The sequence below is a fragment of the Balaenoptera musculus genome, chromosome 10 (genome assembly GCF_009873245.2).
Source record: "Balaenoptera musculus isolate JJ_BM4_2016_0621 chromosome 10, mBalMus1.pri.v3, whole genome shotgun sequence".
In the NCBI taxonomy this organism is placed as follows: domain Eukaryota; kingdom Metazoa; phylum Chordata; class Mammalia; order Artiodactyla; family Balaenopteridae; genus Balaenoptera; species Balaenoptera musculus.
The window spans coordinates 12325592-12469770 of NC_045794.1; the positions used below are offsets into that span (position 1 = coordinate 12325592).

General features: G+C 38.0%; 1 protein-coding gene across 1 annotated transcript; it reads right to left on the reverse strand.

Moving 5' to 3' along the window:
• Positions 1-512: 512 nt before the first annotated feature.
• Positions 513-108001, reverse strand: RERG (RAS like estrogen regulated growth inhibitor). Its single transcript, XM_036867479.1, has 5 exons — positions 107774-108001; positions 103912-104075; positions 11498-11554; positions 2724-2797; positions 513-1175 (listed from the first exon to the last, which is right to left on the reverse strand). The coding sequence occupies exons 2-5, from the start codon at positions 103970-103972 to the stop codon at positions 768-770; spliced, it is 600 nt and encodes a 199-aa protein (XP_036723374.1). The 5' UTR covers positions 103973-104075; positions 107774-108001; the 3' UTR covers positions 513-767.
• Between the last annotated feature and the right edge of the window lie 36178 nt (positions 108002-144179).

The window sequence follows — 144179 nt, forward strand, 5'->3', positions numbered from 1 at the left end:
GAAAAGATTCCTTTCGTCTTTACGTTGCCCTGGGCTTGGTGAAAAATGGTCCAGGAGGACTTGAATTGAGGGGTCCTGCTGCCTTTGTTATAATTAAATCTTGTTGGAGCCACAGAAGAATTAGGGTGCAATGATCAATAGATCAAGGAGAGAACCAACTCAAATTGAAATGAAACTCTCTATGACAATGGAAAACTTTGTGAGAGCATGTTTGAATTTAAGAACAAAACAAGGGTTAAAGAAAAACTAGATGATTTAAGATAATTCAGAAAAATCCTCACTTCAAATAGAAACTAAGGCTCTATTCCCTGGTCCAACATCTTAGGTACTCTTCCTGTGTTCTCACTGTATTTTCTATTATCTTAGACTTTTAGGGTGATCATTTGTAGACTTTGACAAGGAATGGAATTTAAAAATGCCTTTGAAAAGACTTCCACCTATCGAAGCAAGGTGAAGATGCCTAAAAATAGCTTAATATGAACACAGCCTTTGCAGAATCTGGTGATTACATGTTCAAACTGCAATAGAGCATATTTTATTCAAGCAGGCAAAAGATAGATTGTCAGCACTGAAATTGCATTAAAACACTCTGTAACTTCCCAACATATGGGAGGCTGGGACCAGTGGGAAGCCCAGATGTTTCCCAGAGTCAGAACAAGGAATGGAGTATTTTCTTTTATTTGGGGGGAGAAAAAGGGAAAAAGGGCAAGAAAGTGTTTCCAATTACCCAACCCACCTGAGCAGGGCCTTCACAAGAACAGAGCTGCCTAACTGCTGATTTTGGTGAGCATCTTGTTAATGGCTTGCTTGACGTGCGTGGTGGAGCTGCGTCGCCTCGTCTTGCCCTGGACCATCCTCCGGCGACGTACCTCTCTACACAGCTCGTAGAATATCTCAGTGATGTTCCCTTCCCCGGTACAGGCAGAACACTCATAAAAAGCACATGCCAATTCTGTGGCCAGCTTCTCCCCTTCTTCTGTACTAACCTGTCTGGAGTGGTCTAAGTCAGCTTTGTTTCCAACCAAGATGAGAGTCACATTCTTGGGCTTTTTGATCTCATCCAGGATGTTCTTAAGTGGCAGCACTTCCTCAAAACTTCCTCGGTCAGTAACGTCATAGACCAGCACAAAGCCTTCCCCCCATCGCATGTGTCCTTCCCTCTGAATGGTGTCTTCCTGTTGGCAAGGAAAATACGGCAGTCGGGAGACCTGGAAGTAATTGCCATGTATAGATGCTGCAAATGCTAACGGTGATCCCTTAATGACTATTCCTTATATTCAGTGTCATTAAAATTTCTTGGTAGTCTGCCTGAACAAGCTGACCTTCCCAATCAGTTTGGAGTAGAAGCATTACTTAGGGAACTAAACATTTTCTAACTGCATAGAACCTAACTTTTGGCTTCTAATTTTTTCTTGTCACATCATTAAGTGTGTAATCCCAAGAACTATAAAGACATTATACTCTTAGTTGAGCATATTGCCTCTGAGACTTTTCATCACAAATAAAGAATTGACCAATAGGTAACAGACAAGTAGACCTTATCCCATCCTTTGAGATCAGAATTAGAGGCACGGCATAGTGGTTTTTGATTTTTTTTTTTTTTTTAAATTTTTCCTCTCTTCAGATTAGAGACAATTAGCCACCAGGACAGAAAAACAGTGAAAAATTGTATAGAGAGTCAAACTCAAAGCCAGGGGATTTTGGCTTCTTTTTCTATCTCAACACCCTCCAAATATTATGCAGTCCCAATAATGACAGAACATCATTAGCAGTGATTCTCAAAGTGGGTGATCCCTCCTTCCTAAGAAGGTAGCATGTGTGATTTGAAAATGCATTGCCTTTATAGGCTCAAATGACTTCTGCAGGCAAGTATTTCCCTGCTGCCTCTCTTTAGAATCAGTGCTGGAAGGTGAGAGCATATATAGGGAGCAGGTAGTGATGAGAAGGAAAACTGTATAATTAGCTGCAAGTATATTTCTTGGATTAAATACTTTAATTCAAGTCTTCTTGGGATCCCAAGTAACTGAAAAGCACCATGAAATCCTTCAGCTACCTAACTCTCATTCTTAGTGGTCATGCCTAATCTTGGGAACCAAACCTACCTATGAACTTGTTTATAATTTCAGAACGACTGGCTACAAAAAAAATTTATATTAGTTTCATTTTAAAATAAGTTACTATTGTTCAATGATGTGGCTCAAATTTTCAATCGGATGTGGTGAGGTCTGAAAAGAATATTACAGAAGCGATTCTTAAAATAAAGTATTCCAAAAAAAGATTCTAAGGTCATATAAGTTTAGAATATAATATATAGTAAATTTCTTAAAGATTCACCTTATACATAAGCATATTAAGGCTCTGAGAACTTCTCCAGTAATGATATCTGTTTAACTTTATCACAGCATTCCAATGGGAGTTTTGGGAGATCTCCCCAACTCCCCAAAATATAGGTGCGCAATTCTATTCCAGATGACATTATGTGAACGCTATGATATTTTCAAAACCCCTTTGGAGTACTGGGTAATTTACATAAGGATGCATATGCAAATAAGTTAATACTGTTGCAAATAAGTTAATATTGTATATAAAATTACTAGATAATTAAATTAAAAAGTCTTTAGGCATCATTAGTTAATTATAGGAAAGTATCTTAATTTTGTTCATATTATGCACATCTCATTTTTATTTGATCCAGAAAAGATTTTAGCTTATTCCTCATTCACCTGGCCAGCAGTATCTAGTATCTCCATGGTGACAACTTCATCATCAATGGTTGCTTGGTGTCGGTAGGTTGATTCTGAGGGAAGGAGCAAAAAAGAAGGTGAAAAGGTAAATAAGTGCATGATTTAATTTGATGCTTAGGATTACAAATTAGTCACAGGAGTATGTCTGTTTTTATAGCGTAAGGGAATGTGCATCCTAGGAAGTCTTTGCCTCTTATTTTATTCTCCTATGAGGCCAGCTTCCTGATGCTCTCTTCCTTCTAGAATGAGGCCTCTACATCCTAAAATGAGAAAGTGATTCCTACAAGTGCATTCTACCTTGATACTCCTAAAAATCCAGTTTCTGGAATCATGTTAATTCCTGTTCCTGACAAGATGGCATATAGACAGAAGCTGTTCGTTTCTATCTAGACCTCAACCCTAGGAAGGTAATAAACATCAGAGGGAAGTGGGTGGCTAACTGTGTAAAAAATGACTGTGTAAAGCTATGAGGGACCCTTGGGGCAGCAGAAGGTGGTTGGACCTCAGTGACTGGGGGTTGGTGAGGAACAGTTACCCAACATAGAGGAGGGCTGGGCAGCATGGAGGGGAGAGGGAACAAAGCAGAGTTCATGTTGCCTCTTCAAGGTAGAAAAATGGCAGCAGTTCAATACCAGCCGGAGGCTGGTAGGATAATATCAGCGTAGTCCCCAAGCTCTGCTGGAGTCAGGAGAAGTTAGCAGGGGCAAGAGCACTAGGTGACTGAGTGTGCCCCTGAACATGAAATGGAAACCAGAAGTTAAAATGGTGCTGCTCTGTATGAAAACTAGAACAACTGTCATAAAGCACTCAATAAATGATTAAGTTGATGAAATTCAGGTTGAAGAACTCTCCCAGAAAGCACTAGTAAATGATAAGAAGGAAAATTTGAAAGTAAAATATAAGAGATATGGATAATAGAAATAGACATGTTATTTTCTACTATAAAATGAGCCTCAAAGAGAGAATAAAATACATAGAAGGATGGAAAATATTTGAGGTTGTAGTGACTGAGAATTTCCCAGGATGAGAGGCATTGAACAACTTCATATCAAAAGGACTGACAGTATAGAATGGATAAACAACAAGGTCCTACTGTATAGCACAGGGAACTATATTCAATATCCTGTGATAAACCATAATGGAAAAGAATATGAAAAAGCATGTATATATGTATAACTGAATCACTTCACTGGACAGCAGAAATTAACACAATATTGTAAACCAACTATACTTCAATAAAATAAATTTTAAAAAAGAACTAACGGGACACACAAGGAAAAAAGTCCCATGTCTCAACCTGTTACAACAAAATGTAAGGATATCAGTGACAAAGAGGAAAAGTTTAAAGGATCTAGAGGAAAAAATCACATCACCTACAAAAGCATGTGATTCAGATTGAGCCTGGGCTTCTCATCAGCAAAACTGAATTCAAGATCCTAATGGAGTCAACCAAAGCAATGAAACTGCACCAAAAGCAATCCAGAATTACAGTTCTAGATAACAACAATATATCAGTTTGGAGGTGGGGGAAGAGACCAGAGGCAGGTTTGAGTGAGCTAATGTACTTGTCTTACTCCAAATGATGACATGATAAAAAGGAAGAACTGAAAAAAGTGAGCAAATTATTCAACTCAACTGTTAGAAGAGGAAAACAGACTAAATCCAAGAAGATATGAGGAAAGAAGTAAAAGAGAAAACAGTAGAAAAAATTAGATAAGGTTAACAAAACCAAAGCATGGTGCTTGAAAAATTAAAAAAAAAAAAAGGTGGGTGGAGGAAAGGTAAAAATCTGGCAATACTGACTAATAAGAGAGAAGGTGCGATCAAACAAAATTTAGCATAAAAAGGGGAAATGATTACACATTCTGGTGAAATAGTAATAAAAATAAAATAATATTATGAACTGTATACCAAACAAATTTCAAACACTTGATAAATTCTGTGAGAGAAAAAAATACACAGATTGGTGCAATGAGAAATAGAACACAAGTAGATCAATAGTGGGTAAATAAATTTAAATGCTGATTGTAGATTTCTCTTTATCATAATGAAATAACTACACTCAATTGGCTTTATAGGAGATTGCTATTAAACATTAAACAAGCTGTTCTAGGAAAAAAAAAAAAAGAATAGCTACCCATTACACGAACTCCAACAATAAGTATTGCAAAAGTAATATGAAGAGAAAAGAGAAAAAAATTGTAGGCTAATTTTATTCTTAAACATAGATTCAAAAATTCTAAATAAAATATTACCCAGTTGAATCCAACAGTGTAATAAGAAAAGTACATCATTAACTAGTAGAGTTTATTTCAGTAATGCAAAGTGTTTATAACTATTAGTGCAATTAACACGTTAAAGGACTAAAGAAAAAAAAACCACATGATTACCTCTATAGGTAGATCTACAGCATGATAAAATGTATACAAACTTAAAGTATATGCATATATAGAAAAATACTTTTTTCAAAAAACATGTAATAGCTAGCACATACTGCTTATCATTTGAACACGAATGGTTCTAAATGCTTTACTTATGTTAACTCATTTATTCCGTACAAATATTTCATGCAGTATGTATTACTATCAGATCCATTTTATGTGAAGAAACTGAGGCACAACAACATTTAATAAGTTGCTGAAGGTCACACAGGTGTTAAGTGGTAAATGGTACAGTTGAGACTGGAACCCAGAAGACTGGCTTTAGGAATTTAGGCTTTGAACCACTGTGCTAAGTAGCAACCATATTAGATTATGTACCTATGGGAAAGAGGAGGGCAATGATATCAGAAGAGGGGATGCAGGAAAAATAAAGTGAAATAATATAAAGGCTTCACATACACATGACATGGTGCCAGGAAAACAGCAGCATGATTAACTTAAGTATTAACTCAATGAACTCAATTATTTGCACTTCAAGTACCCAAATCACTAACCAAGCAACTAACTAAAACCTAGAAGTTTCTTTCTCATCAGGGTAGCCAGTAAACCAGTGTTTTTATTTCATTTCCTCTCTATCTGTCTCATGTTTCTGACTTTCATTTTTTCAGCTCATCAACTATTTTACAGTTCTTTTCTGACCACAGTTTTAAGTAACTTTGTTGTAAATCAAATCTCCTACTCAAAATAGAAACCACAGAAAGGGAACTTAACTAAGCAGCATAAGCTAGCCAAGCTAGCCTTCGACCTGCCATCAGTCGTGTGTAATGATCATTGCCATAGGCACGGCCCATTGCGAATGTATTTTCCGAAAAATAAAATTTTAAAATGAAGTTTTGTTTGTTTTGTTTTTTTTAAACTCCACATATAAATGATAATCTGGCAATGGACATTTAGGGTGCTTCTATATTTTGGCTATTGTAAATAAATGTACAGTACAGGGAATATAGCCAATAGCTTATAATAACTTTATATAGTGTGTAATCTATAAAAAATTGAATCACGACGTTGTACACCTGAAACTAATATACTATTGTAAATCACTAGTCCTCCATCTTAAAAAATGAAAATGGGATTATGTTCAATAGATTTTAACAAGTGTATTTTACGTTACAGTCCTTTTCCTATAATACGTAATCCTTATGTGTTATGTACAATGATTCTCAATTCTAGATCATTCCATCCCCCTACTCTTCTATGTTAAATGGGAGATTATTGTTTTGTCTAATTGAATGCTCTAAAATACCATTTACAGTGACTACTCATCTAGAAGTTTTCTCTCAGTTATTTCCTTTTCATCTTCAGTGCTCCAGCCTGAAGAGGAGAGGCCAGAGGGCAGCACACAGCTAGGATATATGCGCTTTTTGTTTCTCTCTCCACTGTTCTGCAGTGACCTTTGCGCTGCCTTCCCTTTGAAAGGTCTGGCATCAGCCCTGGAGCCTGGAAAACAGAGTTCTGGGCTCTAGCCCATCTCTTTGCACCAAAAGTTGTCTGACAGACAGGGACATTTTTCTCAGTTGCCCCCATGATAAATAGGATATGTATTTCAACCACAGAAGGTCACAGTAGGGGGGGAATAAAATATAGTGAAAATGGTATGAAGTTGTGTGATCTTTGGCTGTTTGTTAACCGAAACGGAAATGTTGAAAGGCAGGAAATGAGGGAATGCTAGCCACAGACAGAGCAGCGGGTGACAGCAGTGATTTCATTTAAGCTGAACACTGGTTTCATGCCATTTGAAGCATTTTTTTCTTTAAGCCCCTTCTCTCTCTCATTAGGAACCCATGTCTACATGTAAAACAGTGGGAACATTGCTTACAGAGGCAAAACGTTGTACATCCATGTGCTAGAATTATCCGAAGATAATTCTAAAAAATGTACTAAGTATTTTGGAGTGAAACTCTACTATTCATTCTAAAACATAAGAATAAATGTGTATGTGTTTGGAGGGTGGAAACACTTTTCTTTTTTTCATACTAACAGAGAATGATAATTTTTAGTCTTTTTTCTTGAATGGTAGGGAGAATGAATGTTTAAGAGATACTTTGAAATGAACCAAATATTGTATACTGTAAGGTCAATATTAGTTTCAAGATGGAATTAGGCATATTAAATATATATATATTAAACATATATCTGAAGTTCACTGTATATGAGACATACATGATTTATAACCTATATTCATTACCATTTTGTAAACAGAAGTATATTTTGTATACTAAAAGAAACTGATGCTCAAAGGGATGTTTTGTCTGATTAATCCTTTCACTAATTTAGCTCTTCTGCAAATTACAACATATTAATATGGACATTTGGCTAGTACAGTAACAATGACAGTTAGTTACGTTGATTTATGCTATAGTGGGAATTGTACTAACTGGAGCTCTACTGCTGGTCTTACCACAAACTAGCCATGTAATCTTGGATAAATTTACTTCTTTGGACTTGTTTCCTTATTTGCCAAATGACGATCTCAAAGTTCCTTGCTGTGCCAATATTAAATAGTTCTGTGAGTTGTCTGAGCACCTCTGCTTTAGTATCCAGTGGAGAGCATTTGTTCTGGGTGTGTCTCTCTCCTAGAATGAGCCTTTCCAAGCAGAGGGAATTGTAATGCAGGCAGGAAGAACCAATCTCGAAATCAAGTGTCAGTGTGTCCAATATGTCTCCCACTTCCTACCTCACTCTTGTCTGAGCCTTTACTAACCAAGTAGAGACACCATAATCCATTCAAACACAGAGTAGGGTGCCTCCTAGGTAGTAGCAGTCTCTCTCTCTCTCTCTCTCCAACTGCCCCCAACAAGCAGAAGTACACGTACACACACAACTGTACACGATCTAAGCCTTTGTCTGTGTTCTCTACCATGATCAGCATTTTCTGAAGGTAATATGACTCTCAGAGGTAGAGATTCAGTTCTTTTTTTGGAATCTAACCAGAACACAGAAGCTGTCCTGCACCCAGAACACTGCTGACACCTCCGTCAATCAGGGGTTTTTCCTGGTTAGGTGGTCCAAGTCCCAAATCCTATAGCCTTCAGTGGTGGTTTTTGAATGCAATTCACAGACCAGCTCTGGCCTCTGACAAAGATCTCACTGGTCCATGGCGAAATGAGAAAAATTTAAGGAAAACTAAAATTGTCCAATGTAAGGGATTGAACTTTTTTCTTAGATTATATCCTTCAAAACACTTGGAGGCTAATAATATTTCCTTCTTTTATAAGTGCCACCAGAATGTGAGTTTAATTCTCCCTCACGCTCTGAGCCTCCATCCCTAATTGGAATTCCTGTGATAGTTCTTCTCCTTAAAGAAAAAAGTCTAAATTTTGGGAATCACTTGCTATTATAGTAGCAAGCATTTTCTTTATAGAATTATCTCAGAGCAATAGATATTCCCGTGTTGTTAACATGTTGAATGGTGTTCATAGTCTTCAGCTTCTCATGGAGCAATAATTCTGTTACAGGTTGAAAAACGGCCCCATGTTTTTGAGGAAGGCTGTGCATTCAGAATTCAAAACTGTTTTTTGCAAATATGCCATCTTACTTTCTAAGGTAGCTTTCCCTTTGGGTGGTGGTTTTGAAACTCTATAATAAGAGTATGAAGTTACATACAGGAAATGCTTGGTTCATCTTGAATCAGATGGATTGGAAACTCCTGTAGGCTAGAACATTAGTGACTTCTAGTACATGAATGTACACCCCCCCACACACACACACATACAGTTTCCACGGTGACTGAATGAAAGCCTTACCTGGGAGTGAGTCATCTATCTGATACTCCTGAAATCACTCTTGTTGCCTAGCAGCTGCAATCCTTTTGCAGCAGCACGGTACAAGGTCACTCAATAAAATTTCATTATTCTTAGCGAAGGAAGCCTGAGTTACAGATAACTGATGCAGGAGATTTCTATTAATAGCTGTCGTTTTTCAGAAGGAATAAAACCAGAGGGAAAATGGTTCACCCAAGACTAATTAAAAAGTAACATTAGTTACTAGAACATATTCAGAGAGAGCTCAAAATTTTATGAGATCATTTTTTAGAAGCTTCATCTTTCATTGAGACGTACTGGTACAGCTAAGTAAAATTAGTATTTTTCTATTTAACTCCCATAAATTATTAAGATTCTCAGGGACTATAATCTTTATAAAACTTAGATAAGTAATAAAAATATAAGAGGAGAGTAAGCATTTACTTAGGTGGGGCAAACAATAGATAATGAATGATTTTTTCAAACCAAGTGCATTTTTAGATCCACATATATCATCTTAAGATTAGATTGTGGCTATATTAAAACATGTCAAAAGTTACTGATGTTGAAAAACTTTTTATTTAAAAGCAAAAACAGAGATGATTAATGAATGTAGAGACATGCTGTTCTCTTAGATTAAAAGATTAAATATCTCAAAGCTGTGAATCTTCTCAAAGTAATTTATAGTTTTAATGCAATTCCAATAAAAATTATGTCATATTATGATAGAGTTTTAAAAATTGACCTGGAAGAATAAACTAGAGATAATAGCCAAGATAATTCTGTAAAAAAGTAAAGAAGGAAGGCTTTCTCTACTGGGTTTCAACATGTTCTCAGGAACATACAATTATCAAAAGAGTGTGGTACTGGCATTGGATGTGAAAAGCAAATCTAGAACTGCATCCTCACGTACATGATCCCATGTATGAAAAAAAGGCAGCATTGGAAGCAGTGGGGAAAGGTGGGGATTGTTTAATAAATAATAGGAAGACAGTTGGTCAACTATTTGGAAAAGATGTTGGGTCTTCACCTTTTACTTCTCACTAAAATAAATTCTATAGATTAAAAAGTTAAAGATTAGGGGCTTCCCTGGTGGTGCAGTGGTTGAGAATCTGCCTGCCAATACAGGGGACACGGGTTCGAGCCCTGGTCTGGGAAGATCCCACATGCCGTGGAGCGACTAGGCCCGTGAGCCACAATTGCTGAGCCTGCACGTCTGGAGCCTGTGCTCCACAACAAGAGAGGCCGTGATAGTGAGAGGCCCGCGCACCGCGATAAAGAGTGGCCCCCACTTGCCACAACTAGAGAAAGCCCTCGCACAGAAACGAAGACCCAACCAAGCCATAAATAAATAAATAAGTAAAATTTAAAGAAAAATAGTAGAAAAAATGTTAAAAAAAGAAAAGTTAAAGATTAGATAAAATATAAGATCACTCTCTATCCCCTTCCCTGTTCAGTTTCCCTTTGTAATGCTTATTACTATTTGACATGTATATATTTGTTTATTGATTCTTCTCTCTTCATTAGACTGTATGTTCAACCACAGCCCATGTTTTCTCCCTCTGCCTATTGATTTATCCTCAGCACCTAGAATCATCTGACACATGGGAGGCATTTAATACATACTTGTCAGATGAATGAGTGAAAGCAATGAAAGGAGGCACAAGGGGAAAGAAAGCCCCCTTCTAAACTGAATGTGTGTAACCTTGTAGTGATAAACATAAAAACAAAAACCAAACCAGGAATCACCTTGCCCCACTTCATCATTCTGAGTAAGGCCAGCTTGGTCTGGGACACTGTGGCTGGTAATGAAATGATGTTTGCCTCTCCCTCTTCATATGGATTTCAAAGACGTTGACCTTTACAAAACCAACTGAGGTCCCGAAGCATAACAAACAAAAACTCAAAGGCTTAATTCAGAGTCAAATCTTAGCTTAATTTGGAACCCATGGATTTTCAGTGTTATTTTGAAGATGAGAACTAAATAGATTATGTACGAATAAGTACTCTGCTTTGGACTATGAAAAATACATGTGACGAATACCTCATCCGTTAACACTACTGCTACTTTCAAGATCCACAGATATCAATTTTTGCTGCTTCTTTTTTATTTTTTAAATAGGCCTAAATCAGATTCATTGGAGAGAAGAGGGGGAGAAACATAGTTTATTTATACATTTTCCCAAAATGAGAATTCACAAGTTTAATATTACTGTTATCCTCTCCTCCCCATGCCATTCTCTCCCACACCCAATTAGCCACGACCGCTGCATCCTCTTTCTCCCACTAGAATGATGCTACGTTTACTGATGGAAGAGCATCAAGTTGTACCCATTTCCTTCTTGTCTCTGGTCTGACCTGATTTCATTCTACGCATTAAAATTCCACAGGGTTCTAAGCACAGATGGCATGCAACACACATCCGTCTTCTTACAGGGCTTCTTCGCATGATTTGATAAAGCACTTCCCAAATAGCTGCAAGATGCTTAAAATTGTTGCAACAGAAAATGTCATTCTCTCTTTTGGGTCAAAACTTTGATCGGAGAGAAGGATGAAACAAAATTTGACCTACCGAGGGTGGGATCATATTCCCAGATGAACCGTTTGGTCAGAAATCTCACTACAAGAGCTGTGGAAAAAAAGAACAACATTTCAATCAAATTTGTTAATTTCCTTATAGTTCTTACCCTCATCAGGAAAGAGAAATAGCCCATACAACTATATGTGTTTTATGTTTCCTGGGCATATAAACCCAATATAAACCCGATATATCGATTTATGTTTATTCAGATATTTTTAAAATTTCATATTGTGGCCTAAAAATTGGTGTGATGTTTTAATGGTTTGTTGTGCATTAATGAACATCTTAGATTTGTTCCTTTAGTCACAGAGTTAAAAACATCACAATGTGAAAATGCGCACATACACGGTTTTTAGCAAAACAATGAATTTAGCCATAAAGCATTACAATATGGGTGTCTAAAGTTTGAATACTGATAATGATTGATAAAGACCAGTTAAAATGTGATGATTTTTACTGTAATGAAAAGATATTTGTATTATCAAAAATATTCAAAATTACAGATTTTATTAGTGAATCATTAAAGCTTCTCAAAAGTAAGGTCAATGAAGTACTTACAGTCAGGATGAGGATCTGGAACTATGCTATTCACTTTACTTGCATGATCTCCTCGACCAGCACTTCACCCCTGAGAGGCAGGTACTAGGATTGACCCCATTTTTCAGATAAGGAAACTGAGGCTCTGAGAGGTTAACTCATTTAACTAAGCTCACCTAGCTAGTTAGTGGCTGAGTCAGGATGTGAATTCAAGAGGCTGTTTCCGAAGCCTGTAATTTCTCCATTGTCTAAAGTGAATTTAAGGCCAAGGCCATCTGGCTAATATTTAACTAGAAGGTGAGTCAGAAAAAGCGATGCTTGAGAGAGGTGGATTCTATTGTCCTTAAAAAACCGATGGGACACATGCTGAACATTTTCTTATTCTTGTATTATAGTTGAAAACAATGGTTTTTAATCTTTAAAAAAACTTTTTTTGGAGGAGAGTATCACAGACAGTTTAAAAATAGAATGTAAGCTTTGGACCCTTTCCCTGGAAAAATGTATATACACACAGTCTAGTATATAATTTCAGCAGGCTCACCAGCCCTTTGAATACCCTTGATGGTCTTCCTGGGATCCCACTGACCCTAACTAAAGAATCAATGTCTACTGTATTTTATCATTTAAAAATGTCTATTATGGTAGTTTTACTGAAATGCCCTGTATGTAGTAGTCTATAAAGATAATCCTTGGAGAAACAAGACTATTTAGTTGAAAGTCACTGTCAGTCTCTCCTTTGTCTGTTGCCTCTGTTAAGATCAACAGGGTATATACCCCCCCTACTGCAGTGGTTTATATGAGAGATCCCAGTGCAAATTGCAATGAAAACCTCATAAAACAGACTACAAGTAAACGTGGCTTGGCTGGAGACTGAAAGCAGCAATGTTCTTTCTAATTACAGAGTGTGAGGCTGGATTTGAGCCAAAATATTTGCAGTGCCTAAAGTAGCAAGGCCATTGACCCTATAATACTTCCCACAGTGAGTGTACTTGTGGTTTGATCTTCAACTTGCAGAGTCTGTCACTGTCCACTCTCTTGAGACTGTCTTTTTTTTTTTTCATGTAAGAAACTGTAAGCCCTAGACGGAGATATTCTTCTGTTTTTCAATTGTCAGTGTTAGTAAACATAACTGCTTGCAGTATTCAAAGAGTTTCACATTTTGTCAGAACATGGAGTTTTAACTCAAAATGTTGTGACCTAGAAAAATTCATTTATCTGACATCTTCAGGCCATGAGCTATTAAAATTAACAAAATTTTTTACATAACTGAAGTTTGAAGTACCCCAGTTCCCAGACCATTTAAATTTAATCATTTCTCAAAGAAATCTTTATAAAATGTTTTAGACAGGCCATTGCCTTTCAAAACCAAGCATACCGAGTAGAGCTAAATCACTCTTAAAACGTCTGGATCTTAGTTAAGAATCTTGATTAGTGCCCTGTGTAGTTATGTGGTGATACTTTTAGAAGCTGTAGAGTCGTTGAGGCAAAACAATTCTAAAGTGCTAGGGCTTTTGCATATTTTTAATTTTTGGTTATATAAATATATTTTTTCATATACACGCATATATAATTTTTTCCTCCCTGAAATACCATGGCTTTCTCTTTTTGCCACGGTTTCCGAGACTACCTCTAGTAACTTATCTATAAATGTACTTTGTTACTTTTATTATTCCAAAGATGGATAAGCCATATTAACAAGCTTGTTAGAATCAGATCAGATCATTGTCTAATATTGGAGTAAATTAATCCTGGGGTTTGGTTTTAAACAATTTGTTCCAAGAATATAAAAATGATTCTGGTGCACCTCTGAGTTATCATTTTGTTGTTGATAACGTCATTCCTGCTGACTCCTGGGTTTTGGGCTTAGTTTCAGATTGCCACCTTGCAATGGGCAGTGCTGCTCGGCTTAATCAATGAAATCAATCTACACATTTTTATATTCTTTTTAAAGGGATCTACATCTTTATGTCATGGTTATTTTAACAAAAGAATCACACATTAAAAAAAAAGTCAATCTACTTCAAATGCAGTAAAAATCATCAAAAGCCATTTTGAAAAATGGACATGTCATATATTCATTTTTTGAAAACATGTTTTCATCTCTCACAGATTATTCATGGAAAAGACAAATGCATTTTATATATTATTAAGTTTTCAATAATATAATGTAAAATTATTAGTCGAAAGAATGAAAATAATTTTACATCTTTGGAAATGATATCTGCTAAAGGCTCTATTGTTATTTAAATTGTCTGAGGCGTGTAAGTGACATTCACCATTTATTGATGTAATTACAAAACTTCACCAGTATTATTTCGTCCCTAGTTTTATTATAATTTTATTATGAAATATAATTTTCATATGGGATATATCTTACCAAGTCTCACCTCCTCCACCACGACTACTCTCATCACATGGTTTTACCTCTTAACGATAATACAATTGCTTTCTCAGTGGTGTCCCTATTTTAACTGCACCCCCCCAGTACTCCCTTAAACTACTCTCCACACAGCAGCTAATGATTCTGTTAAAACTTGAACCATCTCTCACATCTTTTCCCCAAACGCTCGCTGACCTCATCTCATTGAATAAGTATTTTTCGAGTAACTTCTCTGTGCCAGGTTCTGTTTTAGGTGTTTGTAATAATCCAGTAAACAATTGAGACAAAGATCTCTGAACTTACCAAGCTTATATTCTTCTAGGAGGAGACAGATAAAAAATACATAACCATAAAATAATTAATTAATTATTTAAATAATTTAATTAATTAAAAATAATTATTAATTAATTAATAATTAAAAAATAAACTACAATAATCTGTTAGAGGTGTTAAGTTCTATCAGATAAAATAGGAAGAGCAAGGTAAGGGGGATTCAGCATTGGGAAATGAGGGTGTGAGAGTTGTTATTTAAGATTGGGTGACCAGGGTAATTCTTGATGAGAAGGTGATAGAAGAAAGAGATGAGGGAAGATATGTGGGGGGAACAGTGCTTCAGGAAGAGGAAACAGCCAGTGCAAAGGCCCTACAGCAGGAATGTGTGCTTGATACGCTCAAGGAATATTAAGCAAGCCAGTATGGCTAAAGCAGAATGAGCAATAATAAGTATAGTAGTTGATTAGATTATTTCCTGTCTGTCATGATTATCAATGTAAGCTAGTTTCCAACAAAACAGAAAATTCACTAAGTAGAACTTAATTGAAAGAAATATTATTAAAAGTGACATCAAGATAATAAATAAATAGGATAAAATTCTGTTTATAATCAAGAGTTAGAAGGGAAAATTTCTATATTAAAATAGCCATACTATTTCTAAAGGTTAACAAGACTGGGCTAGTTTTTCAAAATAATTGCTGATGTCATTATCACGATGAGACAGACATCTGAAGTACCAGCTTTAATGCTTAGAATGATATTTTTAAATGAAAATTGATTGGATGTAATCTGTGCAATAAACCAACTTTTAGAAAGAAATGAACTTTTCAAGGTAAATGAAAGCTAACACACATGATATTCTTATACTTTAAAAAAATTTAAGAGATATACTCAAGAGAGATTCAGACAGAACTTTCCAAGGTTACTTTTTAGACTCATATTCTTAAAAAAAATCCTGTTACGTATGTCATTATTTTTCACTTATACAATCATGAAAAAGCTTGATTAACAATCTGTATAATACAACTGTGTTGTAAGATACTTAAGCATATGAGATCCCCTAAATATTTGTGATCATTGTCTTTTCTATAGGTCTCTTAAAGATGTATCCTTATTATTAAAAATCTAGTCTTTTTGTCTGAAAGGAACTTTTATCTCTTTACTGATGCATATTGAATGTGTTCTCAGTTAAAGCAGTTTCCAATTACCTGTCCTCTCCAAACTCTGGCTTTCTCATCTATAATATATGGATAGCAATATCACCTTGCGGCTCATAGTTGATTCTTTTGCTTCTTCTGGATCCTCATATACCTCTGCAACATGAATTTCAATCATTTCCCATAGCACCCCACCAGACTGATTGTACTCCTTACTAACATCACGCATATTCATCTCTTAATGCCTCTAATCACATTGTTACTGCTGCCTTGAAAGTCCTTATCTAACTAATAAAATCCTAATCATCCTTCAAAATCTAGTTCAAATATAACCTCCTTTATGAAACCTTTCCTTTCTTTCTGTATCGGTTAGCAATTGCCATGTAACAAATACAACCCAAAGCTCAGTAGCATACAACAATAAGCATTTATTATGGGAAAATTATCATGTGCTTATAGAGTCGTGGTCAATTGATTATCTTGGGAAAAAATCCAGCTGAAAGTGTTTAAAATAGTTAGGTCAGAATTTTTAGGATAGGAAAAGAATTTCTGCTTCAATTGAGAGTACTTCAAGGAACACTAATTTTACCTGCCCATTTTGACTAACTTTTGAACTTGCCTTTGATCTTGGTAACACACCCAGTGAAAACCCTTAATTTCATATTGTGCTAAGATGGTGCTCATTATCTCCTACATTCATATCATAATGAAAAGTTATTATGAATATGTATTAAGTGATGTATATGGTTTTTATTCTGTAACCTGCAGTACTTTCATACAAAATATATTTATTTTTAAATTGTAAGACCAGGTAACTTTTAAATACTTTTAAATGACCTTCCACAAGAGTCTATTAAATTTAGAGCAATTATTTCACGAAGAGTTTTAATTATTCTGTGAAAAACAAACAAAAACTTTTGTTATAGGAAAAGAAAGCAGATATGGATAATACTAGCATAATCAGAGTCCATTCTGGGTTGTAAGTATATTTACTGCCCGTTATCTGAATTATTTTTCCTATATTTTTACAACCAAACTTCTCAATGTTTAATACAAGTGTTAAAGCTTAAAAACCATGAAACAATATTATAATAAACTTACACGGTGTCCCAAATGTGAAACTTCTCAAAATTATGATGCATAGAAGATAGAATGTCTCTCTTTTCCTCTTCTTCCCGTTTCTACTTCATTACACTACTCACAGTGTAACTACTTGGCCAGCAAAAAATGTGAAACAATGGTATACATTACCAAGCTTAAATGGGTGGCCAAAGTCAACACTAAATTGCTTTCAGTTTGAATTTTATGAGTGATAGGGAAAATGTCACAATAAGTAAAATATTTGAAAAATAATGAAAAAGAGAAAGAGGAAAGAGTTTAATACCACTTGGGAATGGTTTCCTCACTTCACTAAGCACAACCTCCATTTAAACAATATCATAAAAATTATAATGGGAAAACAGTAAGAAAAAAATAGTGCAGTTTTGTCGGTATTGTTATCCACCTTCCTTCATTGAGTGTGTGCTATCAGGTCAGGTGCTGTGCTATATCTTTACATGTATATGTTTACTCTTCATTGCCCCATAGCATGGAATATATGCATGTGATTATGTATATGGATACACATATTATAGGTATGTGTGTACCTCAAGGAAGAAATTGAGGCTCAGATTATTTACATTTCTTCCTGAAATATGTGCCCACTCTTTTTTTTTTTTCTTTTTTAAATTGGTGAGTGACTATCCATTTATTTATTTTATTTATTATTTTTGCCTGTGTTGGGTCTTCGTTTCTGTGCAAGGGCTTTCTCTAGTTGCGGCAAGGGGGGGCCACTCTTCATCGCGGTGCACGGGCCTCTCACTATCGCGGCCTCTCTTGTTGCGGAGCACAGGCTCCAGACGCGCAGGCTCAGTAGTTGTGGCTCACGGGTCTAGTTGCTCCGCGGCATGTGGGATCTTCCCAGACCAGGGCTCGGACCCATGTCCCCTGCATTCGCAGGCAGATTCTCAACCACTGCGCCACCAGGGAAGCCCTGTGCCCACTCTTGTCTGACACCAGTGTGTCACCCTCTCTCATTTAGTGGAAGCCCCTCGTTTTACAGATGAGGAATTTGCCACTAGAAAGCTGACAAATCTTATTGGTATAGTCCTCTATTGTTACTAAACTCTTAATCTGAAAAATTTCAGGGAGAAAGTTGTATGTACTTTAGAAACAGGGTCTGTTTTGAAGAAAATATATTGTTTAGTCACCCAACACTGCTTTTGTGACCAAAAAAGGGATCAAAACCCTGGTGAAAATAAAGGCTTGAAATGTCTCTAGAAAAAAGTGAGTTTCTAGGCGCTTCTGAACATTCCTGGGCTTCTTTTCTTGCCTTCGTGTGGGGCACTGAGCCTACTCCTTTCATTCTGTAATGCATGGTGTACTAACACACAGAGAGAAAATGCAGTCCTCCTCATGGTATCGTTTGGCTTCATCGGACCGTGGTTTGCTGTATGTTTCTTCAAGGTTGCTTTCAAGGTTAATAATTATTATTTTAAATACAATGCAGAGATCCTTACTCATTTTGAGTGTCCCATAAATAATTTCAGGCTGATTTTTTTTTTAACTTTGCACCCTGGAAAGTCCAAAGAAGCTAAAAACTAGACAGCATATTAAGTAGGTAACCCAGAATGGAACTAAATCAATGAAAGGGAAAAAGAAAGATGTATTTAGAAAGCAATAGACTCATAGATAATGTTACTATTCACCAGAGCATTTCTAATTGTGGTAACCAGTGAAGGATCACCTCCTCTTTCAAGTCTTCCCTGGCCTTCCCAAGCCATTAATCACTCCCTATGTGATGTGAAATTGTCACTTGTTTCTTCTCTATTATAAAACGTGCACAGCTGCCTTGTAAATTATTCACTTATACTACCTTATGTGTTACAAATTGTGAGTGACCTGAGATCAGAGATTAAGCCTTGTTCACCTATATCTCCCATTGCTGGCATACTGCCTGATACATGATATGTGCTCAATAAATATTTGAAGAAACCAATGAGGAAACAATTAAAATCTGGATAAATTATTTGGCCCCCGTATTACTACTGTACTCAGGTTGGTACTCTAGTGTGTTTTTATTATCTGAAAACATCTTCTTTACAGCGGAACTTCCAGTGAATATATGGCACAACTTCTCAGGTTCAATGCCTACTTCAGATGTCTATTGAAAACCTGATTCGTCAACCTACAGGACCCTCCAGGCCCCTTCTCTCGGGCCAGAGGAAACCACAGCCCCAGACCTCATACTACTATCAGCCCTAAGTTTAACTCCAAACCTTCGGTGGTCATAAGCGTCAGAGAAATAAAAATGAGCTTACTTACAGAAATAGAGTGAATTCTACCTTAGACCTGTGGAGATAGTTTATTGCTGAATAAATTAATTTTGTAGAACTAAGTACCTATTTAATAACGATATGAGCTGTTGGATTAAAGTGTATATACTCTTAGAAAATACCATTAAGTAGATTTTAGTTATGATTTAAATAAAGACATTAATGGAACTTCTGGAATGCTAACTATCAAAAGGGTAGTTTGTATTGAATATTGACTACAAGCTTATTTATTTCTCATAAACACTCTCAAAAGTAGGAATTAATGTTCCTATTTTACACATAAGAAACCTGAACTGAAAAGTAAATAAACTTGTCTATTTTGCAGAGCAGTTAAGTGACAGAACTGATTGAACCCAGGTTTATTTACTTTAAAATGCATGCTTTTTCTAATGTCCAATATTTACCACTATATTTTAATATTTCTATGGATATGATTTAATTCTGAATGGTTGGAATTGTTTTCCCTTTGAGCTTACATCTGACAAAGAGGCATGCTTTGAAGAGTGCATTTTTTGTTCATAACTAGATTTCTTCATCCTCAGTGGAGGCAATATCCATGACCAGAAACCATGGCAACACAGAAAGAGAATATGAATTTCAAGATGCAAGAAGGAAATTTTATATAAATAAGATTTTTGTTTGTCTCTTGAAAAGGTCTTTAAAAGATGGAGCAAAAGAAAAAAACAAGTGTGTAATGATACAGACATAAAGTAGTATGTGATAAGCAACTGTTTTCTTTCTAGTTTCCTCAGTCATTAACAAGTTCCTTCTTTCAACAACACAGGATAGAATGTCAGGAAACATTTTAGGCAGTGAAGAAGACAGCACAGAAAATAAGACACGGTTCCTATTTTTGAGGAGCTGAGAATTTGCACTTTTGCATGTTCCAGGAAAAATCAAAAGACATGTGGGTAATTTAGAATATTGTCTAAGTCCTGTTATGATGCCTGGGTGAAGGAAGGAAGGCCAGATTGAGGCGAGTCTAACCGACTTAAGTGCCTCAAAGCGAGAAAACCTTCTTGTGTTTTCCAGAAGAGAAAGTGTAATAGACAAAATCAGAGTAATATGTATAAAGTGTCAATCCTATGATTGCTTCTATTCCATCTTTGAGATGGATGGGGTTTGGCTAAAATATAAGAGGAAGTTCAGTTTTACCTTTTTCCTTCCCTCACCCTGACCTCAATCATCCTCCTGTCAAATCCAGCCTCCAGATAAAAGTTCCCTATTCCCCACCCCCTGGATCTGACACTTCTGGCCTTTTGTACTTTATTCCTGGATCTCTCTTCAACCACCAAGCCCCAAGTTCATGTTCTTCCTTTTAGCAGGCTTCTCTTTCTATGACTACACTAGCCTTCCCCAAGAAACATGGGTCATTGCACCTCAAATCAAGGAGTGAACTATGGAAATCTCAGCACAAAGACTTGATCTAGAAGGACCTGTGGGGGACAGCACAGCTCTTCGAAGTTTGAGCTTAACAGCTGCAAGTATGGCTGAAACCAAGAATGTGGCACTTTGGAATCTCAGGACCCCTAGTCAAAGCAGACTAAAAGCCTTTTCTTCACTGAAAGGGGATGGAAATAGGCTGCACTGGAAATGAGATGTCAAAAAAGCACCCGGACATTGTGTGACTTGAAATGTCAGATCTTTTTTTTTTTTAATTTTTAATTTTTAAAAATTTTATTGAAGTATAGTTGATTTACAATGGGCTAATTTTGCTGCACAGCAAAGTGATTCAACTATACATATATATTCTATTTCATCCTCTGAAATGTCAGATCTTAAGGAGAGGGGCTCAGAGCAAAGATGTGTGCACAGAAATCAGATTTCAGATTTACTGATATCTAAATTTAATATTTTCAAATGCTTCTTGTATGGCTCTCTCATTAAGTCTTTCTCTCCTCCCCACATATATGAGATTTACACACATTAATTTAATCATTAAATATTTATTGATCACTGTGCTAGACATGAAAGAAAGCAAGACAGAAGATTCCCTAAGCAAGGTCTTTGCAATGACTTCATATTAGACCTAAATTGTGAGCTAAGTCTTGGATGAGTTGAACTTGTTAACTTAGGGAGAGTACTGTAAGCAAAGAGCATATGTTCAAAGGCCTCCCATGAGTCATGGGAGATCCTGGTTCATTTAGGAACCACAAGCGGTTCAGCGTAGGTTGAGTGGTGTGTGGATGGAGCTATGTAGGGGGTAGGTTGTGAGGTTCTTCACAGCCCAGACTATGAAGGAGCTTATATGTCACATTGACGAGCTTGGATTTTACTGTGAAGTCTATGGGCACAGAGGTTCTGAGTAGGGAGATGGCTCAATTTGAGCTGGTTACCTATGAAAATTGTTCACTGATTAGATGTGCAAAGTGTGACAGAGGGATTGGTCTATATGGAATAAAAGTCTGAGTTATTCTCTGAGGCAGAATATAATGGAGAAATGAGTTAAGTGCAAGTGAGGTGGATTTGAACACGTTGAACAAGAGACATTAATGAAAACATCCAGGTAGAGAAGTCTCATCTCTCCATCCATCTACACATCCATCCACCCATCCATCCATCCATCCATCCATCCATCCATCCATCCATCCATCCATCCATCCATCTTCTATTCTTCTATTTATCTACCCATCTATCATACATTCAACATTTATTTATTAAATGCCTGTCATGTCCCAGTCACTGCTAAGCACTGTCCCACAGGCAGCTGACATCATAGCATGAAGCTGGAGAGAGCTGATCATTGCTAGAACGATACTTTCTAGTGATTGGCAAATGCAGTGGGCATAGTTAAGATGCTCAATGTAGATAAAGAAAAGAGGACTTAGCAGAGAAGTGCTATCTATCTTCAATGTCATCTCATGGTGACCTCTCTTGATTCCTATGTTCTCCTCCATCTCAACTCCTAAAATTTCTAGCTGAACTAAAAAATTTAACAGATCTAGTCAGGGGACAAAAATTTGTTCATATAGCCATAGTTTCTGAAGCAGTCCCATCCCCCATCCCCTACTCCTTGCTCTATTTCCTGTGATGGTCAAAATAAATTGACATAAAAAACATTTAAGCCCCATAAAAGCATGGAGATTGAGCAATTTAATGGAAATTTTAAATTAATGCAGTATAAAAGTGGATGCTTTATAATGCCAGAAGTTCAAATGAGAAGTAAATTAGTTCCAGATGGGGGTCTAAGGATTGCTTTTAAACTATTGTTTATTTAAGCCTGAACATTTTGACTTGTCCTGCATTCTGACAAAAATATCACTCTGAGAAAGAGTTACAGAATTAGTCAGTTCTCTGTGCAGGAAATTTCTTAAAGATAAATGGTGTAATCTCCAAGAATTATTAGGGAGATGCCTTTGTATCTGAAAACCTAGCCTCGGAGTCTAGCTCCGAGTCAGTGCATTTCAAGTCGTGAAAATTGACTTACTTTGGTATGGAATGGTAAGGTAAGGATTTGGTACTGACAACAGTGCTTTAGGATGACAAATGAGAATGGGAAAAAAAGCAGGACCATGACTTATAATTCCTAACATGTTTGATAGAGGGTAGAGGTTTGAGAATGCTTGAAAGAATGTAAAATCAAGAAAAAACTTTATATTAAATTAAAAATTAGCTTGTATGATTGAATAACAATAAATTTTCCAGAATTTAAATTGACAGTAGAAACAAGGGAAATTAACTTTGAAATATGGTAATCAGCTGATTTGGCTTTGTCTCTTCATTTGCTTTTGAAGGTTAATACGTCAAAAGCTATGGATTCTGTGCCCAGGAATTCGAACCAGTTTTATATAAGTTGGAAATTATTATTCATTTTAATTATAATTCAATTTAATTATAATTTAATTATAAGTGATCCTTAAGAAATAAATTACCAAATTTCCTAAGCCAGAGTTTTTAATTTAATAATTTATAATTATTTTCATTAAAATAGTATTTTATACCAAGCCGTTATATTTAAGAAGAATTATCTGTCTTGTATTAAGTATTTTTCTAAATTTTTCAAGAGATTTGGATATAAAATTCTAATTTTTAATTTTTACTCTTTTTTGGAAGAGGATCGTGTATGGTGTTAATGTCTGAATTTCTTTTCCTATGCTTATATTTTACGAGAACACACAAGAAATTGGCAACTGGAAACATATGGAATTTGTTGGAGCATAAAACTGATTCAGAATGACTAAATATCCCAGACAAGCAGAGGAATATCTCATATGATCCCCACTGAATGCCTTCTTTTATAAAGAACCAAGGATTTTACAAGTTATTCCTCTCACACATGGCCTCTGCTCCAGACTCATTTTGCTTCCTGCCTATATGGGCACAAATGGATTTAAGAGGCTGTGTCTATGACTCTGGTCTTGAAGACTTACCTCTAGCAACTGGGTGTCTCCATTTGTAGCCCCATCACCACTCCTATTGCTATCTTCATAACCTCATAAGATAAAAACAAAACATGGAGCCTTAAAAAAGTCAGAGTTTGTATGGAGAACTAGAGCTTGGCAAAATAAGACTGTGAGAGGAATTGTCAGAGATTGGATTGGAAAAGGGCCCACACTATGGACAACTTATAAGCCAAGCTAAGATATTTCTACTTATGCTTAAGATGATGAGAAGCCATTAAGGTATTATAAACACAAAGGTGACATGATCATCTTTTTGTTTTATAAAGGCCACTGCTGTTTCAGTGCCAAGGTAAGGCTGGAGACAGGAGGACTAGTTAAGGAGCTATTCCAGTACTACAGAAGGAAAAATTCACTCCTATCCACCAGTAAATGTGTCAAGTCATAATTGGAATTATACAGTATATAGTCTTTTCAGTTTGACATCTTTCACTTAGCAATATGCATCTTAATTTCTTCCATGTCATGTCCTGCCTTGAGAGCTTATTTCTATTTATTGCTGAATATTCCATTGTATGGGTATACTACAGTTTATCCAGTCACCAACTGAAGAACATCTTGGATGCTTCCAATTTTGGGCAATTATATTTTGGCCATAAATATTCACATGAAGGTATTTATGTAGACATAAGTTATCAGATAGTTTGGGTAAATATTTAGAAGCACAATTACTGGATTATAGTAAGACTACATTTAGCTTTATAAGAAACTGCCAAACTGTTTTCCAAAGTGGCTGTACCATTTTGCATTCCCATCAGAAATGAACGACAGTTTCTGTTGCTCTGTATCCTTGTCAGCATTTAGTATTGTCAATTTTGTTTTGATTTTTTTTTTTTGCCATCCTATTAAGTGTGCATTGTTATCTCACTGTTGTTTTCTTACAATTCTCTAATGACAAATAAGGTTGGAAATAATCTTTCATGTAATTGTTTGCTATCCATATATCTTCTTTGGTGAGGCGTCTGTTCAGATCTTTTATCCCTTTGAAAAAAATAGACTTTATTTTTTAGAGCAGTTTTAGGTGTTCTGCTTTGCCTTCCCTCCCCCTCTCCTAACTCCTGGCTACCACTACTCTTTTTATTGTCTCCATAGCTTTGCCTTTTCCCAGGATGTCATATAGTATGAGAGTTCCTGTTGCTCCACATCACTGTCAGCATTTGGTGTTGTCAGTGAGATTTTGGCCATTCTAATAGGTGTGAATGGTTTATCATTGTTGTTTTCATTTTCAAATCTGTAATGACATATGATGTGTAACATCTTTTTATATACTTATTTGGCTTCTGTGTTTTTTCTTTGGTGAGGTATCTTCAGATATTCTGACAATTTTTTAATTGTGTTGTTTTTTTATTTTTGAGTTTTAAGAGTTCTTTGTATATTCTGGATAGCAGTCCTTTATCAAAATATCCTTTGCAAATATTTTCGCTCAGGCTGTGCCTTGTCTTCTCATTCTCTTGACAGTGTCCTTCACAGAGCAGAAGTTTTTAATTTAGAAGTTTTTAATGATTTTCATCAATCATTTCTTTCATGGATTGCGCCTTTGGTATTGTATCTAAAAAGTCATTGTTATACCCAAGGTCACCTAGATTTTCTCCTATGATATATTCTAGGAGTTTTACAGTTTTGCATTTTATATTTAGGTCTATGATCCATTTTGACTTAATTTTTGTGAAGGGTATAAGGTCTGTATATAGATTTTTTTTTTTCATGTGGATATTCAGTTGTTTCAGTACCATTTGTTGAAAGACTATCTTTGCTCCATTGTATTGTCTTTGCTTCTTTGTCAAAGATAGTTGGCATTATTTGTGTGAGTTTATTTCTGGTCTTTATTGTGTTCCATTGATCTATTTGTCTATACTTCACCAGTATCACATTGTCTTGATTACTGTAGCTTATAGTAAATCTTGAAGTCAGGTAGTATCAGTTCAACTTTGTTCTTCTCTTTCAATATTGTGTTGGCTATTCTGGGTCCTTTCCCTCTCCATATAAACTTTAGGATTAGTTTGTCTATGTTCACAAAATAACTTGCAAGGACTTTGATTGGGATTGTAGTGAATCTTTAGGTCAAGTTGGGGAACGTTGTCATCTTGACAATACTGAGTCTTCCTATATATAAACATGGAATTTATTTAGATCTTGGATTTTTAAAATCAGAGTTTGGAAGTTTTCCTCATATACATCTTATACATATTTTATTAAATTTCTACCTAATCATTTCATTTTGGGGGTGCTAATAAAAATGATATTATGGGCTTCCCTGGTGGTGGAGCAGTTAAGAATCTGCCTGCCAATGCAGGGGACACGGGTTCAAGTCCTAGTCCGGGAAGATCCCACATGCCACGGAGCAACTAAGCCCATGTGCCACAACTACTGAGCCTGCGCTCTAGAGCCCACGAGCCACAACTACTGAAGCCCGCACTCCTAGAGCCTGTGCTCCGCAACAAGAGAAGACACCACAATGAGAAGCCCGCACACCGCCATGAAGAGTAGCCCCCACTCACTGCAACTAGAGAATGCCCATGTGCAGCAACAAAGACCCAACTCAGACAAAAATAAATAAATTAAAAAAAAATGATATTATGTTTTCAGTTTCAAATTCCACTTGTTCATTGTTGGTATAAAGGAAGGCAATTGACTTTTTTAAAAATTTAATTTAATTTATTTATTTTTATGCAGCAGGTTCCTATTATCTATTTTATATATATTAGTGTATACATGTCAATCCCAATTTCCCAATTCATCCCCCTCCCCCCCACCCCCCATTTTCCACTCCTTTGTGTCCATACGTTTGTTCTCTACATCTGTGTCTCTATTTCTGGGAAGGCAATTGACTTCTGTGTTTTAATCTCATGCTGCAACCTTGCTATAATCATTTATTATATCCAGGAGGTTTCTTTCTTTTTGTCTCTTCTTTTGGATTTCCTACATATATGTGATGGCATTATTTCCTTCTTTCCAATCTGTATACCTTTTATCTTCTTTCCTCGTCTTATTGCATTAGCTAGAACATCCAATACAATGTTGAAAAGGAGTGGTGAAAAGGTCATCCTTTCCTTGTTTCTGATCTTAGCAAGAAAACTTCTAGTGTCACACCATTAATTATAATGTTAGCTGTTGGGTTTTTTTTTTTGTAGATATTCTTTATTAAGTTATTCCTCTCTATTCCTAGGTTGCTGAGAGTTTTCATCATGAATGAGTGTTGAATTTTGTCAAGTGCTTTTTCTGCATCTATTATTGTGATCATGTGATTTTTTTTCTCTTTCCTGTTCATGTGATAGTTCCATTAGCTTATGTCTAGGTAAGCTAATCTTGGCTATAATTTTCTGTATTCACCTGTCTCTCTCTAGATTTCAGGATATGGTATATTGCTCAGCAACTTCAATTTCTTTGATTGGACCAAAAAAAGTAATTGATTTTGTTTGTTCAGCTTTTTTGTTGCTGTTGTAAGGATATGACTGATGATTTAGAAGCTCTTTACATTTCAGGGCTGAAATTGGAAGGTTGTTTAGAAGGTTTCAGAGTTTCTTCATCTTACTGTTATTTCTGCCTTTTCAGTATTCTCTCACTCTTCTTTCAGCTCAGCCATATGTGATATATATTCTAGTATTTTTCATGTGTGCAATGCAAAATGGATTTCACTGACCTACATTGGCATCATAGGACTTAGAAACAGAGTTCAATTAACAAGTATTTAATATTTCACCATTAGTTTTATTTAGTTTTTTCTAACTCTTTCAAGTTACTCATATTCACCTAACTTTAGACATATACACATATATATGATTACATACTCTTAATTATCCTCTACTAATAAATAAAAATGTGTTAAATTTTTTCATATACTCATAAACCTACATGTGTTATCTTTTAGTCTTAATAATCCCAGAGTCATTGTTTTCTTCAAATGAGCAAGTTATACTTCAGATTCACTTTGCTAGTCTTATTTTCTTTTCAACGCAAATGACACAAGGATATTCTCTTGCTAGCAATTTCTCTAACAGTAAATTGTGAGACAAGACCAATATCTAATATCTAGAAATTAATGAACACAGAACAATGTTTCTATGTTGCTCACTAGAGTATTTTATAAGAAGATTTCACCTTATAATTACCTTTGTTCTGAAATAAATTAATTTTAAAAGCTCACCAAACCATTGTCATGTTCATTTATTTATTATATACATGATCCTAATATGTGTGTATGGCTGATAACACTCATGTGGTGTAATTTGAGTGTCAACTATGGATTATTTGGTGGTGAATTATCAACTAGTCTCTTTTTCTATTTTAATTTTTCTAGCATCTTCTCTGGATAATAATAATAATATTCGGGGTCTAAAAGAGGAGAGAAGAGAAGGAGTGTGGGGAGAGAAGGAATAAAAAAATGTAATACCAGTCCCTCTTGTTAGATAAAATTAAACTACTAAAAAATTCATTGGCGTGTAAGGACATTGATTGGAGGCAGAGACACATCAGACCATTATGAGAAAAGAAGTGATATGATCTGAGTGCTCTGTAGATAATAGACTATTGGGAGTAGGGCAAGGGAAGAAGTAGTGAGAACAATTTGGAGGTTATTGTGATATCTGAGATCATGGCAGCTTGGACCAGGGGGGAGCCGTGGAGGTGGTGGGAAATAATCAGATTTGCTTTTGGACTGGCTACAGAGTATGAGAAGGAAAGAAGGTTGGAGGATGACTCCAAGGTTTATGACCTAAGAAACTAGAAAGATGAAGTGCCCTTTCCTTACATGGGGAAAAGCTATGAGTAGAGAAGAATTTAGAGGAAAGATCTGGAGTCAGTTTTGAACAAGATAAGTTTGTGATATCTTTAGGACATGCGATGGAGATGTGAAGAGGTAGAGGATATAGGAACCTGGAGTTGAGGGCAGAGATCCAGGCTAGAGATGTAAATTTGCAAATATGTCAGTATAAAGATGGTATTTAAAGACACGAGACTGGATGAAGTCACCTGAAGACCGTATCGATATAGGAGCACTCTGAACTCTGGGGCACCTCTAACTTTTAGCAGTTGGGTTGATGAGGTAAAAGCAGTGAAGGTGACTGGGAAGTTGAAGTAGGAGAAAATCGTAAAGGGTTTAGAATCATGGAAGCTATGCAAAGAAAGTCTTTTATGAAGAAGAGATCGATCAACTGTTTCAATGTTGCAAATAAGTAAGAGGAGGACTGAGAACTGGATTTGGCTATGTGAAATCACGGATGATGGCGTGGTATGGATGGCAGCTTGATTGGAGTGGGCTCAAGAGAATACAGAGGAGAGGAAATGGAGAAGTAAATGTAGGCTTTTAAGCTATTATCAAAACGTTCTGAATCACATAAAAATCACAGAGATGGACCCATTTCAAACATTTATCAGTCATCATTTTGTTTGACGATACCATTTTTAATCACAGAAATTTAAGATGTTCATTTACTATTTAGTAGTTTAAATGTGGAATGCCACAGAAAGAAGACTAGAACAAAATGAAAGAAAGTTGTAAAATGAAACAGGGGGACAATGTTGTGAAGCATTTACTCAAGTCGTTTTCTTTTAGAAGATTTCTTGGATTTTTTCCCATTCTTTTTTCCCCTTTAAATTAGACCTTGACCTTCACTCCCACAAGGGAAGGTAAGCCAGAGCACAAATATAATACAAAGAGAAACCAGACAGCTGTTCCTGGATTTTAGCATTCCAGTGACCAAGATTTTGGCATTAACAATTAGATTCTAGACGGAACCCCTTGTCTATCCCTTCCCCCTCCAAACACCCCCATCCTTAGATCCCTGAGATAAGCACTCTTTCTAGTCTAGGAAGAGAGAGGTCAGAGAGAAAAGTAAGTGAAAGAAATTCTGATGTGGAGCTATATCCCTTTCCTCTTCGGCTGAGCCAGAGATGTTGCAGAAGGGGCACGGGAATTCCTAGTTAGCTTTAGGAGGTTTAGAGCAAAGGGAAACCTCTCCTCCACGACCTGTCTTGGTTCTGAGAGCCCTCTCCAAATCCCTCGTGACTAAGGAGGAACAGTAGGAGTAGCTCATGGGATGAGTGGGCAGATGCATCTCAAACAGGGTCGCAGAGCCACTGACCAAGTAGGACCCAGAGCACATACAAAAGCTTGCTCCATGGCTCGGAAAGTGCCACAGGTGTGTCATCAAGAGCCAGTGGACCCGAGCACATCCTATAGTCTGACGAAGGGATTTCAACAGCAGATGTGCTCAAGTTCATCAGCACAGAGGGATGGCCCTGCCTGAATACCAAAGCCAGCAGACACCTGCAGGGACAAACAGGGAAGAACTTCCAATGCTTGATGGAAGCCCCTGTAACTTCCACCTCACACCAGGGAATAAATAGGCAGCAGCAAAACCCCACAGTGGACCATAAGTCCACTATGAAAAATATGAAGTTTCAGACTAAACTCATAAAAATTGACTATTTTAAGTTCATTCAGAACACAGAATATGATTGGAGATTGAAATTAGGTAGTTTTAGAAAAATGTATACCAACCACACGAGCCCACAATTACACAGAAAGTGTGTTTACAGGCTCTTTGGGAGAAATTGTGGTATAGGGAAATAATACAATTCACTCTACTTGAAATGGTAAGAATTAGGTTTGAGTCCCACCTCTGTAACTTTCCAAAGAATTTCTAGCAAAGGTAATTATTCTAGAGCAAAGGTAATTATGCTCTCTGAGCTCTAGTGTTCTTATTTGTAAAAGGAGAACAAGTAAATATATCTTACAAGACTGCTGTGATTATAAAATGCCACATTACATATAAAAGTGTTTTAAAAAGTATAAATGTTCCAAAATAAAGGGTGAACGAAGTGACACCAGATTCTGCAATGTACCAGGCTCCTTGTACTGGTAAATATTATATGTATTTTGTGTTGTATTTAACATATTATATGTAGCAATTATATGCAGCTACTATATTATATTAGTTTATATTAGTTTATATTCTATTAGTTAATATTACATTATATTTCTGCCTTGTCTGGGAGAGCCTTATTTTACTGCTATTGCCTTGGCATAATTTTTAAAAATGCAGCTTTTACACTCAAAAGTATTTTTGGTTTGGATGATAGCTAACATGGTCACCCTGTCTATACTTTCCATATCCTTGCAAGGTAAAGTAGGTATTTTTATTTTCTTTTCACAGGTGAGGTACCTAAAGTTTAAATGGCTTCAGCAGTTTATCTATGCTCTCACAGCTGGTTAATGCTGCTCTATGGAAAATCAAATCTAAGCCCACCAACTTGAAAGGTCAGGCTGTTGTTCTATCTACTGTGCCCTCATGTAAGGTACAATGTTACTCTTTTGATTTACCTAAGAACTATGTGTATGTAAACAGAAGCAGTTTCTCTGAAGCACAGAGGATGGGACCCACTTAGGCCGACAGCAGCAAGTCAAAAGCAGAGTGAAGGCTAATCCTTGAATTTCTGAGCAGGCAGCTTCCCAAATCCTGTTTACCTTTAGGGATTTGGCCTTTGCATTGGATTGGCAAGCAGTACAAAAACATGCAGATTAGCTTTAAGCAAATCAACTTAGAAATATTACCTTAACAACCCCTCTCTTCAGTTTTCTTTTCTTTTTTATTTTAGTCAAACATTCTTAAAAGAAAATCTCTATCTCCCTCAAATCTGCCTTTTCTTTGGTATTCTAAAGCTTTTAATTGTGTCCAGTTTGTAAATCTAATTTAGTGAAACCTCAAAAAAAAAAAAAAAAAAAAAAAAGGTTATGTTTACTTCAGTTAAGCCTGGAGTAAGGTTCATGCCAGATCTCATTTTAACAAAATGAATTCACTATCCCCTGGTAAATATTGGATGAAAGTTATAATTATACTGGTGACCAGAAAGACTCTGGCTCTGGTTTACAGAATTATTTGACCTTAAGTTAATATTATAAATCAAAAAGATGAAAATCTGGGCCTGAAAATGAACATAATTCATATTGTAAAATTTGCTCAAAGAAAAAAAGCATTTTGCAACATTCTTTAACTAAAGCTGTGTCTTTACAAGCCAAATGAGATGAATATTTGGAGGAATGGTCTTTAGTTAATTCAAACTGAAATAATCTGAATAAAGATGGAGGAAAAGTGGAATCATTTTATAACTGTAATTGTGCAGATATATTTATTTTTCAGGATGGTGAGTGCATAGATTAGCATCCTCTAATACAGACACAAGACGAGGGAAACTGAAACTTTGAAAAAAAAATACATGTAAATATAGAACCTGTATCTGAAATTTTGCCCACTGACCCAGAATACCTCTATCAAAATGTGATGAACTATTTAGCAACATTCAACAGCAAACAAAGTATTGCTCCAGAATAATTAACTGAAGAAAAGATCTGAATACATTAGATGGTAGACGGTGAGAAATTCATGTGTTAAAATGCTGAACAAGACAAGAGAGACCACTGAATTGTTTTTTACTTGGAAAAATGTATGTTCATAAAATTGGGGCTAAGCCTTCTACCTTTTCTATAAAAATGTGTCTCTGGAACCAGACAGCATGTCTTGGAGTCTGGATGGATAATAGTTGTCTGTGTACATGAAACATGTCAAACATATATGTAAAGTACATCAGATTCCCTCAGAATAACGTGGAGGTGTGTCGGGATCTGAGATCTCCTCTCAAAGAGAGAGTGGTTAGGTAGATCCAAGAAAACACTGCCAAGGTTTTGTGAGTGCAATATCTTCTTAGATAATTGAACTAAGAGGTAAAAGCCAGAGGGAGAAGTTTTCCAGAAGACAAGGCTACAGGTGCATTCAAAACAAATTGCAAATGAATTGTAGGTAATAAAGTCAAAGGACACAGAAGGCTAGGCAGACTGGCCATCATGGGGACTTTGGGGGTTTCCAAAAGGACCACCAGCAATGCTAACTGGAATAAAACAAGAAGAGGTGAGTAAAGAATGTAGAGACCCAAACCAAAAATGACCTAAAAAACCCCAAAAAACAAAACCAGCAAATGATGGAGAATGCCAGTGATGTCAGCACAAGAAGCTTCATAAAGAATAATCTTAGTGTATTAACAATTTAAAGAAAAAGCTTTATGTGAGGTGATTTGATAAATCAGCCATTGATGCCAAGGGCAGAGGCACTGAGGGGACGTGAAGTGAATTAAAGAAGGTCACTTTTATTAAAACTACCAATTCCATAGGTATTTAGAGATTTTTAAAAACTCATATATTCCTGCTCCAATATTAATGTGTCTATTTTGGTCTCTACAATGAACGTCAATGCTCTGGACAATGGTTCCATGAAACTCATTAGTGGTCCTTTAACTGTTATTATTGCCCCTAAAAGTAACTGAGAAAAACAAAGCAGTGTTTGTTTATTTGCTCTATATTAAAATCTAGAAAATTTTCTCCTATTTTTTTATTAATTCATCTCAGGCTTTCCTTACATAAGCTGAATTCTGACACTTAATTCTTAGCATTTCTTTAGAATATTAAAATGTATCATTATTATTTAAAGCAAAAAAATATGTATCCACATCTGTTATAGAAAAAGGAAACACCGTGTTAGGCACTGTTAGTGGGGGAGGGAATGAAATATAGACACACAAAACAGAACTTACACCCAGGGCTTTGCAGTTCTGATGGGGAGGTGAATGCTCACTAGTAACAATAATACAGGGCAGAATGTGACCTGTGTCACACATTGGCAGGGCAGAGTTCTCCTCTGTAGGAGAGTATGGGCGATTTAACGCTAATGGAAGAAATTCCAGTTTTAGTAATTTATCCCCAAAGATGTTTTCAACAAATACAGAAAGGTATATGTACCTAGATGATTCCTATGTCAGTATTTAGCCTATCTATACTGAACATTAGCCATCTTTACAGAATTTGGAGTTAATAGGAAATGAAATATTTAAAAGACGGTGTGTATACATACTTATGTATATGTGTATAAATGATATCTAGGGCCAGCCTACAGACCCTTACTATCCCCTTCTGTGCCTGTGACAGACATTAGTAACTGATCATGGCAGACTTTGCTAGCGCTCTCACCATGGCCTATGATCCTTCCTTCTTGACATATTGATCCTGAGAGTCGCTACCAATTGACTGAGGCGATGCAAGATGAGTGCATTTTATCATCCAGGATATAGGCACATTCTTGTGCCATGCTCCTCGGATCTGTTGTCGTCCTCGGGAGCAATGAAGGGAAGGCAGTGCAGGTGGAGATCTGAGGTTTCTCACTTTTGCTTCTGCCACAGCAGCTCCTCTGGTTAACACTTTGCGCTTCAAAATAAGATTTCTTTGGGGCAATGGACTTGTTACTAAGAATTCGAAAAATATTAAGACTTTCCAATGTGGTCCCTTTCTGTCTTTCTACAATCTTCCTAATTGATAAAGACAAGATCCCTGATACTAAACAGCTGGTTCTGTGTGGAAAAACAACAGTTTATGGATGACCGTATAACATGCTTCCCAGCACACCAGCAAGCGAACTATCTATTCCGTCCGTGAGATACTTTGCTGTAAATACCACAACTGTGTTTACTCTTTTTACTCTTTTAAATTTCTTGATATTTCATTCACATTATGGTATTTAACTATGTCAAAAATGAGTTATTTTTATTGTGTAAGTAAATTTAAACTCGTGTACTTTCATGCTGCAGAGCAACTAAGCCCGTGCGCCACAACTACTGAGCCGGTGCTCTAGAGCCAACGAGCCACAACTACTGAGCCCGTGTGCTGCAAATACTGAGGCCCGCACACCTAGAGCCCGTGCTCTGCAAGAAAGAAGCCAGCGCAATGAGAAGCCCGCACACCTCAACAAAGCATAGCCCCCGCTCACCACAACTAGAGAAAGCCCGCACAGCAACAAAGACTCAACGCAGCCAAAAATAAATAAATAAAAATAAATTTATTAAAAAAAAACAAAAAAAAACTCGTGTGCTTTGCAGGAGCAACTAATTATTAACTGACTTTATTTTTTAAATCCAAAAATTATTTAGATCAAACTATCTTTTGTTCTAATGGTTTTAAAGATAAAAAGTGGCCTCTAATTCTCTTATATAGGTTAAAAGTTAACTCTCTAAAGAGTGTAAATTGCTACAATTATTTCGGAAAAGTATATGGCAATAAATACTAAAGCTAAAAATATTCTTACGTTATGACTCAACAATTCCGCTCCGAGTTATTAATCCAATGGAAAGGATTAATCCTTTCCAATCCAAAAGTCATATACAAGCATTATTTTGGTAGCAATATTCATATTAGTCCCAAACTGGAAATCTTCCAAATGTCCAAGAGTAGAATGGGTACATTGTGTTGTGTCAATGGCTATAACGCTATATAGTAACGTGGATAAATCTTGCAAACATAAAACTAAGTGAATGAAGTCAGACATAAAGTGGGTTGTCCTGTATACTTCCATGGATGTAACGTTTAAAAACAGGCCAACCAATCTATATGCTGGAAATGAACTTAGCAGTGACTGTTGGAGGCATTAGTGACTGGATACAGGCACGAGGGCACTTTCCAAGGTCTGGCAAAGTTACGGTGCTGACTTCCCAGGTGATTTCATTGGTGAAAATTCGCACAGCTTTACACTTATGATTTGTGCATTTTTCTGTATATAGCTTATACTTCAATAAAAATTAAAGAAACGAAGTAATAGTTAACCCACCACATCCAACCACATCCAAAATAAGAGGGCAAACTCAGGCTTTATAGATAGTCAGATCTGGGCTAGGATTTAGGTCTAGGGGTAACTTGCCGTGTGATTTGGACAAGTTACTGAGGTTCTCTGTTTCATGTTCATTATCTGAAACAGGGCAAAGAATATCTAACTCATAGGATTGTTATGGTTACATAACAATCACATAACAATTCAAGACTTTCCAAGCATGGGCTCTAGGCACGCAGGCTTCAGTAGTTGTGGCTCACAGGCTCTAGAGTGCAGGCTCAGTAGGATTGAGCCTATAACAATCATAGGATTGTTATGGTTACATAACAATTACATAACAATTACAGAGTGCTTCCCAGGTACAGAGCGTTCAATGGCATAATGAATAAAAAAGAGCGTAGTATAATGTCTAATATATCATCATGATATAGTAATAATGACATCTAATAATTACAGAATGCTTCCCAGGTACCCAGATCTGTTCTAGGGACTTAATTTTCTCCTAAAAACCCTGCAGGGCAGGGCCTTTACTTGACAAAGGGGGAGACTGTAGAGCAGACTTTAGACTCATCCAAGATCACACAGCTATTAGGGGGAAAAGCCAGAATTAAAATTCAATTGGGCTACATACTTAACCACTGTATTATCTTGTGTAATAAGAATCTAATAAATGGTAGTTATTACTATTACAAGAACAAATCCTGGCAGAGATATGGGAGGTTATAGGGAAAAATTGACTCTGGGCTAAATTGTTGTACTCCATGAGGCAAATGGTGACTCTCGGGTTAGGCTTTGAAATTCTGTGCTAAATAAATAAATAGCTGCTATTATTGTTATGCAATTAGCAGACCTAATTTGAGACAGAAAATGATAGTAAACAAATGCCGTATTATCACTGCACTTTATAAATTGAGAAAACAGCTGCGAAGAAGGTTAATGATATGCTCAACCTCAGTCCATTAAAGCCTGTTCCCTGAGGTTATACACTCCAGGGAAGCAGGATACCTTGTCAGGCTACATCTAAAATCGGTCTTGGCTTTGGTGGAATTCCAGATAATTTTTTTGCCTTTGTCTTTTCAACATTTTCTATAATGAACACACTTTATTTCACTGTGGAAAACTCACTTTAAAAATAAAGTGAAGTACAAACAAAGACCAATCTCTGTAAGGCAATAAGAACCACATGTCTTGTAAATGGAAAACATGCCGATTTCTCCTTTTTGTCTTGGAAGCAACTTGCCAGGCACACAGTCCACAGCTTTGAACCGTTTACATAAACACACTCAAGCCAAGGGTTTGCACGCAACAGTTAAATTGCACCCACACTGGCATCTGATAGACTTGGAAGGGTAAAAACTGGTATTCACTTCAGTTGAATTCACCTTAGGCATCTCTTACAAACCACACACCAGCAATATTTGTAGTAGACTGTAACATCCCAAGTCACTTTGAAAGAAAAGCCTATTAATGCTGAGGTGAGGGAGTGCTAAGTGGTAGCTAAAGGTAAAATAGAGCGTCCAGGAATTGAGTGACGCAGAGGATCGTTAATCCACCAGAGGGCACTACCAGTAAAGACAACAATTTCTCAGGAAAAGTGTCCATCCCTCTCACTCCCCAATCTTTTTTTTTTTTTAATAAAGATGTATGAAGTTTATTTATTTATTTATTTAGGCCACGTGGCGTGGCTTGCAGGATCTTAGTTCCCCAACCAGGGATTGAACCCGTGACCTCAGGGCCCTCAGCAGTGAAAGCGAGGAGTCCTAACCACTGGATGCCAGGGAACTCCCTCACCCCCCAATTCTAAGCAGAGAAAGCTGATGGGATTAGGTCAACCTAATTCCACTTTTTTTCTGCTTGCTCTTTCTGCATAAATCAGGTGAGGTCTTTCCATCCTGTGAAGGGATCGATGGACTATGGGTTACCTTTACTCTTATGACTCAAATTGCCGTCATCATTTGATTGTAAACATGTCATTTTCCAATAAATGTCGAGTGTTTCCCATGGGCTAAGTCCTGAGCTTGTCACCATGACAATAATAAATTAACTACAAGACCACCCTCTTGCCTGCAAGTTGGAGATAAATAGCTTCTGAGATAACCAAGAGGCATATGAAATAACCCAGGAACTAAAAATATTAGAAGGTTGGTGTTATTTTGTTTTGCATTGCTAATTACTGTTGTTGAGTGGTGGGAAAATTGGCCACAGTCATTTTGGAAAGCCATCTGAGGAAAGCAGAGAAGGATGTACTACTAGAATAGGCAGAAAGGAAAGCAGAAACCAGCATTAGCAAAGTCACAGAAGTAGAAATTTCATTACTAAGGGAAACTAATGCCTTTCATTTAATATTTCTGGCTGTCTACATTGATTTAGAAAACTTATAAATGCATCAATTCACCTACTTTAGAGACCAAGTGATATATCTGTCCCACCTACTGTAATAAGTGGGCTTTTCATGTTTTCTGAAGCTGTTATCTATAGTGTTTTATTTTCCCTAACAGAGTAGACTCTGAAGCAAGTCATCTCTTGGAGACTGAGGTCCTCACTGTGTCCTGCCTGATCCTGGACAAAGTAGGGGTTTGCTCCAAGAACAAAGAACACATGACATCATCCCATTTGTGCCACTGAAATTCAAGTCATGTAGCAGTGCCCTAGGGGTGAAGTTTAACACTGACAACCTGAATTGAGAAAACCAACCCAGCTGGAACACCCCCCTGTGGTTTCCCATGTACTAGGAATAGAAATTTGCAATGAACAAATACAGTTTTTAAAATTTAATTTTCCCATAGTATTGGAAATTTAACAGAACTTTTTTTTATTGGAACCAGATTTATACACATATTCTTAGATACTAAAGCTTAATACAATTGTATTACTATTTGGAGGAGAAAAAAGGATTCTTTTGTCATAGTAACTCTTCAGAAATAACACTGCTTTTCACTTATATTAAATTCTCTACTGTTTATGTTATGCTACTTAGGAAAGTGCTATTTTCTTGTTAAATTAATATGTGTGGACAAGCATTTACTCACCACACGTCAACATGACCTCCTTATAAGTCATCACTCCTAATATTTATGGTCTAAGAATGAGGTAGTTTGGGTGAGTCACAGATTTATACTTAGCCCAGAGATTAAGAAAAAAATTAACACCACAATTTCCCTTAAGTAATGGAAAAAATTTGACTTGTTACACATTTATTTTCTGGGTCAGTGTTTTTCCAGCAAGTCCACAGAGCCCTAGGTTTAGCCCAGGTTTCTTTATGTTTTCTTGAAAGGAAGAAAGGGGGGAGTTGTCATGGATGCTTAATTTTAAATTTGATTACAATCGTATGCTACTTTAAGAGAACATATCTAACTGTATCTAACCATCGAATGTGATGGTTACTATTCTGAACAACGAAAAATATGAAGCAGTGGTACAGACTTTGAATGTTACAAATGAATGAAACTGAATTAAATTTCCCAAATAGCAGGGCCCCAGACATGTACTTTACTTACAAAAGAGATCCTTTACTCACTCTTTAAACATTTGCTTATCCAGCATAGAAGAGGGAGAGTCTAGTGTTTATAAAATGAAGGGAGAGCGATGAAATTCAGAAAAATGCCAACAAGGTCTATGAGAAAATAATAGGGAACCATAGTCCCTGGAAAATGTAGGAATAATTGAATAGCATTGATAATTTACACAAAAAGAACATTCATGGTGCATTACTTTTGGCATCCTATCATCTAAATAAGATGTCTAGAATAAATAAATTCACTGAAGGCAAATGATAGGATTCACATAAATTTTACTAATAGTTACAAATTATCGTCTCTGGTGATTTTTCAAGATAGATATTGTTATGGGTTGAATTGATATTAATATTGAAGTCCTAACCCCCAGTGCCCTTGAATATGACCTTATTTGGAAATGGGGTCTTTGCAGATGATCAAGTTAAGATGACATCATTAGGGTGGGCCCTCATCCAATATGACTACATTCTTATAAAAAGGAGAAATTTGGACACAGAGACAGACACATGCAGAGGGAAGACAGTGTGAAGACACAGGGAGAACACCATCTGCAAGCCAAGGAATGTCTGAAGCTACCAGAAGCTAGGAGAGAGGCAGGAATAGATTCTCCCCTACAGCTCTCATAAGGAACCAGCTGTGCTGCTGACACCCTGATTTGACTTCTCGCCTCCAGAACTGTACGATAACGCAGTTCTGTTGTTTGAGGCACCTAATTTGTGGTACTTTGTCATGGCAGCCCCCGGAAACAAATCCAGATATATATTTCTGAGCCCTGTCTTTTGGCTTGTCATTTACCACAGAGTCTCCCTGGCCATCAACAGAGCACAGAAGTTGTGTCCAGATTGCCCTTAGATTCAACCACCTGATCCGGTTCTGGACCATGTCACACCACCATTCACCTAAGGCAAGTTCCTTTTAGAACTGGCCAGAGCAAAGCAATTAGGAGGGCAAGTCTGTTGTAAAAACTCACACATTGCATTATGAAGCCAAACAAATTCTATTTTGATTATTATTCCTCATGAAGGAAGCAGTGGCCCCCAATAATTAGAAAAGAATCACGGGTCGATTTTATTTCATTTTCTTCAAGGAAAATTTGGCCAAATAGCTAGAGTAGTCTGATTCGTGAAAATTTTGCAGAATGTAAAAAACACTGGAACTGGACTTCCCTGTTGGCGCAGTGGTTAAGAATCCCCCTGCTAATGCAGGGGACATGGGTTTGAGCCCTGGTCCGGGAAGATCCCACATGCCGCAGAGCAACTAAGCCCGTGCACCACAACTACTGAGCCTGCACTCTAGAGCCCGTGAGCTACAACTACTGAGCCCGCATGCTGCAACTACTGAAGTCCACGTGCCTAGAGGCTGTGTTCCACAACAAGAGAAGCCACCGCAGTGAGAAGCCCGGGCACCGCAACAAAGAGTATCCCCTACTCGCCACAACTAGAAAAAGCCTGCATGAAGCAACGAAGACCCAACACAGCCATAAATAAATAAATAAATAAATAAACTTATATAAAAGAGAAAAACAACACTGGAACTACAAGAAGCTACCATAGACATCCACTGCTGGCCAGAAGTCTTCTGGTGCTTCCATAATGTGGCAGTTCATTGGTTCCCTACCCAACAGGGTAATAATGTAGATTAAAACTTGCCTCAGTCACACTCAGAAATCACGTTTATGAACATTACCTCTGATATTGTTTGGGTCAGATGAAGACTTAAAAACTTGCATGCAAACAGAATTTTTACATTACAGTTTTTAAGATATATTAAACTTCAGAAGGGGTTTGCCCTAATATTTGATGAAGGAGCCTTGGAGAAGCTAATTTAAATGTGATGATAGTATTACACATTTTCCGTTTTTGAAATATAAGTTACAAATGCTTAGGCATTTAGACACTGATGTCACACTGTCTTGATCCTTGCTCTATAGAGACATGGGAAAGAAACTGAATAGTATATGTATAAAATGATTGGTTATGATGAGAAACTCAGCTGAGACCTATTCAGACAACATAAATAAATAAATAATAAAATAAAATAAAGAAACCAAATAAGGAAACCTAAATGAAGAAAATATAAAGCAAAAAGCAAAAAAAAAAAAGAAAAAACAAACAAAAAACAAAAAAGGAAAGGAAGCAGGCATTGTATTTAGAATATATAAACACCACTAAGTTTTTTCATCCTTCATTTTCAGGAAGGGTCTATGATGCATTGTAACTATCAGAAAAATATGCACACACCTGCGGCCACCTCTGTAGGTGTGACCAGAATCTGCCTGTTGGAAAATAAAGGATGAAAAAACACGAAATTAGAGAAAATGACACATAAAAGGACAATTTAAGTTTCCAGCAAAGTAAATATATGGCTAAGTTGATCAACCCTCCAGCAAAGTCCTCCTGGGCTGCGTTTTCACAGGAAAATGAGGGTGGAGAGGATCACAAAAGTCTTGGCTCTGATCTACCCCCGTGGCCTGCTGACACGCCCAGCTCCCCAGAGCACTGGGGTCGCACTGGAGCAGCTGCCAGAAGAGCTGCTTTCATTAAAATTGAGTAGGAAGGAGTACAGGCAGTGGGGCTGGGCAGAATAATAACTGCCCAATCTTCTGGGACCTGGAAGGGGTGAGGGCTAAAGGGGGGAGAAGGTTGCTGAAGCACTGGGTAGGACACGCTTGGTAGAACCTAATGATCATCTTGTTCTAGCATTTAGAGCTTTTCTCCATTCCTGGGGTCACTGCAATTTTCCGGGGGACTCTGAAAGCAGCCAGTTGTTAAGCCAGGGTATTCCCCACTCAGGCTATGAAGGGGTTCATGCTACAGAGCAGAATTCCTAACCATTTTCATGCCATGGACCACTTTGGCATAGCCTGTAAATCAATTCTCAGAATAATATTTTATAATATATAACATAAAAGATGTAATTACGAATAAAACCTAGGTTGAAATACTACTATTAAAATATTTTAAAATATTGATGTACTGTTTTAAAAATATTAAAAAAAACAAATGTTTGATATAGCGATTACATGCTTCTTTTTTTTAAATATTGAAGGACCTGGACCAGTAGTAAGATGGTTAAGTGGGCGTCCAGAGCTTCTTTTTATTTATTTATTTATTTATTTATTTATTTATGGCTGTGTTGGGTCTTCATTTCTGTACGAGGGCTTTCTCTAGTTGTGGCAAGCGGGGGCCACTCTTCATCACAGTACATGCTTCTTTGTTAACATTTTAAATAAGATCTAGTCACGAGTTTAATTAATAATTATCTAAGAATTATCATAATTTCAAGTAAATTATGAGTATAGATGACATTTTGAAATATCAGCAGCAACTGATACATATGACTGAAAATATCTGTGGTTTCTATTGGTGATAGTTACCGGTATTAATAACAACACTGTGCTTTGTATCAACATTTGTAATGGAAGGCAAGGCTAAAGTTCACTTAAATGAAATTTAAAGGTTAGTGAAAATGAAGATGAAATGTATTCCCGTACAAGTTGACAGACCCTCTGAAGACTGCTTGGTGGGTCTGGACCTCAGGTTAGAAACATTGCTATAGAGGTTTACCCATCCTGATATAGAAGTTTACCACAAATGCCACATCAGTTTTCGAGCAGTTGTATTATGATTACCTACTTCAAAAAAGTGTTAACTTAATCTCTATCTTTCTGGTGATTAAGAAGTCACTTCAAAATCTTACAGTATGACCGAGAGGTAACACTGTGAGGACCAAATACTATTGGCTTGTAGGTTGGAGGAACGTTAATGAAATCACTGGGTTCAGAAAACAGATAATAGTTTTGGTATTTTCTGTCTAAAACAAGATATGCAACAAATTCTGCAGGAGTGGATGACATTATCATTGCACCGTGAGTCCTCAGGGGTGAAAATAAAAGTAGAGCAGGGTATTCATTACAGTTAATAGAACAGGATAATTAAAGCCTAATGAGACTCTGAAGTCAGGCAGCATTTCATTCAAATCTTGACCCCACCGCTCATATTTGGCAAATGATTTTAACTCTCTAAACTTCAGTTATCTGAGCTGCCAAATGGAGATAAAAGTAGTGCCCATCTCAGAAATATTAAGGGATTACATGAGATAATGCACGGTAATGTATTAAACCAGTGCCTGCCGTAAAGTATCCCTCGCCTGTCGTGAAATGAGAAAAGAAGGACCAGCTACAGATTAATAAACATCTCTCACCCTGTCTTCCCTTTCAGCTTCTTTTCTTGGACCTGCTCTAGGGTCTTCCCTTTAGCGGATGGACTCTGTTTTTCATTCTGACCTCTGGATCTCTTCGGTTCAAGAAGGCAGGAAAAAGAAAAGAGGCCACTTAGATTGCATTTGAGGAAGATGCACAGGACATACCAGAATAGCTTAAAAATATTTGCAGTCAGCAGATAAGAGTGTAGGTCTGGTATCAGCTCTAAAATATTTTGTAATTTTGGGAAATAGCTTACAATCCAGCCACCCCCAGTTTTGCTTTGCCAAAATGTCAGGAGGGACACACAAGAAGCTTGAGAACTAGCAAGTAATTTTTCATGTGAATTCCCACTAGCCGGGGCTGACTGGAAGGATATAATTTATGGCCATTCTTGGGAAACAACCATATTCCTGCTTCATGAAAATATGGTACTAAAACTGATCAACTGCTTCCTGTCCCTAAAGTGGTAGCTCTAAACTTACCAGGAGTGTCTCATTTTTACTCTTTTTGGCTCCCACCTTATACTTAAGGATGCAAAAAGTAAAAACAAAACCACAAAAAAGAGCTCTAACTCCAAAACACACAAAGATAACTGATGACTAGGAAATGAGAACTTAGGCTGCTTATTTCTGGAAGCTGGGCTTTTCTTTCTTATCACAGTGAAATTCAAATGATGGCATCTGCTGATAGGGAAATTTTGCTTTCCAATTTTTTGGGTCACTTTTTTGGAATATATTTTCAAACTTAGAAAAAAGCTACAAAAACAGAATAAATAACTCTCATATACTCTTTATTGAGATTCACTCACTGTTTACAATTTGTTCCATTTGTTCTATCATTCTCTCTTTCTCTTTATATAATATATATAATTTGCATTTTTCTGTACCATTAGAGAGTAAATTGGAGATATTGTGCATCCTTACCTCTAAGTATTTCAATATATATACTTAATAAGGATATTTTGTAATGTAGCAAATTAATTACCAATATCAGAAAATTTAACAGTGACACAATAATATTATCTAATCCACAGTCCACATTCAAATTTCTTCAATTGTCCCCATAATGCACTTTATATTTACTTTTTTTTCCTGGTCCAGGATCTAATCCAGGAGCAAACATTAAAATTAGTTATTATACATCTCTACTAGCTCTTAAATTGGAATATTTCTTTAGTCTTTAAAAAAATATATTTAAGCCTTTGACATTTTCAAAGAGTACAAGGCATCTTGAAGAGTATATAGTTTTTGAATAGGGACAAACTAAAATGTCCCTCAACTGGATTTGTCTAGTATTTCCTCGTGACTAGATTCAGCTTATGCATTTGGGGGCAGAAATGCAACAGAAGTGACAGTGTGTCCTTCTCTGTAAATCATATCAGAAGACACAGATTGTTGGCTTGTCCCATCATTGGTGAAGTTAACTTTAATCGCTTGATTTAGGTGGCATTTTTCAGGGTTCTGTACAGTAAAGTTGTTATTTTTCTGTTTGCAATTAATAAATGATTTGTGAGAGATCCTCTAAGACTATGTAAATATCCTGATCCTCAACAAACTTTCACCCATTAGTTTCAGCATCCATGGATGACTCTTACCTTAATCAATTAGTCCTACAATGGTTCCCAAGTGGTAGTTTTCTAAATCTGTCATTCTTTCTACACTTATTAGTTGGTATTCTACCGTAAGTTATTGTTTTTATCAACATAGACTCATACATTCTTATTTTATTCAAGGTTGTAATCCATTACTGTCCATATTTTGTCCCAGAATTGTCCAGCAAGTGCCCTTTCAAGCTGGCTCCTGTGTCCTTTTGACAGGCCCCCATCATTTATTTGTTGAGCACAACAATAATAATATTTCATTCTTTTGAAAAATTTGCTGCCTTGCTGTACAGAAATAAATCTTTGGTTCTTACATAAAGATGATTCATTTTACTTTTACAGGAAGGAGAATAATGATTAATGATTGATTTAACTATATATATGTATTTTTTAAAGTATGTATTTGGCTTTTCAGGATTTGTGGTTTCTTTATGTCAGTTATTGATTTCAGGCACTTCTTTATATTTATGGATGCAAGAATAAATCAGGCCAAAAGCAAAACAAACAACAAAAAATTCTAACCAAGTCTATCTTCCTGAGAATGGAAAAAGAGAGACTTGATGGCTTAGAGAGACTTAGCCGAGGCCTTAGACAACAAAGGAAAATTGTGATATTCCATTGTTCATATAAAAAGGGAAGAGAGCAGTAGAGATTACCTTAAATGTTGGAAAACGGACATAGAGAAAAATGCTCATAGCTACTTTTCTTTGTATAAATCTGCAAATATGTTTCATTATAATGGCAGATATACTCTCTGTAGTTGAGCAGTTTTTTTGTGGAGTTCTATATATATAGTAGCACATTTATGTCATTTTTGTTTTAAATCCTTTCCTTGATACTGTACTGAAAGAAATAGTGTTAGATTGTGTGGATTTCACTAATTCTCAGTCTGCAGCTCTGTGATCCTTGTTGGGGAGCACAGTAACGTTGTTGGTCCCAGGTCACTTCATGAGCTAGAATGCGGCACATGAGGATTGAAGAGATGCAAGAGATGTGCAGATACCGCCGAAATATGGCTCTTTAAAGCCCACATATTTGGAAGATTTTGTAAAGGCTCCATCCATAAAGAAAACATAAAAGAACCATACAGTAGAAGGTATGCAGAATTTGGAGTGTGACCTCAGAAATGTTTTTTAACCTTTTAATCACAATTTCATCATCTCTAAAACAGGTATGATAATCATACTTACATTACCTATCCCACAGGTTATTATAGTAAAAAAAAAATCTGCACAATAAAATACTTGGCATGGACAAAGAGTCATATTAATTATGACCACACTTCATTCAAGGACATTTGAGGACATTATATTGAGTGTTGGAAATTAAGAATCCATTTGCCCCCATCACATGGATGGTAGCATAGTGGAGATGAAAATTTAAGAACTGAGCTGGAAAAATACATCTTGGGATGCTCAGTAAGCATTAAAGCCTAAAGGAATAATGCTTCTTACAAGTAGAAGCATCACTGAATGTTCCAGTCTACCTGGTATAAAGTATGCCACTGCATCGACACAGCAAAACCTTCATGTATGGGCAATTGTAAGGAAAACCTCATAGTCAATGAAAGTATATTCTTTGGAGCCCCTCTATCTCCCCTTGAAGCACTCTCCCATCTCAGGGGTAAGCTACTTACTGAAAGCCCCTGTACAGTGCACAGACCTGCTCTCCATATGCTCTAGACCTTCTTTCTGCCTTCTTCCCATTTATATTTTGCCTCTTCAGGAACTAGCCAGATTCCCTTCACTCAGTGGGAATGGCTGATGTACTCAATTAATTCTCCTAGAAATACATGCATTTTAGAAGAGATTTTAGGGATTCATTCATTCCTTCAATAGATATTTATCAAGCACCTATTCTGTGTTAGGAGTTTGGACTCTGACCATGCAGAAGAAACATACAATCTCTGCACTCGTGTAGTTACAGTTTGGTGATGGAGAGAGATAAACGATCAATAATGTCAATAACAATCATAATAATAACAGCAAGCCACATTGTTGAGCACTTACCAATTGCCAGGCACTGTTCTGTTTTACATAAAAAATCCTCCCCCCAAACATGGACGTATATGCAGTTATTATTCTCATTTCAAAATCTTAAAAATTAAGTCTTGTGAAGCTTAAGTAACTTTCACACAGTTACTACCTGGCAGAGGCAGAATTTAAAACCAGTCTGGCTCCAGTAGCTGTTCTCCTTGGTAAAGAGAGTAGAGGGCATCGTAGAAGCATACTGTAACCCATGCTAGGGGTAGAAATGAAAAGCTTTCCTGAGGATGTGTTGAATAAACTGAGATTTGAAAGATGAGATACTATCTTAATCAAAATGAATCTCATGAAGCTTTAGGGGTCCTCACACAGGACAAGGGTAGGGGAATGGGAAGAGAAAGGTTTGAGGGCAAAAGAATCCGAATCTCATGGTTGAAATGTTTAACTACTCTGGTTATGCACAAAATGGACCAAGGCCCATACATAGCCCTGACAAGGAATTGCCACCAGGAGAAAACATGGGGGGGTCAATCAGAATAAAGGAAAAAATCAGGGGATCAAGTCTTCCAGTACCCCAAAGCTAAGATATTCCAAGCTAAGAAGAGTGGGACAGCTTGGGTATATAAATACTAACTACACAAGCCGAACATGCAGAACCAAAAGCCCACTGGTCTTTTCTCTCACTCTTAGCACTGCTTCTAGGGCAAAAGGATAATATTAAGCATGCATGACACATTAAAGGAAAAAGGGCTAATATGGATGGGAGTACTGAAGTGGGAAAAGCCAGCAGAGAAAAGTTTTTCTTTCTTTGCTCATGACAATCTCTTTTGTTCTCAAGGAGGGAAAATAAAGCATGAACAGTGAAAAGAAAAAACCCACCAAATTTACTATACAGTTATAACTTTATATTTCTGGGCTCTTGGAGATTATCTAGTCCAATTACCTTATTTCACTAATGTGAAAATGAACCCAGAAATGGAAGTCTTGCTTCTGGTCACACAGCTAATTACTGGCACCATGAATAACGGAACCCAGGACTCCTTATAATGTAGTACCAGACCTTGGAGTCCTATAATATACATCTGTATTGTGAAAAATTTAAATTCTACCATTAGCAGTAGCTTCACAGAATGATATTCATGGTAAGCCTAAATTGTTGCTAAGAATTTTGACAAACTTTGCTGAAACAATACAAGTTATTGTTTTCTCCTGAGCCCCTGGCCGTGTTAATGAGGATCCCTGGCTTCATGGTGACATGGCATTTCTGCCTTTTGTTGAAATATGACAGATGTAGGTGGAGATGAGTGTTTTCTTTTTGCTGTGAGCCAACAATGTCAGAAGCGCTGCACAAACTCAAGCAGACATTACCCTTGCCAGGTGGCCTGATATTCAGATAGCAGAAAGCAATAACATAGTAGGAAAAGTGGATGACTCAGGCTATAGGGAAGAAGGGATGGGAATTTACATTTATAATTTTATGTCGTGACTCACTGAGCCATTTTTCCTAAGTTGTATTTCAAACAATGCCAGCTAATTTTAAGATGAATATATAGATTTGAGATGAAAAGGACACAATGACCCCAAGGAACTAAAATTCAACATGGATGTGAAGAATAAGGCTAGAAAGGGGAAATGTTTCCAGTAGAGGATAGGACATAAATCTGAAACAGGGGAAAGAAAGTAATTTAATAGTCAGATGGTCTCTGATGCAATTCCACATCTGCTCAGTGGGAGTGTACCCTAGGGTCCTGCCAGGAATACAGAAACCACCATAGATCTTTCAAACAGAAGGCATTTAATAGAGGGAAATTGTTATCCAAAACAGTGGAAGAACTGAGAAGCCGGTCAGGAGATGGGGAGGCAACAGCAGAAAGCTATAACCACAACTAGAGGTGATGGGACAGGAGGAGGAAGCGGAGGGCCTAGCTTCTGAAGACTTCCAGAAGGGGCTGGAGTCAGTGGAGACTGCCTTGTAGGAGATGGGCTCATGGAGGGAGGGGCTTTTTTGAGGTAATGAGAACGCAAGAGGAAATGTTGATACTACAGGAAACATAGCAAGGAGCAGAGAGAGAAAGAGGGAGACATATGGTGGTTTTCCCTCCTTCCAGCCCTTCAATCTTCTCTCATTGCCTTGTACTGGCCAAACATATCAGGGAGGCAAAGGACATGGGAGCCTAGGAAATGTAGTTCCATTTGAAACAGAGAAGAGCAGAAAAAGGGCAGAAATGAATCCAGAATTACTCAGTTTGTTGACCAGAACACATAGCAGAGTTAATGAAGTCTGACTCTAGCAGATCCCGTTCCATTGATCTCTGAGCCAATCCTAAGTGAAGCAAGTTTTCCATTAGGACCTCTGTTGCCATGGGGTCTGGATTTGTCCATCCTCCTCTTTAGTGCTTTTGAAGTAAGCTCCAAACTCATTGTCTATTTGCCAAACTTTAGAGTTTTCCTAAACAACCAAAGTGTTTGGTCTATTACAAAGTCAACCTCCAGCTCACCACAAGAGTCTACTCTGATCCTGAAGCATTTTTCTGAGACTCTGAAAGCCTGTTAATAAGCAGCTCTTATGAACTCCCTCTTCTTAGGGATGTGAGTAAGGCCTGAACCCTTAAATTTGGATGAAGATATTGATCCGAAATGAACAGATCATCTGGTGTCTTACTGCAGCCACCTATGGGATGCTCTTGATCACCACCAGTGTGTCCCCAGGCCCTGTGTCCCCACCCACCAGGTTGGGTCTCTTTGATATGGTCAATAACAGAATTTCCCAAGCAGCACCATGCCTTCATCCAAAGGCTACCAGCCTTGGGGGCAATACCGCCTCGGTTCAGTTCTCTGCGCTTGGATCGCCCCTGGTCCACTAAGCAGTCAAATTGAATTTTCCTTCTCTATCTGTCCTTCAGTAATTTGCCATCCATGAGAGAGGTTAATTAGCACAAAATAGTCAGAGGTGTATGAGAATAAGATAGAAATAAAACTAAATTTCCTTGGGAAACTTGACCTTTCATCCCTGGAGAGAATCGAAAAGGGTGTGATTGAAGTTTTCCATTGAAGTGCTCTCTTCATAAAGCCAGGGTGCCACTTTGAAAATTTCAATATAAGAGCAGATAGCAAATAATCTTGCTGGCACTGAGGATCAAGGTCTCAATCTGCTCCTCCAGAGCAGACTCTGAGCTAAGTAAAGAGGGGGAATGAAGTGGCCTGAAACCCCCAGTGGATTTGAGGACACAATCATCTCCTCAACCACTTTTCTTCTCCCTTTGGCACTTGAGAGCTGAAGATGAGAGGACGGCTCCTTGCTCCCCTGCTGAGCCCTGGTGGCATTAGTCATGGCAGGGCAGCAGCTGCTCGAAGACTGCAAATTACAGCCCTGTGCCTCTGCATGCAAACTGTCCCAGTACCACTCAAGAGACTAGATTGGAAGCCCATCTACCAACCCCTTCTTCTAGCCAGCAATCTTTAACTTCCGCCAAGACCTTTTTTCACTAAAATAAAGTTGCTCGGCCTCCAAAAATAACATCTGTTGCTCAGAGTAACATTTTCAAACAACATAATAAACTGTACTTCCAGAAAATATACACTCTGTACCTCCCCAAGAGTCCTCGCAGAATGGATGATGTGGGATTCTGGGCTCCCTCCTGCCATGTACCGCCTGCCCTTGGGCAAATGGTTTTGCTGTCATGGGTGGTATTAAGAGTTACCATGCGGAAGGTGCCTTCACATGCAGCATGCAGTGACCAGAGAGGCTTTAAATAACAGCCCTACCCAGATTTGCTATGCAAGCTTTCACAAGCAGAATATTTTCTTTCTAAACTGGGGTCATGGTGCCCTGGAGTTAGTACCAGGGAGACCCAAGAAGGTTAAAAAATAACAATAACCGTAACACTCCCAGCTTGGTACATTTTTAGATTCCCTGAAAATTAACTTTGCTTTCAGGGATCAGCTAACGCCCTCGCTCCAACATCCCAGGATTACTCTGCAATTTGCTAATCTTAGAACCATATCTTCTCCATCTCTCCCTGTCAGTCTTTAGAGATAGAAGGAGGTGCTTTGATCATGGTCTGCTCCATGACTATAATAAGCTCCCCTGACCATCTCCTAGGTGTAGGTCACTAATTACAGGAGAACTGGGAGAGGATATGGTGATGTACAGTCATTAACAGCCCTGGAGATAATTCAGAACACTCATTTCTGTATGCACAGCGTGGAGAAGGACTTAGATCCATGAAAACCCATCATTTGTAATTTGGGCAATAATTCCAGAGACATTTGTATTGTTATTAACCTCTTCTGCCTTGGAGGAACCCTATCCCACCCCCAAGACAATGCCTGACTCTTCTGGAGCAGCTGTTTTCAAAGTTCAGAATCACCAGAATCACCTGGAGGGCTTGTAGCATAGAGATTCCTGGACCCCAACTTCAAAGTTTCTGATTTGGTAGGTCTAGGGTGGGGCCTGAGAACTTGCATGTGCAAGGTGATGCTGATGTTGGTGTTCTGAGGACCACACGCTGAGAACCACATTCTGGAGGAGCCAGCGTATATGCTGGTGTCTGAAATAACCCTTTAAATGTGCCTCACAAACAGGCAGCCTCTTGAGTTGATTCTGATGGCAGCTGGAATAGAAAAAGGTGCTTTTAAAAAGGTGGATAATGGATGTAAACTTTTAAGATAGATGATATTGTTATATAAATTACATCCAAATAATATTATTTTTTTCATGTAGACTTCACTTTTTAATATTTTTATAAAGACACAAAATCACCTGGTATCTTTTGTTTGTTTGTTTAATCTTTTTACACCCCTCGGGCTATAAAAGTGAACCATGTTTTAATTGGTTCTTTACCCAAATCAAGGACAAAGCCTTTCAGACTGGCAACACAAATTTACAATTTGTCCTTTGAAAGTTGAATAAGAATTAGAAATTATGCCCTGAGAGAAGGTAAGGTCAATTTTAGACCTCATTTTCCCCCTCCATTATACTTGCAAGTTTGGTTTATGATTGCTTCTCATCTAATTAACCAGTTAAGCTCTTAGCCTTTTTTGTTGTCACACACAGAGCTCCAAGCCTCCACTTTAATAGTACACTGCGCCAAAACAAAATGTGTACGATTCCCTGATCTCCTAAAAAGACTACGTTTCCTGAGATTTGCGTGCCGTTTTCATGTTCAATATTAATGACGTGGATGTGTTCCCTCTAGCTTCAATCATCCACCACAAACCAGAATGAAGTATAAGCTCGGTCCAGCCTCTGCCTCCCTCAGTCTGCTTGCCTACTTAGCAAGCGAGCAACCCAGCAGTGAACGTGTCCTGTTCTGAGTCTAAAGTCTCAGCCTCCATCCAGCTTTAATGCTCATCGGTCCCAGAACCTCGACGGAGCCCTTGACTCACCAGACTTTTTCCATTGTAAAATAGAGCCAATAATCAGTGCCTGGACTACTTCATTGGGTTGTTTTGATGATCAAAATAAGAATGAGATAACATGAGTGAGTGCACTTTGGAAACTTGCCTTAAAAAACAGCAAGGTTTCCATCTTCTTGGTGTCATGTTATGGGTGCCCTGTATTTGCAGTGATGGATTGTTAGTTTGCCCTGGTCCCTGTTCACAGGCTGCATTCCTGCTCCCAGTGAGTGGTTTCTCAAATGTATTCTTGGAGACTGATGAGAGAGGATGACAGCTCCACACCCACTCAACCACCACGGCAGTGCTAACATTTCACTGCTGCGGTATGGGTAATAAAGTCACTTCCAAATACGTGATCCCTCTTAACCCTTAAACCCTGTACAGTTAATATTCGTTCCCCCAATTTACAGAAGAGTAAACAAAGGTGCAGATTCTTATTGTCCTCCCAAGTACAAAGTAAGGGACAGAACCCAGCCCTCTCAAAAATCCATGGTCTTATTTCTCCAAAGAAGATATACAGATGGCCTACAGACACATGAAAGAATGCTCAACATCATTAATCATTAGAGAAATGCAAATCAAAACTACAATGAGATATCATCTCACACCGGTCAGAATGGCCATCATCAAAAAATCTACAAACAATAAATGCTGGAGAGGGTGTGGAGGAAAGGGAACTCTCTTGCACTGTTGGTGGGAATGTAAATTGATACAGCCACTATGGAGAACAGTATGGAGGTTCCTTAAAAAACTACAAATAGAACTACCATACGATCCAGCAATCCCACTACTGGGCATATACCCTGAGAAAACCATAGTTCAAAAAGAGTCATGTACCAAAATGTTCATTGCAGCTCTATTTACAATAGCCAGGACATGGAAGCAACCTAAATGTCCATCGACAGATGAATGGATAAAGAAGATGTGGCACATATATACAATGGAATATTACTCAGCCATAAAAAGAAATGAAATGGAGGTATTTGTAATGAGGTGGATGGAGTTAGAGTCTGTCATACAGAGTGAAGTAAGTCAGAAAGAGAAAAACAAATACAGTATGCTAACACATATATACGGAATCTAAGGGGAAAAAAAAGCCATGAAGAACCTAGTGGCAAGACGGGAATAAAGACACAGACCTACTAGAGAATGGACTTGAGGATATGGGGAGGGGGTGGGGTGAGATGTGACAGGGTGAGAGAGTGTCATGGACATATATACACTACCAAATGTAAAATAGATAGCTAGTGGGAAGCAGCCGCATAGCACAGGGAGATCAGCTCGGTGCTTTGTGACCACCTAGAGGGGTGGGATGGGGAGGGTGGGAGGGAGGGAGATGCAAGAGGGAAGAGATATGGGAACATATTGTATATGTATAACTGATTCACTTTGTTATAAAGCAGAAGCTAACACACTATTGTAAGGCAATTATACTTCAATAAAGATGTTTAAAAAAAAAAAAAAATCCATGGTCTTTCCATCACTAAGATGCTTTTCTTCTGGGAAACCAAATTTAAATAACTAAATGAACAGGTAGGTAGATAGGTAGGTAGATAGATAGACAGGTGATAGGCAGATAGATAGATCGGTAGATAGATAGATAATGGATGGACAGACAGACAAGTAGACAGATGGCCAACCAAAGGGTGTGTTCTGTTGATACACTAAAGTTTTCTCCTTTGTTTGAGAAGAACATTATGTTAATGACTTTTGGGAAGAAACTGTTTGATTTAGTTTACAAATCAAAGGGATACCAAGGCAGGGAAATAAAACAAGAGAATGGGAGTTACCTCTGGTTTGCCAGTGAAATGAACCATAAACCCAGACTGTAATCTATAAGGCTTGAAGTGATGAGGTTTAAATGCTTTCAGCTCATGACAGGTTCAATAAGCGCCAACCTATAAAGACAGATCTATAGTGTTCCTTCTAGCTATAAAGGGCTCCCCCTTAAATGTGTACAGAATTTTATTTTTATGAGTTTCTAGTCAGTCATTCATGTGACAGCAATTCCTGGCCTGTACTAAACTTCCTCTTTTAATGATTAATCTACCCTTCTTATAGAGCGCAGGAGGTGGGAACATTAACAGAAGCCAGACTCCACAAAAGCAATGAAACAAGGAGGGCACACACCAACACATCATCCACTTAAAAGTGTGTGTGTGTGTGTGTGTGTGTGTGTGTGTGTGTGTGTGTGTGTGTATCAGAGATCTCAGCGCAGGAATTCTGAGGGGACCAGATGTTAAGACCCAGCTTGCAAAGTGTTTTGTATTTTTAATTACTGTAAACCCCATCGAATATAAAGTGAGACATACATATACAGAAATGGCAATCATAACTGAATTCAACTACTCTAATGATAATAAGACTTAGGACCACTTTAACATAAAAATACAACTTTATTTAAATAAAATTAATGTTCTAAATCATTTAAAAATAAATATTAAAAGAGTGAACCCTAATGTAAATGTGGGTGACAATGATGTATCATCGTATGTTCACTGATTGTTACAGATGCACCACTCTGGCGTGGGATGTTGAAGCTGGGGAAGGCAGAGAGGGAGCGTGGTTTAGGAGTTTATATGGGAACTCCCTGTACTTTCCATTCAATTTAGCTGTGAACGTAAAACTGCTCTAAAACATAGTCTATTTTTAAAAAGAAATATTCATAACTTTTTCAGGTCACACTTTCTGGAGTTGTAGCCTTTAGGATCACTGCTATTAAGGGCATTTCACGAACATGCAGGGGTCAGGGATTCCAGTCTCTGAGTGAAATATGTTGATCTGAAGGCTAGACTCTAGCTGAACTTTTGGTCACAGACCTTTGTTGTGAATGAATGTGTTTTGTAGAGCATACGATGGGCAACCACATTTTAAGGAAGCCTGCAGAACTCTGCAGTGTTAAGGCACTCTGGGTCAAAATGACATTTCCAGCTCTCACTGAAGATACCAAAGCTTTCCCATACGCTCTGTCTCCTAACTACTTTAGCTCCCCAAAGAGAAAATGACCCTAAACAATCACTTTTGAAAAATCGAAATCACTTCCCTCACAACCAGGGGAAGTAGAACCCTATCTGACTGACTGTGAGCATAGAGCTCTGCAGACAACTTAAGGGAGCTTTAGAAAATCTCAACTATATGCATAGGTTATTACTCTCTTTGATTTACCAACACAGAGGCTTTAACGGATGTATTTATTGGTTTTATCACTGCATAACATGAATGAAGATTTGCAGGTCTCTGGCTTATGAGGATCACTGCAGTGTGATGCCACTGTCTTACTTTGGGATGTGTGTATCCCTCTGTTTGGGAAGCTGTAATCAGAGCTGGTGATTGGAGCTGAAGTTTGGCCTTCTTGCTGCATTTGTATGAATTGATTAATACCGTTATTTTTTACTCTGCCTTGTGGTCTTCTGATTTCTCCCCACATATCAAGACCTTGAGATCATAGTACTTATGATACATGGTAGACATTGAACAAATATTTTCATTGAAAGACTAATGAAATAAATGATGAATAAATGCCAGGTGAGTTCAGAGACCAGATAATTTGAATGATTTACAGGGTTTATGTAAGAACAGCAGATAAGCCTGGCCTCTGGATTGGAGTTAGACTGTGGGAAATCCCGCATGGCCAGCAGAGAAGCCTAGGGGAGAAGGGGAATCGATAAAGTGTTCTCAGTGGGGCAGGAACACAATGAAAACAGGAAAGCACGCTTTAGTAAGAATGTGGTTAGGAGTGATGATGAGTCAAAGTAAATATCTAATAGACACACCTACAAAGCAATTGTTCTCTCTTTTAATTTTATATTGTTACTAAATTATTTTGAAATGCATTTTAGGTTAACCTGAAAAGGTCTTGAAATTTCAATAAAATTATTGTAAATTATTCTGTTTCCTTGAGCTCATACAAATGAGTATTTTGTAAGTGATGTATTTCCACAGGAAATAATATTAACACATTTGAAGAGTGCAACCTACCTAAAATAATGGGACCTATTGGTTAAACATCCTAACGATAAAAATTATGTTAGTAATTAATAAAATAATGATTTGTAGCACTCTAGTTTTCATGAAGTATTTTAACATGTATAAGACCTAACACTTTTTGTTTACTTTTTTAAGCTATATAATAGCATTTTAAAATTAATTTTTATTGGAGTATAGTTGATTTACAATGTTGTGTTAGTTTCTGCTGTACAGCAAAGTGAATCAGTTATACATATACATATATCCACTCTTTTTTTAGATTCTATTCCCATATAGGTCATTACAGAGTATTGACAAAATACTGTGCTATACAGTAGATTCTTATTAGTTATCTATTTTATATATGTAGCCAGGACATGGAAGCAACTTAAATGTCCATCGACAGAGGAATGGATAAAGAAGATGTGGTACATATATACAGTGGAATATTACTCAACCATAAAAAAGAACAAAATAATGTCATTTGCAGTGACATGGATGGACCTAGAGATTGTCAAAATAGCTTTTTAAAAATAGCTTTATTAGAAGATTATAATTATCACACCACAAAATTCACCAGTCTAAAGTGTACAATTCAATGTATTTTACTGTATTCACAGAGTTGTACAACCATCAACACAGTCTAATTTTAGAATATTTTAATCACCGGAAAAGAAAACCCATACCCATTAGCAGTCACTCTCCAGCCCACCTCACCCGCCCCCAGCCCTATGCAACCATTAATCATTCTGTATCTACAGATTTGCCTATTGTGAAAATTTCATATAAATGATATCATACAATATGTGATCTTTTGTGCCTGGCTTCTTTCACTTAACATAATGTTTTCAAGGCTCATCCATGTTATAACATGTATTAGTACCCATTCCTTTTTATTGTTGAAATTATTCCATTATGTAGATATACCATTTTGTTTATTCACTCAACAGTTTAAGGACATTTGGGTTGTTTTCATTTTGGGGTGACTATGAATAATATTGCCGTAAACATCCACGTACACGATTCTACGTAGACATATGTTTTCTTTCTATTGGGTGGGTATATAGCTAGAAGAATTGTTTGGTCATATAGTAACTCTATGTTTAACATTTTGAGGAACTGCTATTTTTTTTTTTCCAAAGGGCTACACCATTTTACATATCTATCAGCATTGTTTGAGAGTCCCATTTTTTTTTTACATCCTTGCCAATATTTATCACTATCTGTGTTTTTCATTATAGCCATGTTAGTGGGTGCAAAGTGATATCTTATTATGGTTTTGATTTGCATTTCCTTAATGGCTAATGATGTTGAGCATCTCTTCATGTGCTTATTGTTTATTGTATGTCTTCCAGGGAGAAATGTCTATTCAAACCCTCTGTCCATTTTTAAACTGGGTTATTCATCTTTTTTCTCATTTAGTATAAAGTTTCTTTATAAAATTCTAGATATAAGTCCCTTATCAGATAATTTATTTGAATGTACTTTCTCATGCTCTGAGCCGTTTTTTTCACTTTCTTGATAATATCCTTTGATGCATGAAAAGTTTTTAATTTTGGTGATGTCAAATGTATCTATTTTTCCTTTTGTAGCTTGTGTTTACATGTCATATCTAACAAACTACTCCTTAACCCCAAGTCACAAATACTCCTAGTTTTTCTTTTTTCTTCTAAAAATTTATGTTTTTAGCTCTTATATTTAGATTTATGATCCATTTTGAGTTAGAAATTTTATATGGTGTGGTACAGGTCCAAATTCATTCTTCTACATGTGGATGTTCAGTTGTCTCAAAACCATTTGCTGGAAAGACTATCCTTTCTCCATTAAATTGTTCGTGATACTTCTGTCAAAAATCAATTGGTCATAAATATGAGTTCATTTCTGGGCTGTCAATTCTGTTCCATTGATCTATATTTCTATCCTTATGCCAGTAGCACAATTTCTTGATTATTGTAGCTTTGTAGTTAGGGAATGTGCATCTCCAATTTTGTTCTTCTTTATCAAGATCGTTTAGCTATTCTGGATCCATTGAAGTTCCGTATGAATTTTAGGATCAACTTATGAATTTCAGCAAAAATGTCAGATGAAATTTCAATAGGGACTGCAGTGAGTCTGGAGAACAGTTTGGGGGGTACTGCCATCTTGCCATCTTAGCAATAGAAATTCTCCCAATATATAAACATGGGTTATCTTTCCACTTCAGTATTCTTTAATTTCTTTCAGCAATATTTTGTAGTTTTCAGTGTACAAATATGGCACTTATTTTGTGAAAGTTATACCTAGGTGTTTTATTCGTTTTATGCTATTTTAAATAGAATTGTTTTCTTTATTTCATTTTTGAATTGTTAATTGTCAGTGTATAGAAATATAACATTTTTGTAACTTTTGTATTCTGAGATCTTAATATACTCATTTAATACTTCTAGTAGATTTGCGTGTGTGTGAAATCCTTAGGATATTCTGTACACAGGATCATGCCATATGCAAACAGATATTGTTTTTTTTTTTTTAAACATCTTTATTGAAGTATAATTGCCTTACAATGGTGTGTTAGCTTCTGCTTTATAACAAAGTGAATCAGTTATACATATACAATATGTTCCCATATCTCTTCCCTCTTGCATCTCCCTCCCTCCCACCCTCCCCATCCCACCCCTCTAGGTGGTCACAAAGCACCGAGCTGATCTCCCTGTGCTATGCGGCTGCTTCCCACTAGCTATCTATTTTACATTTGGTAGTGTATATATGTCCATGACACTCTCTTACCCTGTCACATCTCACCCCACCCCCTCCCCATATCCTCAAGTCCATTCTCTAGTAGGTCTGTGTCTTTATTCCGGTCTTGCCACTAGGTTCTTCATGGCTTTTTTTTTTTTTTCCTTAGATTCCGTATATATGTGTTAGCATACTGTATTTGTTTTTCTCTTTCTGACTTACTTCACTCTGTATGACAGACTCTAACTTCATCCACCTCATTACAAATACCTCCATTTCATTTCTTTTTATGGCTGAGTAATATTCCATTGTATATATGTGCCACATCTTCTTTATCCATTCATCTGTCGATGGACATTTAGGTTGCTTCCATGTCCTGGCTATTGTAAATAGAGCTGCAATGAACATTTTGGTACATGACTCTTTTTGACCTATGGTTTTCTCAGGGTATATGCCCAGTAGTGGGATTGCTGGGTCGTATGGTAGTTCTATTTGTAGTTTTTTAAGGAACCTCCATACTGTTCTACATAGTGGCTGTATCAATTTACATTCCCACCAACAGTGCAAGAGTGTTCCCTTTCCTCCACACCCTCTCCAGCATTTATTGTTTCTAGATTTTTTGATGATGGCCATTCTGATCGGTGTGAGATGATATCTCATTGTAGTTTTGATTTGCATTTCTCTAATGATTAATGGTGTTGAGCATTCTTTCATGTGTCTGTTGGCAATCTGTATATCTTCTTTGGAGAAATGTCTATTTAGGTCTTCTGCCCATTTTTGGATTGGGTTGTTCGTTTTTTTGTTATTGAGCTGCATGAGCTGCTTGTAAATCTTGGAGATTAATCCTTTGTCAGTTGCTTCATTTGCAAATATTTTCTCCCATTCTGAGGGTTGTCTTTTGGTCTTGTTTATGGTTTCCTTTGCTGTGCAAAAGCTTTTAAGTTTCATTAGGTCCCATTTGTTTATTTGTGTTCTTATTTCCATTTCTCTGGGAGCTGGGTCAAAAAGAATCTTGCTGTGATGTATGTCATAGAGTGTTCTGCCTATGTTTTCCTCTAAGAGTTTGATAGTGTCTGGCCTTACACTTAGGTCTTTAATCCATTTGGAGTTTATTTTTGTGCATGGTGTCAGGGAGTGTTCTAATTTCATACTTTTACATGTATCTGTCCAATTTTCCCAGCACCACTTATTGAAGAGGCTGTCTTTTCTCCACTGTATATGCTTGCCTCCTTTATCAAAGACAAGGTGACCGTATGTGTGTGGGTTTATCTCTGGGCTTTCTATCCTGTTCCATTGATCTATATTTCTGTTTTTGTACCAGTACAGATATTGTTTTATTTCTTCCTTTCTAATCTGGATCCTTTTACTAAAAAATATCTGTAAGTTGCCTTTTATATTTATCTACGCAGTTACCTCTACTGATGCTCTTTGTTTCTTCACGTGGTATCAAGTACTCCCTTGTGTCTTTTCAATTCTTCCTGAAGGATTTCCTTTAGTATGTTTTGTAAGGCAGATATATTAGAGACAAATTCTCCCTCAGCTTCTTCTTGTTGGGGAAGTGTCTTAATCTCTATGAAGCATAGTTTTGCTGGATATTGACTTCTCCATTGACAGCCTTTTTCTTTCAGCACTTTGGTTGTCTTTCCACTGCCTTTTGGCCTCCATAGCTTTGGAGTAAAAGTTAGTTGTTATTCTTATTGAGGCTTCATTATATACAATGGATAATTTTTCTCTTGCTTCTTTTGGAATTCTCTCTTTGTCTTTGCCTTTTGAAATGTTGACTGTGATATGTATAGGAGTGGATCTCCTTGAGTTCATCCTGCTTGGAGTTTGTATCCTACCGGGATGTGGAGACTAATTTTTTTTTTTTAATCAAATTTGTGGGGTGTGGGGGCCATTATTTCTTTAAATAATATTTCTGCTTCTTTCTCTCTTCTACTCTGGGATTCCCATTATATGTATGTTAGTATTCTTAATTGTGTCCCACAGGTCCCTGAGACTCTATTTATATTTCTTCTTTCTTTTTCCTTCCTGTTCCTTACACTGGATAATCTCAACTGACCTATATTCAAGTTCACTGATTGTTTCTTCTGCCAGCTAAAATCTGCTGTTGAGTCCTGCTAGTGAATTTTTCTCATTTTAGTTCTTATAACTTTAAAACCAGAATTTCTATTTGGCTCTTTATTTGTAATTTCTCTCTCTTTATTGATGTTCTCTATTTGGTGAGATATCATTTTCATACTTTCCTTTAATTCTTTTGACATATTTCCTTTAGTTATTTGAACATATTTGTAAAAGCTGATTTAAAGTCTTTGTCTATTAAACCCATGATCTGGGATCACTCAGGGACAGTTTCTATTGACTGCTTTTTCCTGTGTATGGATGATACTTTTTTATTCCTTTGTGTGTCTCATAATTTTTTGTTGAAAACTAGACTTTTTAAATAATATACTGTGGAAACTCTGAAGTTAGATCACTCCTTCCCAAAAAAGAATTTTTTTGTCGTTGTTATTATTTTTGTGTCGTTGCTGTTGCTGCTGTTTGTTTGTTTTATAACTTTTCCAGACTAATCTTGTAAAGTTTGTATTCTCTGTAGCATATAACAGCTGAAGTATCTGTTCAGTTAACTTACTAATCAGCTGGTGATTCGTCCGAGACTCCTTTAAAAGTCTTGAAAAAATGTCTTCCAACCTTTTTTGTCAGACTTTCCCTGTGTGTTGGGACATGATTTCAACGCCCAGGCAGTCAGTTTATAACTCTGCCTTAGACTTCATTTTCTACTTGCACAGAGCTTCAAGATTGGCCAGAGATGAGAGATTGAGGCCCTCTCACATCTTTTCTGGGCATGCATATAGCTCTGTACATGAATACAACCTTCTAGATCCCCAGGAACATGTTAGAGCTTTTCAAAACCCCCTATGGACGTCACATTTCCCTTATCTTCCTTTTAAGTCTCTAGTTGCTTGTCTGTAATGTTAAACAATCACTACTGATTTTTTTTGACAAATGCCCCGGGGATAGGGTTTTTCCTCCAGCAGGTGTTCTGAGTCAGATCAAATAACAACAACACCCTGAATGGGCTTTTCCCCAGGCTGTGAGATAAATCAAATGGTGACAATGCTCCATAGGTAGAACTTTTTGTGGAGCTCCAAACCCGACCTGACTGCCCGTCCATTGACTCCAAGGCTGCCATTTTTCACAGTTACGTGGTTGTGAGGCTGGTTTTCAAGGTTACTGTGCAGAGTTGGGAAGAGAGTAACAATAGCAGATCAAGTTAAAATGATGCAAACCCTATAGTTCTTAATGAGGTTCAGCAGTTTTTCCCAAATAAACTATTATCAGATTGTTACAAGACTTCAGTTAATTTCCTGTGGTCTAAAAAGTTGATTTTGATGGTTTTTCCAGTGTTTTCATTGCGTTTATGGGAGGGTGAATTTACAGAGATCCTCATTCAGCCATTCCAGAAGTCTCCTACCATTATTTATTCTTAAAGAGAAATGTAATTTGATTGAAACTTTTCATACATTATAAGTGATTCTTGATCTTTGTTTTCATCTAATTTATTTAGGTGATTACACATTTTAGTTCAAAGTTCATGAATTTATGACATGTGGCAGAAACCTAAATTTTCCTACTTTTCTCCAGTCCCTTCTTTATATCACATAGTTCCTCATATTACAAATAATATTAAACCTCCTAAGTGATCCTCCTTTCTTTCCCCTTATTTTGATTGTGTTTCTTATCATTGGTACCCAGAACAGAACACAATATTCCTATGCTATCAGACATTTGCAGAACATAGGAGGGCTTTTCCATCTCCCCATAATAGGTATTATGCTTATATTGCTGTTGTTTTTCAGTGTACACACTTGCTTAAGTATGTGAACATGCACAGATCCATATCAGCTTGAAATAGGACACCGAACAATGAAAATTGTAAAATAGATGCTGAAAAAGTCAGTTTTTCTCTGTTGGAGGTCAGGTACTTAGGTATACTGCAATTTGAAAATGGTCAGAAGGCTAGTCAGCTGACATCTTTCAAACTGCCTACCATGATGCATAAATACTTTAGGAAATAATGGAAAGAAAAAAAAGTCCACTCATCTTTCATGATTATAAGGATATAATTTAAAATACCAACACACACAAAATTTTACTTGGTACTTTCTTTTGTATTCTTTAAAGGTATTTTAATTAAGAAAAAAACTACATTAATCTAGTTTCTTCTTCTGGGTAATGCATTGCCTTAGAGAACTTTTCTAATAATTGATCTTTCAATAAAAGAATACACTCCCATTAACTAACTACCCCTCACACCCCTTAAGTACCAATAATACAAACAAAAAGGGTAAACACATTTATTTGTAGCCACATTTATTTGAGGGTGGCTACACCTTTCTGATATCTTATTAAAATGTTATCATAATGTGTGAAAATGATTTTATTGAAAACATCATCACGTAATTTTTCTACATCTAAGTGATATACAGGTGTGCATAATCCTTTTGTTTACTTTCAAATAAATTTAAGAATATATTTTGGCATGATAATTTCTAATTTCGTAAAAATTTTAAGACTCATACAGAAAAATTCTCCCTCTGTAATTCAGCTGACTTGTATATGAATTTCTTCTGAAATTCATACCACTGCTTAATAGAGCACCTCACATTGTATTTCTTTCTGATAAGTCCAATGGCTCCATGTTTGATCATGAAAGGCAGCAAAAATAATCACAGTATTTTAAAATTAAAGACACCTAAGCTGTCAGCTTAAAGGAACATTTGTTATCAGTCTCCTAGCCTATAAACACATTAGCTACAGCTGAAAATCTAGAGACCAAATATATACATATACATATATATATATATACACAATATATATATTGAAAGACAGAACCTATAAAGGACATGAGGAATAAAGAAGCAAGAGACAAAATGAGAGACTAAAATTGTGATCTCTCTTGATTCCATCTCTTTCTTTTCTGCTTGTATCATCTATTATTTTTGCTGCTTAAAAGCATGATATTACACTTTACTGTTTTGCTGTATTAACCAGAAACCCAGAGCACATAGAACAAAGGGAGCTGGAAGCATATATTTAGACATTTACGTGCTATCATCCCCAGATCTGCCCTTTTCAGCTTTTTTTCCCAAATAGTTTGAAACCCTTCCCTGGATGACTGAGGGAACAGATTTCACATTTTTACTGCTATATTGGAGCAGGAAAGGGGAAAGCTAAATGGTATAATGGAGGGATACACTGCAATTCTCTCATTTTGACTATGTGTTAAGAACTTGATTCTATAATGAAATAAGTTCAAGAGTAGCTTTAAGCTCTCTAGAAACTCACTAACTACATTCTTCTTATTCATTTCAACCATTCTTCTGACTGAAACATTGTATTTTCCCACTCCACTTAAAATGACACCATTGGGTTTTCTGCAATATTTACTGTTATGTATTTTGAGACTGTAGTAAAAATATGAAGACTGGGAGCTTGGCAGTAATGAATAGACTTGATCTGTTTGCAGACTTAACTCTGCAAAGTTAAAGTACCAGAAATGATCAATACAATATCAAGGAAGGTACACAAGACAATATCCATCTATTTCTTTTCTTTTTTTTTTTTCATTAATTTTATAAACTGTTGTTTTATTTGGGGAGAGAATATGCTTTGGATTCATGAAGGCCTGGACTTGAGTTCCAAGTTCATCTCTTACTGTGTGATCTTACACAAGTTACCTATTATATTTGAGCCTCAATTTTCTCATCTGTAAAATATGGATAATGAAACCTGATGTGAGGGCCAAAGCAAAAACATAAATTAAATGACTGCATTGAAACGAAAGTTTGACTCCTACAAACCTCCAAGACATTCATCTAGGACATGTGCATAGCAACATTCTCCAAGTTCCTCAATTTACGTGGAGATTTGGTAAAGGGACCAACCTATTAGAGATGTGAAAAAACTATGCTTTCCTGAAGAAAAGTTATTTATTGGTAAATAACTGTTTTCTTTTCTGGAGTTACAGTTGTGTTAAAAATCAGGTCAACTCTTTTATCTCAGAAGAGGTGAATGCTTACAGTAAAAGTTTCTTAATTAATTACTACAAGGTTGTGTTGAAATTATAACTCTGCTTTCTCTAGTTAGTGTGTTGCCTAAAACACAATTATTTCCCCATGCCCCTGTTAAATGAAGATTTTGGACATCAGAAACGTGAAAGGAAAAGAAAGAAGGGAAGGGAATTAATTCCCTGGCAGCCCAGTGGTTAGGACTCTGGGCTTTCACTGCTGGGGCCCGGGTTCAATCCCTGGTCAGGGAAATAAGATCCTGCAAGCCACGTGGTGCAGTCAAAAAAATAAAATTAAAAAAAAAAATTAAAAAATTTCAAGATGGAGAGAAAGAAAGAAGAGAAGGGAAGGGAGAGAGCAAGAGAGAATGTGTGATTATGTTGGGGGAGGTGGTGAGGAAGAGCGGGCGGTAGGAACGAGTGTGTATGTGTGTTGGCCAAGGGCTGCTGAGAATGGCTACTACTTAGCTATCCTGGGACCAGGGTAAACCCCTCCACTGTCCTAGTTAAATTTGTATTATATTAATTAAATACAATTGCTTCTAAAGACAGCAGCGATTTTCTCCTTACCTGATCGGCCATAACTTTTTGCAATCTCAAAGGCAGTTTGGAAGAAAAGGATCTCCAAAACCAATGTAGTTCAGAAGGGCTGAAAGCTAGGGCTTGGCACTGCTTTTATCTAACTAAATTGAACTGTAGAACTACATTAGGGACTCTGCCATCAATCACTGTTCAAGTCCAGGATGGGAGCCCTGTACCTGCTCGAATGCAATCTTCTGCCCCACCATGCTACAATTAAATGGAGAGATTTTCTGAATTTCCATCAGAAAAATTCTGAAGTGTCTGGCTTATTCCGCTGAATGCATTATCTTCCATATTTAGGTTGCATCGTTCTCCAAAAAATTGTTAGGAAACATTTGCTTGCTGCCACGTAACATCCAAAAATATCAAGGTATTAAGAGAGTGTGAGAAAATGCCTAAGGGTTTTCTTATTCCAATTGCCGTCTCTGAAAGCCACAACAGAGTGATTCATGGCTTTTCTCGGAGAAAATTACCAATCAACAGAGAAAGCAAAATGAGGCACTGAGGGATCCAGGGTGGGCAGTTCCAGTTATACACTTTATCGCAGCTTCTCCACTGCACAGCGGGAGCTTCAAAAGATCGTTTCTGGACTTTGCATGAAGCGCCTAGGACAGCACTTCACAAGCTTGGACACAGATCTTGAGGGTCAGTGGCCAGGCCAAAGTTGTAATGTAATGCAAAGCAGATGGGTTGAGTTTAGTAGTTTGGGGAAGAAGAAAGAAGTGACATGAAATTCACCCATATGAACCTCTCTGGGGAGATTTCCAGTGCAAGAAAATTAAAGAAAAAGATAACAGTATTTCTTAGCTAGGGATTTAACTTTTTCTAAACTGCAAAGTCAAAAAATCTCAAGGAATACTGTCCTTTCCAACAGAGAGGAATGTCATTCCACATGAAACCTTGGAATATTACTGCAAAGGGCTGATATAGGAAGTGAACAAAGGTCTGAATTATCAAATTATAAATAAAGATGGATTAGGAGTGATAAATTAGGAGTTTGGGATTAACATAAACACACTACTATATATAAAATACATAAACAACAAGCATCTACTGTATAGCACAGGGAACTATACTCAATATGTTGTAATAACCTATAAGGGAAAAGAATCAGAAAAAGAATAGCTATATATACATATACATGTATAACTGAATCACTGTGCTGTTCACCTGGAACTAACACAACATTGTAAATCAAATATACTTCAAAAAAAAAAAAAACAACAGAAAAAAAGAAAGATGCAGCCCTATTTTCAGTGTGAAATGAATCCACAAAGCATATCCACTGTGGATCCTGAGAGCACCTGCCTTGGGCCATTCGGTCCCTCAGGAGCCTTCTTCAAACTACTCCTTCCTCTCCTGGAGTGAGAGGTGAGAGAGCTGGGGCCCTGAGTGGGGAAGCCTGAGTTCCTGGCCAGGACTCTGGCAGGAAGAGGAAACCTGCCTCTCTGCACAGTCCTGACAGCCCAGCTTCCTGTAAGTAGTAGCTCCACAGACTGTGGTCAAGAATGTTCCAATGAAAAACTCCACGCCCTTAAGGCAAATCCAGTAAGTCATCCCCAACACCCTCTAACTGGAGGCACAGGCTTTGAGACGGAAGTCACACCGGCTGAAGGTGACAGCAAGGATGTGGAGCCCTCCTGTCTGCTAGGAACTAGGTGACTGAACCGCCAGCCGTCCCTTGCACTGCTGATAAATATCCGAGGTGGCTGTCTGCCTCACTCATAGGTAAAAGCCTCACTCAAGACTCCATGGGGACATATCTTCCCCCTCTGATGCGGTAAGGGACGGAAGGCGAGGCCCCTAGCTTTCCGAGTGGAAGGCAGAATTTTTCAGTATTCTTTACCAAAACTGGGGAATAAGACCACACAGCCAGGTTGCGCCTCGTTGTTAGGCAGACCATGAATTATAAGGATATTTCATAAATTCTCAGTCTCAATTCTTCTAACATGTACAGAATGATTAAGAGTGACAATTCTATTGCATCCAGACATTCATTTTTTCCACTTATTCTTTTTCCCTTGGGAAGAAACCAAACACAGATATCAATAGCTTTGAAAATTTGTTTTTGGTTCACCTCCTGCATCTGAGACCCTGGTTTCATTTAGAACCAGCACATACATAGCAGGCCAAAGAAAGCCTTCAATACTCGCAAGGCAGTGGAGGCCCTGAGCGATTCCCAGAATGACTGAGTCATGAGAATTTAACTCAGAAACCCAACCTCCAGTAAGGGAGTCTTCTTCTTCCTGACGAATCTTAATGATCTGAACAATATGTGAAATATTAAGCTAGAACCTTTTTATGAAATTTCACATCCAATTCAAAAGCGGGCTTGGGGTTTGTTTCCTTGCTTGTGTCCACAGGTATGCCATTTATCGAGATGGCTAATAGCTGAGCTTTGCAGACTTAAAGACAGAGCAATAAGTAATTGTAGAGACACAGTGTAGGGTGTTGGGCGCCAGGGCTGCTAGGTTTCGAATCCTGGTTGTGCCACTTACTTAACCTTCTCTCCTCAGTTTCCCCGTCTATAAGCAGGGATAATGTTAACTATTTCATAGAGTTGTTATGGGCTTAATTAATATACATAAAATGTTTAGAACAATTCCTGGAACATCAGAAGAGCTCAATAAATGTTAGATTTTATTATTATGTCTGGGTGAACCTACTCTTCATCCCATATAGGAAGAAAGGAAATGATAAAAGCCTGCTGGGGTAGCCCTCTAAGTTTACTTCAATGAGGAGAGAGTAGAGAATGGAAAAAAGAAGGGGAGAAGTGAGGTCACACATACAGCCAGGTGGAAAATGCCCTTGGGAGGTCATTGCAAATGGCTCTGCTATTCACACAGTAAATTCTGGAAGAATGTCTTTATGACCACCAGCAGGAGCCACCAGGAAATTCAATCATTTTCTTTTATACTTTGCAGAATTAAATTTCAGTTCATGAGATAATTTTATCACAGAAGAAGAAAACAACTGGCAGATTAATCTTGAAAAATGTCTGGCTTCTTGCTAAAAGAACTATCCATCCACACCAAGAAAGTCCTCCCAAGGGTTAACCATAATGGAATCAAAGAATAGCTGCTGGGTAGTAAGAATTTCAGAGGTAAAAAATAATCAAATATTGACTCCAAGATGTAAGATCACATCATAAGGTACACGGCTTATTTCTTCTCTCCTCATCTAAAGCCATTAAACAATATATAATTCCAGGAAAAGTGAGCCAATTGCTAAATTGCAAAACATGTACTTTCTGCATATACACGTTGATTCCAGAACAACATCAATGTTGAGTGATATAAACTGTTCGTCTTGACTTTCTGACTTAACAATAATGATCTTTCACTTCCTGATGACCTCAAAATATATTACAGACATTATCTCATTAAGAAAGTATTAAAGGGAGATTTGTGTCCAAACATTATGAAAAAGTGGGATGGAAGCTAAGTGGGTTGGAAGACATAAATTGCAATGAATGTAATAATAATAACTTAAAATATAATAATATAATAACATGTAATAATATATAATGTAATAATAACTCATATCACATCATCTTTAATGGTTTAAAAAATGTCTTTTCAGTCATGATGTCATTTAAATTTTAACAAACCTGTGAGACAAGTGGGAGAACATATAATAATCTGTGATCAAGAAAGCACTAGAGTATTCAAATTGACTAATCAACTTAGTTTAGAATTTTAAAAAGTAAATGCTAAATAAAAATAATTTTGTTTACAAATTTAAACGTGTAATGGTATACTCATTCCCCACTTTGTTTGCAACTCAAAAATTTGTGTCATCTTCCTGAAATATATGCTGATAAAGAAAAGCCTTTCTTTTTAGCAGCCAAAAAAATGTAAGCATCTATCTCAATTGTTAGTGAAAGAAAGCCAATGAAGGCATGGAATATGGTATTCGATCCAAACTTCTAGTTCAGGTGTACAATTTCTAACCCAGGAAGAATATTTTCCCTGATGTTATGTGAAGTTTTATGCCTTACAGCACGTTTATTTTACAATCTGTCATTCTGAGATATCAAAAAATTAGAAAGCTATTAAGATGTTTTCTCTTCTTTAAATAACTGACCTGCATATATCATTTTAGAAAAATTATTTTATTGCAGTTTATCCTAAATCCATAAAAAGCACAGTTCTTACACAGGCCCATGAATAGTATAGAAAAAAAAAAGCTCATCCTGATTAACCCTAAACTCACACATTTCAGGATTAGCCTGCCATGAACCCAGCTGGGAATAATGCCCAGTTTTATTTCAACTATGTATCTCTTCATCTTCTCTGAAGAGCTTAATGAGAAGCCTGTAAGCAAACACTTAATATCTCTGTCCTCCTATCAAATTTTTGTAGGAAGCCAAGTAACTTTTCTAAAAGTAAAATGTGTGATGTGAATTTATGGAAATCCACTCTATACTGCTGTCACTCCCCAACTCCCGTAACCAAGACACCCAAATCAAACCCAATGACACTTAGCAGTCAGAATATGACGCTGAGCACAAATCAGGGAAGGGAAGAAAGGGGTGAATCACAACACCTTTTATCCCATTTCCTCACCCACACCAATAGTCTCCAAAGGGAGGCAGGGAGAAAATATTCAAACTTCTGTTTCTATTAATTTTAATCTCATCTTTTAAAAATGTCTACATTTTATATTTTTTATAATGCAAATAATATATCAGTACCATAGTGACAGGTAGTTAATCCAAATGGGCCTAGTCCAAATAAAAGGGAAAGATGTTCCTTTGTATAGAAGACTAGTTTTGCAGGAAAGCAGGTGTTATTTATCCTCAAACAGAAGTTGTTTGCTTTTCTAAACTATTGGCTTGCTTCTTCTTCAGAAAAGAAGTATGACCTGTGACACTTTTTTCTAGAGAAGATACAATAAGCCAGAATGTCTGAAACTTTTTAATCCAGTAAACTTTCCCTACACGTGCTACGTGATCATACAGGCCTAATTTATCAGGAATGCACAGAGATCCAGATCATTATTACAAGCTGTAAACCTGGGAAGAGAGTGTGTTTGAACTGATGAATTTAATAGCATCCAATGACAGCAAATCATAATGACAGAGGGTGTGTCACAAAAGCAGTCAGAGGCGATTTATGAAAAATGCATATTACCAAGTCAGTTTGGGGGTGACTGTACTTCTTACTTCTTAAATGGGCCAACCCTCAGGAGTTCTTTCAGAATATGAACTGAGGTACTTAAAATGTCTCCCTTAACTGGCATGATTTGAAATACCACAAGGAAGAATGGAGGCAGGCATAAATGATATTCTGTTTTAGATGTAATTTTATGTTCCCGTAACCTAATATAACACTCTGATGCAAAGTGACAGAAAAGCAGCTCCAGTAATTTGTCAAACACAGACCAAACACTGCACAAATAGCCTCCATATAATTCCCCCAACACTTACTTTATTCTTAAGCAGGCAAAGTCTTAGGGAAGGGTGCACGCCCCTGATTTTTTTTTCCTGGTGGCTATGTTTATATAATATTCATTTCCCCCAAAACATTTAGATCTTATGTTGATTGCCACAATTGCTAGACTACACACAAATTGAATCCAAATCATGCAATGTTTCAACAAGTAGAATATAGAACACAAAATATTTAATTTCTTTGGTCCAGCGGTATATTCTATATTCCTAAAATAGTGTCCGTTAGCAACCTAAACCTCAAATGCATTCCTTAAAAAGGAATAGTATGAGCTGGGAGAGAATTCTGTGAGCTACAGCTTGATATTCTAAGACCTTCATTATAATCTCCATGTTAAAAACTGTGCCTCTTTCTTCCTTTTTGTAGGGAGGGGGAAAGTCTCAAGTAATTAAATTACCTCAGTTTGTCTGATTATTTTTCCGTCTATATAATCTGGCCCTGGAGGATTCAACTGGAGGTTTCCCCTGCATACTTATTAGAGGAGTTCATACTTACTAGAGAAAAGAAGTTGTATTGTTTCCAGATAGGTTGCTGAAATTCCAGAAATTGAGTTAAATGAAAAAGAATTTAATCTCGGTGACTTGATCTTGGGTTTAAAGGACTCAGACATACTAAAATAATCTCTACCGATCACTCTTTTTAATGGAAACTAAGACTGATTGAACAACATACAGGAACTTTCAAATACACATGTAATTTTATATTTACAGTTCTATAGAGTAGATGTTAGTTGTTCCCGTCTTACTGGAGATAAAACTGAGTCTCAGAGTTTAAGTAACTAGTCTAAGGTCATGGAGCTACATGATTGCAAAGCACATTAATCCCAGGGCTCTCTCTTCTACTCCACACTATGCCACATTTACTGAGTTGGTTCTAATAAATCAACAACTTCAGTAAAATGCCTGTTCAGAATATTGTTGTCAACAAACACAATATAGTCACAGCAATGAGTCCCAACCTGTGTAAACCCCTGCCCCACACATCTTCTTGAATGTAGAAACTGTGACTGGCTTCGAACCAATGGAAAATGGCAAAGGTGATGGGACGTCTGTCCCATAATTATGATGTTACATAAGACTGGGATGAGAGGGACTTCCTTGGGGTCCAGTGGATAACACTCTGCGCTCCCAATGCAGGGGGCCCAGTTCAACCCCTGGTCGGGGACTAGATCCCGCATGCATGCCACAACTAAGAGTCCACATACCACAACTAAAGACCCCGCATGTTGCAACGAAGACCCCACGTGCTGCAACGAAAACCTGGCGCAGCCAAAATAAATAAATAAATACATACATACATAAAATATTAAAAAAAAAAAAAGATTGGGATGAGAGAGTTCCTTGCTTGATTTGAAGAAGTAAGCTGCCATGTTGTGAGAAGGCCATGTGGCGAGGAAGTGTGGGCACCTCTAGAGCTGAAAGAGGACCCTGGCTGACAGCAAGGAAACTGGTCTCTCAGACATACACAGCTGCAAAGAAATACATTCCGTGAAAATCCTAAATGAGCTTGGAAGCAGATTTTATCCCTAGTCAAGCCTCTCGATGAGAATGCATGCCAGCATACTCTTTGATTGAGACCCTTAGCAGAGAACCCATCTAAGATGATCCCAGACTCCTGACTCACGAAAACTGAGATCATAAGTAGGTATTGTGTGAAGTCACTAAACGTGCAGAAATTGGTTATACAGCAATAGAAAACTAGTACAAATATCATCTGTCTTCACAATGCGTGGGGCCTCAGGCACACAAGGTACTACATTAAAGACCCGTGAAGATTAAAGAGTTAAACTGTTTCTTCTATGGTAATGCACTTCTGAAGGAAGCAAAGTCGATCTCCTTAATGATACTCATCTGTGCCAATCTACAAGGCACATCCCATCCACCCCCTCAAGGAATGCTGATGAAAGATGAGCTTTTAAAAGTTCCTCTCTATGGCATGCAAGAGTTGCAGAAGTCATCAGCAGCATATTGGCATTGCGTGTTTCAACACGAATCCATAGGCTCTGAGGTTTGGTTTGGAAGTCAGAATTCCTTGATTTCCAAGATGGTAAGTTAAATCAGAGTTAAAAGTGGTACTCCTTCTTAATCTCCTGTCTTCCTTCACTTCCTGTCTTCAAATGTGCAATAAACGTGCTCTCACTTCTGGGAGTGATTGTTACCTTGATCCTCGTGGATTCTTCCCTTTACCATATGATGCTGTGAAATTCTACATTGACACCAACAATTAAGTCCAGTGCAGCAGTTTTGGGGAATGCCTACAGGCCTTTATGTGCTGAATGGCCAATGTCCTCATGGGAGAATCTTCTGTTTGCTTCGATAAGGGTGACAATATTCCTGAACGATCAATTGTCAGAAACAGAGGCCCCCTTCACGCTATTTCCCTCCCTGAATCACCATTTCCTGCCACCATAGTTTTAGAGTTGTCTTACTACTCTAAGAACATAATATATTAACTTGACAGCAAAGATGAGCACACACAAAAAAGTAGTAAAAACAAACATTCATTCCCTGAAGCTACAAATTAGTTGCTCCTGTCTGTTTTGAAGACTTGTAGGGCTGATTAATTCAGTATTTGGAAAACACTGCTATGTGCTCTCATTCTCAGCTACGATAAGCTAGGAAGGAGTTAGGTAATGAGTGAGAGGTTCAGTGATGCAATTGGAAAACAGACTTTGAGCCTTCACTGTGGGCAACGAACTAAGCTGGGTTCTGTGCTGGGCGATGGCCCTCAACATTGGCTTCTCACCGAAGTCAGAAGGGGAAATTTTAAAAATGCTGATGCCTGGGTCTAGGATGTGGCCGAAGATTATTTTTAAAGCTCCCACGTAATTTCAATATGCACTGACAGCTTGAGAGTCAGTGGAAAAGGGGAGCAAAGTGAGTATGAAGCTCCTCAGGAAGCTTGCAATTCAATTCAATTTAATGAATTAAAATTTCAACCCTCAATAAACAATCAAAACACTTTTCCTTGGACTTCCCTGGTGGTCCAGTGGTTAAGACTCTGTGCTTCCACTGCAGGGGGTGTGGGTTTGATCCCTGGTTGGGAACTAAGATCCCGCGTGCCACATGGCAAAAAAAACCAAAGACAAAAATACAACAATTTTCCTTGAGAGCCTAATGGCATTTGACCCCCTCTTTTCATTTTCCAAGTTTCTTTTCTCTGACTACCAGGTAATCGCCACCTTCAGAGGCCTAGCTCTCCATGTCTTCCTCTCCTTTCTGACTCCTGAGAGCATTCTGGGCAACTCCAACCTTTTTCTGCGAAAAATGCACTAAAAGAACTCATTTGTTCCCATTCATTCAAAAAATATTTATTGAACAGCTACTCTGTTCCGGGTATTTTGCTTGGCACCAGGATATAAAACAATATAAAACAAAACCAGTTAGTTCTGGCCTTAATAACTAGAACCTAGTGGGAAGATAGATGGGCCTTTCAACCATCAGCATACTTTTTACCCTTTTCAAGGTAGGTACAAAGTGCAGGAGGAAAGTTACCAAAGGAGAACTTAAGTCTGATTATGGAAGTTGAAGAATGTTTCACAGGTAGAAACCAAGCTAAGCCTGGAAGGATAAATATTACTTTGCCAAGTAAACAGTCAAAGAAGATAGCTTCTTGTGGTTAGAATGAAAAACATAAATAGAATTATAGAGGCATGAACGAGAATCGTGAATACTGGATCATCTGCTGTGAGTTTGTGGGAACAGAGGGCACGTGGAACAGAAGGGAGGTGTAGACCAGCGTCATCATGCTAAACAAGGCCTTAATTATTTATTAGGTTCTTGGGAAGTGGCACACATTATGTGTGCACGCTTTTAAAGTACATTCTTGGGCTTCCCTGGTGGCGCAGTGGTTGAGAATCTGCCTGCCAATGCAGGGGACACGGGTTCGAGCCCTGGTCTGGGAAGATCCCACATGCCGCGGAGCAACTAGGCCCGTGAGCCACAATTACTGAGCCTGCGCGTCTGGAGCCTGTGCTCCACAACAAGAGAGGCCGCGATAATGAGAGGCCCGTGCACCGCGATGAACAGTGGCCCCCGCTTGCCGCAACTGGAGAAAGCCCTCGCACAGAAACGAAGACCCAACACAGCCATAAATAAATAAAATAGTGTTTAAAAAAAAAAAAAAAGTACAGTCTTATTGAAATTTCATGGGACATATGTACACTAGGTGTAATTATTCTCATTTACAGATGAGAGAACTGAGGCCCAGAAAGGTCAAGAGCATTGGTCCAGGTTTGGGGCATCAGTGCTGGTTCTTACCCAGGTCTTACTCCAGAGCCTAAGCGTCACTTGCTCCACGTAAGGAGAAAGTGAGACGGCTAGGCAGGTACCCAATTTATAACTGTGTCATCACTTGGCCTCCAGTGAGAGCTCTTAGTCATTTCTCATCATCAATTTCTCCTTTGGAGTTATGAAACTAATAATCTCTCCCCTTAACAATCCCCTCTCACATGGGTCTTGGCTGTGACCTAGACATCAAGACTTGTAAAGCTCCCCTACCTAATTCTAATGTGCACCCAAAGGCAGAGGATCAATTGCCAGAGGACATGAAAATGGGTAGGGAAGTTCCTTAAGCAGCTTGCAATTCAATTCAGTGACCATCCACCCTGGGAACCCCTCATTCCCCTAGATCTCCTCAGATGCCACTACCTTCCACTGGGGGAAGACACTTCATTTAGTGTCAAGAAACCTCTTAAGTGTGTATGAAAGCGATGGCATCACTTTTGAGCAATAATAAGGTATCTTAGGGGAAAATTCTGAGGTTGGACCCTCTGGGGAAAATAATGATTTTAAAAGATCTTCCTGTATTATTATCAAAGTGTGGTCCCTGTTACCACAATTAAGAAATTACTAGCATGATGACAACATCGAGAAGTGAAATTGTTGATTTTTTTCCTGTTCAGCTTTGACAGCCATCCATAGTGTCTGGATGTCTGTTGAGCCGTGCACTCAAGCCAAAGATTAACCCCTGTGCGGGAAACATAAGAAAGCAATGCACATTAAATTCTAAAGTTTTAAATCTTCGTCTGAGGAGGAAAAGCTTAGAAGGAAAATTAAAAATCGCGATATCAATCTGATATATTATTTAGAGAATCTGTCTTGGAGTCGAAGAGATGAGGGAGAAGAGAAGAGGGTGGAGAAGAAGGAGAGGAGGAGAGGGAGGGAGGGGGAAGGGGAAGGGAAGGCAGAGGGGGGAAGAGATGGAGAACGGGGAGGGGAAGGGATGGAGAAGGACGAAGGGTGGGAGGAGAAGGAGGAGGCGGAGGGAGAGGGGGAGGAGGAACAGGGCGAGAAAGAACAGGGGGAAACTGCTTGATTCAGAAGGAGAAGAGGAAGAAATAAAAAAGAGGAAAGATTAGAGGCTACTTCGTCACAGCCATATGGGATAAGTGACAAAGAACAGGCCCTGCTATTAATGAAAATGAGCTGCCGAAGTACAGGACAGTGCAGAAAATAACAAAGCATTTAATTATATAGTGACAGTTGCAGCGCTGGGGATTTCCCGGAGATTAATGGAGCAGCTGGGAAGAGTCGATGGCCCTGGGGACAGCCAAGATGATCCCAGTCAATGAATAATACCCAGGAAATGTCTCTTGTTAACTTCGCTAGGAAGCAGAAAATGGAGGAGGACTTGGGTGCTTGCTTTTGCTTTCATCTTTTTCTTCCTATTAAAAAAAAATTAACACAGAGGACAATTTGGTTTCAATTAAGATTCCTACAGAGATCATTAGACTGCCTATCTCCTCTCTCACTCTTCCAGTCTCTTAATTATAGGTAAAACTTTTCCACTACCCCAGGCTAAATTGGGAGTTATGACCAGGATAATTTTTGAGAAGGTGGGAAAGAAGTAACAATAGACTTTATGAAAATTGGGATTTCAAGAGGTGGTAGAACCAGCATTCCAGTCAACAAGTAGGATTAAGGCACCATGAAGAATCCTAAGTAAAAGACACTACTCTTTTTGGAGAGCAAAGCTTACAATGAACCTGAGAGTAAATGTACTATTTAGCGCAACCAAATGCTAAATATGAATATATTAATGCAAAATTTAAGTATGATTTGACTGGCAGCCAGAAAGTTCTTTAGGTCTGGGGTTTTAGCACTATTACTAATTTGCTCATACTTCAACGACCAGTCATAACACTGTTAGCTCTTAAGTTTGACGATGTTAGGTACAAATGGGAATTAAGGTCATACACATATACTGCTTTTTCTTGGTCTTTTGGCTATTTTTAGTAGCAAAATGAAATACTCTGAGATCTTGTTTTGCATTGTACTAGGGGAACTACATTGAAGTAAGATTTTATCATAATTTTATAAGACTGCATATTGTTTTCCTCTGCATTATCAGGAAATAAATACCAAAGATACAGGAACCTAGAAAATTTCTTCCCACCAGAGTAAATAAGGATAAAGAACACCAAGCTGGGTTCTAGAGTTACAGAGCTAGAATGGGTTCTTGGACAAGCAGTAGTCTTATTATAAGGATGAGAAGTAGATATCCAAAGAGATGGATAACTTACTTGCCCAAGGTCACAAGGCTAATTAGCGGCAAAGTCAAGACCATAACTTCTGCCCCCTCCTTCACCCAATCCAATGTTCACGTACTTCTGCCAGTGTTTTCTTTTTCTCACATGGCCAGAGTTAATGCCTTCTCGGAAGAGATGTCTATCTTTCACACTCTAACAGAACAGGCTTTTGACAAAGGATAAGAAAGCACATTCTGCTCAAATATCCAAGGTTGGGTAACCACTGCTACTTGGAGAAGGTCACAGTGTCTCTACAGATATATTGAGGAAGTTACACAAACACATAGACAAAGGTTTTGAATCTATTAACATTCTTCTTTGATCATCATGCATGAAGAGATGCTCAGAAAGGAGGCAGTACAAGTACATCAATGAAAAGGGAACGGTCTTTGGGATCAAGTCTTGCTCCAGCACTATAGCTCCTACTCTGAACATGTCATTAATTTTTTTCTGAACTGTGGCTTTACCAAGAAATGAAGGTATCCTTTACATACTTAGTGTGGAGATAAAAATGAGATACCATTTAAACTGTATTTAGCACAGAATGGGTACACATAATGTGTGTTTATACCAATGTCATATTAAAATTGTATTTAGCATGTAACGGGTGATCAATAGTAAGATGTTATTTACTTTTCCTTCAAAGGGCTTTTCCAGCCCCAATTACAGTTCTTAGAGAGAAATAAATGTTCTACTTGAGAGAAGGAGGAATCTATTATCCCTTCCATAGCTCTCCGTTCTCCACCGGCAGGAGTTAAGAGAACACCCCAACCCCACACGTCCTTTCAGAGTAAAGAGATCAAGGGATCTCTTGACATCAGTCACCAGAAGAAGCCAGGGTATCCCACGCTGTCCCTCTTCCCGATAAGTCAAACAGAACTTTCCTTGTTGATGGAGATGTTCTGTATTTGCACTGTGCTACCTGGATTACTGAAATAGTCTCCTAACTGGGGTCTCTGTTCCTACCTTTGTTTTCAATCTCTCTCCCCCAGTGCACACCGTATTGTATTCTTAGTGTAGAAATTAGTGTTATTAAAACATAAGCCATATCATGTCATTCCTCTGCTTAAAAAATGCCAATGGTTTTTCATGTCATTCCGGTAAGAGTTAAAGTCTTTACAGTGACCTAAGACCCTATGTGGTTTCACCATCCTCAAGAATCTCCTTGACCTCTTTCTCTTCCTCCACTCCTGTCTCTCCAACTAAACTGGCCTTACTTTTTGGTGTCCTTTCAGACATAAGATCTTTGCACTCGCTGTTCCCTTTGCCAGGAATGTTCTTTATTCAGATGACCATATGACTCACTTCCTCACTTTCTTCAGATCTTTGCTTAAATGTAGTCTCCTTCCTGACATCTTCTCTGATCAGTCTATTTAGAATTGCAATCCTCAACACTCTGTTTCTATTTCCATCTTTATTTTTTCCCATCACAGCTATCATACTCTGACATAATGTACATTGCAAATATTCATTTTCTAATTATATCTCTGACCCTTTATAATGCAAATTCCATTGTTCTTAACTATTTTGTTTATTGCCATATTCCCAGAGCCTCAGACAGTGACTAGTATATAAATATTGATTGAGTAAATGATTCTACAGCTAGACTGTTAGGAAGAAAGGGCTTCTGGGAGAGGAATTTACACAACCTTCACTATAAGTGAGGGTTATGAAGTGAAGAATTCGGTAAATCCCACCCTCAAAAATGTATGAATAAGGCAGAAAGCCACAGTTTCCTAGTTATCACCTATTTCATCAAGGATACAGACCAGAGATTCTGACATTGAGAAATCCGTATGATTTCTTAGACTCCGTACATCTTCACATATGCTCTTTTCATAATCATCTATCCACTTCTTAATATTAATTTTAAATGTTACTATTCTTAGTAATAGTAAGACAGGGAGGAGTTGGGGGTGCATTATATAGAGTCTGGCTTAGGGATTAGATTAAGGGGTTCAAAGAACTGCAAGAACTAAAGCAGCTGTTGACACCTTAAGTAAAGCCTGAAAGACCTTCCATCCACAGGGCCTATGGTGAGGGACATAGGAGAGCACGAAAAGGCAACTTGGGTCTACAATGGGTCCTCAGAGATTAAACAGTGGGAAGACCTTTGGGCTGCTCCAAAACCTGAAAGCAAATGTCACTGGTCATGGGTTATGTACACATCATAGCCCAGGGTTGTCCAAAGGTGGTAAGATGTTCCTTAATTTTTAAGTTAGCCCAGGTTCTGGTACTAGAGCCAAAGAGAGTTTTTGATATTTGGAACATCCAGGTTAAATAGCTGAAAAATATAAGGATAGGTAAAAACAAGACCAAGATCCCTGGTTGAAGACCCTGATAATGGACAGAGCTAAAGATAGGAAATACAAGAGGGAGTAAAGGCATCTGGAGCAAGTGTATTCATTATCTGTGGCTGCATAACAAATTGCCACAAACGTAGTGGCTCAAAACACCCTTTAGTATCTCATAGCTTCTTGTCTCACCACACTGCTCAGGGGCACACGGGGCTGCCATCAAGGGGTCAGCTGGGGACTGCGGTCTCATCAGAGGCTTGACTTGGGAAAGATCCATTTTCAACCCTCCTCAGGTTGTTGGTACAATTCAGTTCCTCATGGTTGGGGACTAAGATTCATTTTTTTTGCTGACTGTTGGGGGAGGAGGGTGTGTGGGGGGAGACTCTGGGCACCTAGAAGTTACCCATAGTTCCTTGCCACACAGCTGTCTCACAACAAGGCATCTTACTTATCCAAAGCCAGCAAGGGGAGGGGGTCTCTCTCACTCCAGTCTGCTAAGACAGAGTCTTGTGTAATGTAACTTAATCACAGAAGTGACACCCCATCACCTTTGCCATTTTCTATTGTGTGGAAGCAAGTTACAGGTTCTACCTGAATTCGAGGGGAAGGGACGTGACTCATTAGGGATCATCTTAAGGTGTGTCTGTCACACTCACACAAGCTTCACCATAGATCTCCAGATAAACGTATGTGAGTCACAGGTCACTGCCATACATGACAGCATCAATCTATGTGTAGCCTAAGAAATGACGTATGGAGTCTAGATGTGGAATTGAACATTCTCCACAGTAAATCTTCCCTCTCCCTCACCACCCTCATACAATCAAGCATTGACCTCTGTTGACTATGCCTTCCTGAAATCTCTTAAATCTGTCCACTTTCTCTTTAAAGCCCTCACTGTGGTGTCAAGGCTGTCACCATCCCTTGCCGGGACTGTTGTGGTAGCCTCCTAGTTGGTGTCCCTACCCCTCCACCTCTGCCCCACCTCCCTGTATAATCTGGTCCTCACAAGGAAGCCAGAGTACTTCTCAAATATAAATTTGATAACATCACTCCCTGATTAGAGCTCTTTACTCATTGCCCCTCACATTTTGGTTAAGTTACAAGCTTCTTAACATCATCTGGTTTCTGCTTACCTTTTTTTTTTTTTTTTAATAAATTTATTTTATTTATTTATTTTTGGTTGTGTTGGGTCTTCGTTGCTGTGCGCGGGCTTCCTCTAGTTGCGGCGAGCGGGAGCTCCTTTTCGTTGTGGTGCGCAGGCTTCTCACTGCAGTGGCTTCTCTTGTTGCGGAGCACGGGCTCTAGGTGCACGGGCTTCAGTAGTTGTGGCACGCAGGCTCAGTAGCTGTGGCTCGCGGGATCTAGAGCGCAGGCTCAGTAGTTGTGGCGCATGGGCTTAGTTGCTCCGCGGCATGTGGGATCTTCCCGGACCAGGGCTCGAACCCGTGTCCCCTGCATTGGCAGGTGGATTCTTACCTTTCTAGCTCCCCTTGAGCTTCATGAGCCAGCCAAGTTCACTATTTCTTTGTTTTTCCAAAGTTCCACGTTTTCTCTTGCTTCTACTGTTGATACACTGTTTCTACTGCCTGCTACTTTCCCCCAACCCTACACTCCATCTTCACCCAACCAGCTTGGCTTGTTTGTACTCATCTTCAGCTCTGTGATCTCTGATCCCCCAAGCCTAAGTTAAGTGTTGCTTCTGTGTTTTCACATAGAACCATGTACTTTTTATGCTGGCACTTATTGATTTGTCAGGAACTGTCTCGCCTGTTAGCTGCTAAATCCCTGAGACTAACACAGTGTTTCAACCTAGCGGCTTCTGAATAACTGTTGAATGAACAAATGCCAAGTTTTCTTATAAGCAGCTCTCTTGCCACTGTCCCAGATGCCTTACACTCATTTATTTTCCAGTGTTGAAAAACATAGAGAGATAACTAAATATCACCGATGCAATAACTTTTCATTTTGAGATAAATTTGGACTTACAGGAGAGTTCTAAAAATAGAGAGTTCTGTACACCCTTCACCCACATTCATGTAATGATAATATCTCATGTAACCATGGTGCAATTATCAAAACTAAGAAATTAGCATTGATACCATACTATTAACCAAACTACAGATTTTACTTGGATTTCACCAGTTTTTGCAATAATGTCCTTTTTTTTTTTCTCTTCCAGGATACAATCCAGAATGTCACATTGCATTCAGTTATCATGTCTCTTTAGTCTCCCTACACTTTGTGACAGTTCTTCAGACTTTCCTTTTCACAGCCTTGACACTTTTAAAGAGTACTGGCCAGCTCTTTGCAAAATGCCCTTCAATTTGGGTTTGTCTGGTGTTAATCCATGGTTAGATTGAGGTTATACATTATTGGAAAGAATGCCACAGATATGATGTACCCTTCTCAGTGAATCATACCATGTAGATATGCCTTGTACCTAGTGATTATTATTTTATTTAGTTGTTTGCTTATTTAATTTCCCCTTTAGTACTTGGTTAATGTGGTGCCTGCCAGGTTTCTTCCTTGTAACATTACTATTTTTTCCTTTGCAATTAGTAAATGTTTATTTTAGGGGAGATCTTTTGAAACTATGCGAGTGTCCCATTTCTGCTTAAAACTTTCACCCACGAAATCCATCCATGGTTGCCTGCATAAATTATTCCTGTGATGTTATAATGTTCTTTTCCTCTCATTCATTCTATATTTATTAACTGGAATTGTTTTGTAAAGAAGAACTGCTATTTCTTCCTCTTTATTTAGCTGGTTGTTTGTTTATATCAGTGTGGACTCAAGGAGAGCCATGTTATCCATTGGATTATAATCAATACTATTATTGGATTTATGTTGTTATTTACTTTGCTCAAATTATTCTAACTCTGGCCATTGGGAGCCCTTTCAGGTTGGTGGATATGTTTCCCTCCTCTCTCGTTTTCCAGCACTTTCTTACTTTCTGGTGTCACAAGATGTTCCACGTTCATCTTTCACTTGCCTACCCCAGCCCTGGAACCCCTTCTCCAAGGAATTCTGGTTCCTTTTAGTGGAGAATTATACCTGCCTCTCTGCCACTGTGACAGTCTTATCTGTGCACTCATTCTCATGCTCCCCACGCTGAAGTCCCCTCTTTTATTTCCCTCAAAGAAAGACACACTTAAAATGACAGTTTTAGAAACTCTGTGGGTCCAGGACATAATGATGGAGACACAGCAATACAGTGTAGCAGAAAGAGCGATGAACCTAGAGCTGGGAGATGTTTCTGATCATCTGGCATTTTGACTCTGGGTCTGGTTTGGAGAGAAAAGTACTGTAAGTACGGGAAATTATAAATACCATTGCAAGTGAGAGAAATCTGCCTACAAACACTTGGCTATTATTTCCCCTGCATTCATTCTCCTATTCCTGAATTTCAGAGGTAGGCAAACGATTCAGGTTATTATTCTATAAAAAGGCATGAATAGGGGAAAAGAGGCTTGCTTCTTTTTATTCTCAACTTTCCCACCCCTCCTCCAAGATAATTTGAATCTGAGATTTTTGCTTTGCCAACAGGAAGAAAGGTACGTACCTTTACAAGAACAATCAAAACAATGACTCACAAACTCGGTGCAAGGATTTAAGATTATTTCCCTGTTTTGAAAAGCTTCAGAGGATTATGCTAAATTATACGCTGAAGGGTGAAAAAGAGACAGTGTGCAGCTGGACTTCCACAGCTTGCCTGACACACACTTACAGGATCCAGGCTGGGCTCTAAACAACAAACCCTGACTTCCTTCAATGGCACATTCCAGGCCTGCTGTGAAGGAAGGAAAGGCAGAAGACATTTCAGCAGGATTGTAAATGATCCTTTCGAAGTCACTAGAAACAGATCTCTTGAAACACCCTTTTCCTACCCCCTCTCACATACGGTCTGCTGCTCCTCAGTTCCCCAAATCTATACATTCTCCCCTCAGAACCTATACTTTTGAAAATAGGTTTTATTAGACTGAGTGTTTTGAATTAGAGAGAAAAAAAAGTTTTCTGATTTCCTGAAAAAAAAATGGTGTTCACGTGAAATCTGTATGAGGAATGCTTTACTCTTTTACTAGTATTTCATTAGCTCAGATTCATGCACCGTATATACAGTCTTGGTGTCGTTTAAAAGCCTGGAGCCCATCTTTTCCAGGAATGCTTCACTTGATGTCCACTAGGCAGTTGCCAAGAAGGAAGTTCTACTTTGCTTTATTTGTTAAAGCAATTCTGTTGACAGCAGCAGGATCTCTTGCTATGTCCGTTTTTCACCCTCCGGTTGCTGCAGGATCCTGGGTTGCTGGTCTGACCACTGAGAACTTGATGAAATCCACAGAGAAAATCGTACCGGTGATGTTATGATTTCGCCACCAACTCGAAATCCACTACCTCTGCAAGACCAATTTCCGGCTGCCAGATGGCATGTGGTAACTTATGTCAAGGAGTCACCCCTTTACATCCATCAGAAATGGAGAGAGTTTTTGGTTTGGTCTGGTTTTTGAAACATCTACCTATATTATCTTCCAGAATAAACTTTGTGGAAAAGTTTAATGCATGACCCAGAAAGCTAGAGAGCTTCTCAAATTAATGCTTGCAAAGTGACTTGGGTCTAGCCCTTCTGCACATCATTATCGTCTTGGCTAATGAACAAATAAGGGATGAAATGGAAAAATTCTAATTAGCCACCTGGAGATGGTGGCAGAATTGAGGAGATTCCCACACTGCCTTCAGGTGTGTTACTTTGGATAAAGTCCAGTATGGCTGAGGACGAGACTAAGGTGTCAGAAAAGGAATGAAGTGCCAACACTACAGGACCACCTCACCTCCCCTTCCCACCTCAAACATAAGGGGCGATGCCCTGAACGCCAAGGGTGCCTAATTAGGAAACAAAAGAGTTGGATCAACAGAGGTCATTGTTAATCTCTGAATAGTTTTTGCCCACTCATTTTTTTTTCTGCTAAGTAGGCGGCTTTCACCCTGCCCTACGAATGACTGTGTATCCTGGTTCCGTAGCCACCCAGGGGAAAATCTCCACTTACCTTGTTAATGCACAGCAAGTTTGGCTGTGGGTTATTTATTCATTTTTCTCCTGTTGGTTTAGTTAATTACCCAAATCCATCAGCATTTTTTTGTCTCAAATTGAACTGAGGTCAAAAGAAAATCAGTTCAGGAAGGTGGGAGGAAACAGCGTCGGCTGCAATGTGGCACCAAACTGAGGCACGCAGCTACCCAGAAGCTGCAACACTGATGATAAATAAACTGTTCATACGCCATCCTCCTGGTTCACAGCTTCAGTTCCATCCTATGTTCCTGTCCCCAGATCACAGCTTAAATTGGACAACGTAAGGCGAAGAGCCACTCAGTCGGATGGTTTTGGGTTTTGTGTATTGTGAGCCACATTACAAGCTAAACGGACAAGCACATGGAAGGGATGCAGCCGTCCACCCATGAAGCTCAGTGGACTGCAAACGTGCCCCATCCAAAGCTGAGTGTGTAAGCCCTGACTACCTGAGGGGTACAATCCCATCACATCCCGCCTCCTTTCAGGACATTTAAACTCCGAGAAAGGGGGGCTGTTCCCCCACAAGTTCACATAAGTGAGACCTCTCTAGTTAATGATTTGGTGAACAGGATTCATCTTAAGGCAAATGAGAAAGAAGCCCAGGAGGAGAAGGAGCACACCGCCCATCCCAGTGAAATGGTGTAAAGGCAGAGCTTTCATTTATTTATAGGGAAAAAAAAAAGAACATTTCGTTCTGCCCAGGCAGAGCTTTTCTGACTGAAGAGTTGACCCTGGCTCCTTGGATGGAGATAATTAACATTATCAGCTTGTTACAAGGTTGGCACAAACATGCTAGAAAATGACACCTTGTCTTAATCATTCTTTTCCCCTGAGCAAGTATTTCTCAAACAGATGCAACCCCACACTTGGGCTTCATATTAGCAACACTGCTCAAGTTTAAAACCCTGGTGGAAAGGTCAATCACGTCTCCTCTGCTACCAAGACTGTGGACCTTGCACCAAAAATATACTAAGAATCAACTCAAGTAAACACATTGAAGGGAAAGCTTTTGAGGATTTGTGAGCATTTGGTTTACACTAAAAACAAAACCCATGCCACATCTCTGGGCTGAGAAATGGTTTCCAAAGACCGTTAGAAATGGCGACCTTCCAAGTACTGTCAGTAATTCATTCAGAGAAAGGTATTTTGTACATAACTATACTGCAGAGGAGAGGTTATTCTTCAGCATTCATAGCACAGTTTATATTTTAGAAATACTCTGTAATCTTCAATTGTTGCAGCTGAAACAGAACAGTCCTAGTTGAGAATGAGAGGAGAAATAAGAAAGGTCAGGAATGAGGGAGAAAGGTTCTAATCATAAAATAACCAAACCTCCTCATTACTGGCATCTTGAGGGATCACAGGCCTATTGGACCACAGACCAAGGATGTCAATCTCATGTACAATAACAATCGCTCACATTGGCTGAGCACTTATTCGTTGTCAGGTGCTGTTCTAAGTATGTTCATGGATTCTTCCACTTAATACTTAACGGTGACAACTGAAGCAGTCTTTTATTCTCCAAATATCTATTTAGCACCTACCATGTGTCAAACGCTAGTCTGGGGGCTGGGGCTATTGCACTGATCAAAACACACACAAATGCCTGCACTCTGTAACTTACATCCTAGCGCAGCCAGGATTTGAATCTCAGAAGTCTGGCTACTGGGCTGTAAAATCATCACAGTTGTTAGTAGGTGTCACAAAAGGTAGCCTCTTTTGGAGACCAGTGAGAATCTCTTAGATCATAAAGCGTTAAATGTGAAACAACTGGGAGAGATGTGTTTTCTGTGACTGATGTGGCTGGTTTGCTCTTCTTGCTGGGAATAGTAGGAGCAGGGCCTGAAACTGAAAAGAGCTGGCGTTTGGATTCAGCAGACCCAGGTCCAAGAGCTGGGGCTTCCCTGGTGGTGCAGTGGTTGAGAATCTGCCTGCCAATGCAGGGGACACGGGTTCGAGCCCTGGTCTGGGAAGATCCCACATGCCGCGGAGCAACTAGGCCCATGAGCCACAACTGCTGAGCCTGCGCGTCTGGAGCCTGTGCTCCGCAACAAGAGAGGCCGTGACAGTGAGAGGCCCGCGCACCGCGATGAAGAGTGGCCCCAGCTCGCCGCAACTAGAGAAAGCCCTCACAGAAACGAAGACCCAACACAGCCAAAAAAATAATAAATAAATAAATTTAAAAAAAAATAATATACCCATGTCCATGAAATAACACAGGGGGAAATAGTATGTTAAACATTAAAAAAAAAAAAAAAAAAAAAAGATCTGGCTCTGCTATTTATTCCACGGATGCTTGGGGCAAGTTGTTAAACCTCTCTGAGCCTCATCTGGAAGAGAGAAATGATAACAAGACCTACATTCTTTGTGTTGTGATGAGCTATTAAATGAGATAAGAGAAATAAAATACTTTGCAAAGTGCCTGGCATTGTCGAAAGTAAACTATTCTTCTTATTTGTTGTTTATGGACCCGCAAACCCAGACAATAAAATATCAGAAGCTGATTGAAGTCATCTTGGAATGTCAGCCCTGCACTGTATAAATGCCTGACTGCACGGACTGAGGCAGAGCAGAGGTCTCTAGCCCATCTGTCTTCAGTGTGTGTGTTCACGGGCATAGGCAGTGCGGAGAGAAAGAAGACGCAGCATCCTGTGTTATCCAGGGGCACCAAAACGGAGCTCCCTGTATCAAGGAGCCTGAGTCTTTTATCCTGTGTCACCAGCTTTGCTTGCTTTAGGTCTCTGTCCTCCATATGACCAGGTCACCCAGGGCCCATAGAAAGCAGAGATGCCTAAAGGTCACAAACTGCTTTGTCCACAAGGATGTCTCTTGGTCTGGCAGCTCCACCCCTGGGGCCTCAGTTCTCTTTCCTTTACAGCCCCTGGATCTACTTTCTTTGCTCTCTATCTTCCTGTCCTCTCTCCTAGTAAGGATGCTTCTATTGATCAGTCCATATGGTCTGACCCGTTAGCAGCCTCCTTTGTGTGTAGTTCCCAAAGGCACCCCCCTTCTTTACCAAGAGGGGTGCAGGACTCAAATCCCCTTGGGTCACGCCCACTCAAGTGATCGCGCAATGCAACTCTCTAAACTTGGAAATTGACCAGTTACGATTCTTCAGGATATTGATCATCCCCATCCATTTGGTCGCCCTCAAGGCTGATTTGGGCTCCATTCCCTAGTTTTCACAGATGATTCTGAACGTCAGGGTAAGGGGGCAAATGTGTGCACAGACTCAGAGACCTCATTCTGTGAAATGCATATTGATTCTCAGCAGGCTCTTAGTGTAGGAAATCAAAGCTTCTGGGAGCCACACTCCATTTTCATGAATAAGAATCCAAATGATCACAAGTTTAGTGCCCTGAAAAAAACACAAATTTGCCATCTTACACTTCCGTAGGTTAGAAGTCTGACACAGGTCATTAGTGCCTCTCTGGAGGCTCTTGGGGAGAATCCATTTCCCTTCCTCCTCCACCTTCCAGAGTCTATCCATAATCCTTGGCTAAAGGTTCCCTTCTTCTATCCTCAAAGCCAGCACCATTACATCTCTGTGACCATACCTTCTTAGTCACACTTCCCCTTGACCTCAGCCTCTGACCTCAGCCTGGAAAGGTTCTTCAATGTCAGGGAATCATGTGATTAAGCTGGACTCACCTGGAGAATCTAGGATAGTCTCCCCATGTCAAGGTTCGTAACTTCAACCACATCTGTAAAGTCCCTTTTGCCCTGTAAGGTAACATGTTCACAGGTTCTGGAGATCAGGACATGGACATCTTTGTGGTCATTATTCTGTCCATCTCATTCCTCTCCCTGGCCCTCCAAGGGAATTCCACATGCAAATATATTCCTGCCATCCTAAGGCCCTCAATATTCTCAACCCATTACAGTATCTACTCAAAGTCCAAAAATCTCATCAAAATCTCATCAGTTCAAAAGTCCCAAATCTCATTATCTACTTCAGATAAACCAGGCATGGCTGAGGCTCTAGGTGGCAACATAAGGTAGCTTTTTTCTAATGTGAATGTTTTGAAATAATTCAATTGTTGTTATTTCTATAGTTTACACATTCTGTCAAAGGTTTCCACTCTTGATGGTATTCTGAGGAGTTTATTGAAAAGACCATGAGTGTTCTTTTTTTTTTCCTGCATGTCCCACTATGTCTACTGTATGCCATTACAATCTTCCCATTCTGATTGCAACTCTCTACTCCCAGGGTAGGGTAGAGCTAGTTACATGTTTTTCTTATATTCCTATATTCTAGATTTGCCACATATGGAGGAAAAAGGTAAACATGAGACTAAATAGAGACTAAGTATTAAGCCCATCGTATCTCAAAATTTTTCATGTGTTTCAAATGTAGAAACCACTGCCATTCATAATTGGTTGAGGTTCTGATTTTCTGGACTAGAACTCTTAGCCAACACACACACACACACACACACACACACACACACACACACACACACTCACATACACACACTCATCAAATAACAGTGGAGATTTTTCAATTATCTAATTTGATCTAGTGGTTAGTCCAGTATCTTCAAAACGTGGAGCGTGAAGAATTCAATTTTGTTTCTAACTTTATCGATACATCTTTATAGAAAGAGCATTCCAAGATTAAAGTGAACTTGATATTTCTTGGCAAGTTCTTTCTTTTTGTTTGCATGTGTCCCTCAATAAAATGAAACCCTTTCACTGTAATAAAATTACTCTACAGTAATTTTTAAGCCATTCAAACCAGAACATGTTAGAAATAAAACCTATCGATATTGTGAATGCTATTGGAACTGGGCACAAGATACACAGGACTAAACAATAGTCTTGGTTGAGCACACAGACAAAGGCATTTGGGAAATTATAATGAATATCCTAGAGGTGACCACATAAGATAAAAGTGTTCACTTACTAACTATGGCAATGCTACATTGCATAAATAAAAGATAATACAAAAAAAAAACTTCTTTCGTTATACCTTAAATAAAACACATTTACAAAAGCTCATGTTTTCTCGTGATGGTTGGCTTGAGGAATTTCTTAATTTGTACTGAACAGAATCTCCTTTTGACTGACTCTGAAAAAAATGACCTAAGAAAACGATATGTAGAGTTTCTGCTTTGCCATCAAGGCTGTTTACACCAATTATACACCCAAAATAGCACCACCATAATGTAATTTTGCATAATGAATGACGGAGTGAAAAACAATCATCAATAATGACGACAGTGGCCCTTTGCCTTTATAAGAAGCATCGTAGTCTTCAATAATATTTATTGACCTAGAAGTCTCCAGCAATAATTAATCATGAATTATTCATAGCAGATAAAAGATTTCCAGTTATCTGATGGGATTCAATCTGCCCTCATAAAATGTTTGAAGCCTTCTGGCATTTTGCCCTGTGTAGGAGCCCGATTCTTCCAGCTATTTGGTTCACAAGAACATCTTGCATTTCAGTGGAGAAAAAAAACATCCTCTTATTGTGATAAATAATGCAGCAACTCTCTGCAATCCAATATTTTTAACACACCCCATCATTTAAAATTTTTGACTTGACTATATATTTTCCTTAATGTTGACATTCTAGGACTTTCACAGTTTTAAATAGCTTCTGAGTTTTGCTTTTGGGGCTCTTCCAGGTCAAATTATTAATGTATCCTCCCTTCCCACTGAAGATGTTTAACACGCTTCGCATTTTTCACATATTCAATGCTAAGCTCTCCCATCTTTCTGTACAACTTCCGCCTTTCTCCCGTAACACCTCCTTCGCATACAGCTGCGCCTCAAAAGGCCAATAAGTGGTTTCAGCATGAAATCATAGGCAGAATTTGGAATAGAAATATTATTTTAAAAACTGAGCTGAAGAAAAGTGTAATATAAAGCTAGACGATCTCTTGGTAGTTTAAGCAACGGTTCCTCTGTTCTGGTTCCTCATTTTCCCTAGTAATGGTTCCAGTGAAGTAAAGTACTTTTCATGGATACTGATTAATCAAAATGAATGTTCCCAAGTAACAAGGAAGAGAAGACAAGAGAGGGAGAAGGGAAGAAGGCATTCGCTGAGCATCTACAACTCTGCATTGGCATTTTGTTGGAAATTTTCCGAGTACTGTGGATAAAAGCACAGACACCAGAGGCAAACTGCCTGGGTTTGAATCCTAATTCTGCTAGAGTCCCGTCTCTACCTGCAAGACCCTGGGCAAGTTATTCACGCCCTCCTCAAGCTCCTCATCTGTAAAGAAGGGATAATAATAGGGCCAATTCATAGAGGAGTGGTGATGATTATGTGAGTTCATATGTGTCAAGTCTTATAACAGCAGTTGGCTTATAGTCAATGCTATAAGCATTAGCTAATTATTGCAATTGCTGGTTACCATCAGATCTCATATGGGTTTGGCGTACAACAGCCCTAAGAGAAGATGGTTATTATCTTCTGCATTTTACTGAAGACGAAACTGGGGTGCACTGAAGTTAAGTAAGCTGACCACACACACAGTTAATATATGGCCTGTCATGCTCCAAACCTGTGTTCCTGCCACTGAAGGGAAATGAGGACTGAAAAGCTGGCTCTGGGGAGCTTTAAAGGGGCTTTTCCTGCAACTGAATCAGCAGGATGCCCAAAGCTCTTCACCCTCCCTAAGCATCATTTAGTTCCTATCCCTTTCATTTATTGCTTGGTTGTCTTTTTTCCCCTCCTAATTCCAATATTAATGACATATGTGAATTGGTATGAAGAAAACATATAATTTTGAAAGATAAGAAATGAAAGGGAACCATAAAAATCCCACTGAACGTATGGTATTTCAGTCTCCCACTGCCTCCCTCAAAGCTTCCCCAAGTATTTCCCACTGATTTCTCTCCCTCTTGTTGACTCTTATAGCATTTATGGCCTGAACTCAACTGCTAGAACACTGTCTTGTGTACAGTTTAAGACACTAACTTGCACAGATCTCAAAAAATAAATTTCTGATAGTAAATAGATTATTGAATTTCACCTTTTGAAAACCCATGATGAGCTTCATTTGAATAAACCCCCTCTGGCCAAGGATGGACCAATTTGAGCCTCAAAAAGAATAACTACAATAAATTAAAATGCAAGTGATGATGACATACAACAACAAAAAACACATGAGGATGAGGGTGCATCACTTTTGGAGAATGCTAAGGAACCAACTTATTATTTTGACAGCTGATAATAGAGAGTAAGAATTAAACAATTTTTCTGTCTTTTCTATATAAACTGAACCTCACAGTAGCAACATAGTTTTTAAGAAGAAGTTTCTCCTTATAAAAATATTCCCGCTAATAAGTAAAGACTGATATGGAACACTTCCATCATCACAGAAATTTCTGTTGGAAAGTGCTATTCTAGAAAGTCTACTCTAGACAATGAGTTTCAATTGCTACCAGACATTGAGTGACAGAAGTACACAATAACCCCTTGCAAAAAACCAAAAACAACAACAACAAAAAAACCTGAATAAAATGAAGCCTCTGGATCGAACCACCAGTTTCCTGTATTTACAGGAAATACAGGGGGTAGAGAACTGTGCTACACAACACTCTGGGGGTCCAGTTGGCAAATTCCAGCTTGTGGGACACTGCTTGGAACAAATGATGCACTTTTCTTAACGAAAATAATACCCCAAAAAACTGATGGAGGAGGAAACTTAAATCTCATAAATTCCACAAATTACGTAAATTCCGTATGTAAAACACATATCAAACAAAATTACAGTCCACAGCCTTTATTAAAAGCCTGTTTCAAACAGACTGTAAAATAAATAAGTACTAATTTTAAAACAATTGAAGTCTCTCCTTCTGTATCGCTGTTGTCTTTTCAAAAGGGCCCTGAGCCTGAATTGAGTCAAAAATCAATCATTCTAATATTTACAGCTTAGTTGTAACCATGTCATACAATTGATACAGTGTCTATGTCAGTTTCCTGGTTTTGATAATGTATTGTGGTTATGTGAGGTGTTAATCATTGGGGGAAGCTAGGTGAAGGGTACACAAGAGCTCTCTGTTTGTTTTTGCAACTCTGACAATTTTCTAAAAATATTTCAAGATGCAAATTTGTCAAAATCAATCATTGTGCTGGAAACCATCACCAGCTGATTTCTAGTTGCAAGTCATACAGGCCCAACAAAACACTAAGGTCCCTGAGACAAGGATAATCATATAATTCTCTGGACTTCCCCCCAAATATTGGCATTTTATTAGGCACATGGTGGGAGGATGAAGAAGGTGGAAGAATTGGGAACATAGGAGGAATTTCATAAATATTTGTAAATTGATAAGTGGGAGACATTAAGAAATCATGGGTTAAATTTTGGGACTCAAGGATTTAAATGTATGGTTACTGTGCTCTTGATTTCACCTCTTTTAGAAACTGCTAGAAAAATAGTTTCCAGTTATAAAATATATGAATGGAAAAATAGTCCCAGGCATTGGAACAGATAACCATTACTCACACTACTAAGTGTGGTTGAGTCTTCCTTTAAAACATCTAACTCAACACATGTTGCCAAATGACTAGGAAGCTGGCTCAGTTATTAGGTTCAGTTGTAATTTACAAGATCCTTAATGCAAAAAGAAGTCAAATGCTTTTCAGACAGACAAATATTCACCATTTTTATTCTTACTTTTTAATTTTTGGCTTCGCCACTTAAATTACTGTCCAACGGCATAAAGCAAAAGAGAACTTTAAAAAACATTTTTAAAAAAACCTGGAAAAGCATCAGTGAGAAAAAGATGTTATCTTTCTATCCAAAACAGTGGAAACTTATGAACTTTTCTCAATATCGTAGTTCTGTCTACACAACCATTGCATAAGTTTTATAAATGCCACTGTCAGCAAGCAATTGAAAATTGTTTTTTTCCAAATGTTGGAGGAAGAACAACTATCTTATATTAATTAAAGCTAGTCTACATTGGCTTTAATTGACTGAGGGAGCATTGTGTTAATAAGCTCAAGTTTATTAGGTTCAATTCCTATGTGGGCTACTTAGCTTCTCTCAGTAGAATATTTGGTACCATGGTCTTCGACCATGTTTAACTCCCAGACTCTTAACACTGTAGTTTAGCCCAAGCCACCCCTACTGTTGCCAAATAGCTCAAAGTATCATCTTAAAATCAAAGCTCAGCATGTCACAGTTGTTGAGGCTTACACTTTTTTTTTTTTAAACAAAACTTATCTTACTATGAAGCGAATGAAAAATTCTAGTCCTAACGAACCACAGAAAAAGCTCACATTTGCTCTGCCCCAACAGAGTAATTTTTGGCCTAGTCTACTCCTGCTAGAATGTTAACTTCATGAGTGCAGAGACCCTGTCTGTTTTATTTACCCTTGTATCATTGGTACCCATGACAGTGCCTGGCACTCAATGTTTATTACATGTAGCTCACTAAAAGCTATATGCTTTTCCAAAGCTGAAAACACCTATTTCAAATGGAAACTGAGTACTTAGCAAACTTAAACAGTGGTTTCCAAAATGTGGTCCTCAGACTAGCAGAATTAGCATCCTCTGGGAATTTGTTAAAAAATACAAATTCTCTGGCCCTACTACAGACCTGCTGGATCAGAACCTCAGGGCTGGTGACCTGAAACATATATTTTAACAAGCCCTCCAGGTGATTCTGAGGCATGCTAAAGTTTGATATCTACCGGTATAATCTAAGGAAGAAAACTCTTTCCCCAATTCAGCTCTGATTTGCATCACATAAACTCAGTTATTTCAGCACAGAAACATACATATCCTGGAATGAGTCTCTGGAAAATGACTTTCTGTAAAGACTAGATATGTGGGCCAATAAAAGTTGATCACTGTTATGCACTTTATATAGCAAGATACCTTGAATCGTAAGACAAGAATGTGTGTAAGGCTTCCTCCCAGACAACCTATTTTATGGCAAATCTAAACAGAACTTATTTAATGAACATGGAAGTAACGTGATATGGTGTTAATGTCCCCACACCAAGAGTCAAAGACCTTTGTTTTTCTTTACTAGCTGAAAATTATCCAAAAAACTCACTGGGATTCCTCATCATTTCAGTGAGCGAAATAATACCAAAGTGGAAAATTCTATGATTCAGTAAGAGTATCCAGGGCCTAAAATGTTCCAAAACCAACATATTTCTAGATGACAGAAAGAAGAGACGGATGATACACATGTTGTATCCAAAAAGCTCCTGACAAGCCAGAAGAATAAATTAAATTGAACAAAACAGTATTTTAGAGGATACAAATTAACTTCTACACCTGGATGAAACATACACATACTCAGGTACAAGTTTGGGAAGATCTGACTCAGCAACAGCATATATTTAAAGAAAAAGACTTCATTTGCAGTATACACCCCATGAGCCAACACTGTACCCACTGTCACCCTAAAAGCAACAGTGACCTTAGAATGTCTTAGCAGAAGCAAAGTATCTAGTATCAAAACCACAGCTGTGCTCTGATCTGGTCTGGGCATCCCACATCTGAAACGTCTGCATTCATTTCCAAGCCCTACATTTCGTGGAGTGCACAGCTGGAGTGGAACAGCAAGGATGGTGTCGTGACCAGAAACCGTGATCTCTGCCGAGCAAATGAAATCACTGTGAGGAACCACACAGTGGAAAAGAAAACTCAGGCATGGGTGGAGGCATGCTGGTTTATCTTCAAATATGTTAAGGTCTGTCCTAAGGAAGAAGAATTTAAAGTGCTCTATGGAACTTGAAGGGGTTAAAGTCAATGAGTAGAAACTGACGAACAGCCTTTGGTTGCAAAGAAGGTAAAGTAACAGACAGGAAGACTTGTTGTGATAGTTTTATGTGCCAGTTTGTCTGGGCTCTAGGACCCAGTGATTCAATCAAATATTACTGTAGGAGTTGCTGTGAAGGTATTTTGTAGATATGGTTAACATCTACAATCAGTTGACCTTAAGCAAAAGAGATTAGCCTGAATGATGTGGGTGGACCTTATCCGATTACTGGAAGGCCTTTAGTGCAAAAACTGAGCTTTCCCAGAGCGAAAGAAATTCTTCCTCTAGCTTGCAGCATTCACTCCTCCCTGACTTTCCAGCCTGCCGTCTTTCTCTACAGATTTCAGTCTTGCCAGCCCAAATAAATATAGAAAGACGTAATTTGTGTGTGTGTGTGCATGTGTGTGTGTGTCCTACTGGTTCTGTTTCTCTGGAAGACTGTAACTGATACAGTTGCCCAAGGATAGAACGGTCTATTTCTTCTCATGCTGAGTTCCTGTTACCAGAGATATTCAAGTGCAGGAGAGGAAACCACTTTGGCAACAATAAAGAGACCATTTAGAAGATATGATTCTTGATGAAACTATATAGCACATATAGACCACATACCCTAACTCAATTTATTCACTTTTTTGAGGAGCCAGTCTTCATCTGCTCTGGGAATATAATAATGAGCAGAAATAGTTACTACTCTGCTTTTTTGGAATGTACATGAATCCTGTACTATGTGCAAGCTATTCTAGAACACAAAGTTGGCACTCAACAGATACTTGTTGAATGAATAATTGAATGAATGAATAAAAACATAGTTTAAGATTATAGGGAAATATATAGATACATATATTTATATATTTTTTGAGAAATGTTTCTGTAAAAATATGTAAATGTTTTAAAGCTTTAATTTTTTAATAAGGATAAGATTTGCTTATCAAAAAATTCTATAACATGCCATATTTCCTTCTCCAATAAGGCATAAGTCCAAATTATTTTCCTAAACTCTTCTCCTTTTTTGACCCCCTTACATACTGAGCCTAAGAAAACACCCTGACTTAATGTCTATTCATTTCACACATTTGAAAGTGCAAATTCCTTCAGCATAGACTCTACAACCTCTGGATAGTCTGTAACATTATACACTCAGTGGAGGAACACTCATAGCCAACTACTGACCTGAGCGTGTTCGCCCAGCCTGCAGTGATGGACAGCCAGGAAACCAACCGTACTGCTTTTCCAAACACGAATGTTAAGGAACGCAGGGGAAGAACTGCACGGATTTCAATAATAAAAGCATGATAGTATTAGGACCATATTTATATCACACTTGTAACTTTTCAAAGTACCTTCACAGCCTATCCGACCTGCATCACTGTAAAAAAAAAAAAAAGCAAATAAAAGTATCATTTGACAGATGAATAGAAAGAGAGAGTCATGGATGGGATGAAGGTGAAGTTTAAACCCCAATCCTTTCACTCGGTTCGGTTGGGTGCTTTTTTTTTTCATTAGATCATGCTGACAGAACATGGCACATCATATTCTCTTTTAACAACGGAAAGTGTACCCTTTAGTAGAAGATGATTCATCAGTCTTCTTACTCTTGATCCAAAGCTATAACAAATGGAATACTGCATTACAGGGGAACTTTCCTATATATACAGGTTGCTGAGAATCTTGGTTGTTTTGATTGGCAACTTACCCCGTACTCCCAGGGGGCTTTGCCATGCATTGGTAATTCACTGATTACTGGAAATTTCTTATAAAAATAAAACTCTTTAGATTTTTTTTTTACAAAATTCATATTACAAAATTCTAATGATCATTTCATTTCCTAATAAAAGGTGTTTGAGAGGAACGGGGTGATACAAAATGAAAACACTTAGTAGCAAAGTTGCAAAAGCCTTGCACAGTCATAAACTGGGATTCTAGACTTGGCTGCGGCTCCAATAAGCTGGGTGATCTAGGTAAGAATCTCTCTCATGTGTATGTATAGGAGCTTTATCTGTTTGCTTATTCCAGGCTGAAATTACCTATTTCAGGCTGCCTTGTCTTCATAATATATCTACTTTCATTTTTAATGGGATGGAAGAAATTATGGCTGTTTTTCTGAAACCACATCAATTTTTAAAGGCAGCTGGAGCAATAGGGATGCGTTTGCACTGGAATTTTGGCTTCAAGGCCAGTACCACCTTGAAAATTTGGCTGATTTCCCCAAACCCATGAGTTGGAGAAATACCAGTAATAAAAAGGGGAATTACAAGGATGATTTACAATTTTCTTCACTCCCTCCCTCAAATTTAGTCTTTGTCCATTGCCAAGAAAACAAGTCAAGATCAAAATGGAACCAATTGGTAACTGATAATTAAACTACAGCAAAATATTTCAATAAATAAATTAGCCATCAGATAAAAATTAAGGACAATTGAATTTTGATAATATATCCCAGCAGAAAAAAGCAGAGACAGAGATATGTCCTTTTGACTTTGAAAAACAGTTCTTGATTTTGTTTTGTTTTCCAGTATTGTTTCTTTCCTAGTTATATTTTTCTTGGGAGAAAAGCTTAAGAATTGGCCACTGCCAGCCTACAAAAATGTTTACCCACCAATAAACAACTGATTTTGATTCTTTTAATTTTTCTTTCCTCTTCTTTCTTTCCTTTCCCTTTCTTTTTCTAAGTCCTTATAAGCACGATTCCTCATCTTTGCTTAACTTCTGGGCATGCAAGAAAAGTCAGCGTGACTTAAGCCTTGCACAGAAGTCTGACTTTTTGTACATATCCATAGGTATACACCTGCAGTTTGAAAACACCCTTTTATTCCTCTTGGGGTGGAAGAATCAAATGAACATAAACTCATTTTGGCTGTTTGTCTCTTTTTGCTTTTCTATCTTTGCAGGTAAAGGAAGGTATAAATGCTTGAAAGCCGCAGGTAACCACATCACCATAATTTATGACAAGAGAACAGCTATTTTTCCAGCATTATCCAAACTTGTCTCAATGCCACCTTCCTCCCTTTGTCCCAGTCCATTAAAAAACAACTACTTCTCTAACTACCGTCTACACAGGAACCAATGGACCTGATTTCCGGTAATCTTTAAATTTCAACAACCACTTAGGAAAGACTTCTTCACACACACACACACACACACACACACACACACACACACACACACACACACACGTTTCCAGGAGCTGTGGAACTTCTGCACCCACCTGAAACACAACCTATCCCTCTTTTTACCTAAACAAATATTTAAAGAAAAATTACCATTAATATTATAGTGTATAATCTTAGAACAAGAATAACCGAGAACTTGAAGAGCTGCTTGGGAACTTAAGTAGGTAAAAAGTGAGGTACAGGACCATTGCCAGCGCTCACATTCATGTGATGCACACAGCTGAGGCTATTTCCTCTGCTCGTGGTCCTGAAACTGGACCCAAAGCCTAGGCGTTATTGAAGCCACAGATCAATTTGCTATATCTTCCTGAAGAGTCCATTTTAGTCACTGATTTGGGGATAAAATTGTTTTTATATTCAAACAAACATAGACATATTGTGGATCAATATTAAAATTTGCCTATATTTCTATAAGTAATAAAACATGCAAAATAATTACATGATTGTAATGAGATGCTTGCATGACCCAATCCCCTAGATCTTTCTCCTCCTTCTTTTAGAAGTACTTTGAAGACAATGTTTAAGAAGGATCATACTACACCATGAAGTATAAATGAAGGGAATGAACTGGTATAGCTACTTGGGTAAAGAAAAAGTTCTAAAACACAAAGCTGAGCTCTATAGCATAAGGAAATTGACCTACCTAAGATGCTATTGATATTGTCTTTATTTAATATATATGAGATCTCATAAACATAACTCAGCCATAAAGAAACATATATGTTAAAGCAGTATCTGGCGCTCATTGGAAAAGTCACATTTAAAATCAGAATTGTCCCTGCCTGTCCCACTTGAAAATAAAATGAAAAAGGCTTTTTAAAACTTTTAATAATTGAGAGAGAGGGGGAAAAGCAAACAAGAACAAGAAAAAGGAAGAAAAAATAAATCTCTTTGTGCCAAGGGAAACTGTATCACATGCTTGTTTGTGTTTGGCACCCAATTCATAGCCCAGCAATCTGAGTCTATGAACTTAAGCCTTCACGGACGAGTGCATCAATTGGCTTTTGAATCAGAGAATAGCATTACTCCATTAACTTTGAGACTATCCCTTTCAAGAAATATATTTAGCTATGGCACACAATATTTCAGTCCTAAGATGAGAACGTCAACTGTGAAATGCAACTGAAAATTTCAGTTGTTTTTCTCTCAACTCCTCCCACTTACTACACATTCGAATAATGTGAATCCAGGAATCATTTACATAAATATGGTGTGCATTGTAGGTTTTATGGCAGGTCTTTTTGCTTTCATTACTTGGAGCCTGCCACATTACAGGCTGACACACACGAGTAAGGAAATCTATGCCCTACATGCCATGTTATTACTGGCTGCCTTACCCTTAGCCAGAGAAAGGAAACATTTACTCTGCTGGGGCAAGAGAAGAAGCAAAGGGCTGGAAAAACTTGGCTCTCCACTTTGAAGATTCCACACAGTGTTCGCCATGCTGAACCAGCAAGCTCGCCAAGCCAGGAAGCTCACTTGAAGACAGAACTGCAAGAACTGCCAAAACTAGACAGAAGGAAGAAGAATCCTCCCGATACAAAAGACCCTGTAAATACTGCAATATACATACACATGTACACATACCCGACATGTTTTGTAATTAACACATTATTAAATTTCGCCTGTGCTGACGCTTCTAATGTCAACCTGTCAACCAAAGACTTCTGGTTAACGTTAAATTCTGTTTTAAACATGGAGGGCTTATCTGTTACCTGGGCTTAGGAAACCATCTACCACATACCAGAAGCACTTTCAAATTTAACGGTGTTAATTATTGATGACACAATATACTTCTGGCTGTTTTTCCAAGATTTCCAAGATATTAGCCAGGAGAAGTGTTGTTATGATCAGCAGTGGTCAAGCTGTAATTGACATAAACCAGACTCTGGATTTAAGAGAAAGAGAGACACAGAGAAAGTGTGTGTGTCTCTGTGTGTGTGTGTTCAGGGTGTGCTGAGCAGCAACACAAAATTTTTTCTTATAAGCTTTCTGACTTTTACTGAAAACCCAAATATCCACTTGAATGTAGATATATCTTTGATTGTATGGTTTCACTAGACAACTTACAAATGAAGAAGAGCATACCTTGAAAAATTGTAATAATATAAGCTAATATACTTGAGCACTTACTATGTGCCAGGTACTGTTCTAAGAGACTTGCGTGTAATAACTCAGTCAGTCCTAACAACAACTCTTTGAAATAGGCACTATTACATCCTTCATATTATTGCAGAAATTGAAAATTTAAGTACCTTGTTAAAGTTGCTAAATTCACACAGCTAATAAAGTGTAGAACTGGGAGTCAGACCTAATAGTGTGCCTCCAGGTCTCCTGTTCTTGACTCCATTAGCAAATGGCCAATATGGTCTTATTTACCCCAAATTCCAAATTGGTATTGAGTGTGCAGGAAAGCAGATGGGCCAGGTAAGGCTTGAAGCCTCTGAAGCAATTCACACAGACCCAGGTTCAAATCAGAGACGCTCAGTTTCTACCGCTCCAAGGTCACAAGCTGCCGCCCCTTCTCAGGAACGTTTGGTGAGAAATGGATTGTTTGAGCCCACGGGTGGGTCATGACCATCTGGGGGAGGCATTTGAGTAAGTGAGGAGCCGTAGTTACATTCCAGCAGGTATAATTTCTTGCAGACTTAAACAAACAAAAGTTACTTATAAGACAAATTGAATCTGTACAATAGGAAGGCGAAGGTGGGATGCAATGATTAGGCAGAGATATCCATATTAATTAAGAACTAGTATAAACGTGAATTCACAGTCTGGTTTCAAAGTCGAGAGATAAGGTATGAAGTACTCTATGGTTGTTTTCACTGAACTATGGGAAAAGGTCTCAGAACTGTCTCCCATGCATAAGTCAAACCGATCTACTTTATAAACGGGAGGTGTGGTTACAAGGTGTCAGGAAAACAGTCTCACGTGGAAAACACTGTCTGTGTATAGATGACAGACAAAAAGGCAATTGTTTAAAGGCATGTGGTCTATCACTGTCATTTTCACCTAAATGAAAATAAACACGCATGGTAGAATGTATATAAGGGGGACAGGAAAACCAGTCCAAAGAAGAGTCATTAATCAAGAGTCATCGGATTTTAGAGTTGGAAAGGACCTAAATGAACAAGTTCAACTTCTGCACTTTCCATAAATTAAAACCAAGGTCAACAGAATGTGGACTCTGTGTGCAGGTGTCATCTTCAGCTCTGGGCGTGAGGGCTCTCCCCTAGGGAGAGGGTCTGCAGTGAGAAGACAAGAGGATGGTGTGTAGAACCTGAGAGCCCCAATCTTTGAGAGAGGTAGGCCAATAAGAAGCAGCGCATGAAGATGGCTGCTTAGGGTCAATGGAGAGGTGGCAGGAAAGCCAAGAAGTGTGATGTCATGGGAGCCTGGAAGGAAGAGTTTTAGGAAAGCGTAAGTGGTTATGTTGAACGGTAACAAGAGTTCTAAGAAGACCAGAACGGAGAAAGATTCATAGATGGTTGGATATTGATTTGTGGTGACCCTCACAAAGCAGTTTCAGCAGCATGATCACAGTGGAAGATTGCCATGTTTAAGCAATGAATGGAAGTCCAAAAATGTTTAAGACAGTGAGGGCAGAGCCCAAGTTCAATAACCTTGGAGAAAAGAAAAGATGGAGTAGTGGACAAAGAATGCTCAAGGGGAAAAGGTCAGTAGAGAATGAGAAGAATCCTTAAAGAAATAATTGAAACAACTTGGGGGAAGACAAAGGAAACTGAGGTCTAACTGAGGTCTAATTGGTGGATCAGCCTTGACAGGAGAGATACCCAGTTTGCTCTGAGATAATACAGATGAAAAAGGGTGGTATACCGTACATAGAGTTAAGTGGTTCTCTCCACTGGGATTTTTGTTTTTATGTTTCACTTTTCAAATGATGCAGAGTTATTTGGTAATGATGTAAGGTTAAAAATTCCCCTTCTCTTATTGCCTGTGTTAAATTTTGCATGCATGAATGTTAAACGCTGAGCTCTAAGTCTAGATCCCTCGGTCGCGAAAAATTTAGACCAGCTCTTGTTAGAACATGTCTTCCCACACACGGCATCTCCTTGATCCTCCGCTCACTGGAACAGTTTCCTCATTCTCCAGAGCCTTCCACCAGCTACAGAAATTGTTTGTTCTCATGCCATCAGGAAACACTGAGGAGATTAATAGGGAGGAGTTTAACGATCTTCGATCTCCTGAAGGCTGGCAGTTTCTTAGCCTTGTCAACTATCTATTTTTTTTGCTTGGTTTCTGCCAGAGGCCAGAGCAAGTGGCAAGCAGGAGAAAAGGGTGATGGCAGAAAAGAGCCCTCTTGAGAAAATAAAAAGAAAAAAGAGAGAGAGAGAAAGACTTAGAACTTAGAATAGGGAAGATTTACTGCTGAAATTATACCAGAGAGCCGGTTTGGAAAGAGAGGTTGGTCACAGAATTTAAAGCTGCTCACGCGTGTTTGTTTAAGATTATGTGGATGACTTGTTGTACTGGATGATCCGAATGGGTTTCCCTCTACAAACACACACCTACTAGGTGTCTGTTTGAGTCCTTTCCTGAGAACCAAGAGCTCAATGGGCAAAGTCAATTATGGGTCTTTCCTCCAGTGAGAGATCAAAGCAGCGTTATCTGAAAAACCACGTTGCCCTGATATTTCAGCAACATGTACTTAACATTTAATTATAAAATCTGAGATCCATTTCTCAAATTGGATTAGATACATTTTCACTTCTACCATTTCACCCTTCATGTTAAAGGTCTGCAAACCTTTACTGAGGTGTGAAATACAAAAGCCTCTGAATTACCAATGTGAGCCACAACTGGATCATTTAAATTCACCCCAGAGGTTCTGACAATAGCTGTCTTACTTGAGGTCACACACGCCCCAGTTTTCACCAGTCCTCCCCAATTTTAGACGTGTTGGGTGATAATACCATTCTGTTTCTTGTAAAGATATATTCCCTCGGCAAGCATTTATTCAGCACCCAACACATGCTTGACATTGAGCCAGTTGCTGAAAATATCAAGATTGATGAGATATTACATTGGCCCCTCAAGATCTCATATAGAGAAAAAAAGAGCAAATGTATTTTTTAATTTCTACAATCTGATTTCTTTGGAAGTTGAACATCCTTCCTCAGAATACCAAGACCTGTGATGTATCCATTGCCTTGTGTATTACCAGCAGAGCTTCTTTACCATAAAGAAGCAAAAGAGGACATAAAACCTGGTTATGCAAAATGAAAATTTTAGATAAAGAGAAAGAGGCTTCATCTAAAAGAGCAACACAGGAGAACAGGAGAGAGAGAGACACACACACACACAAACAACCACCACAAAAATCTTACCTGACTTGCCCACGCCTGCTCTCCCAAATATTGCCAGTTTGACCTCTGAACTTTTAGCCATGCCGGCTGCTGGTAGACAATTCACTGTGGTTCAAACTAAAGAGCTGAGAAGATCTTTTTGGTTCCAGCCCTTGGTTTCACCATATCACTGTAAAGCAGCAATCCTTCAACAAAAGAGATTTGGGAATTCATAACTGACTGGAGAAAGAAACTCATATTTATTAAAGCATCTCCTATGTGCCAGCACCATTCACTCGATCAACATCTTCCCTGTTGATCTTCACCACAATCCTGCGAGAGGGTCCTAGCAATATACTGTAAACCATTCAACTAAAGAGTGATAGATCCAGGACTTGCACGTAGATCTGTTTGGTTCTAAAAAATGCATTTTTACACAAGATAGCATTTTCAAAAGTACTTCCTCAAAGAAAGTTTTTTGTCAGTAATTGATAACAAATACTTGCCTGTGAATACATGTATTTACCATATGTCTGTAAACATCCAATATACATACACACATGGGGAGAGTCACATTTGGAACTCTTATTTCCCTTTGGGCTGAATAATACACATTCATATTAGTGTATCCCATTGTAATACGATTGAATTTGCATTCCAAGGTTTAAATTTTATCTCCGTTCACACTAGATCACATGGTTGAGTCATGTGACAGATACCCATGTTCCAAAATTGATATATAACATCTAGATTATATTTTTCTGGGCACAATGCCCTGGTACACAAAAGCTAAATGCCATGTGCTGACTTCTGATTCCTTTTCTATGACAACCTCAAGTAAATTAGTTTACGGTACTGTCCTGACACTTGGGAAGTGACATTATATACAATGTAAGCACATTTTGTATAGTTGGGTGCTTTAGGAAGGACACCTAGGTCCTTGGTACCATGGAAATGTAAAATTGGAAAAAGCCTTGGAGTCAACAGAAAAATCCATCCAGCCTTCCTTTTTGATCAGACAACCATCTAGCAACCATCCTGGGTCTAATTTATCACTTCCAGGTATGGGGGGAGGAGGAGCATTATATCAACTTTTTCTTTTCTTTCACTCAGAGCCCTTCAAGTAGCCAAGCAGCTATTAGGAACCTTTGCCCCATTCTAGATGTCTACTTTCTAGGAAAATGAGACCCAATCATCTTCCCTGGTTCTTCATGGGACATCTGTCCTTGTTTATGTTTTTTTGACCCTCACCTTCCCTCTTGACCATGTGCAGCTCTCTTCTCTGGTATTTGCCATTTTAATCACTCTAAAAATGTGGCATCCTCTGAATTCGCCCCTTGAGATATGACCTGACAAATGACCCAGCAAAAGTTTCATGCGACCTCTTCTTCATCTGGCACTGTAGTTATATTTCAGCACACTCATATTAAGGCTCCCATTTTTCACGTGAATTGCAGGCTCCCCTATTCTGAACTTCTGCTATTGATGTTTTCAACCTAAATACAAGACTTCACTTTCAAGTCTGTTATCTAAACACATGAACTGTTCCTGCCAGAGTTTTGGCATCTACAAATTTTCAAAAAGAGCTTTTCCAGAGAAAGAAAAAAGTAAAAGTCCTTCTGAAAAAGTGTTTCTACAAAGACGTTAACGTGTAATCGTCTCCTTCATTACGCATCTAAACTATGGACCTGTACCTCACAAATTTTGTATTTGCTGATTTCCACAGTGCCAGAGCTTCCTCCGAAGGACAGAAAGGTCAACAATAACACTGGCTGTTGTTTACTTCATCCCAATAATGAACAAACTCCCTAGTGATCATTAATAGTACAAAAACCAGAAGCTTTTACATCTGTAATTTGTCCAGTCCCACACTTTTGGCTAAAGATAAAAAGAATTTCATTATTTGTCATTTTATATGCATTCATTACGAAAAGGCCTCGGGTAAGCTGGGACGAAGTGAAAGAGTGGCATTGACATACATACACTACCAAATGTAAAATAGATAGCTAGTGGGAAGCAGCCGCATAGCACAGGGAGATCAGCTCAGTGCTCTGTGACCACCTAGAGGGGTGGGATAGGGAGGGTGGGAGGGAGGGAGAGGCAAGAGGGAGGGGATATGGGGATATATGTATATGTATAGCTGATTCACTTTGCTATAAAGCGGAAACTAACACACCATTGTAAAGCAATTATACTCCAATAAAGATGTTAAAAAAAGAAAAAGATACAATCTAAAAGAATTTGAAAATCAAAAAGGAAAAAAAAAGAGAAAAGGCCTCTATGCTTAAGGCTCAGTGGTTCATCACAGAAGCATCACAGAAGCATAATCTATTGAGATGTATTAACTAAATTCCGAATAAGAATGGCAAGCATTTCTTTGAAACATAGAACATGCAAGTGTCTGGAGCTTGTATAAACAACAATTTGTTATTTCATACAGAACTGTTCATTCCCATGCACATAAAAATCCAAATAATTTACTATCTGATTTACGCCTCAAGAAAGTAGCCATCAAATGTGGTTTTAAAAAAAAAAAACCCCAAAACATTTGTTAAGTTAAATTTTTCAGTAACTCCCAAATGGCCTCAGAGGCATAGGAATTTCACATAAGAAAGAAAAATTGTGTAGGTTAAATTTCTCATACATAACCTAATAAAGATGCAGCTAGTTATTGTAAATCTTAGGTTATGTTTAGAAAAATCCCTTAAAGGAAGACACAAAACTGACATATATCCTTCACCATTTTCTCACGTGAAAATGTGAAAAGTTACATTTGATAAAGATAGAAAACAAAGATAAATGTGTAAATTGTTTTAATAAGGGACCTGTTGCCAAGTCTCTGATGTTTAAGATAATTCATGATCCAAGACCTTCCATAACACGGATCGAAGAAAATGTTTTTTTTCATGTTGTTGTGCAAAATATTCTGGCTGGGTCTTGAAGCTGCCGTTCACTTTTTACGTGGCCAGTGCTTTATTAGGACAAAAACTTCTCAGTTCTAATCACTCCTAAAGCTAAAATCACACTTAGGTATTTAAGAGATTAAAGGTTTTTCCTAAACATAAAGGTACCAAAAGAAAGCTTAGAAAGAAGAAGAAAAGAAAAAAGCAAGACTCCAAATTCTATGTTACATTAATGCATGCATTGATTCATCCCACATTTATGCTAAATGGTCACCTTCAAGGAGCTTACAATTCAATAGGCCTATGACATTTACTTCACTAGTAACCCGATTTTCATATTTATTTAAAAATAATGATTTATCCATAGTAAATCAATCCCAAGACTATTACACTTTTCAAGGTCCATGCTTTCTATTTCCTTTTGGAAAAAAAAAAAAAAAGCAAGCATCTTTATATGGTAATAGTTTTGTAACTTCTATATTTATGGTCTCATCAAAATAAAGTGCAGGTGTTTAGGGAAGCAAAGAATCTAGTCTGGTCGTGGGAATGAGATTCTCTTTGGGCTGCTCCTTCTCTAGCTCTGAAATCAAGTTTTCCTGGTCTCATTGTCAGAAATTCTCCCTTATCTTATCACAACGCAGCACGCACAGGGATGAGGATGATTGTACGACACCCCTGGCTATACCGTTGCTCGGAAAGCAACAGGTATCCTGGAAATGATAAACAAACAAAGCCCATCGTGGACTGCAGGTCACTTGTTCTCGACCTAGGGAGCAAATGCAGCCTAAGTCAAAAGGGCATTCTCGGTCTCAGCTGGGACGGAGGGCGCTGTCAAGCTCTGGGCGCCGGCGCTCACATCTCCCTCTCGGTGACCCACAACCCCCGCCTGGGAGGACCCAGTGACCAGGAGGACCGCCCCAGAGGCCGAGCGTTCAGGGGCTCGAAAGGGTCTGCAGGAAGCAATCCCGAAAGAGCCACCTGGGCACGTGCGTGACACTCACCTGTTCATACTCTCCAGGCCCGGGAGAGCCGCGGTCCCCTTGCAAGTTCGGAATCGTTCCTCCGGGACCGCTAACCCTCCCACGCTGCGCAGCCCAGTCTGCGGGGGGGGCGTTTCCCAGCTGCTGGGCTGCGATCGCGGGTGGGAGCGGCGGCAGCTGCGGCAAGTGCTGGCGGAGCGGCCAGGATCTCCTCGCCGCCACTCGCTCCGACTAGCGGCCGAGGGACTGCGGCAGGACGCGAGCTCAGCCCGGAGAGGCCGCCAGGATGCTGCAGTGCGGCGCTCGGGCGCCCCCTACCGGGGCCAGCGCCCGGCTCTTCCCGCGAGGCCGCCCCCGGCTGGTGAGTGCGAGCATCCGAATATCCGCCTTCGCGCTGCACCGGAGACAGGCTTCCCTTTGCCCCTGCTCAGTTCCCGGTCTCCAGGTTCCCACAGAAGGACCTCTTTCCTTGGTCAAAACCTTGCGTGTGAAAGCATTACTAGGTGATGTTTTCTATTCCATACTTCGAACCATCCTCACAACGTCCCTTAGAGACACGTTTAATTATCCCCATGATACCCGAGAGGAAACTTAGAATAACTTGTCCAAGGCTAGTAAATGGCTGGAATGAAATCCAGACCGGATTGGAAACTGAGATGCTGGAAGAGACATAAATAGTGAATTCAACTGAAATTCATATCTGTATATTTGAGAAAGTTCCAAAAGCTTCACACTGTCCTTACAAGATCCGCATTTATAACGTTTGAAGTCATCGTCCATCCTCCTCAAAACCTAACAAAGATGATTAATATTCGTGCTGTGCCTTTCACATCGCTCACCTCATTTGGTGTTTTATACCCTCCCTTGAGGTAAGCACTAGTATTTAAAATTATTAGCCTTTCAGAGAGGAGGAGGTGAGTTTCAGAGAGGTGAAATCATTTCCCAAAGACTAAGAAACTTTTGATTAGAGGAGCAGGAAACACCTACGTTATTTTTTTCCTTTGAAACCTAGGTGTTCTTAGCAAGATACCAGGTGGCCTCCAGAAAACCACCGCATAGAGTAGACAGGGACCTAGGGCTAAGTGAACAGTCTTCAGCGTGTCCTTGATGGAAGAGATGTAACCAGGGAGGCAGTTTCCAGGGCCGGCTGACCTGGAAAGCCACTGCAGACGCGAGATGTGGGCCACGCTGACCGGAACAGCTGGGTCTGCGGCAGAGGTAAGAATTGCCTTGCTGTGCAGCAGTAGTCCTGCAAATTCTTGGAGAAAGCTCAAACACTGTTTCCTCTGTGACTTTCCTGATCACTAATCTGTCTCCTGCCCCCCCCAAACACACGACCTGCTTTAGATGACCCGATTCTATGTCTCAGCTCCCTGTGATCTATCATCGCCTTTGCATTGTATTTGTTTTTATTTCTCAGTCTTCTCCATGAAAATTTGAACTTCCTGAATGTAGGAATATAGCATATGCATCTCTGTATTTCCAGGCTCTACAGTCATGCCTGGCACATGGTGGGTGTTCAAAAAACAGTTGTTGAGTGAATGAAGAGAAAGAACAAGTTGGGACAGTGTATGTTGGATGTACTTGTACTTGCTGAATTTGGGACAGAATAGCTAGTAAGTAGATGAACATTTGGGTCTGAAGTTCAGGAAAGAGGTCTGAGAGAGAGAGAGAGAGAGATTGCAGTGTCTCGGCATGCAGGAAGTTTTTAAAGCCTACGATGTGGAAAGAATGGTCCAGGTAGATTATATGGAATTTTATAGAAATCCAATTACATGGAATTTTGTGGCACTGAGGTGTTCAGGTCTCACGTGTTACCCATGGAAGGAGTTAATAAAAAGATCTGTATCTATCTATATCTGTACCTATATTTCCTTCTTACAGAGACTTAAGTTGAATTCCTACTTTGCCACTCTTACCTAATTGGAGTTATTGAAGAGGGTCCAAGCCAGGCTCCTTTTGTAATAGCTCTTTGGGAACTTGTCTATAGAACTTAGGCAAGTTGTCTCCATCCTCCTACTTAGCACATATAGGCCAGCATTGCTCTCTCACTTAGGGAAGCACTTGCAGGCACACCTGTAGCTCTTGACGCGCTATACCCAGAGAGGTGAAATAGCTACATTGGAGCCTGACACCCATTGTGTGATATCTTCAGTATGTAGCCTATATTCTATGGGAGTGTTTCCTTTGTCTCAAAAGTGGCAAAAAAAAAAAAAAAAAAAGAGCCAGTCTCCCTTATGCTGACTGCTTCATGGATCAGAAAGAAGGAGAGAGGATATTTTGCACTTAAGGATCCACAATAATTGCTTGCTGGGCAGCAATAGCCCTGGGGAGAGGTCTTGTCATCCTCTGGTCCCTTAGCCTGACTTCAGGCCTAAGCTAAAACTTCTAACACAAAACTAGTAGATGAATCATCAGTGTAAGCCCAAAACACATTACAAACTGGAATTGTGTGTGTGTGTGTGTGTGTGTGTGTGTGTAGTTGCCAATCATGTTCATTGTAAATAATTCAAGTAGTTGAAAGAATACAAAGAAGTAGAAAATCACCCCCAAAATCATACTATTCAGAAATAAACATTGTTACCATAAGAGACCTTCAAGATGTTGTAGAACATAAATGAATCAATGGGTGGATATATTAAATGGCATGTAGATATGCTAAGTGCAATCATACTCTTTTAATAAATAAATAAATGCTATTTTTAATTTAAAAATACACTAAATTAAGCAGAAGATAAAGAAATGAAAGTGAACCTTAAAAGATGGCTGAATTTTAGATGTTAACTCACCTCACAAGATATTTTATCCTAAAGATTAAAATTATTAATTACATAATAATCAGATCTGAATTCATTATGTTTAACCATATATTTGTTTATATTTAAATTTACATGGTTATTTATATATTTATATGGTTCATATTTAACCATATATTTGTTTTAGTCAATGTCAATTGACTTCTTGCCATTTAAAAAGGAGGAAATTAGTCTCTTATTATTCCTCTCGCTTCCCCTTCCCTTCTCCTATATTTTTACTTCTATATTATTTTTATCAAGATTTACAATTTTACATTTGTTCTGTAACACTAATAAAGTGCCACTAAAACTAATAAAGTGCTTTAAAGTGTGATAAAATCTATATCACACTCGTTAATGTATATACACCCAATATGGGAGCACCTAAATATATAAAGCAAATACTAACAGGTAAGATATAAAGGGGAAAATTCACAATAATACAATAATAGTAAGGGACTTTAACACCTCAATTATAACAATGGACAGGTCATCCAGATGGAAAATCAATAAGGCAATAGTGGTCTTAACTACGATAGACCAGTTGGACTTAATAGATATCTATAAGACATTACATCCAAAAAGAGCAGAATATTCATTCTTTTCAAGTGCACATGTAACGTTCTCCAGGACACAGTAAGTCCCCTACATATGAACAAGTTCTGTTCCGAGAGTGAGTTTCGTCCGTCCAATTTGTTTGTAAGTCCAACAAAGTTAGCCTTGGTACCCAACTAGTACAATCAATCAGCTATGTAGTACTGTATTGTAATAAGTTTATAATACTTTTCACACAAATAATGCATAAAAAATGAAGAAACACAAAAAATAAAGAAAACATTTTTAATCTTACAGTACAGTACTTTGAAAAGTACAGTAGTACTGTACAACAGCTGGCATACAAGGGCTGGCATCGAGTGAACAGGCAAGAAGAGTTACTGACTGGAGGAGGGAGAGGAGGTGGGAGATGGTAGAGCTGAAGGATCATCAGCAATAGGAGATGGAGGGCAAGCTGCAATTTCACTCATGCCTGACTTTGACGGCACAGGTTCTGGTTCCTTGCTGGATTCAACTCTATCTACCCTCTTGAAAAAATGATCCAGTGATGTCTGGTTAGTAGCTCTTTTTTTCTCATCATAGATGATACAGTAGCACTGGATTGCATTCTGAACAGCTGCTGCAACCTTCATATACTGTTCTACGTTCGGGTGCTGTGCTTCAAAAACTAACAGTGCCTCCTCAAATAAAGGAAATCCCTTGCCATTTTCTGTGTCATGAACCTCTTCAGTTCTTCAGTTACTTCTTCTTCCTCTTGTCTCTCTTTGTGCTTTCCCTGGGCCTCCAATTCTGTCAAGTCTTCATTAGTAAGTTCCTTGTGTTGCACAGCAAGTTCCATTGTTATTGCTTGGTGCTTCTTAGCAGTACCAGCTACTTTACTGCTGCTTTTACACTTGCTTCCAGACATCCTGGGCTTGAAATAAAGATACTGTACTGCTGTACTCTATGCAGTACTGTACAGTAAAGTAGACAAAAGCACAACTACTTGTAGAGAATGCATGCATGTGACAATGTACGCCAGACATGTGAACTAACTTATGTGACTGGACATGTGAATGCACACTCGCATCTTTGAAAGTTCGCAGCTTGAAAGTTCGTATGTAGGGGACTTACTGTAGATCACATGCTAGGCCACAAAATAAGTCTCAACAAATTTAAGAATATAGAAATTACATGAAGCGTTTTCTCTGATCACAACGGTATGAAACTAGAAATCAATTACAGAAAGAAAAATGGGAAAAGAGCAAACATGTGGAGACTAGACAACATGCTACTAAAAAACCAATGGGTCAATGCAGAAATCAAAAAGGAAATAAGAAAATACTTTGAGACAAATGAAAATGGAAACACAACACTCCAAAATCTATGGGATGCAGCAAAAGCCGTTCTAAGAGGGAAGTTTAGAGCGATACAAGCCTTCTTCAAGAAACAAGAAGAATCTCAAATAAACAACCTACACTACCACCTAAAGTAATTAGAAAAAGAACAAACAAAGCCCAAAGTCAGCAGAAGGAAGGAAATAATAAAGATCAGAGAAGAAATATATAAAATAGAGATAAAAAGACAACAGAAAATATCAATGAAACCAAGAGCTGTTTTTTAGTAAAGATAAACAAAATTGGTAAACCTTTAGCCAAACTCACCAAAAAGAGAGAGAAGATCCAAATAAACAAAACAAGAAATGAAAGATGAGAAATAACAATGGATACCACAGAAATGCAAAAAATCATAAGAGAATACTATGAACAGTTATATGCCAACAAAATGGACAACCTAGAAGAAAAGGACAAATTTCTAGAAACATACAGCCTGCCAAGACTGAATCAAGAAACAGACAATTCGAACAGACTGATCACTAGTAGTGAAATTGAATTTGTCAATATTCACAAATCAAACAATGTGATACACCACAATAAAAATCACATGAGCAGCTCAATAGATGTAGAAAAAGCATTTGACAAAATTCAACATCCATTCATGATAAAACTCTCATCAAAGTGGGTATAGAGGCAACATATCTTAATATAATAAAGGCCATCTATGACAAACCCACAACTAATCTCATACTCAGTGGTGAAAAGCTGAAAGCCTTTCCCCTAAATTCAGGTACAAGACAAGGAAACCCACTCTCACCACTTCCATTTAATATAGTATTGGAAGTCCTAGCTACTGCAATCAGACAAGAAGAAAGGATAAAGCCATCCAAATTAAGGAAGAAGTAAAACTCACTATTTGCTGATAGCATGATACTTGATATAGAAAACCCTAAATTCCCACATGCTGCGGAGCAACTAAGCCCGTGCACCACAGCTGCTGAGCCTGCGCTCTGGAGCCCACGAGCCACGACTGCTGAGCCCACACACCACAACTACCAAAGTCCCCGCACGTAGAGCCCGTGCTCCTCAACAGGAGAGGTCACAGCAATGAGAGGCCTGCGCACCACAACGAAGAGTAGCCCCTGCTTGCCACAACTAGAAAAAAACCACACACAGCAATGAAAACCCAACTCAGCCAAAAATAAATAAATAAATAAAATAAATTTATTAAAAAAAGAAAACCCTAAAGTTTACACCCAAAAACTATTAGAATTAATAAATGAATTAATCAAAGCTACAGGATACAAGATTAATATATAGAAATCTGTTGCTTTCCCATATGCTAATAATGTACTATCAAAAAGAGAAAGTAAACAAAAATCTTATTTAAAATCACATCAAAAAGAATAAAATACCTAGGAATTAACTTAGTCCAGTAGGTGAAAGACTTATTTGCTGAAAACTATAAAATATGTATGAAAGAAATTGAAGATGATACAAAGAAATGGAAAGATATTCCATTCTCATGGATTGGAAGAATTAAAATTGTTAAAATGACCATACTACCCAAATAAATCTGCAGATTTAATGCAATTCCTATCAAAATATCCATGACATTTTTCACAGGACTAGAACAAATAATTCAAAAATTCATATGGAACCCCAAAAGACCTTGAATTGCCAAAGCAATATTGAGTAAAAAGAACAAAGGTGGAAGTATCACCCTCCCAGATTTCAGACTATACTAAAAAGCTACAGTAGTAAAACAGCATGGGTTGTCACAAAAACTGACACGTAGATTAATGGAACAGAATAGAAAGTCCAGAAATAAACCCAAGCACCTATCATCAATTAATCTACAAAGGAGGCAAGAATATACAATGGAGAAAAGACAGTCTCTTCAATAAATGGTGCTGGAAAAACTCGACAGCCACATGTAAAAGAGTGATATTAGAACATTTACTCACACTATATACAAAAATATACTCAAAATGGGTTAAAGACCTAAATGTAAGACCTGAAATCATAAAAACCCTAGAAGAGAACACAAGCAGAAAACTCTTTGACATAAATCATAGCAATATTTTTTTGGATCTGTCGCCTAAGGCAAAAGAAATAAAAGCAAAAATAAACAAGTGGAACCTAATTAAACTTAAAATCTTCTGTATAGCAAAGGAAACCTTCAACAAAACAAAAAAAAATTCCATTCCAACTATGGAATGGGAGAAAATATTTGCAAATAAATTTATGCTAAGGGGTTAATATCCAAAATTTATAAACAGCTCATACAAGTCAATATAAAAAAAAAATCCAATCAACATGTGGGCAGAAGACCTGAATAGACATTTTTCCAAAGAAGACACAGATGGCCAACAGGCACATGAAAAGATGCTCAACACTGCTAATTATTCAAGAAGTACAAATCAAAACCCAATGAGATATCACCTCACACCTGTCTGAATGGCTACTGTCTAGAAGTTTACAAATAGCAAATGTTGGTGTGTATTCAGGGAAAAGGGAATCCTGTACACTGTTGGGGAATGTAAATTGGTGCAGTCACTGTAGAAAACAGTATAAAGTTTCCTCAAAAAAAAACTGGAAATAGAACTACTATATGATCCAGCAATTCCACTCCTAGGTATATATCTGGAAAAAGCCCCACTAATTTGAAAAGATATATGCACCTGAATGTTCCTAATAGCACTATTTAGAATAGCCAAGATATGGAAACAACCCGATGTCCATCAACAGATGAGTGGATAAAGAAGATGAGATATGCATATATACAATGGAATAGTACTCAGCCATAAAAAAGAATAAAATTCTGCCATTTGCAGCAATGTGGATGGAAATAAGTGTAATAAGTCAGCCAGAGGAAGGTAAATACTGTATAACATCACTTATATGTGGAATCTAAAAAATAAAACAAATGAATGTAAATTGTGAAAAAGAAGCAGACTCACAGACATAGAAAAGAAACTAGTGGTTACCAGTAGGGAGAGGGAAGAGGGAGAGAGATAAGGGTATGGGATTAAGAGATACAAGCTACTATGTATAAAATAGATAAGCAACAAATATATATTGCATAGCACAGGGAATTATAGGCATTATCTTGTAATAACTTTAAATGGAGTATAACCTGTAAAAATACTGAATCACTATGTTGTACATCTGAAACTAATATAATATTGTAAATCAACTATACTTCAATTGAAAACAAAATGATCAAAAAACGCTTTAGAACTATACAATACAATACCTGAAATAATGAACTCATTTGATGGGTTTAACAGCAGAGAGAAATATCAGAAGACAGGATTAGTAAATTCAAAGATATGTCATTAGAGAATATCCAAAGTAAACCATGGAGGGAAAAAAAATGGAAAGACCAAAACAGAGCATGAGAAATGTATAACATGGGTGAAAGATCTAACACACTTGTAACTGGAGTTATAGAAAAAATGGCAAAAAAAGAATGGGATACAAGCAGTAGCTGAGGAAATAATGGCTGAAAATTTTGCAAATCTGATGAAAGATTGTAATCCTCCAATTCAAAGACCTCCATTAACCCAAGCAAGATAAATAAAAGGAAAACTACACCTAGGCACGCCACTGTCAACTTACTGAAAACCAAAGTACAGAGGAAATATTAAGAGGAGCCAGGGGAAAAAAAAGACACATTATTTTTAAGGGAAAAACAATGAGAATGAGCAGTAACCTCTCGAGAGAAAGTAACGAAGACATAAGACAATGAAATGACATAATTAAAGTGCCAAACTAAAATTCTATATTTACTGAAATAAGTCATTCTCAGAGAAACAAAATTTGAGAGAGTTCTTTGTTGGCAGAACAATGAAAAAAAGAAAAAAGATTACAGATAGAAATTAAAAAATTCAAGTAGTAATCAGCAACTTCAGATAGGGTAAAAATATAGGTAAAATGAATGAATATTGATCAATAGGAACCATAAGCATTAAAATATCTTGTGGGGATAAAATAATACCTAGAAGTAAAATATATGACAAGAGCAAACAGGTGGGAGAATAGAAAAGAAGTTAGGCTACTATATGTTTCTTCCACAGTTTGGAATATGGCAAAATTACTAATTTAAAACAGACTAATAGTAAGAATTCATTTTGGCAATTTCTAAGAAAACACTAAAAGAATCCAAAAGTACAGTAATAGAAAAAAGAATGAAATAAAACACTTCATTAATACAAAAGAAGGCAGGAAAGGAGGAATAAAGGAACAAGTAGATGGTACAAATTGACAACAAATGAGATTCTACTTAAGGCACTCTATCTCAGTAATTACATTAAATGTAAATGTATTAAAAACTCCAATTAAAAGGTAGAATTTCTCAGATTGTTTTAAAATGATGTAACTATGTGGTTTTTTTTTAAACAGACCTTAAATATAAAAACACAGGTAGACTGAGAAAAAAAAAACATGGAAAAAGATATGCCATGCAAACACTAATCAAAGGGAAAGAGTGATTCTTCAACTGATCTTCATTCTGTACCATTACATGTATGAAAGTCAGCCAAAAGCCCATGTTCTTGATCATTATGCTCCACTATTTTACAGTACTGCTGAGTCCATCTCTCTTAGTGAGATTTCCCTGCCTTGGCCAAGGTTGATTCCCTCCATTCTTTCCCACTCTCAGTTCTGCAGCTGGTGTTATTCTAAGCATAACAACAAGAATATTAAGAATGAGCATGTTTGGAGAAAAGTAAGTTATGGCTAATATTTTGTATCTCTTTTGCAGAGGATTTTCACCCTGAATCCTTTTCCCTGCCATGGTGGGAAGGGTTGTTGTAATTACATAAATAAAATGAGACCTTTATTAGGAAAGGGGAAAGCCAGTGAATGACCATATGAGGCTATAAAAGCAAGTTTCTTATTGAGCAGATTTTTGAACCATAATCGCTGAACTAAATGTAACTTTCAGGAGCCCATCTCTGTTTAAACTATTTTTTCCAGCTCACTGGAGATTAAATTGTTCTAGTAGAATTGGAATTCTTATTGAAATCTTATTAGTTTTTGGTATATTGATTTTGGACTGGGCAGTAGTGTATGTGTGTGTGTGTGTGTGTCTATGTGTGTGAGAGAGACAGAGGGAGAAAGGTAGAGAGAGAGAGAAACTATCTGTTCATAGAGAATGCAACTTAGTAACCTCTATAGTTAATAAGCTGGGCTTGAAGAAATTAATAAATTCAAATGGAATAGTAAAGATTTTATTAGAAGTTAATATTGCTCAGATGACATCAGATGAGCTATACTTAATAAACTGTCAGGAAATTAGAAACACATTTTCAAAGTTCTGACAATTTGTGGGACCTGCATAACATATTCGTAATAAGAATCAGCCTACCACACAGTCTACATGCAAAGCTAAATTTATTTACATAGGAAAGTCCACGTGGTTTTCCACTTTCTAACTTTGCCCTAATGATATATGAAAACTATTCGAACCGCAACATTTTTTTAAACCTCACAAATCAGGATGAAGTAATCAGACATATGACTTGTGGTTAAAAAGAGGTTAAGAAACCATACGCACTCAGGGTCATTTTCCTAGCTGTTCTGTCCTAAATTGGGTTGAAAGAAGAAACTATTCTTAAATGAAATGGTAATTTTATGAATCCAATTGATAGTATGACCATGGACTGGAATGAGAAAATACTGAGGTAGGAAAGAGTGGGTGAGTAGGAGGTGAAAGTTTAAGAATATTTTACCAGCTACTAGAAATTCTAAAGTTTAATAACAGCCACCAACTGATTCACATAAGCAGCTAACTCAGGGAAAATTGTAGATGCTGAAAAATAATACACCATTTATTCACAGCTTTTAGCACAGTGCCTGGCACCGAGATGGAACTCAATTCATTTTCATTATTGTTGAACAAAATAAATAGAATATAATCAAATATATGTATAACCTGTGGATAATTAAGCATAAAATAAATACATAGCAATTTCTGATTTAATATTTCATCTGGTGAACTGTCCCTAGCTAAGTGTCTCCAAAATTTTAAATAAAATACATAAAAAAGATATTAATAAAGATCAAAGCTCCACCAACACTAATACCTAAAGCCAAAACTTACATAAAACCACCAGCTTTAACAGTTTAGATCATATCCTTTCATCTTTTTCTTTGTATTCACACATGAACACACATACCCCAAAACATACTTTTTTTAAAAAGTCACATATTGAATCATAATCTACAAATTGTTCGTTTCATCATTCAACATAAAGATCTTTTCATGTCACTACCTATGGATGTGCCTCATTGATTCCAACTGTGTCGTTGTATTAAGGAACTATGTACCAAACATAATTTATTTAATATATTTAACCATCTAAAAATACATTTTAAAACCATCTAAAGGATGCATTTTAAAATAAGAAATACTATCCATCATCTTTTAAAAATGCAGTATTGCCACATGTACTGACATAAAAATATTTCCAACACAAAAACAGGATAGAGTATATAAAATTTGATATAATTTATGTATAAAACCCTATATAATTTCTATGTGGTTACACAAACATACACACATGGCTTCATAGTAAATATATGAAGGCTGTAAAGCAGACAAATGAAAACAGTTACCTCTGGAGAGGTATCTAGGGTTGGTGTTTCATAGATTAAAGCGGACATTACGTTTATTTATAATGTTTTAGTTGGTTTTATTGAATTCATCTTATAATGAAGATATATGTATTATAGTTGTTAGAAACCAAAAATTATATTGTTCTTTAAAAAAAATAATGAAAATACAAAGTTAATATTGATACATGCGTTCTGGAGATGGTTGAAAAAGCCTGTTCAAGGAAAATGGGCCCAGCAACAAAACCATCAGTACAAAAAAGGATACATGGTTGGCGTCTACAGAGTTATATCTGTAGAGTTATATCTCTTACATGAACGCTGCCAAGATGCCTCATACGCTCTTCTCCTGTGGTGGTGAATGATATTTCAGCCAGCTTGCTTAGGAAGAGTGATGACAGGAAGGCATGGAAGTGAGTTGAAAGATGCTGTCACTCACGTCTGAGACTGGGAACGGGAGCTGTGCCGCTGGCAGTCCCAGGCATATTAGTGCTACCACAGGGCTGATGGCACAAGGGGCTCACTTTTATAAAAGCCTGACTCCAGTACAGCCCCCTTTAGGTGGCCTTATTGAAAGTACCCTTTTCTGTATTTCACACACAGTTTGCCTTTAGTCCTTCCTTTCCTTTAGCCAGAAGTTAATATCAGGAGATAGCATTGCTGGAGCAAGCACCAAAATTTACAGTTTACTTCTTAATATAACATGGAGCTCAGAATTTCAGAGGCGGGCAAAACATACAAACCAAGAAAAAGCTATTTCTAGGTGTTTACCAAAAACATTGGAAGAAAGCAATTTCTTTTACATTTTAGTAGCTTAAAGATCTGCAATTAAAGTAAACTTTTAACTAATACAAGAGCTGAGAATTCTTTAATTCTGACACAAAGAAGTGATTGTCACATCTGAGAGTGGAACAAGAGTAACCTAAAACTGGCAGAAGACCATCAATGGAATCTGGATTATGTAATAAAATTAATCTGGAATCAAGGAGGAGAGAGCTTGTTCTCCTACTCCTAGTCTTTTACTAGTTCCCTAAAAGGAATGAATTGGGAAGTAACATCAACTATCGGGCAATATAAGCAGATTGATGTAATTATTCCTAATTTCATAACATAAGACAGTCATTCTTGAATTATACATTTTTGTTTTCATTGTAAAGACTCAAGTTAAAGAAATGCCTCAGATAGACCCAAGTTAAGATTCTGCAAATCAGGTAAGCAGATCTTTTATCAAAACTAGGTTGAAAAACATCTTAAGCATCTAAAAATATTCATGGTGCTGTCCATCGTATAGTCTGATGAATGCACAGCAAAAGAGGGCAGATTTGATATTTAGAGGTTTTCAAGTGTGCTGATTCTGGCTGGTGGAAGAGAAGAGAGATGAATACCCGAGGAGAAGCTCTTACGTTAGAGCATGAATCTATTCTTACAGCATTTTACCAAATGCTATGAAAATGTTTACCTCCTATTAACTGATCTGTCGCCCCAGCCAGAGAGGCTTCTCAAGGACTGGAGTTACGTAGTCCAGGCAGGACAAGCCAAGGTGAAATAGGAGAATGTGAAATAGGAGGATGTGAAAGTCTAGGGAGTTGTTCAGTGAAAAAGGGGCAGACAGGCAGGTTTTTTTCAAAGTCAAAATATAGAAGCAAGAATCCGGGACTGGGAGATAAGCAGAGGCAAAGGCTGGTTGGCACTAAATAAATATATACATGTCTTTGTCAATTGTTTATTTAGGAATTCCATCCTCTTTTCCACTCCCCCCCAGATGTCCAGGTGCCCGTGCTGGCCAAGTCCACCATGCTTTCAGCTACGATGACTCTCAAGTCTGAGTTCTCCAGTAAGATACCCACACCATTCATGTCCCTAGTTTAACTCCCAGAAAGTGAATATATTTCTCTTATTCCCAAGCTTTCCGTGGGACAGCTCAGGGCTACTTGAACACATAGAAGCCTTGTTATAGTCACCCCATGGCAGAAAGGATGGGATACCAAACTTAGGATTGTTCCCCTCTGTGGCATATTTCACTAGGCATACCTTTATAGTGGGGAGACACTATCAGCATAGAGTTGACTTATTTAAGAAAATACCCATACATATTAAATAATCATTAAATGTATAGACAGGATGAGACTCGTGTACCCTGCAGACACAGTGTTTAGAGCGCGCATCCTTCTCGCCTGTGTCGGAGTCAGGGATTCTGGTCCTCCTCATCTCTGTCCAGAACCTCAGCCTGGCTTGCTACCTCTAGCTGTCACTTAACTATGTTCCTAGATCTTCACCTTTCAAGAAACACTTTTAAAATTTGACTTCCATCATTTTCCATTACCTGGAAGCATTCCATAAGGAATGACATTTAGTCTTAGGAGACTAGGGTGTTCCTCTTCCAAAAAGCTTTCACGGTTGTGATGAGGGAGGTTTTCCACTGTCCCTTCCCTGCTATGGTGAGGGAAGCTTTGCAGGGATGTAAAATTCTCTAGCAACCTTGGTGGGAAATGAAGAATTTGAGACTTGGGTCCTTCCTGGAAGACATTGCCCATTACTGATCTAAACCTTCACTTTATAGTGAAGTGACTTTTATTTTAGAGCTACTTATTAAGTATCCTCAGGCCTGGAAGTATCCCCAGGCCTGCCCTATATGGAGAAAACCCATCACTTGCTGCTTTTAATATGTTGTGACAATATACTTATGTTAGTTTTGGTTCAGGGAATAGTTTATCTGTGGGGTTAATAGCAAGGATTTGTTAATGGCAAGGACAGAACATGAAACTATTTAATTTTGCGTTTTCATCTCTGAAATAGATAAACTCCATAAGGTTTTAGACAGTTGTGTGTTTCTACATTTTGATATAAAACAGCAGGCTCAAAATCTGAAATACAGATAACAATCAGGCTAAAGTACTTGCCACTTTCTTTTAACCATGGATGCTATCTTGCTCCATGGGCAAAAAAAAAATTAGTGTAGATGAGCTGATACATGGTAAATTATAAGCACTTGAATGAACATACACAACTTAATTGGGAGGCAGGTATGCATTATTCTCATTTTAAAAGTAATAAGAGGAAATAAGTGATTTGCCTCTTGTGCCCAGCAAGTTACAAGATGAGCTCCTATAAAGTTGTCACCAAGACACATTATTTTTATTATAATGCAATAGACTTCCAAATGATTGTCCTCAGACTGTAACAACTAGATTATCAACCTCATATTGCCAATGTGAGTAAAAACAATAATTTCCAATATACAGACAGCACTTTTATGATGTTCTAATTTCTTTCACTCTACCATTAGCTTCATTTTAGAGATAAAGAAAGGGAAACCCAGAATATCTTGTCCACATTTACAAAGTTGGTAATTATTGGATGCTACTTGGTTATATTTTCTTAAATATGGAATATGGATTTTATTTTGTAAAATATATATTTGAACCTTTAGTCTTTTACTTCTAGGTTATCTGTATCATTTATTTATTTAATGAACATTATTGAGGCTCTAACATAACCAAGCACATAACTGTGCTAGATTCTGAGGATACTCCAGGGAATAATTCAGACACAGTTCATTACCTATAGAATTTACAGCATGTTGGGGGGAAGAGAATATTAAACAAGTTTTAATTCTTATGAAACACTTTCAAGGCATTTTTGTCACAATTGCACCCTAGTTAGTCACAGATATAGTGTGTATATTTGCACTTGCATTTTGTGTTCTACGACCTACTAGTAGATGAGATACGTTGAATATTAGTTTGGTGGTAACGTCTCTGAATGAACCAACTCATCAACTACACATAAAGAGGGCTGGTGGTGTTCAGGAGACAAGGATTGAAATCAGTGAAATGGGAAGGCTCTGAGCCTGAATTCCAGTGCAGAAGCCTGGAAGGATGAACATGAACAAGAATACAAAGGCAGGAAAGGGAGTTGGGGTATGTTGTTAGGAGCAAATTCAGCATTTGCAGAGGCAGAATCCATGAGCCACATTCAGTAGAAGAGAGCAAGGGATGGTTAAGACAGGGTCAGAAGCAAAAGCCATAGTCAATCTCAAAAGGACAGTTGTGACACAGAAGGTAAGCTGGCTGGTGGATGCTGCCTTTAATTCAGTAACTCAAAACTTCCCTTGAGAGACTTCTCTGGGGCTATTCTAGTCCGAGGGAGGAGAGTATTTCCTGATAGAGTCCATCTCCTGAATACAACTAGGAATCAACTAAGAAAGCCTTTTCTAATTCCAATGAATTAGGAGGGGAAGAGGTGAATCTTGTTTTTCTCAGCAGAAAAAAATCCCCTTCTAGGTAAAGACTAACTTTCATTGGATAAATATTTTAGTAATTTGATTGGAGAAGAACTAAGATTCTCAAAAGGTAAGTGGAGCACCAGAGGATAGTTGATAAATTGCCTTTTATGGATGGTGGGGGGAGTGGGCAGAATGGGTAAAGGGGGTCAAAATATACAAACTTCCAGTTATAAAATTAATAAGTTCTGGGAATGTAATACATAGCATAGTGACTATAGTTAAATAATACTGTATTGCATACTTGAAAATTGCTAAGAGAATAGATCATAAATGTTCTCATTGCAAGAAAAAAATGTATAACTATGTGAGGTGATGGATATAAATTAGACTTATTATGGTGATCATTTCATAATATATAAAACTATTGAATCATTATGTTGTATACCCGAAACGAATATGATGTTATATGTCAATTATTTCTTAATGAAAAACAAGGAAGGTGAGTCAGCTGCCATGAGTAGTTCTTTAAGTGAGATCATTTAAATTTTGGGTGGAATCTGAATTTGTTGGGACAATAGAAAATAATTTAGAGATTTATGGGGAAAACATCAAGAAAGATACCTATTGGCTGGTAGCTAAAGACTCACTCTTGGAGAAAAAATCTAATGGAGATTATTATTAAGTTGTTTCCTATGAGCTGTGGAAGTAAATTTGCTCTTTTAGTTCCCCAATTAAAATCTTCATTGCTCCCTAATGCTTCTGTGAAGTCCATTTGACTTTGGAGCACATGACTGAGTATTGAGTCCTTATTAAACTTGGTACAGGAAAAAAAATATGTTATTCATATGGAGAGCTATATATAAATTACAGTATTAATAAGATGTCACTTAGCACTACTATGTCCTAATGCTTTACTTACGTTATCTTATTGAATTTAATCTTTACCCCAATTGTATGATTTAGTGTACAGTTCTGGTTTCAATTGCCTTGGCCTTGAATTGACACATACTACTATTTCTCATCTTTCATTGGCAAAACTTAGTTATGTGGTTACACTAGATATAAAGGGAGCCCAGAACTGCAGTCTCCACCTTGACAGCCTCTTCTCTACTTTGAAACAGAGAGCATGCATTCGCTAGACAGCCAGCCAACCTGGCCACATCAGCCAGGTAAGTAGGATCCCTCTCATGTAGATGAGAAAACTGAGTGCCTTCCTCAATGTCACACAAATAAAAGTGGAAGATCCTCCTCCATGCCAGGTATTTCTCAGATGCTGAATGTTCACGTTTTAATTTAAATTTAAGGCAAGGATTCTTTAAGTGAAATGAGTTAGATGAAATAAAGTTAAGTTGGCAGCCCCAAATACCAGCATTAAAAGACAGCAGAACCCATTCAAAGGAATGAAGGAACAGCCTCTTTATGTACTGATGAGGAATGAACTACAAGATACGTTGATAAATGAGAAAGAAGGAGCAAACCAGTACGATACAATTTGTATATTTTTAAATTGTCTTTATGCACACGCACGTGTCCTCATGCATACCTAGACTATCTCTAGAGGGAAGGTAAATGTACAAGGCGCTGGTACAGTGGTTTCTTCTGGGGAAAGGAACTGAAGGCTTGGAGAGGTACTTACCTTTCATTATATACCATTTATAGTTTTTGAATATTTTATTACGTGTATGTAATTACCTATGAAAAATTTTAAATTTAAGTTAAACTACAAAAAGTATCAGAAGAGAACACAACCCTTTGAGAATTGCTGCCCTATCTCCAGGATGGAGAGAACTCTTTAGTACTAACCTTCCACCCACACTCTTTTGGCTGGTGTGGGAACCTACAAGTATATACCACTCCTGACTCCCTTTGACTTGAAACTGTAGTGATTCCTGGCAACCTTTGGGGCATTGACCCTGGTCCCATGGCCAATAAACAGCTCTGACGTGGTTCCACTTCCCCATTTCCTGGCAATTGAACCATCCAAGTTGACTGAGCACCAACCAAACCCGCATCACATTTACCACTTGTGTCTTGATCAACTCCCCTGAGACTGAACGTCTAGCTAGACTTTCTGGATGACTGGCCCAGTGCAGCACACATGTAGAAGATCTGCAGAAATGAACCAAGATGTACAATTGGCAAATGAGTGATTTGTGGACAAAGGGTAATAAGATTTCAAAAGTGAATTCCTACGATTAAGGATCTTAAAGGCAACAAAAATCACTTTTTTCTGTTCATGTTTATTGGAGCAAATCGTTAGTGGTTTTTATGCCAACTATCTAGTTAAGTCAAGCTTTACCTCAGCCAAAGCTGATTTTCACAAACATGAAAGCGGGTACAAACAACTTAAAAATAGCCTTGAATGGAAATAATTACTACTTTATATGATCAAGAAAGTATATCTTTGTGCCAGAAAGTCCCTTTTCTACTTGGCAAAGACCTAATTACCACGGGTCACTAAAAGAGAATTGATGCATTTGTTGAAATTTCTAGATTCCAAAGTTTAAAGTTGTTTACTAGAGTTTAGAAAATGCTAAAAATTATCTTTCAGTCCAAAATGACTTTACAGACAATAATATTGTACCAGTGATGGATAAAATATTGTTCAAGCCCTTTTGTCTTACTTTTGAGCCTTTTTTTTAAGGGAGAGAATGCAACTAAACAAATGTGGAGATAATCCTTAATCCTAACATTTAAATCTTCATTTTAAATTATATATACAATAACTGTCTCCACTAGAAGTTAAATACTTTGAACCACAAAGTCAAAAACAAAAATTTATAATTAAAAGGCTTTTCAGGACCCTAGGCTCTATTAGGATAAGTTATACCACATTCTTTAACTAGAACATGATGCCCTGCTTAGAGGCAGATGGCGAGAAATATTAATTTGACTTTCATTACAATCTCAAATTTTTTCATGCTGTTTGGTGGTATGGTACCATTGCATACGTTCTTTAATTATTTGTATATTCATTCATTGCCAGGACAAACATTTTAAGATTATTCATTTTAATTGCATTTGGACAGTAAAAAACAGTCAGTATACAAATATGCTTATTCTACTTCAGCCCTAAAAATGGATGTCCTCCGCTCAAATGTCAACTTTGTGAACCAAATAAGAGAACCAGCAATACGTTAGTAGTTAGATATGCGAGAATGAAAAATGAATACTGGCTGCTTTCTAATAGTTTTTTGTTCAACTGGTTGGTTTTTGTTTTTTTATTTCAATTTGCTTTTTTATTATTTAAATTCTTCTCCTAGTCCCACAGAACCTTTAAACTATGAAATGTGCCCCTGGTGCTTTCCATTTGTTAGATTTTATTAATGATCAAATGAACTAAAGACAATTGCCTTCTATTTAAAGGGTTGTTTCATGACGTTTTTGGTTCACCAGCACTTTTAATCTTATTATCAATTACAGTATGTCCAACATGAACTAATGGACTAATGGATTATGTCTGTCAAAGAACAGGAAACAAAGAAGCTTCATCTCTGGTGGAGAAGGATATATATTGTGGTAAGGCTTGCCCTTTCTTCTTCAAAATGCTGTGCTACCAAACATTTATCTTTCCCTTCATCTCTGTGCCCTCCCCACAAACTCTTTGCAAGTTCCTCCCTACCTTACTTCTGGATACTGAAGCTCCTTGGAGCCCTTAAATGGGTCTCTCTATTTTCTCTCTCTCTTCCTAAATTTTCTCAGGCAGTCTAAGTGTTAATGCTATCTCCATCTCTGTGCAGTTGATGCCTACATTTATATAACACTATAATAACTATGACATTTTCCTTGTCTGGAGCAAAGGCTGAGAGCAATGCAATACTGTGCAAGGATCTTAGAGAAGAGGCTAAACCAGGTGGGAAGGTCACGCTGAGGGATTGTGAAACGAGCACCACCGGCATTAGACTGTCAGCTGCCTTCAGAATCTATAAAGGAAAGCAGGGAATCCACTGGAGGATGCAGCAGCCAATAGTACAGGTTTCTTTGGAGTAAATTGTCAGTGTGTTGTATATTTCTCCACCAGCCATGAGGGGTGGGGGTATTCCCCTTCTCACTTAAAGCCTGTAAGTCAGGATCTGTAGAACCCATTTAGGTTTAGCACACAGGTTCTGAAACACACAACTGGTATTGGACTCCCTTGAAGGACAAGAGCTCCATAACGGAGGAAGAAGGGTGGGAGTGTGGTGAGTTGCAATGTTGACAGACTTAGAGGAAAGATGTATGTTTCCAGGTGTCAAGGTTGAATTTCCATGAGCTGGTCTTGAAACAGGTGACTTCCTGTTTCTCAAGAGGACTTCCTGCCAGGGTGAGGTGACCTCTGCATTGCATTGGCTTGGAGTGTACCAGCTGTTTCACTTTCACCCCACCCAGAGGCACCCGATTGCCAACATTTCAATTATACCAGTTATTTCTCCTCTATCCCACCAACGCCTTGAAATCCTGCAGAGACCCAGAACATCCTACACTACTGGAAGAGTTAAGGGCATTGCCCCACTGTGGGACTCAGAGTCCAAACGGAGGACAGCTGGTGGAGCACAGAAATTTCAACTAGAAAGTATCTGGCACTTAGTTTGAAACCGATAATGGATTTGTATTTGCCTGATACTGGTCCTGAGAAAACCCTGAGACTTGCCCATTTCCGGTGGAAGGAAAGAACCATTCAACAGAAAGGAGTTAAAAAGACAAGTTGAGAAAGTATATAAAGCTGCTGTCTACTTTCAATCTGCTGGGTGCAGGTACTTTCAAGGAATGGTTGCAGGTTTATGTTATGTCCACCGGTGAAGACTCTGAGCTCTGGAATTAAATACCCTAGCTGAAACATTTTGAACATCTACATTTGGTTTGCTTTGTAAGCATTCTTTAGCTTAGCAGATCCAAAAGTTGATTGCAGGCTCCCTCTCAAAAGCTGATCTGATTCTTCCTCCAAGGCTTTTCCACCTCCTTACAAGGCTTCCTCATCGACCAGTTCCTAAGCCAGTACAACCAAGGGGAAATCCCCTCTCTCCTCCCACCATGCCCTTCTTCTATTTTAGCAAGTCCTGTTGATTCTGACTGCAATATACATAACAAATCCATCCTCATTACCTATAAACTATTGTTATAACTCTTCTACGGGGCACAATCATCTTTCACCCAGACCACACTAAAATGGTCCCCTAAGGGTCTCTCTACATCTAGGGTTGCTTTTTCTCAATCTTTCAACATAGCAGCCACTGTGATTCATTATGTAAACCATTTTATTAAAAGTGGCTCAACTCCCAGTATTTGCTGAAATACTGTTTTCCCACTAAGTAGTTATCTTCCTGGGCAATATCTCAGCTTGATTCTCTAAGTTTTCAGTCACTTTGGATCAGTTGGTTTCATTCAGCTTCTCAGACTCAGCCCTGTTTATCTGGAGACTTTAACCTCATCTGCAATTCGGCTGTTCTGCCCACCCCACCAGCCAGCAGGGCGCTGGCAGTTCACGAGGCTCTGAGCAGAGAGATTTTGCTCTTCTTGACTCCCTCCCTGGACCTGGGATAGGGAGAAGAGACTAGGGTGGTACAGTGCTCTCCTTTGTGACCAGCTTTGCAAGGCCTCTCCTGCCTCCTTGTTTGCTTGGTAACTGCCTTTCCATCTCATTGTCCGTGACCTGCAGGGGATCTCCTGGGCATCATTAGTCCTTTGTAACATCCAGCCATGTCTTCCATTGCCCTGCCACAGCAGCCCCCAGTGTACCCTCTTGTTCCACACGAACAAGCCTACATCCTTTCTCTAAAACCTCTCCCACTCCTGCAGGGAGATATGAGACGTAAGTTCCTCACATCTCAGAAGCCGGGAACCCATGGCGGGGGCGGGCGGAGGCTCTCAACATCCATTTCCCTCTGATTCTTTATACCCTTAATTAGTAGCACAGAGCTGGGCAAACACTGGTGAAGAGCCCATAGAACCAAGCCCTAACCGTCAGGCTCCCCTCATACCTACTCCTCCTCCCCCAGCAAACTCTGAGGCTGATTTAGGAAGGAAGAGAAAAAGAAAATGGAGGTTACGTAATAACCACATTGCCACGTTCTAAGAATCTCTGAAATCAGTTCTAACTCTGTTCTTCCTAGGATCCACGTAAACGAATACATTTCCAACTGGAGCCTGTTTAGTTGGGTTTCTATCACCTACAAACCAGAAAATAGTGACTCCTACTATTACACATAAACCAGAGGGATTTATCTAAATGCAAACATAGCCAAGGACCAAGCTCAACAGCAAACGTACCAGGAGTGCTTCCTATTCTAATATGTGGCTTTCTGGATGCTGTGGGTGATTGTTTGCTTTGTTCACATTTGTTTTCATTTATGTTTGAATAGTACAGTGTTACTAAAAGCATGGTCCATGACAGAATAAGTACAGAAATTGAGAATTGAGAGCAATTTGCCATTGACATAACATTCAAACATGTGATCAGTGAACTCATCTCACTGAAAAAAACATAGACCAGTTTGGGTGTTTTCTTTATATTTCATTTTCCTAGTGATTCATTCTTTTTTGCAACAGTAGCAGTCTATGGGAAAGAAAGAAAGAGAGAGAGAGAGAAAGAAAGAAGGAAAGGAAGGAAGGAAGGAAGGAAGGAAGGAAGAAAGGAAAGAAAGGAGGAGAGGGAGGAGTGAAGGCAGGAAGGAAGGAATGAAAGAAGAGGAAAGAAAGCTAGCTCTTTACCACAAATAGTTTGAGTTACTGCACTAGTATGTATTATATATTCTCTGTAAACTGACTGAAATTCCTTATATAAAGTGGTAGAGGATAAAATAAGTACACAAACATGCAACTTCACAACTTTGATTCTCTTAGCTGATGATTTACTGTTCCTCCTACTGATGTTCTCTTTCCCACCCCATCCAGCTATATGCACCTACTCTTTTCCCCACCTACTTGGCCAATTTCCTCATCACCTTACTGCCAACCACCACAGCTTTCTTCAACTGAGTTGCTTGAAATGCTATTTAAACTAAAATGAACATATATCATGGTTCCTAAATAAAAATGCTCTTGTGTCCCTCAGTAGATCATGATCTTCAATAAATTTTTATGCCCTAATGACTTGTGCCTAAATTCTTTTATAGTTTATCATAAAATTGCATTCGTACCTTTTCAAGTCCAGCATTTCACAGGTTATATAAGACTTCTTTCTTTAAGCTTCAGGAAGATTAGTGAGCTAGTTTGCATTAGGAAAAGCAAATACTAAGAGAAACAAGGAACAAAATGTTTACATAATGGTGGTGTTACCCATTTTTCTGAGTGCAATCACTTGGAAACTCTCCTTCTAATTAAAAAGAAAGATAGACAAATTTAAATTGGTTGGGTCTATCTCAGTTTGATTGTAGTGGTTCATTCAATACATACCAATAAGAAAATATTTTGTTAAGGATCAACTGAAGGATTGCCTTTTCCTCAGTCACATTTGGCTTCTTATCAATGTTAGTATGAGATTAGTTTTCTTTTCCACATGGAGAAAGTATGCCAATGTATTTGTCTACAAGATAATAAACCAAAATCCAGAAACATTTTTGTCCTTATATTTGGGTTTCCCATCCACTTGGTTAAAGATTTGGTTAAAACGAAAGCATAGAAAATAGAGAATGACCAAGGGGTCGGGGGGATAAACTGGGAGATTAGGATTGACACATATGCACTACTATATATGAAATAGATAACAAATAAGGACATACTGTATAGCCCAGGGAACTCTACTCAATGCTCTGTAATGGCCTAAATGGGAAAAGAATCTAAAAAAGAGTGGATATGTGTATATGTATAACTGATTCACTTTGCTGTACACCTGAAACAAACACAACATTGTAAATCAACTATACTCCAATAAAAATTTAAAAAAAAAAGAAAAAGAAAACAAAGAATGTATTTGGAATTTTATGAGTTAAGAAATTTAAAAAAATTTTAGTAGTCAGTTTAGTGTATAGAAATATATTACCGTAAACTATGAATGCTTAATACAGTCGAAAGATTCTAGAAATCAGGGAAGAGAAAGGCAGGACAGCAATGCAACAGAGAGAAGACTTGCAAAGAGACTGTGTGTGCGCATGCATGTGTGTGTGTGCGCACGTGTGCATGTGTGTCTGCACATGCATGTGTGTGTGGGCGTGCATGTGTGTGTGCCTGAGCATGTGTGTGTGTGAGTGTGCATGTGTGTGTGCATGTGTGTGCGTGCATGTGTGTCTGTGAACGTGCGTGTGTGTGCACATGTGTGTGGGAGCGTTCATGTGTGTGTGCGTGTGTGCATGAATGTGTGTCTGCACATGCATGTGTGTGAGAACGTGCATGTGTGTGCATGCACATGTGTCTGTGAGCGTGCGCATGTGTGCACGTGCATGTGTGTGCACACGTGCATGTGTGCGAGCATGCGTGTGTGTGAGCGTGCATGTGTGTGCACGTACGTGCATGTGTGTGCACGTACGTGCATGTGTGTGCACGTACATGTGTGCTAGCATTCATGTGTTGCGAGCATGCATGTGTGTGAGCGTGCATGTGTGTGTGAGCATGCATGTGTGTGTGCGCGCGTGCATGTGTGTGTATGAAAGCGAAGGAGGAAGAGAGGTTCAAGGAAGGAGAGGAAGGCTGTGGAGAGAGACAGCTCACAGCAATTTTTTTCAAAAGTTTTAAAGAGGTTCAAACATTCTTTATCTCCTCATCCTCCAATTTTACAACGTTTTCCATTTTCTCCACTCCCCCCTTGCTCATTACCACTTATCACCTGAAAACGCATCGCCGAAGGGAGAAATGCAAGCTGGCTTTCTGATCTCACTGCCGTAGCAGCGTTCCGGGACTTCACCAGCAAGGAACTGAAAACAGAGACTCTCGACACCCTTCCCATCCTTTCCCCTCCGCTCACTTCCCATCTCCCTGGCATCCTTCCTTTGCTTCTTCTCCCCACACCCCACAACCTTAAAAAACAAAGACACTTAAAAGCGAGCTATGGTGAAGGTTGTTGTGAAGAGATTAACAAAAATACAGACTTTGAGTCAAATATTATTGCCTTAGAGACCCACGCACTGACCTATGGGATATCCTTTTCATTTCATACTCTCACCAGGCATTTCTGGAACAGCTAATGTACTGGACTGACAACGTCCTTCCTTTCTCTACTTTGCAGTTGTGGCAGTTTACCTTCTCCCTCCCCCAAGCTGGGAGTTTATCCTTGAACTGGTGGATGGTAGAAACTGTTACAAGGCCAATCGATCTTGTGCTTTATAAAAGCCTAGGCTCATTAAAGACATTATTTTATGCTTCCAGAATGTGGAAGGGAGAAGAAGTATCTTTGCAGGGAGAGAGTGAGGGTGAGAGTGGGAAGAAAGACTCCGGCATCTCCCCAGGGTGGGAAGAGGATGCTTTCGGGCCATGCCCTGGGGCTCTGGGCACTTGAGTTTCAGCACCAGCAAAGACCCTGTGCCTCAGTCTATGAAGGAATAACACGGCTGGACTTCAAAGGACCATGAGGACTTGTGAACAAGGGGCATCTGAGCAGGGACTAGTATGGATCCCATATGGAAAGTACCTTCTCAAATATTTGCTTTGCATAAAACCCCAGGACATTTGCACAACCCTGGAGGGCTACTCAGAGTTTAGCAAGAGAGATTGGTGGCATAGGAGTTTAGAGTTGAATTTAAATTAATTTCAGCAATAGAAGAAGCATGGCATTTCTTGCACTGAAATGTGTGCCCACTCTATAAGTATCATGACTACAAAGAGATACAAATAACAAAAAATACTTAATCATATGATATATATTTATATATATATATAAATATATATCATATGATTATATAATCATCATAAACATTACCTCTCAGGATTGCATGTGGGAATTAGAAACCTTTCCAAGCAAACCTCTGTTTCCCCTTTAAGTGTTGTGAACGTCAAAGTCAGGAATTCTTCTCGAACTTGTGTGTTTGCAGAATTCTAATACTTACGCTTCTGATTTTCCAACTAGTTAGAAACTAAGGAGAGCTCTTTGCTTTCAGTTCTCTGACACGACTCACAGTGGAATTGTATCTAAAACAGTTGCCACCTTGACTCTTTGAAGTAGGACTACAGTCCTATACCACAGTGTGAGAGCCGAGTTTCCTCACAAATCAGTGACAGTGAACCTGCAGGGTCGCAGCAGGCCCTCAATATGTATTCTCTCTAATTCTTGATTCCCCTTATTTAGTAGTGTGTGTCTGTGTGTGTGTCTGTGTGTGTGTGTGTGTCTGATGGGGGATAATTCCATTTATTTTCTATAGCAGTTACCATTTATCATATTTAAACATTTTTCCTGTGTCACTGACCCCTGCATTCCAGGAATATGTTGCTTCTCCTCTCCACACTAGAGTGTAGCAAGGGAAAAACTTAGCTAGCAATTTCACTCAGTGGTCTGATAAGTTCTCATAAGTGCCTTGTTTATAGCAGAAGGACATAAATGCATATTTACATATATCACTGGCAAGATTTCCTTTACATATCTGATGGACATTAATTTGGACTTAACTAGTTTCCTATAAAAAGAAATTGCATGGGGCCAAGGAAGAATATTATGTGTTTGAATAATTTTCTCTGCCTGCTGTAGACATTAAATTAAATTTATATGCTAATTATGACAATAATGGCCCTTTGGATGATTCTACACTACAAGCATCAACTGAAATGAGGTCCCCAGTTGACACTGAGAAAATCAAAGGATCTTAGTCTGAGGAGTAAATATGTGATTATAGTGATTATATGCGGATTGTGATTATATTCTTCAATAAAGAAAACAGATTGGGATTTACAACTTTCCTCTGAGGATCAATTAATGAATTAACACCTACTGAAGACCCCCGGGGTTTCTGGAGCTGAACAAATTACTTCATCAACCTGCAAAGAACATCACTAGCGGACTGAGCTGTACGCCGAACCCAGCCGAGCATGGCCCTCAGCAGAGCAATTAAGCACATGGAATTTATCTTCACTGCGCATAGCATCTGCATTGTGTATTCTGGAACACTGTTCCTGGCTCTGTCACCTGCTAGCTGCATAATAATAACCAAGACAATCTACCTTCCCGAGTTTTAGTTTCCTAATTATAAAATGGAAAATCATTGCCCTGTCTATGGAGAATCTCCAAGAAACAAGGAGCGGGAAATTACTTTTAAAATTATTAAACAGTCTACACTCATACAATATTATTTCTCTGTTCATTTTTTTCTCGAGACTTTCTCAAGGGGTTGTTTGTTCTCATGATTTCTCATTCCTTTTCCTTTTTCTTCTAAATCCTCATTCCAATGACCCCACATGGCTAAATCAAAACAATGGCCAATTCTCAGTTTTCAGCTTACTTACTCCATCAGAGTATTTGACACAATCCACAGGTTAGTCCATCTTCCTTGAAAAACTTTCTTTCTTTTTTTTAAAAAAATTAATTAATTTGTTTATTTATTTTTGTCTGCATTGGGTCTTCGCTGCTGCGCCCGGGCTTTCTCTAGTTGTGGTGAGCGGGGGCTACTCTTGGTTGCGGTGTGCGGGCTTCTCATTTCGGTGGCTTCTCTTGTTGCAGAGCACTGGCTCTAGGCATGTGGGCTTCAGTAGTTGTGGCACGTGGGCTCAGTAGTTGCGGCTTGCAGGCTCTAGAGCACAGGCTCAGTAGTTGTGGCGCACCGGGCTTACTTGCTCCACAGCATGTGGGGATCTTCCCGGACCAGGGCTCGAATCTGTGTCCCCTGCATTGGCCGGCGGATTCTTAACCACTGCGCCACCAGGGAAGCCGGAAACACTTTCTTCATTTAGCTTCCAGACATACTTTTTTGCTTTCTCCCTAAATCACTGGCCGTATATTCTCTAGAGGTTCTTATCCTTCTCCCTAATATTTATCCAAGGGCTTAAGACTTCTCTACACACCTGTTTCCTTCTGTTCTGTCTACACTTACCTAATATCATGACTTTAAATGCCACCTCTATTCCGATTACTCCCACAGCAGTCCAGACCTCCCTTGCAAACTCCAGACTCATATTCTACTTATAACCCCAATGGGTTATCAATATATATATATCAGATCAATATTTTTTACACCTTAAATTTACACAGTGTTATATGTCAAATGTATTTCAGTTAAAAAAAAAAAATTGCACTAAGTGCCTTAGCTAAATAGGAGAAACAAAGATAAAAATTGTGAAAGGAAAAAATATTTCATTATTCACAGATGGTGTGACTGTGAACACAGAAAATCTTAAATAATCTAAATACATTATCAAATTAACAGGAGAATTTAGTGAAGTATCTGGATACAAAATGAATATATGAAAAATCAATTTTTTCCTATACAACAGAAGAAAACAGGGAAAAAAGTATCACTTACAATAGCATTAAATCATATCAAATTCTGAGGAACAAATAAAAGATGAACAAAATCTCTATGGAGAAAATTAGAGTTTTTATTGAAACGCTATAATAATTAAATTAATTAATTACTCTAATTAATTATATAATTAATAAATTAGATAATTTAAAAGACCAAAATAAAAAAGAGACGTAGGTCATGTTTGTGGATACAATATTTTACAGATATCAACTTTATCAAAATTGACCTATGCATTCCACGTAATTTTATTCTAAATTTTGTATGATTCTAAAATATATATGAAAATGTGAAGAGCCAAGAACAGGCAAGCCATTCTGGAAGAAGAAAAATGTTAGACCAGAACAATCCTTTACCAGATATCAAGATTTATTTGAAGCAATGTTAATTAAAAAGGTGTTCTTTTAGCACAGAGAAAGGCAACATAGACCACTGGAACTGATCAGGAGTTCAAAAACAGGTCCATACTTACATCGATCTGAAATATGATAGAGACAGCATGACATGTCAATGGGGGACTGGCAAACTTTTCAACAGATGGAACTAGGACAGTTAGTTGGATGGACACACACACACAAGGATATTTCCAGGTAGATAAAAACATAAAGATGAAAGGCTAATCTATCAATGTTTAGGCAATAACATAAGATAATATCTTCATGAAGTCAGGGAAGAAGAATATTTCTTAAAGAATATACAAAAGTCACTAAGTATAAAGGAAAGATCTGTTAACTCAACCACATTCAAATGAAAACTATGCCATGCATAAAACAAATTCTAAGGAGAATAAACAGATAAGCCATAGAGAGGGATGTTGTATTTGCAACATATATTTTAAACAAAGATCTGGTATACACACACAAATCCTAAAGTTATTAATGAAGACCCCCTCCCAAAAGAAAAAATGGCAAAAGAGGCTTCAACAGCTTCTCTTCAGAAAAGGAAATCCAGTTACCTGTTTGGGCTGAATTGTTTCTCCCCAAATTCATATGCTGAAGTCCAATACCCAGGATCTCAGAATGTGACCTTAAGTGGAAATAGGGTTGTTGCTACATGTAATTAGTTAAGATGAGGTCGTACTGGAGTATGGTGGGCTCCTAAATCCAGTATGACTGGTGTCATTATGAAAAGGGAAAATCTGAACACAGACACACACAGGGAAAACACCACGTGAGCATCAAGGCAGAGATGGAGTGATACATCCATAAACCAAGGAATGCCAAAAATGTGCCCGTAAACCACCAGATGAGGAGAAAGGCAAGGAACAGATTCTCCCCACAGCCCTCAGAAGGAATGAAACCTGCTGATCCTTGGTCTTAGACTTGTCACCTCCAGAACCATGAGATAATAAATTTCTCTTTAAGCCATCCATTTTGGGGAATGTCATTATAGCAGCCCTAGCAAACTAATGTGTGGTCAATAAACCTAGGGAAATGTGATCAGACTAGTAATTAGGGAAATTAAAATAACAATGGTCTATTTCTACACATCGACTAGATTGGCAATAGTGCAACAAGATCAATTAATGGTGAGAATATAGAGCATTAGGAACTGTCATACACTTCTGCTGACAGCTGTTTTCAAAATAGTTTGGAACAACAATTTGATATCATCCAGTAAAGTTAAATGTATACATAACTCCTTAAACCAGCAATTCCCCTCTTAGGCATACACCCTAGGAATTAATCAGTGAGTATATTGACTTCTCTGCACCAGGATACATACATTAAGAATGTGTAATAAGAAGCAAAATGAGAAACAAACTTGATATAGATATAGATATATAGATATAGATAGCAAAATAAATAAACAGATCAGGACAATCTTTTTTTTCATTAAGTCATATTTGACATACAAACTTAGATTAGTTTCAGGTGTACAACATAGTGATTTGATAATTTTATACATTATAAAATAATCACCGCAATAGTCCAGTTACCATCCATCACCATATTAGATCAGAATATATTCATACAATGAAATACCTTGCAACAATGAAAAGAAATAAACTAAAGATACATAAAAGAACAAGGACGACTCTCCCAAACAAAATTTTAAATATCTGATGGGTATGATTACCCAGGTGTTTGCTTCATAATTATTAAACTGAATATATATATTATGTAGTTTTCTCTGTTTAATTATATTTCACAAAAAAAAAATCTAAATATTTTTATTAGGCAGAAAAGAGTCATTCGACCACCCTTAATTGCACAGAATCTGAAGGGGTAAAAATACGATAATAGTAGCAATGAAATTCTGTTTAAGGAGAAAGAAGAAAACAGGTATTTGGTCGGGAGTTAACAAGTGTCTGCTGCACATATGCTATTCATTATTTGAGATACTTGAGTGCAATTATAGTTTTAAAGGTATGTATTTTTTATATGACTATGTGCATAAATGAAGGCCAACTATTTCATCTGATGGTCAACCAAAAATAAAAGGAGATCTGTTTGAAAACTTGAAGTAGAAATTTGCTACACTGAACTTACTAAGAACCAATATGTCCGTGGCTAACTTGACTCATTTCTAAAGGATTTTCAGGAGACAGTGTGCATACTTTAGGGCTAATCCCTGTGTGAGACAGATGTAGACTATCCCGCTTTGTGGATTTGGCTTTTTTATCCAACTTGGCATAGTGCTCTGGAGGTTGGCTCCTGAAGTATTTCCTGACTGCTGAAATCCTGAGGATACAAAACAGGCTTACACTTTTCAGGATTTGTCATTGAATTTTCACCCCTTGCCCACTTTTTCTAAATTCCAGAGGCTTTTGGTAATTCACCTTTTGTAGGTTGTCTGAGTCAACACTTACCCACCATCCCCTTCTCCCTAGTAATCTTCTTTCTAGGGGTGGCCTCATGGGAGTGGAGAGAGACACAAGCAGAAGTCTCCTATGTGGGGCTCCATGGAAAACTTGCTTTCTTGTTACAAAGGGACCTTCTCTTTGTATGGAGTTCAGTAGAGATACACTGGCAGGTGTATCCTTCCACGATGAAGCAGCAAGCTTGAAGACCAAAGCAAACATACCACAGATTGTGGAGCAGAAACTTGGATCAAACTCTGCTCCCTATCAGCACTGCTGAACAGCTGCAGGGACCACCCACCTCCAGGCTCCTGACATCACACACCATCAATTGCAGAGGTTCATCCCTAAGATAAAGTATTTCCAGAACTATTAGAACGGTAAAATTATTTCTCTCCAGGGAGATAAACAGGCCCCATCTAGAACCCTATGTCATATAAATTATTGAGTAACTGTCATTTGAAAATTGACTCAAAATCAATAACATACCTAGATAAAAGATAACTTCAAAAGCAATTTTGAAATGAACTCTTAGTGAATTATAAAATTGTAATGTCTTATATTTAAAAAAAAAACAGTGAAAACTAAAACTAAACAAAAATGCTAGCAATGAAGAGGACTTCCAATGCTGAAGAAATAACACTGGTTTCGAAGCAGTTGTTTCTGAAATTCATTCCAGATCTTTTTTTTTTTTTTAACCTTGAAAAAGTTACTTAACATCTTAGTCTCGGTTACATCATCTGTTAAATTAGTTAATAATTTCTTCCTTACAAGATTGTTGTTTTATGTGGAAAATAGTAATTCCAGTCCTGCTACATGCTACTTTTTCAATAAATAGTGGCTATCATTGAAGTTTATAAAATCAAGTCATTTCCTAAGGTCACTAGTTATGTTGTCTTGAGGTTATTGATTTTCTTCCAAAAAAATAAGTGGGTTGAGTAAAATGACTCCCTAACATAACACGCAGTTGGCCCCTATCATAAACCCACATCACATCAGTGGAGCTGTAGAGAAAGAATATCATCCCTGGGTTCAAGTCTCAGCTCTGACCTTGCCCAGGTATTTGACCTTGGGCAGGTCAGTGAAGAAACCTCTGAAATCCTTCTGTGTAAAACTCTGGAGTTGAGTGGATATGATCTCTGATATGTCTGATACTTTTGGTATCAGATAAAATTCTCTGATACTTTTGGTCATGGTGGGCAAACAGACAATAGGAAAGTGAAAGCAGAAGTGAGTTGAAAGTTAGAGGAATTCATTTGGCTGTTACCATATTCCATGATCAACTGCTGAGTCTTGATGTCTGGCACAATTTTGATAAAAGGCGCAAACCTGCTATCTTGACTCCAGTGTCTAGTGTCGGGAAGTTTATTTGAGACAAAGGTGCTTTCCTGGCTCTAGGATTAAAGAGGAAGTTCCAGGCCAATGTCAATGAAAGGACTGTAAAGTGGGGGGAAGTGAGGCGCATAAATTATGAAAGTGAAAGGATGTAACCCCAGCCTAAGGAAGAGGTCCTGAATGCCACTCTAGACCTCATGAGATGTCACTAAGAATTATAGAAAGAATTATAAGGCCAAGAGACCTGAAAAATTCCCTTTGAATTTAAGGGACCCAGTTACTTGAGGCAAAGCACTGGTTACAATAATGTAAATGTAAGTAGCTAGGTAATTTCAGAGGAAAAGAGAATTTTAGAAAGCTCCTACTCACATGACAGTAAAAAAATGTGACCATATCAAAAGAGCCCACAGGCAACATAGCTTGGCTTAGTCCCAGCTGTTCCTAAGGAAGCATTATGATGCCCTTGTGTGTGGTCTGGGTCTCAAGGCTAGTTGAAGACTGCTTAGAAGAATTTGATCTACTATGTTTGTACATCTGATTTGTTTGATTTACAAATTCAGTGCTTAGCAAGATGTTGTTAGATCTGTATTTGGGTATTTAAAATAAAATCTCTATGTGTCTTAGGTGATTAACCATTTGAGACAATCCAGATATATTGAAATTGTCTTTGTAGTTTAATACGTCCAAGGGAATTTGATTAAATATGGAATGATGTTTGAAAAAAGTTTGATATAATATGTCAAATGCAAAAGAAGCATCTTTTTCCAAATTCCTATATGTTAAAAATAAAATAAGATCTTACAGAAAAAAGAAAGTCTTAAAATTTAATTTTCAAATGGTAACTTTCACCAAAGAAATATTGATTAAAATCCAAGTATTACAAAGTCCCCACCTGTATTACCCCCTTCAGTATTTCTCTTTCTCTAGCTCTGGCTAACTCAGAGAAATTCCCACAGAAGAGGTAAATGATTCCCATTCTAAGCAGGTGGGCACCCATCTTTGAAACAGAGTTTTATTCCAATGCCTGCATTTGTAGTGCCACCTAGTGTTAAAGAAGGATAATGACATCATTAGAAGTCAAGCAAGGAACTATTAGATATAAAATAAGCTACGAGGATACAACATGGGGAATATAGCAAATATTTTATAATAACTATAAATGGAGTAAATACTTTTAAAAATTGTGAATCACTATTGTACGGCCTGTAACTTATTTAATATTATACATCAACTATACTTCAATTAAAAAATTGTTCAAAATTGAAGACAAAAAAAAAGTCAAGCAGGGTGGGGTCTAAAGCCCCCATTTTTCCCTCTGATGTTTTATGAAATTTTGTACTTCCTTTTTAAAATCCCATAGCACATTCTATTTGTGTTACTGACCCATATTTCTTGGCTTTAGGGTTAGAAAAACTTCTGCTTCAAAGAGCTTGTGTTCTACTGGAATTTTTAATTTCTGTCATTTACTACAGTCATTCATATTGAAATGTTATATGTATATATATCTCCACCTCGTCCTCCTGCCTGTGAGCTTCCTTCCTCCAAAGTACTCATTACTAGAAAGGCTTGCATAGAGTCAGTATTCAATAAATGCATGTGGAATCAAATAGGTGTTCAAAAATAATTTACAAATCAATTCATTTGATAATTTTAGTGAGCTGGGCTTTTCTCTTTAGATCTTGGTCAACAGCTATTCTGTTTGTCTATTGTATGCTGGAAATCACCCTGCTGGTGTCCTTTCTGACTAGAATAAGAGGTAAAATAATGGAATTTCTCTTCCTTACCATGAGAATGATTAATGCTTATAAAAGAGAATTTTAAAGTCTATGATTCTTAAAAATAATTTGTTATTCTACCATTTCTTATTTCTTAATTTATCAAACGTTAGGTCTCAGATGAGAAAAAAGTATTCAGTACTGTTTTTAAACAATCCTCTTCCACAAACAGTAATGTCGTATTTTTTATAAAGATCATTTAGAATCTCCATCTTGTGTAGCATCTCATGAAAAGAAATTATAACTTTGTTTAATGAAAAATTAACCGTAGATGAGCTGGAGTCGACACAGAGAGAGGAGAATCCTTTATTTGACCCCAAGAGTCCCTGATATCAACCTCCATTTTAAGTAATCTCACTTCCTTTTCTTTTAAAAAATATAAACAATCTCAAGTAGATTTCACAATAAAGAAGCTGGTCTGCATGGTTTTCATATATTTGAAGCTCATGTAAGTATAAGATTGTAGAGAATACGCCTTATGGCGTTTTGGTTCCTGAAACAATGTCTGCATCCTCACGCATGGGATCTGTGATGTATTACATGGCAAACGGAATTAGGCTGCTTATCAACCGACCTTAAAATAGAGATTATCCTGGATTATTTAAGTAGGTGCAGTATATCACAAGTGTCCTTAAACGTGGAGGAGAGAAGCAGAGAGATGGCACTTGAGAAGGACTCAGCCTGAACTTTGCTGGCTTTGAGAGATAGAGAAAGAAGTCAGGGCGGTTAAGAAATGAAGGCAGCCTCCAACTCTGGAAAAAACTGGAAAATGGATCCTTCCCCAAGAGCCTTTAGAAAGAAATCCTGTCCTGCAGACCGCTTTATTTTAGCCCCAGTGACACACATGTCAGACGTCTAATCTAGAGAACCGCAAGATAATAATCTGTATTGTTTATGCCACTAAATCTGTGGTAATTTGTTTGTAGTCAGTGATATTAAACCATTGCATACCTAGACCCTCCCACCAAAGAACAATATAAATGTTTTTCTAAGTATAGTCTGTTAGATGTTAATTTTGTGTATGCTGAGTATTAGAATTAGACTACAATAAATAGTCAAGGAAGGGAATAACAATCTAGTCATTTGATAGCAAGGCTTGGAGAAGTTCATTATTTGGGGGTTTGCTAGCATAGAAATAGGATGCATTGAGAAGGCTGAGAAAGATCACACTCTCCTTATGAAAGAAGAGTTATGTTCATTTCTTTTTTTTAAATTGAACTACAGTTGATTTACATATTTGTGTTAGTTTAAGGTGTACAACCAAGTGATTCAGCTATATACATATATATATAAGTATATATATGTAATAATATATCTATAGTCTTTTCAGATTCTTTTCCATTTAGAGCTTATTACAAGAGATTGATATAGTTCCCTGTGCTCTACAGTAAATCTTTGTTGTTTATCTATTTTTACATATAGTATTGTGTATCTGTTATCCTCGACTCCTAATTTATCCCTCCCCCCTTTCCCCTTTGGTAACCATAAGTTTTGTTTCCTATGTCTGTGAGTCTATTTCTGTTTTGTAAATAAGTTCATTTGTATTATTCTTTAATTCTACATATAAGTGATATCATATGATATTTGTCTTTCTCTGTCTGACTTCACTTAGTATGATAATCTCTAGGTCCATCCAGGTTGCTGCAAATGGCATTATTTCATTCTTTTTTATGGCTGAGTAATATTCCACTGTATGTACATATACCACATCTTCTTTATCCATTCATCTGCTGATGGACACTTAGGTTGCTTCCATGTCTTGGCTATTGTACATAGTGCTGCTGTGAACATTGGGGTGCATGTATCTTTTTGACTTAGAGTTTTCAACTTTCCCAGGAGTGGGATTGCTGTATTATATGGTGACTCTATATTTAGTTTTTTAAGGAACCTCCATAATGTTTTCCACAGTGCACCAATTTATATTTGCACCAGCAGTGTAAGGAGGGTTCCCTTTCTCTACACCCTCTCCAGTAGACTTCTTTACGATGGCCATTCTGATCAGTGTGAGGTGGTACCTCATGGTAGTTTTTATTTGCATTTCTCTAATAATGCTCAACATCGCTAATTATTAGAGAAATATTAATCTCACTACAGAACTATATCTATACCTATATCTATCTAATCTCTCTTTACTTTCCTACTGTTGAAGCTTGCTTCCTTCAAAGTGTTTCATTACTAAAAGGCTTTGTATAGAGTCAGCACTAAAAAATGGATGTGGAATTAAATGTGGGCAAAAAGAATGGTGTTGGACATATATAATATAAATATAATATAATATAATATAAATACATAATTTATGAGTAATTTATTTCAAAACCACAGTATATAAAGTAAGGTTTTTAAATAAACTTCTCGTTCCTGATAAATCAGAAATGAGTAAAAACAACGTAACAGAGAGAAGAGCTCAGTTATTGCTTTTGCTTTTCTAAGTCATATTGACTTTCCCCCAATTTTCCTATGCTGTTCTCATTTGGTCTATGTTGTTGCAAGACATTTTCTTGAATCAGAACCTTTACCACAATTTGTAAAAAATTTTTATCATCCATCGTTTTACAGGCTTTGTTTCCTCCATTAAGCTCTGGAAAATGCTAACTTCTTACTTTGCCTGTTATCCCAGAATGACTGCTTTCAGCTTTTTTGGTGTTGCAG

Coding starts and splice junctions, on each gene's coding strand:
- RERG (XM_036867479.1), bottom strand. CDS start 103,972: ATGGCTAAAAGTTCAGAGGTCAAACTGGCAATATTTGGGAGAGCAGGC. Junction 2,798..11,497: donor GGAATATGATCCCACCCTCG/GTAGGTCAAATT, acceptor TCCTTCCCTCAG/AATCAACCTACCGACACCAA. Junction 1,176..2,723: donor TACTAGATACTGCTGGCCAG/GTGAATGAGGAA, acceptor CCTTGCCAACAG/GAAGACACCATTCAGAGGGA.